The sequence below is a fragment of the Hetaerina americana genome, unplaced genomic scaffold, assembly GCF_022747635.1.
Source record: "Hetaerina americana unplaced genomic scaffold, ioHetAmer1.1.p SCAF_95, whole genome shotgun sequence".
NCBI classification, from domain to species: Eukaryota; Metazoa; Arthropoda; class Insecta; order Odonata; family Calopterygidae; genus Hetaerina; species Hetaerina americana.
In genome coordinates, this window is record NW_027287594.1 from 174,935 (window position 1) to 319,113 (window position 144,179).

Genomic DNA, 144,179 nt, shown 5'->3' on the forward strand with positions numbered 1-144,179 from the left:
ATATAATACGCACATACTAAATTGTAACAAATGTTAGTCTCTGGTTGAGGATACATGATTATTTCCATGTCTTCCAGAATTATGCACAGCAGTTGCCAACCATTCAAATGGAAATGAACAGAGGAAATAACCACTGCTACACTTTCAAGCCAACGACATTTATTCCATTTTTTAAAAATGGTGGAGTGAAATTTTTTTGCAATAATCTTTTCTCAGGCAAAGTAATACATCAAATCTGATGAAATTATTAATTTTTATGGAGAAAACAGTTAAACAAAATTATTTGTTTCATGCAGAGGGTCTTTGTTTTTTGACGTTTCCAATGATATTAATGCAATATTGAAGGACCTTAGCATGAAATTTTTATTTAATGCACACTTCCGGTGGATAACAAAAAAATTGATGAAATACTTCTAATGTAAGTAGAAAACATATCTCTCTCATTTTATTTAAATCATCTCACCTACCACAGTGTGATGGGGCTAATAATACATTTCCAACATCATTGCTATAGAGATATCCTTCCAATTAAATGCAAGATATTCAATCTTTAATTTAACCTTCACTCCTTTGAGTGATTCCCAACCCAGCTCCTCTAATAGTTTCCATATGCTTCTTAGTTTATCTCAACAACATTCTACAAATGTAGCTCCTCCACACTGCATGCAATCCAATTCGGCAATCAATCCAACTTTGTGAGGATCCCATTTATACTAGCGGCATATTCTAAAGGAGGCCTCACCAGCGAAAGATAACATTTCTCTTTGACCATTTCATCACATTTACCCAGTATTTCTCTAATAAATCTTAATTGTTTTTTAGCTTTTCCACATATTCCCCATGCATATGTTTCACCCAGGAGATGTCGTGAGTGAGGGTAACAATGCCTAAATATTTAATTGAGTCCACACTTTCTAAATGATAGAATCTATGTCAGAAGAAATGTGCACATGTAAAGGAACATCCCATTGGATAATAACAGAAGTTTCCTGTCATAAAACATGGGATACCTTATAACTAGCATTTTTCAAATGAGTAAATGGTGAGTACAATGGCCACCAGGTCTCTCCGCCAACACCAGGGACACCAGAACTCACCACATGTGGATATTCGCCCGAATTTGCTGTTGTCCCACCAACAATTAGTTCATTCCCAGGTGGTGGATATGGACACCAGACATCGGTAAGGCCTTCGCCCACTCTAAGGGCAGTCACTTCATCCACTAGTAAGTTCATGTACTCCTGGCACTCTGAGGATTGTGGAGAAAAAACAAATGAAACATGAATTAATCAAATAAGGAGAATGTAAGTGGTATTGGCCAGGTGCTTATCCCTAAAAAATGGCGAAAATATATTTAAATGCCACAGATGACGTAATCATTACACATATTCATGCTAACGGTAGGAATGTCAACTTTAATGCAATTAACCTTTAGCATGGTAGTCCATTGTGTAACGTATCGGCCTGAAGAGCATGAAGCTGAGGGTCCTGGTTTGATTTTACTATACAATAATTGGTACCCTGCAAGAAACCATCAGGGTGCGTGGCAAGGGATGATTACAGACCAGACTACTTTTGATGGAAAATCCTAAGTTTTTGTGAACCTGTACACATATTCCCCATTTTTATATGTTTCACCCAGGAGATGCTGCAAGTAAGGGTAAAGTCTAAGTTTTTAACTGAATCTATACTTTCTATTTCAGTGTTTCTGATAGAGTCGGCATTTGAGAGGGAACTAATCCAGGCTCTATTTCCTGTTATTGTCCTTCTATACAAGTCTCATTTATTATTTCTACTTCTCTGTTCATTGTGAATGTTCCTCTCGATTCATTTTCCTCCAGGATCTCTGTGCCTCATCTGGGCTGCTGTGTAACTTTCTTCATCCTCTTATATTTCATTCGGCTATCCATGACTACCATGTTATCACAATTTATATCTGAGCTGACGTAGATCTTACATGGCTTAACTTGGTTCTTGTATCTTTTTCTTACTAGATGGCAATCAATTTGTTATCTTGCCCTGTTCTCTGACATCTTTAATTATTAATCTTTTCTAAAATGTTGCTCAAAGAGGGTGTTTGCCACTGCCACTAGAGTATGCTTTCATTTTGGCTCTCTCCGGCCATAGCATTCCTGTCTCTTACCACAATTAGGTTCTCCTTCCCATTTACTGCTCCTGGGACCTCTTCCAGTTGTCTTGCACATTTCTTCTATTTCCTCTTCTGAATGGCAGGACGTTGGTATATATACCATTACTTGCACTATGTCCTTAGGCTCTCCCTCTGACTTAATCATCACAATCCTTTCCTCATATTATCACCAGCATGATGATCCACTCCTTTCCCACTCCTTCTCCAGTATGATATCCACTCCTGCAATCTTCTGGTGACCGCCCAAGTGTATCACCATCTTTATTTGTTGCCCCAAATTTGTTATCAGTCTCAACCTACTCATCTAATCTTCCCCAGTTCCAGTATGTCTGTCCATTTCCATCTTAGCATTTTCCAACTTTCTGCACACCCCAAATGGCCTAATATTTCATATACATATCCTGCTTTTGTCCACCTTGACCCCTCCCAGCACTCCCACCCAGAGCCAATTGAGCACTTGGGGATGATTAATGTCGTTGGACTGCTTTCCTTTGAGCGCCATTTTCAATTTTGGGAGCATTAAAAAGTCGCAGGAAGCTATGTCGGGACTGTACGGAGACTGGCGAAGATGTATAATCTTATGTTTCGGCAAAAATTGCTGCACAACGTTCGATGAATGCCCTGGCGCGTTATCGTGGTGAAGAAGTCAATCACTGCTTGACCAGAGACGAGGTTCTTCTCACGGCATCATGCAAACTTTCCAGAACTTCAACGTAATATTCTTTGTTGATCGTCTGACCCCTTGGAGCAAATTCGTTGTGCACAACACCTTCACAATAAAAAAATACTTAAAAAAAAGCGCAGGTCGGATACTTTTCGGACACAACTTGTATAAAAATCACAATTCTTGGTGGTAGATGAAGGGGACATACATCTTAATTTGAGGATAGGACACAGAGCAGGAACATACAGGAAAAACAATATGAAACTTAGATTCAAAAGGTGGGACATCTAACCATTCGTACTTCTTAGGGGAACAGCGGCACTACATATAATACAAAAAGAAAATGTAAACTTAAGACGTAGCATGATAAGGAGAGTGATAGAAATATAACATTTCTGCAGTCAAGCTGCCTTCGTGAAATGAACAAAAGTCAGATGACGGTAGTATGACAGCCAAAACACAAGCTTTTGTGAGAACGTCCTAGGTACCGTCGGTCGCATTTCATTTCACAATTGTTGTCACTAATTTCCTACATTCTTCCACGAATGTAAATATGTGTATACAGTCATATAAGTTCTATTTCTAGATTTTGACTCGCAGAGAAATGGAAGAGTCCTTAAGAAAGAACATCCGCAAGCGAATAGGATATGGTTGACCGGGACGTGTTCCACTTACTTATATCGCTGATCCTCGAGTTCCCGCCGGAGGGAACGACGACCACGCTGTCTATTACCTCACGGGGCGGGGTCGGACGAGGAGTGGGCCGCTTGGTGGTCGGAGGGCGGCGCACAGGAGCTTTAGTGGTGGCTGGGGTTGTATGGGGTCCGGGTATAGGTCCCGAGAACTGCATAGTAATAAGAAGCGCGAATAAGAAATGGTTAAAATGTAAGGCGGCAAATTTCTTCAGTGGCGTGTTTGAAAAGATTATGTATCGTCATGATAAACGCCCCAACTTGAATGGCGACTGGGCAGAAAAATAGTTAGACAACGTGACTTTCAAATCCATATAATAAAACTTCGTCTTGTCACTAAGTTCATTTAACGTTCATTTAAGTCAACGTGAGTTACTTTCTGGACAGCCCTCGCACATCCAGAATTGATCGACATTTCTCCAGGGAGAAGAAGGGAGTTGTCAGGCACGAGAACTCGATTCTCCTCCATTTGACGACGGCAGCATGACCAACAAAACTTGAGATATCGTTGGGAAAAAGGTGGTCGTGGAAATGTGATTCCTGAGGATGGAGTAAGAGTTTTTCAGGATGGATCTCAGAGACTATGCCGGGGAAGTAGGTGGTATTCCCTGTCAATTTGTACAACGACACCAATTCCAAGACAAACATTTTTCCTAACGCCCCTCTGTTACTTTCAAACGCTCCGCTAATCTATTGCATCTCCTCAAATTAACCAATCTACTTTTACAAAACCTCTGCCCCGTCCCAAAGCCACTCCCATGCCATACAATAAGCCAAAATGTACAGGGTTCGTCCGGAAAATAAGTGTACTGAGCTCAGGAAAAAAAATTATTACACTTTTACATATCTTAAGCTAATATTCCTCAAAATAGGACCCTTGTGAGTCGATACACTTGTTCCAGCGGCGTTCCCACTCCTGGAACGCTCCCGCGAAGGCATCATCGGGAACCTCTCGATGACACGTCGTCACGGCCTCTTTGACGGCGTCCAAAGTCCCGTATCGCGTTCCTTTCAAACTCCTCTTTATCTTCGAGAACAGAAAAAAGTCCGGTGGTGCCAAGTCCGGGCTGTAGGGCGGGTGCGGCAGCGTTGACAAGCGCGGTGTGAGACGGCGCATTGTCGTGATGCAGCCGCCAGATGTTTTTGATCGCTGGCCGGACGCGGGCGACTCGTTTTCGAAGCCTGTCGAGCACTTGGACGTAAAATGCAGCATTTACAGTTTGTCGTTCAGGTACAAATTCGTAGTGGACGACTCCCCTTTTGTCAAAAAAGACAATGAGCATCGCCTTGATCCCAGATTTGCTCATGCGAGCTTACTTTTGACGGGGTGATGATGGGGTGTGCCACTCCGCACTTTGTCTCTTCGACTCCGGGTCGTACTCAAAGATCCACGTCTCGTCACCCGAAACAACGTTCTCTAAAAAATGTGGATCATTTTTGCAGTGATCCGCAAGTTGTGTCGCGATTTCCAAACGATTGAGTCTTTGATCATCACTGAGCACTTTCGGCACCAACTTTGCACAAATTTTTCGCATCTGTAATTTCTCCCTAATAATCTCGTGCACTATTGTTTTTGGCACATTACACTGCTCTACTATCATCCGAACACTAAGACGACGATCAGAGTTCAGTACATCGCGAACTTTTCGCACATTTTCGTCGGTGAGTGTCGTTGATGGGCGTCCAGGCCGTGGTTCGTCGTCGACCTCTTCTCTGCCCTCCACGAACATCTTGTGCCACCGAAAGATCATGTTTCTGGACATGGCTGACTCCCCGTAAGCTTGGTCAATCATACCGACAGTTTCGGTAGACGATTTCCCAAGCTTTACCGCAAATTTGATGGAATAACGCTGCTCCAAAAACTTCGGCATCGCGTTCCGTGACGTGGGTCGAGCGTGGAGGTTCGCGTTAACAGAGCTCCTCACTACACCACAGCTCAGAGCCGACTGCCTTTTTCAGCGTCGCTTGCCAACATACCCCCCTCCAATCGCAGCCCGTCAGAGCGGTGCTGGGCGCGCCTGGAGCGGCGGGAAAAAATCAGTACACTTATTTTCCGGACGAACCCTGTAAAACGTATCCTATCTTAAAAATCCAAATCCCGTCCATCTCCCACCCTCATTTTAACTATCTCCCTACAATAGAGTACCATACAGTGAAGGGGATGAGAGCCAGTGAGGGGTTGCCATTATACTGAAAAAAGGTAAGAAGAAGCGTAGTTAACTTAGAGAAACCAACGGTTAGAATATTACTAGTAGAGATAAAAGCAGAACCGACGAACTTGGTCATTGTTCAGGTATACATACCACCAAGCAATCATGAGGAGGAATAAGTCGATAGGGTATACAATCTATAAGATGATGCAATCACGTATGCTCCTGCGGGAAACATTTGATAGTGAGAGGGGATTAAAATACGACGTAGACGAAGGAAGAGATGGCGATGGGGTGGGGGACTACGGTTTAGGTACCAGGAATGACCGCGGGGAGAAGCATTTGAATTCTGCAGGAGACAGGGGTTAGTCATCATCAACACTTGGTTAAGACATCACAAAAGGCGTAGATATACATGGAAAATGCCAGGTGACTCAGAAAGGTATGAGTTATGGTCAGGTATAGATTTAGGAACAGATTTAGTCAGGGACCGAGTCATCATTCAACACAGTTTCTTGGGAGAAGATGCAGACCCAGGCCATAACTTAGTAATAATGAAGTGTAGCATCTGATTATAAAAAGATAAAACGGAATACAGTGATAATATAGATAATGGAACGTGGAAGAGTTGACAAGAACGATTAGAAAGAGTGCCGCCAGGCTTTGGAAAAAGCATAAGTGAAACAAGGGACCTTGATAATAAAGAGGAAAAATTGGAACTTATCAAAAAGGTACATCGAAAAAACAAAGAGGGTACCAGAGAAACAGTGAATAGGAGAAAGACAAGGAATCATGGACTGCGAACGAGATGAAATGATAGACGGACAAGAGAAATAAATGTAAGAAAGTAAAGTTTGGTAGAAGAAAGAACAGGGTGAGAAATTGAGTTAAAAACGTTGGCTTTTAAACATAAGTAAAATGGTCTAACAAAATGTATAGAATATTTACACTTTAGAATGAAAAAACACTACTTGACAGTGAAAATAGAATATTTCAGTTAACTCAGTTCCTTTTTGGCAAAAATAGATCTTTCATAACATTATTGCCATGTTTTAGTAAAAGACAAAATTCGATGAAAGAGATTATTTGGCATTAAGTGTATAATATCGCCAAGTAGTGAAGTGAATGTATGGTCGAGGAGATGAGGGGATTGCTGGGAGAGATCATGATGAGACAGAAGAAAGATGGATGTAAATCATTTTGATTGGCGATGGAATGTTGGAGACTTCAATAGATGGTACTTTGTTGAAAGCTTTCTTAAAATATAGAAAACCGCTCCCAATGGAACATTGCTCTCTCCCGAAATAAGTAGATCATGAACAAAAAGCGCATGTTGTGTCTCGCAGGATCTACCTTTTCGGAAACCGTTGATTTTCCATTTATAGCTCCGGACTATCAAGGTGTCTCACGATCGAACTAGCAATGATATGTTCCATGATCTTGCATGAAATGGATTTGAGGGAAATACATCTGTAATTGCTCGGTTCCTTCATGTCTCTGTTTTTCAAAATTTTCGTTACGTTAGCCGTTTTCCAATCTCTGAGAAGCTTGTGATCTGCTAGTGACTCAATGCGACTAGTAATGCGGACACTCACCGGGACGGGTGGGGGCGTGATGGTGGGGCAGCAGACGATGGTCCCCGAGGTCCCAAACGAGCAGAGGTGCGGGTTGCCGGCGCCGGCACCGTTGTACACCTCCTTCTTGCTCTGCAGGTACGGGCAGCTGCGGAGGTGGCGGCAAATGCCCTCGTAGCCGTCGTCAGTGAGGCACCAGTCGCCCTCTGGTTGAGAGAGACGATAAGAAACGAAAATTCAAACGGAACATATCGCCTTAGGTAATATTTGCAACGTATGTATATAAAAGTGTTAAATGAATTCTCAGCAGGGATGACATGGTTTTGAGAAAAGGGAAGATTACGCTATAAGTGCAGATAGAAGAAGGTTTGGAGGCAATTGAATTTTGGTAATACCGAAGGATGATGAAAATAAAATTTGAAAAACAGAATAACAAATGAATTAGCCCTTCGAAGTGTGAATTAAAAGACTAGTATTAGGAATACGACACTTAACAAAAATAAATGGACAAATCCTGAGTCACGATAGCTTCCGAATGCCATAATTGAAGGAAGCATTGAGGTTGAGAATGGCCTAGGGTGGAAAAGTTTAGAAGTAGGCTTAAGTGTCCACAGCTGCTAGCCTAGCATGCAAGTCCTTCCTGCCACACAACATGTCAGTGGCTTGCAGGGCATTACGCTGGTTTAGATTATGGTAGATATTCGACTGTTGGAAAACACCTCACTCACCATTCTCCTGGGAGCCGGCGGAGGCCACGAGGGTCAGGAGGGCCACGATCAGCGGCTTCACGTAATTGCCACGGGCGAAACCTCTTCCTGGAATTGTTCTCCAGCTGGCACCAGCCCGACAGCCTCCAGCAACTATCATGATGCCTTTAATGGAATGAATGAAAGGTAAAACTACAACTGCATAGATAAATAGATATTGTATTTGGTGGGGTTTGCTTTTGGAGGACGGAGTAATACGTGCAGACGAGAACAACGTAAAATTAATGATATGGACTGGATCCTGTATATGTATTCGAACTCACGAATTTTTTGCTGATAAATCCAGTACGCGGTCATTATCGCATCTAACTCTTTTAAGTTTTTTGTACTTCCATCATTTGAACTATTTAACTTTTCCGTTGATAGCCAACATTTAATTCTAATGTTGCGTGCCTAGTGTGGAATCAACCCTTGCCACACGCCCTAGCGGTGGCTTACAGGATTCCATGCTGTAGCATGCTGTAACTGTAGATCTCAAAACGATTAATAAACGGCCTCGGTTCTTTTCGCCAATAAATAAGAGGATTCCCAGAAAGTCGTTCACCTCTACCTTAAACGGACGTCTAATCACTTAGAGAACGGGAGCATATTGCATCGACAATAAAAGAATAAGCAGATAAAGAGAATTCGAATCATTAAAAGACATAAGAACTTGATTCGAGGTCTTCCACGCCAACTGCGCACACCGATTCGTGGGCTGAAATAGGCGCGGCATCCAACGTCGAAGTGAGGCACTCACAAAAATGAAAAGAAATGGGCGCGAAATATGTTGGACACGTGCTGCCGCCAAAACTGGGCATGAATTGAAATATGCATCATTGCATCGACGCCAGGGCGTCATCAAACAGACTGCCAAGGACATGAACGCCGGACTTAGAACTATCCTCTACCTTTAGCGCAACGTGCTCTCGCATTTCGTGACCTTCCCTACATCTTCGACAGGAATTCGGTTGCGTTAATAATTTCCTTATATACTCACTTTCGCCCACGTTTACCGTATCAATTAAGCATAAAACATATATTATAACACACATTAGGACCGAATATCGGAATTAAGCCGGTGGCACAGAGAGGAGCTGCCTCTCCTCCCTTCAAAACACAGTTACAAACAATCAGGAATCGCCACATTGATATTGGATAGCCTGGTTTCGGAGTTTATGGAAGCAAAGAGATTGCATTCAAGGTTTAAACTATTAAATAATAGTTAATCATACTATAAATGTTAATCATACTGCTTTTACGCTGACGAAGAAGGAATAATTTGAGCTCCAGATTATCTCGGCAGACGAGAGAACACGGCGAGAAATTAAATCATATACATAATACCCCGCAAACCGCTGCAGGGACGTGTGGTCATTGAGCGTCCTTAAAAAACTGGCGCATCTAAAATTTACTTTTGGGATTCTACCAATAAAATTAATGTTTGATTTTTAATTATTTCACATCATATCCTATATCCATGCTATTCTAAGAAAGAACATCGCTAATTTGAATGTGCTGGACCTAAGGAGGTGGATCATGGTTATGCCATTTCATGAGGGTAGCCTGATTCGTCATCATTGGAGGAAGTTAGCGCTGCGTGCGTGCGAGCTACTCTCCTCTCGAATGTGGAACTCCTTCGTTGGTTTATGCATATGCTGACCTTCACATCTCTCAACATCTTCGTGACGTAATACATTGTTCCTCTCGCCAATAAGTACGCCTTGTATTCAATTCTTCCTTATGTCAGTTCTTTAATTGGGCTGCTGCGTTTTTCACTTTCTAATGTTTCCTGATGTGATAGTTCTCTCCAAGAAGGAATTTTCGAAGTATTTCCTTCTTATCCTACGCTTGGAGCGAAGGGACAATTTAATTTATTTGATGTGTGTTGTAATTAGTTTAAAAGAGCATTTAGAATGTTTTCAATCGTTTTCTCTGTGATCAATTATTGATTTATAACGAATAATTAAATGCAGAATATTTCGTGCAGATTTTCTCTCCGATTTGAGGAGGTACTCCTTTTACAGAGTACGTTTTATAATGACATAAAAGAGAAGTTCAAATTAACTCCAATACAACTACTGATAATATAATCTATAATTCTAATACTACGTGAACTAATACATATTTCCAAAGTGTCTCCATCCGTCGACACCCTTGCTGAAAGAGTCATTACGAAAATTCTGAATTGAGTTTATTTGAAACATTGTTTAAAATTATTTTATATGTCACAATTTTATTAATATTCCTGAGTGGCATAGAACAATGATTATTTTGGGTAAGATTTGCTTTTGAATCTTTAAGGCTCATCAATGATTTTTACTCCTTTTCCGTTTTTTTTCATCGTATTTTCATTTCAGCTTTGGCTTGGTTTTTGAGGCGTTCTAATGCGCTAGTCGACCGTTCAATCACGAGGTACATTCAAATTCTAAAGCAATGTTTCCCAAACTTTTGTGGCCACGAAAGTCTCGGAATATTTTTCAAATTTCTGCGGAACCATCTAAATATTTTTATATTCTTAGACCCCTATTCTTCGCTTAAATTTAGTGTGAAATTGAAAGAAATAAATATTCGTACGAAGGTTTCTGTGGCGTTGAACTGCTTATCTATGCACTTCGGGGTTCTCCAACCGCGTTAATTGTCTTCGGATGACAACAGTTTTGCCGGTCATCCTGCTAGCGTCTTCAGGTCGTAGGTGTTTTTGGAAGCGTTTATTTTCGTTTTAAATGTTTTTATTTCGGTCATGCATATACACATGACGGAATTAAAAGCCTTGAAACGAGCGAAATGTTTCCATTCTTACATTTTGTTGAATTGAACGAAGCAAAATAATTAAAAATGCTTCGTTAAAAAATGAAACTAAAATAAAAAATTACGAAGTTAAAGATGAATGTGTAAAAAACTTTTTATGGGAAGAATGCTGCGATTCTTCGTTCTTCTGGAAATATTGTGAGGGAAGAAGGATTCTTTAACACGATTTTAAGTCTATTCGGCAGTCGATTCCCTTTAAGGATATGTCCTGGGGAAAATATCCACGAAATTTGCGCGATAGCAAATAAAAAGTTATGATTCATAAAAAGAATATTTGGAAATACGAGGGTAAAAGAGCTCGGCACTTGGCCGGATATCGAGGGTTACGGGTTCGAATCCCATTCAAGGTGAATGATTTTTACTTTCTGACATTGTTGCATTGATGTGTTGGTACTAGATCGAGTGCAACGTTGAGTATCGAGGTTTGTAAAAAAATGTCGTAGACAAAGTAGCAGTGTCACGACAATATTGGAAGAACTAGGATGGGATCTACTAGTTGACCGTAGGTTTAAATACAGGTTAAATTCACTGCGTAATTTTGAGACAGGTCAGTTATTTCAGGGTGTTATGGACATATTGTAGGCCCCGAATTAATATGTTAGGTCAGGTCACTAACGTAAAATCAGGGAAAGAGACAGTAGAACAGGTAGATTTTAAATGTCACTTTTCCCTCGTAAGATTAGAGAAAAAAATAGAGATGACCGCAGGCGCAAAGGGGATAATTGGTTCAAGGTCAGTCACAAAAGTAGTATGATTAATTTTTCCCCAGATAGACGGACGGACGGGCGGCGGTTTCTCTGGCTGGATTCGAGGAAGGGGAGTACACTTCCGCAAATATATGTACAAGTATGTGTGGGCTCGTATAGTTGAAGTGGGCCAGTAAAATTCAAATTAATTTCTTCGTTTCCCCTGTTGAGAGTACTCTTTCATGTGACCTTGAACAACAGCACGAGTTGATAAGGGACACTTTTCTTTGATCGCTGAATTTTGGAAAATTTTGCCAATGTGTTTGCAATTCACAATAGAAAACACACTTCCATGACAAAAATAAGGGATTTCATGACATTTCCTTTCTACTGAAGTTTCTCTTTATTTCGCACCAACAAAATATTTCAAATTTAAGCTCCCAAAAGAATTATTTCTGCATGCAAGCGACATAAAGGAACTTCACATACACTTCTTATGGAATACGATGTGAATGATCTGAAGTCGAACATCTGAGTTTAAACGAGTAGGCTATTATTTGTGGAGTGACGAAGGGCAAAAATTGAAAGTTTTTCAACTTTCGATTCTGGAAAAAACTGATCGTTGCAGAAACAGAGTTGCAGTTTTAGCCTTAACTTTTTGTGAAGGATAGAATAATAAATTTTCTATTTATGTTTTCTTTTTTTTTAGTAGTTGTTGGCGCTACTCTATGCTAACAACTATTATCTATTTTCTAATAGGGCGGTATTTTTTATTTACTTTGCTTTATTTCGTATTTGATACCGATTCCATTCTTTCTTAATATAATAATAAATGTTTATATATTGCAACGATTTTTTCCTGTGCTTGCATGATACGAGATCGACCATTGGCGATATTCCTTTTATCACGAAATAGACAAGCAATTTCTCATTTCCTAAATTTACAGAAATAAATGTTTAACTACTATTCATTGAAATATGTGCGGAACGTGACCGCAATTCTTCGCATACTACCAATGTCTGGTGAACCTTCTGCCATGCACCTGCAGATTTCGATCGGTGCTTTCTTTTGAGTTAGAAGATAGGACTAAAGACAGCCATTCCCGAGCTACACTGACCTTGTCTTTTTTGTCCTTGTCTTGTATGTCACATTGTGGGGTCGCCTCACGACGAGTCCTGGACGGTGAGTAAGGCACACCACAATCAACTCTACCAAAAACGATATTCAGCGGTATGGCCTGATGTTCGAATTCCATTTATGCCACATTTTATCTTTTTCGTCATTTTTCCATTCATCTTTTTGCATTTTTAGTCACAGAGTAGTCTCTTCAGTCATGTAAAATATTGTGAATATTCTAGCTCAGGGGGGATCGAGATGGTGCGGGGGCTAACGTACTGGCTTCCCACCCTGAGGGCGCGGGTTCAAATCCCGGCGGTGTTGAATATTTTTCAGAGGTATCTCGATCCCTACTTGAGGTGCTTTGTGGAGGGCACTTTGAGTGAGTACGCCGTCCGTCGGATGGGACGTTAAACTGCCGACCCCCGCCTTTCGTAAAGAGCAGGCTAATGCCGACGCCGGGTTTCTCTCCACCCTTCATCCTTTCCTGTCCATCCCCTATGGCGCAAATGACCTTAACTGTCGGTCGCCTCCCCTTAAAACCACTACTACTTCTAGCTCAGGACCGTGACTTCACTTTGTTGCACACGGTCCAGTTTTAATCTAAGTCATCCAGTATTTCAACCCAAAGACTTAGCTATTAACTCTCTCTAATTCGAGTTCTTTTCGACACCCCCTGATTGGTTTTCCATTTAACATCCGTCAACATTTGATCCTTGTAATAATGTCCTTTGACCTCACTCCTTGGTCCCTTCCATATTATTGACATGTCCCCTAGCAAATCCACTGCCTCAAGTTGTACCCTGTGTTCTCTTTTCCTCCTCCACTCATATAAATACTACTTCAACTCTTACACAAGCTTTTTCCATTTGATCTTCATCACCCTTGCCCAGCTAGAGGTTTCTAAGGCTTCTTTTCTTTTCAGATCTATTTTTTCCGATGTCCCACGTATCCGATCCATCGATTTCCATACACTCCACGCGTCTTAGCGCATCTCGTCCGCCCGCAGCTTCTTTCTTCTGCGCATTAGAATATTTAGGTTGATTTGCTTTAATTCTTTGTTTAATTATAGATCAGGTTTTATTTAAACATCGAATCTCCGAAGTGCTTATTTTCAATCAGTTCGACGATGCTCGCAGGTATTATGAATTGCCCGCAATCACTGTGTGATTATCCGCCAAACGGACGCTGTTGCTATTTCCTCTTGATTACCATGATTACATCATCATTTTGCATCTTTCTTTACTCCTCCCAGTTTTATGCGTAATAGTGCTGGTGACAGGTCGTATTCTTGTCTAACTACTTCACTTATTTTCCTCCTTTGGCTCCTTATGTTCACGAGCGAACATAGATCCATAATCGCGTCCACAGATATTCCAACATCGCATTCACGTGCCCGCGAACGTAATCCTTCAAGCAACCGCGTGGTTTTTACCTCCTGTGCTCGAGTGACCTCATAATGTTTTTTTAAAGATATCAAGGGCTTCCTCCGATTGGAAAGAAGTAGTTCGAGAAGATCTTCGATGTCATAAGTTAAGACAATATTTAGATCGCCGGGATGGTAACACCCCCCGTCACACGCCTTTGCGGCGGCTTGCGGGGTATTATGTCGATGTATATGGTACGCCTGCGTTTGTGACTTAAAGAAGAAGAAAGGAAAAGAGATTCTGTGCAAAAATCACGAGTGGACTTGGGTCATCTCAAGATACGCCGCATTCAACTCACGTCACGCATGTTAAAAGGAAGTTTAAAACGGACCAGCGCACGCTAATGTCCGCGAACGTCTCGCCACGCCCCCCCCCCCCTTCTTCCCCGACCCAAACGAGTTTTGCCACCTCTGTTTAACCTCCAAAGACAACCTCTTGCCTCTCCTGGGAAGTCTTTTTATTCCTTTGAAGACAGTGGCAACCATTGCGATAATCCCGAAGATTGCCTGCGATGGCAAGCGCATTGATTTATCTCGATCTAAGTAATAATTCGCGCGAAATTTACACATTTCGATAAGAAGTCAAGGAAATTCACTGCCTAGTATGATCATTAAAGGAATCCTTTTCTACTGTATTTATCGATAAAAACGACAGAACAGAACATCACACGGGAAAATTCATAATTTAAAGGAAATAAAACTGTACTTAGCACCAATCTTCAGTAATTGGAATTTATTTTGTATTCATTTACCTAACACACCCTGCCACATCCCCTCGAGAAGGATTGCAATATATATTGTAGAAGAACACAGTTACAAGTTCTGTTGCCGCAGAAAAGGTTCCTGTAACCCCCGCGAAATTTCCCATTGAAGGTATTACAGTTTGTGGGCTAAGTTTAACAAAAAGCCTATTTAGAGATCTCGGAAAGTATAGGAAAATGGTGTGACTGATTGCCGCGTAAATATTTGATTACCTTATTGCGATTGCAAACATATTACCACTAGCACGTTCATTACAATGAAAAACTATCGACTCCAATGTGTTCATAGCAGGCAGAAATGTTAAAAACCTGTGTATCGTACAAACATAGTTCACTCATTAAAGGAATAAATCAGGATTATACGATGCGTTTAAGATGGTGATCAGTTGATTTAAAAAGATAGCATTATGAGTAACTCTTAAACAACTCGTTTATTCATTTTTAAATTTACTTATTGACGTATTACGTTTATTTCATTTGAAAAAAACTACAAATGACAGACAGGAGGAGGAAACACGAAAAGACTTCAGCAGGGCTCTCCTATCCTAATTTTGAGAAACTTAACTTTGGTCAGCTGCTTCAATGATTCAATATTTTCTTTGAGAAATGGATAAATTCTCTCACATCAATTTTTGCGGGATTTTTTTGCCAAAATTACATGATGATAACCTCAGTGTTATTTCTGATTTAACTCTTTACATAAATAATTAAAGTGTATGCAACAATTAGCTTAAATGATCAAGTACATGCAATTAAGTCCTCTAAGTAACCTCAAAATTGAGAAAGTACCGTAAAAATATCGTTATGACAGGAACATAGCAATATTCCTTTTACCTAATCAAAAATTCTAAATTATAATAAAGTAGGAAGGACAATATATCAAAATTAGATCTGGGAATGGAGCGATGGGCATTAAAGATAGCTCTCATTCACGAGTTAGATCTTACCATTTGTATCGAAAAGTTTAGATAAAAAATAAGTAAAAACATTTTTGATGCTCGAGGAAGGGATTTTTTTCTTAATTGGTCCATTCCCCATCCCATATCCGTTTACATTTCCTCCTTCAAGCCAAGTGCTCGCGTCAGATTTCATCGCCTTTATGTAGTACCCGCTGGTGGCCATAATATTATATATAACTCCCCTCCGTATAACTTTGAATGGAAATTCGTAATATATTAAATGGGAGTGGGAATGTAATTGGTTCACTTTATCTCGACCAACTTTACGACGCTCAATTAAAACGTATCTCTCATCGCGGAATATGTCTGAGAGCGACTCCCGTGAATCACTCTTTTACTTACGCTATTCTCCTTTCAACTCGCTGCCCCAAATATATTCTCCTCATTACTTCCCTTCTACTGCGTAGTAAGTACTTTTAAATGGAAGACAATAACTGTTCCACCATCTAAGGTTTATCAAATTAATCCCCAATGCATTTATTGGAAACCTGGAAGGCTCGAATCAGAGTATTTTCGGAGCGTTCTTCTACGCAGTGTTGATTGTACGTTGTTTTTTGGAGAATCCGTTATCCGAGTCTTTCAAATTGTATAAGTAAACATATTTTGCTCTTTCGTCCAAAACTGAAGTGACCTTGGTCGAGCCCAGAGCCCTTCTCCGAGGCTTCGCTTGGTGGTTGGCCAATTGGGGGTGTGGAAGAAAGGGGCCCTCGCCGGTGAAGTTTGGTGATGTGACGCCCAAATGCGAAGGCGGCCCCGGGCCGTTCTCTCGAAAATTACTAGTCTCTTCGCACAAAACCCTGAGGGAACCAGCTCGCTCCGCCATCCATGCACTCCCAACCTCCAGAATCTTCCGAACCAGCAAAAGCTTTTCCTCTCTTGGAAATCTCATGGGAAATTTCCTTGTCCGCCTCTGCAATTTAGATAAACCCATTGGAAGGCACGCAGACGAATTTCATCGGCATTGTTTACTTTTTCGGGGGAATAAAAAAGATTAAGATTATGAAACGTCCTTCGTGGATATCAAGGTCGGCACTCAAGTACGGCACTCGTACTATTCCCTGGCTCCTCTCCCTTCCTTCCTTCTTTACCATAAACGCTTGGTTCCTTCTGCGGCTCTCAGTCGAGATTGGTGTGGGCGACGGCTATGTTAAGGTTTAGAGTTCAAGATAGCGCGAAGACCACGGTACTATTTTGGACATTGTTTTGCATTCCTGAGAAGCAGAATGTAAAGTTCTCTTGGTGTTTACGTTTCATTTTCTATTTAGAAACACTTCCCATTTCCTCAAGACTCCCTTGCTCTGTAGAAAATCGACGTCAATTCGCTGCAAACATATTTCTCAACTCCATTCAAATTCATACATGATCAAATAGATTTTTATTTAGCGAAAAGTTTTACTAAATGAAATTTTTGTTTCAAATAAGCATAAAAGAGATGTAATGAATACATCCGGAATAGCTGTATTTACTGTGAACAAACTTGAAACATATTCAATTACTTGAATCCATTACTGTGTGGATTGTTTTGCATTTTTTTGCATGCTTTAGCGTTGACAACTGAACCCGACTGACTGAGCCTCAGTCATTTATTTTTTGATTCTGGAGTAAACTCGGGTGACCAAACTTGACCGTTAATTTTGCGACTAATAATGCCTTATTGAAAGCATTTATGTTTTGTTGGCCTTTTTTTCATCGTATTATTCCTAAAAAGGACACAGAATCTCGGTAAATGGGGAATATTAATGCCAAAAAATTAGTTGTCACTGATAAAAAATTTACATGGTCTTAATTTGTAGACGAAAACGGCTGAGATCCGGTTCCGAAACTGATATCTCCGTTTTACAGTCGCTTCAGTTCGCAGCGACTTCTCTCTAGATATTTGCCCTCCATTCCGGCATTAGGATTTTCAATTTAAGGCGACGCCTGATTGTAAGGCGTAGAAGGGTAGTCAATCTATCGGTTGCTATTCACGAACTCCGCAATGATATCCACGATATAATTTCCAAATGAATGACTAGTTGGAGTATCATGAATTTCATAAAACGATGAATTTTTATTACAATATGATCGATTCTTCTGGATATTCTCAATCAATGCTAGATTTGCCCGAAAGCTATCGCCACGTTGATATATCACTTGAACCTCGATATGCACTTCATTTTGATGGTCCATACTGGGAGAAGTCGAATGTCACCCAGCCCATAGACATTCCAGACTTGATGCCAGCAACAATCTGAGAAGGAAGAAAGAACGCAAGGACGCCCGAGTGAAAGGCGGAAGGAGGGGGCGATATGGGTCCATCACCCAGCCTTGGGCCTTTCGCGGCGAAGTGATAAAACACGAGAGGAAGATCACGAGAGAACTTCCCGTGGCATGCTGTCTCCACCACTTCAACAGGCTTCATCGGCGCATTGAAGAAAATGGTAACCTGGTTGACGAAGTCACTAGACGAAGTCACGAGAGGCGACATCTGTGTGGAGGATTGAGTAATGTTTAGGAGTAAGTTATAGACGAATGCTATTGACTATCAACTGGTTAAGTGGGCGAATACAAGTTAAGGAAGCTTACTATCAAGGAGATTACGAGGTAAAACATGAAGGCAGACGTAAACAACAGCTCGCTTACTTGTGGCTGGTTGGGGCCTCCCCCCTGAGTGACAGCCATCTTCCCACCGAGCAACTCTTACTGCCTCCGCTATTAATGGAGATGGACTAGTGACCCACCTACGCAGTAGCTTACTGAGTGTCGGCCAAGTTAACATAAGATATCTGCTTATGAGTTCGTCTGCTTTCGGTAAATGGGCGACGCCAGAGAAATGGGATACCAATTGTCCTGAACGCAGGTCGATATCCCACATAAACAATGCAGAAAAGCTGGAGTAAATCTACTACCAACAAAGTTAGTAATAACATAAAAGGAAAATGAATGAAGAAGAAGGAATTTACTCTCTTCCTTTATTCTATCTCCAAAAGCTCATGTATTTCGGTCTGTTATGAATGTTGATTGGCTCTGGGTTTTTGATAATGGTAAGATTGGCAAGGGAAGGGCTGGAGGAAAAAAATAACAAAAGTGATCAAGTTCTCAAGAAAGAGGAAAGCTTAAAAGAATAGTGAGCATAAACTAAAGCAGATTAATTTCATCTACTTATAAAGTGTTTTGGATCAAGGTAAATGAAGTAGCAAGGAAATTAAATCTGCATCATACTAAGACTCTTTAACAAAAAGATGATCTGTGATGACGTGAACCTAACGAAAATTTGTGAAGAAAAGATGAGACAAATATTTTCGTGAGGCGTATTGCGTACGTATTGTACTATCCGGAAACTTGATTCTTGGGGCAAAAGAGGGTAAGCACATATTTGTGGAGGCTTTCCAGAAGTGGTTGTGGATGGGGATGGACTTAGTGGGGTAAATGATAACAAAAACAAACGAGGAAATAAGTTCTCTGCATGGTACGGGAGGAGAGAAGTCTGCTGGGAAAAGTTTCAAGAAAGCAGGAAAATTGGGTGTAGAGTATTTTGATTGGAGATGGAATGCTGAAGACTGTGATATACAGAGGGGGGGATGTTGGGAAATCAAGGCGAAGGTAGGGCATGAATCATCAAGTTGGATGAAATGACGTGAAGTAGAAAGTACGAGGTGTAGAAGAGCGATGTAATGCAATGTAGGGTATAGTATTTATTTACGTGTTAGGCTAAGCTTAGAAGGTGTCAGTGCTTAGTCCCTGGATCCAACAAATCCTACATTGACCAGTAGACTACTCTTAACATTGATGATACACGTGAGCTCTCTTTCTAAATTTATCAGCCAACATTTACACCTATTCAAATACAGCAACACTGATTCTGAATGTTTGCCACCGTTTAGCATATGATACACAAAAATAGTTTGAAAGGCTCTCGGAATCACCACTAGATGTCAGCGCTAGTGCAATTAGTTTCCCGCGTAGTAATAGGCAATCCTTTATGAGTAAACAGTTAACTCATCAGTGCTCTGAGAAGAGATCTGTGGTGCGGACGTCTCTCTGTTGTTGTTCCCGTGTAGTGATTTGTGAAGATGGAAAAAATTGAGATTCGAGCAGTGATTAAATACTTCGCAAAGAAAGAATGAAAACAAAGGAAATTCATACCGACTTTCAGAATACTCTACTCCTTCATATTCTACTGTTTCCACGTGGACAAATGATTTTAGGTTAGGTCGGGATAACTTAGAAGATGATCCGCGTAGTGGTCGACCATAATGTGCCATTACCCCAGAAATTATTGCAAAAGTGCATAAAATAGTCATGGAGGATCACCGATTGAAAATGCAAGAAATCGTTGAAACTGTAGGGATGTCATCTATCACATTTCAACAGTGGCGTTGGATATGAGAAAATTATCTACTAGAGGGATGCCGTGACTCTTGACGCAGGATCACAAACGCATCAGAATGGAAATTTCCGAACAATATTTTACCCGTTTTAAGAGCAACCAACAAGATTTTATGCGCCACTTTGTGGCCACAGATGACACTTGGGTTCACTAATATACCCCAGAGACAAAACAGTAGTTGAAAAATTGGAAAAATGTTCACCACCCCCAAAGAAAGCAAAGGCGGTTCGGTCGGCCGGAAAGTTGATGGGTTTTCAGGCATGCGAAAGGGATTCTGGCGATTTAATATCTTCCCACCAATGAAAAAATTACTGGAACACGCTACGCTAACCTCCTGGACCAAGTACAGCAAAAAATATACGAAAAAAGGCCAGGTTTGGCAAGGAAGAAAGTCATCTTTCAGGAGGACAGTGCACGCCCACACACGAATCGTACCATGGCGAAAAATACGTGAACTTAGATATGAATTGTTGCCACACCCGCCTTATTCGTATTATTTGGCTCCATCTCATCATCTTGCTCATAATTTTCTTCGGTGGACGGAGATTCTCTTCAAACAAAGAACTAAAAGCCAAAGTAGACAGTTATTTTGCAGGCCTGAAGGAATCTAATTTTCGAGATGGGATCAAGACATTGTAACATCGTTGAACCAAGTACATTAGTGCACAGGGAGACCACATTAAAATATAAAAAAACTTCACTGAGGTAAGTCGTTTACTTCTATTCCATTCGAGAACTCTTATATCAGAGCCTTTTGTAAGTGGGTGTGGAGAAGGGCAGAGGAAAGACTATTTAATTGGCGAGACAGATTAACGATGTAATGTTTTACATAAGGTCCTGAAAGAGCAGAATTTTCTTAAAGGAATGGTAAGGAGGCAGGAAAGGTGAATGGAGGAGGAGATATTGAAAGGTTGTGCGACACCTAAGACCTTGAGGGAAGTCAGATTGTTAGGTTAGCGGGAATACGAAGTGTGGTCTCAATTTCGAAGAGTAATCTTTTTAAAGGGCATGGAGGCAGACACATAATTGAGTTTCGTCAACTTTTGGGCGCAGATATCCGCCCGTATCTTAAAATAGCATGAATGAGACACAATTTTAAGATTTAGTGTAGTGTACTCCAGTTTAAACTCATTCATTGGCATTATGATTTCAATCCAAGGAATGATTTCTGTCAGCTCTACAAACTCCTCTTCCCTGCCAATCTATTCATTCCCTCATTGACATTAACATCACCCGCCACCTGCTTCTTCACCCTAGGCCTTCCTCTTTGATTCTCACCCTCCGTTTTCCCTTCAGTTACGTTCCGCAGAAAACTATCGTGGCTTTGGGCATGTCCAATCAACGTCCCTCTTCATCTGATTCAAGTTTCCTCCATAGACTTCTATCTTCTTTCACCTATCGAGGTACCACTTAATTTGTTCCTCTCACAATTGAAATGTTAATCCTTCATTCTAAATGTTATAACCCGTTCTTTTCTAGGCCTACTCATTCCTCTCTTTCAACGCATTCACTTTTCTCTCACATATATCTGTTTGGCGATTCGAATCTCGTACATTCTCTCCCAACTGATTTGCACAATTCTTCCATTCTATTGTCTATGTTTACAATTCACATTCTTTATGACTAGCACGGTCCTCGTCCCATCACTCCTGTTTTTACTTCAAACACTCCTCAAGTACCTCATGCAGGCCCACCTCATTCAGTCAACATTTATGCTTACCCTGATATGCCAAGACACAACTTAAATACAATAAGGTGCCGCGGAGCATGACCTCATGAACTGCAAAATCGCTGAGAAATGAAATTTCGCATTCATTATTGAGAACACTATGACCGACATTATTCGACTGTTTTGTCATTGCCGTATTCTCACTGTGCAATTGTTGACGGTGGATTGAGCATAAATTCTTCAAAATGGACACCAAAATGGCCAAATGTAAAAACTGGGAGGAAAAACCGGATTAATTTTGAAGCAATTTGCACTTAACTGACACAAGGTAAATTTCTGGAGACTTTAACGCCTGTAGCTTGTGCGATGCATCTAAGAAGTTTACTAAAGCTCATCACCGTCACGGACTTATCGACATGCGAGGATTGATATGTGAGTGCACTTCCAATATACGAGTATTATCATTCAAAGGATTCTCTCCTCACCAACTCATTGATGTGCTTCTTCAGTAGTTAGTCCGTCTCTCATTTTTATTTTCAGCTTTCATCTTGGTAGCATCATATATCCAATCGCTTTCAATTTTCTTTTTTCCGCTTATCTTATCGTCCACGTCTCACATCAGTAAAAAAGAAGACACATCCACATGTGTTATAATGAATCGCTTCCTTATGCATTTCCTACACTATTTGCCGATGTAAATGGCTACTTCTGACAGAACCCTCTTTTGAAATACTTCCTTTTTTTGAAAAAAGGAAGGTATGTTGTCGCACCATGTAGATGTAAATGACAAAGACCCGTCGTAAAAGACAATCCGTATCCTGCACCCTTATCAGACGCCAGTGCCATTAAGAAGCGAGCTCAATGTAGAATTCCTGTATTTTAATGCGTATTAGTGGATGACTCCGTTCAAGTTTCTACTGCGGATTCTACTACAGTTCTTTGAAGAACAATTTCGTAGAAAATGCGTCGCTGACTTTAGGTCAGTTACTCAAATCGATACTGCTCTGGTTGAACAATTCATTTGATTATTTTCATTGAGTAGGTTCATGCTTCGCTATGTGCGTTAGCCAGGATATCAACCATTCCTAAATGTTAAGAGTGCTGAGATGAGAATTATTCAAACTGATATTTTAAGAGAAAAACAGAAGAAGAGGGATTAAGATTAAAAACCAGTGACTGTGAACATTAGACCTAGAAAGTTGTGTCCACTACGCAGGGGGTTAAAGTCCCTTATTCGAGAAGTAGTTGGTACTTTGCATGAATGGATTTTCCGGAAAACCGATATATTTTGATGTTGGCAAATCTTAAATAGCGAGGAAATTAAAATAGGATGGGAATAGGTTATGTTGAAAAATAATTGGTTTAATTTTAGGGAATTATTGGGTATAAATATCGTCCTTATTTGTTAAAGAACTGATAAATATACTGTCACTTAATAGATAAATACAATGTTTAGCAGACAAGAGCTGGTGAGTGACAAATCACCGCTGAATGACAGCATGACAATGTCCTGGGAGACATTAAAGGTGCTTACAGGACCCTGAGGCAATCTCAATGAACGCAGAGAAATATCGATACCGTTTGGGATATCATAGGTGAAATTATAAATGAATGATGCAGAGGTAGTGATGGATTGATTGTAGAATCCTTATGAAGCAAAAGACATGCATGCCAGAACACTAGTAGATGAATACACTGTCAACCATAGAGTCCAAGGAGGACATATCTTTAGATGTGAATTTCACGCTCCAGTAAAGGAATTTACGTCAAAAAGGCACCAGGGGTGAACGACATCACCTCAACTAATAAAACATTCAGGTAATAAGATACTGGCAAAACCTAATTTGTGATATGTGTGTTAGGGGAGAAATATCAATGGAATTTAAGGAGATTGTTATCGCCCCTATGGCAAACAAGAAAAAGGCATACAATTGAGAAACTACAAAACAATCATCATGGTGACCTCTCCAACGTGAATATGGGAAGAATAATCGACCGACGAGTGGAGAAAGAAGCGGAAGAGTATTTAAGGGGACTTTTTTTCATTAAAAGACAGCAGGAACTAGAGAAGACATTCCCGCTCTGAGAATCATCTTAGAGAATGGTAGAAACAGAAATTTCAGCCGAAATATATTTCATGATCCTGAGGCATTCCTTATTTCAAAGCGTCTTCATCCCTGGCTCACCAAATATCTCCGATAGCTTACCAAATCGTGCCGACCTACCAATGCCCAAAATTGAAATCTCATACAAGGGAATAGAACGTTTGCTGAAAGTTATATAGCCTAATAAATCTTCCAGGCTCGATCAAATACCCGCTCGTATATTCAAGGAACTAGGTTCGGAAGTTGCACCGTATCCAGAAATCATATTGAAGAAGGGAATCATCGGAAACACCCAAATGGGATGTATAGATTCGATTAAATACTTAAATGTTACCGTCACTCACGGTCTCTCCATGTTGAAATATATACGGGGAATATGTGTACAATGTAACAAGAAATAGGATTTATCAGAAGAGTATCGGGGAAATGCGATGAAAATGTTTAAAAAAATACTTTCTTTTGCTGGTTATGCCTCCTTTAGATACACTGCTAGTATACAGGGTTCGTCCGGAAAATAAGTGTACTGAGCTCAGGAAAAAAAATTTATTACACTTTTACATATCTTAAGATAATATTCCTCAAAATAGGACCCTTGTGAGTCGATACACTTGTTCCAGCGGCGTTCCCATTCCTGGAACGCTCCCGCGAAGGCATCATCGGGAACCTCTCGAAGACACGTCGTCACGGCCTCTTTGACGTCGTCCAAAGTCCCGTATCGCGTTCCTTTCAAACTCCTCTTTATCTTCGATAACAGAAAGAAGTCCGGTGGTGCCAAGTCCGGGCTGTAGGGCGGGTGCGGCAGCGTTGCCACGCCGTGCTTGGCCAAGAAGTCCGACACGACAAGCGCGGTGTGAGACGGCGCATTGTCGTGATGCAGCCGCCAGATGTTTTTGATCGCTGGCCGGACGCGGGCGACTCGTTTTCGAAGCCTGTCGAGCACTTGGACGTAAAATGCTATCATCCGAACACTAAGACGACGATCAGAGTTCAGTACATCGCGAACTTTTCGCACATTTTCGTCGGTGAGTGTCGTTGATGGGCGTCCAGGCCGTGGTTCGTCGTCGACCTCTTCTCTGCCCTCCACGAACATCTTGTGCCACCGGAAGATCATGTTTCTGGACATGGCTGACTCCCCGTAAGCCTGGTTAATCATACCGACACTTTCGGTAGACGATTTCCCAAGCTTTACCGCAAATTTGATGGAATAACGCTGCTCCAAAAACTTCGGCATCGCGTTCCGTGACGTGGGTCGAGCGTGGAGGTTCGCGTTAACAGAGCTCCTCACTACACCACAGCTCAGAGCCGACTGCCTTTTTCAGCGTCGCTTGCCAACATACCCCCTCCAATCGCAGCCCGTCAGAGCGGTGCTGGGCGCGCCTGGTGCGGCGAGAAAAAATCAGTACACTTATTTTCCGGACGAACCCTGTATATATGGGATCCTTCCGAAGCTGGATTGATAACCGAATTGTAGCGCTTGCAGTGTAGAGGAGCTAGATTTGTGAAACGTTGTTATGATAAACTGAGTAGCGTTACTCCCACCGTAATACGGTATGTGAGAAGTAAATTTAGGAAGAATAAGTGTAGAACAGATATACGTGTATTTAGGATGCTATGTTTTCCTCGAAGGCAACGGGAAACCACCTCAATTATCATTCCCAAGAAAAATATGATGGACTATAGAGATATTTTGAGTCCTGGCAACCACGGGGCTCGGCCCAATCGGCCGTGTGTCGTACCCGGCAGCGGGGGAGGCAAGGCTTCCGCGGTCGTCATCCCACGAAACCCTTGCAAGGGAAAACCAGCAGCAGCAGGACAGAAGACGCAGGAGAAGAAGACCACATTAGTTAGAATAGGAACGTGGAATGTTAGGACAATGATGAGGACAGGGAAATTGGAGAATGTTAAGCGAGAGATGGAAAGGGGAAATATAGATATTTTAGGTCTATGCGAGGTGAGATGGAAAGATAGCGGGGATTACTGGAGTGATAAGTATAGAATAATTTACAGCGGTGGGGACGAGAGTCAACGAGGGGTTGCCATAGTATTAAATGAAGAGGTAGGAAGAAGCGTAGTCAACATAGAGCAGGTAACGGATAGAATACTACTAGTGGAGATAAAAGCAGAACCGACGAACTTAGTTATTATTCAGGTATACATGCCACCGGGCAACCATAAGGAAGAAGAGGTCGATAGGATATACGATCAGTTAGAGGACATGATTGCGTGTGTTCCTGCAGGGAAACCTTTGATAGTGATGGGGGATTGGAATGCGACGGTAGGCGAAGGAAGAGATGGTGATGAGGTGGGGGACTACGGTTTAGGCACGAGGAATGACCGCGGGGAGAAAGCAGTTGAGTTCTGCAGGAGACAGGGGTTAGTCATCACCAACACTTGGTTTAGACACCACAAAAGACGCAGGTATACATGGAAAATGCCAGGTGACTCAGGAAGATATCAGCTAGATTATATCCTGGTTAGACACAGGTTTAGGAACAGTGTGATGAATTCCCACAGCTTCCCGGGAGCGGATGCGGACTCAGACCACAATTTAGTTGTTATGAAATGTAGCGTACGTTTCAAAAAGATAAGGCAGGGGCGGCGAGTTAGAAAATGGAATGTAGAAGCATTAAATGGGTTGAAAAGGAAGGAATACAAACAGGTGGTAGAGAAAATCATGGAGGATGGTAAAGGGCTTAGTACTATCGAAGAAAAATGGGAAATGATCAAGAAAGGGTTGTCTAAAGCCGCAAAAGACACTATTGGAACCGTTAACGCTAAAAGGACTAGGAAACCATGGATCACGGATGAGATGATTACAAAGATGGATGAGCGGCGAAAATGGAAGAATATAAATACAGAATTAGGCAAAATGAAGTACAAAGAATTGAACAATAAATTGAGGAGGGCAACAAATAAAGCAAAAGAAGCATGGTGGAAGACGCAGTGCGAGGATATGGAAAGTCTGCAGAGGAAGGGTGAAACCGGTGCGCTGTACAGCAAAGTTAAATCGTTATCGGGAAGTAAGAAAGGGAGAGCTATGCTAACAGTTAGAGATAAGGCGGGTAAGGTAATAGTTGACGCAGGAAAGATCCAAGAGAGATGGAAGGAGTATATAGAAGAACTGTATAGTAATGAACTCAGACCAACAAAGTTAGACATTGAAAAAGAAAATGACGTAGAGGAAGACAGCTTAGGTCCAGGCATACTAGACAATGAGATAGAAAGGGCATTAAGGGAGATGAAACTAAATAAGGCCGTGGGGGTAGATAACATTCCCTTGGAACTTTTAAAATGCTTAGGAAAATGTGGGAGGAAGAGGCTATATGGGCTGATCCGTAGTATTTATGAGGAGGGAATCTGGCCGGAAGACTTTGTGAGATCAGTTTTAGTTCCTATTGCGAAAAAGGTAAAGGCCACGTCATGTGAGGACTATAGGACAATTAGTTTGATATCCCACGCAGCTAAAGTTGTTCTCAGGATCATAAACAAAAGGATAGAGAGTAGGGCAAATGATTACTTAGGGGATGATCAGTTTGGGTTTAGGAAGGGGAGAGGTACGCGTGATGCCATTGCAGTAATGAGATTATTAATCGAGAGGAATACAGAACACAACCAGGAGGTATTTGCCTGTTTCGTAGATTTCGAAAAAGCGTTTGACAGAGTGAATTGGGAAAAACTAATGAGTATTCTGCAGAAAATAGGAATAGATTGGAGGGAAAGGAGGCTAATCCGCAACCTGTTCATGTCTCAGACTGCTCAGGTGCGGGTGGGAAACGGGGAGTCAGGATGGGCAGTGTTAGGAAGGGGTGTAAGGCAGGGTTGCCCATTATCACCGTTGCTGTTCAACCTGTATGCAGAGGACATGATCAAAGAGGCATGGGAAGAACTGGAGGTAGGAATGAAGGTGGGCGGGGAATTCGTAAAATCAGTTAGGTTTGCTGATGACCAAGCTTTAGTTTGTCAGTCAGCCAAGGGGCTGCAAGCATTGCTGAGTGAATTGGAAAGTCAGTGCGACAGGTATGGGATGAGAATCAATATTAATAAAACAAAGGTTATGCGATTTTCTAGAAAGAAAAAGGCCAAGCTTAACATTAAAATAGGTGGGCAAAAAATAGAGCAGGTAGAACAGTTTACGTATCTCGGTAGTGTTTTGGACCAACACGGTCAAAGTAGTAGGGACGTAAGGAGAAGAATTGCGCTAGGCAAAAAGGCTTTCACAAGGAGGAGGGAGTTGATGACGGGGACTTTGAGTAAGGATGTTAAGAAAAGACTCGTAAAAACTTTGATATGGAGCGTAGCTATGTACGGTGCGGAAACGTGGTCATTGAAGCAGGAGGATAGACGTAGATTGGAGGCTTTTGAAATGTGGGTGTGGAGAAGAATGGAGAAGGTGAAATGGACAGAGAAGAAAACAAATGAGGAAGCACTTGGTATGGTGGGCGAAGAGAGGGGTTTGTTGGGAGCAATCCTATGGAGGCAGGAAAAGTGGATGAAGGGGGTGTTGACCGGCAGTGGGATGTTGAAGACTGTGATAGAGGGTAGAATGTTGGGCAAAAGAGGAAAGGGAAGGAACAGGATAGGGATGTTGGACGGGATGAAGGGAGGAAGAAAGTACGCAGAGATGAAGAGGGACCTGAAATAGAGTAGGATGATGGATTTTGTGTTTTGTTAGGAGTAGTAATATATTTGTTTGGTAGTTGTGTCCATCCAAAAACCTACCTTAACCGGTAGATTACCTTAAAAAAAATGTTTTCCTCGAACGATAAGGGATCTGAATAACATTATCCGATCGCGCTATGGGTAAAAATATTCGGGTCAAAATTAATCTGAAACGTATTCACCCCCTGCCACACACCCTAACGGTGGCTTGTAGGGTACTAATACATGACTATAACATCAAAGCTAATTCAATCCCTCCCTCCGTGAGCACCGTACGTGAATGTCTACCCCTTAATATCTACGAAATGTAGTAAATATTATCACTTTTTCAATCCGGCTCCTGGAGCAACACACCGTCAAAATTATTGGGAATATTTATTATAAACGGTATTCTTTACTTTTGAATGAAGTTGTGAATGATTTCACCATTATAATCTAAACATGATAATTTAGCGATTTCTGGTGATGCAGTAAAATTTGAAGCATTATTTTCGCTGAAATCAGTTACGTCAAACGTAATCGAACTCTATCTAGTCTCATTTGGTTACCACTTTAACGATAGAATTTTGATTTTTTACATAATTACGTAAAAGCAACGCAAGTACGTTTCTAACATAATATTTTGGTAGCGCTTTATTTTTCACTTCAGAGTTCCCAAGAAAGCCAACTGGGAACTAAAGTTACGAGCCGTATCTTCAGGTTTGAAGATGTTAACGCTGTAACAAAACCTAGGTCGTAATAAAAAAAATTCTATGCAGAAAAGCAATGTGTCTTCTTTCATTATGAAGTATTTCTAGCATTTTACGCCTGTAACTGTCATTTACGAACGGTATTAATCTTAGATACCGTGTGAAGGACTCTGTTTCACCTAAACATATAACCCTAACCCCCTCATCTCTTACCGTTTCCTCCTGGTGCTGCACCCCCTGCCACACAACTTTTTGGTAGCTGGCAGGGTATTGATGTAGATGTAGATGAAACATAAGACGCGCTGAAATGATGTATCGTACCTGAATACAAACAAGGAAAGTTTCCGAAGAAATGATAGAAACATGACGTACCACCTGACCAATGAAATAAAAAAGAAATATTGAGGTATGTCAAGGGTGAATTAAGCGAAGCATTCGATGTCTGACTGTTCGAAGATTTGCAGAGGAGAGAGGCATAAAATCAACTCCAGGGGCTGAACAACGCTACAAACCTTTGTGGAAACAGTTTGGCCAGAGTAGAACACAGACTGGGGAAATCCTAAAATGGCAAAGTAAGTAGACGAAATGGACAAGTGAAAAGAGAGACAAGGAGTGGATGAACCCAATATTTCTTTATTATTTATTTTACGGGGCGAGATTTAGACTTTTTTGTCCCTTCTTTCACCTAACCCATAAGCATAACATTGAAGACAATTACAGACACCCATACCTTCGGGGAAGGAAAACCCATCTAGGCAGGAGTCCCGCGACCTCTGGGTTGCCGGACAAGAAGGTTAACCCGTCGCCGTCAGGGCCGGCAAAGAGAGAGAGATAGAATGGAACGTTGATAAGGCCGTGAAAGAAAGGGGAATTTTTGGTAAGAAGACTTGAGAGAGAACGAGCTCTTAAGACGGCATGGAAGAAGGAAGACATTAGGAAGATATGAGGAAAGGAATAACCCATGTTAAAGCAAGAAAAAACTCTCACGATACTTAGAAGTAAAGTCGTTAGCAGTCATCCTACTGATACTATTACCTACTGATACTACTCCTACTACCTATTGATGATGGTAGGTTCAGGATGAACACAAGCTCACTATAATAATAATAATTAGTCAAAAAAATTTCATTCACGCATCGCAACTAAATCGTCTTAATTATTTAATACGATTTAGATTTCGATAAAAACTTGTTTTTCTCGTGTCAAATCTAATACCGTTAATAATCGATTATCCGAGGGAATCATATAGATTGAGTGTACCATAGATATAATCGAAAACTCAGGTAGTTACGGAGGGATTAGTGGTTTGCGCGAACGTTAAATACGGCAAAAATAATATTTCCTCGGGCGTTATTCCGTATGAGCATTGATTACGCCTAATGTCACATCTGAAGTCACAGAAGTCAGCAAGAAGTGTGAAGGTAATAATGCCTTATACATGACATGTCAAGTCGACGGAAAGGAGACAAAAGGAAAACATTTTATTTCAGTCAATACCATTTGTTTGAAATTAGTTCCAAGCAATTAGAAACCACAGGTACTAATTTTTAATGTTTGCTGAATAGCTAAGACATTTCTCTCCATATTAATGGGTTCATTTTGATTAGCCGCATACCTCCTATATATTTCATCAAATAGTAATAAGTAATTTCCCTCCATTTGCCAGATGGAGGGAAACGGTACCACGGTACGAGAGATACGGTACTACGGAGAGGTATGGTACTACGATAGGAGAGCTCATGTAAATACAATTAGACGTCGAGTTTAGAACAGATTTAAGATGTCATTTTTCCCAGGGATGATAAGATATCAGAATCATATTGACCCACCGCACAAAGGGGAAAAGGGGAAAAGTTTTCTAGGTCAAAAGTATTGTGGTGTGCAATCACCCCCTACCAAACACCCTAGTGGTGGCTTGTAGGGTACCTTGTAATGTAATCATATACATTTGGCGCGTTTATGAGTTGAAAATAGTGGATCATTAAAATCTAAGGTATGTGTGTACGAGAGTATTGCCCACGAAATTTGAAAACTTACTTTTTGAATAGACCTCATATTTCAGCAATGCCATTATGCCACTCCCTCACCATTCCGGCACTCGGATAACATCCAGAAAAGGCATCGACGACTTCTACGGAATAGATGCTGATGCCTATTCACGTAGCCAATACCACAAAGGCTTTCTTAAACAAATAACAACAGGCGCCATCGCTATGGTATTTCCCCCCGTGTGTCTTTCCACAATACGAAGTAAGTTTCTATTAAGACAAATAGCTTTAAAAAGTGGAAATTTTTTAAATGAAATGTTTCTCTTTTAGTTAATCTGTCTCAGTAAATTATAAGTCTTCTGACTAGTTAGAGTGCTCACTTCACAAGTTTCCCATATTGGAAACCCGTGAGTGGAACCGACTCGGTGATTCTATGACAATAAAAGGAACTCTCATGCGCTTTTGACATGCACATAAGTATTTTAGTGCATTACAGAGTACCCTAAAACCCACCGATAGGGTGTATGACAGTGGATGACTACACACTAGCTGTCAGCCTAGCTTGACCCAAAATACTTTTCCCTCCAGGCGCGGCCGAACATATAGTATTAGGATTTCCGAAAGTCAGTCATCGGAAAACGACAATGGCGACTAACTACGCGAGGGATATTACCAAGTAGTTTATTTTTCACATACCCATGAGGAAAATAAACTCTTTGTTGGAATACTTCTGTCATTCTTTCGTTCTAACTTGTTACTTTCCACATATAAGGTCCAATAAGATCTTTTTCAAGATTTTTTTTTCTAAAATAATCATAATAAATGATTTAAATAATTTTTTCTAAAATAATAATAATAAAGAAATGTCGTTATTGCCCGTTTAAAAGCATTCGAAACATTGGAATAAAATCGCGAATCATTACGAAGTGGTATATTTTCATTAATTCTCAAATTTCAGTGAGTCGATTCGCCCACATAGTCCACCTTCATGAGGGTAAATTCGTAGTTACACAAAAACAAGCATTCAATAATGTCCAACTGAGGTAAATAGTCCCTATTTGAAGGAAATATGAGTGTTTGCGAAACGGTCAGGGAGCGTGGAACAGGAGGTGATAGTTACATTACATGGTACCCTACAAACCACCGACAGGGTGTGTAGCAGATGGTGATTACACATCACACTAATTTTGACCCAAAATTACTTTTCCCCTCATAGCGCGGTCGGACAATGTTATTCCGATCCCTTATCTTTCAAGGGAAAAATTACATCTTAAATCTATGTGTTCAACAGTTAACCTCCCTAATTTAATTGACTTTATATCTCCAATATGTAAATAAAATTAGAGAGATTGAGCATAGAAGAAATGGATTTAAGGTGTCATTTTTCCCACGAACGATAAGGAACTAGGATAACATTAGCCGACCGTTCTAACCGGGGAAAAGTATTTCGGGTCAAAAGTTGTCTGGTGTGAAATCACCCCTTGCCATTAATACTGGCGGGGGCTTTCAGGGTACTATGTAAATAAAAAAATTAAAATGTCCCTGTCATCAATACCCTACTCCTTATGAAAGCTTTATTGCCCAACGGAATTATTTTACGTCCCTACAAGAGGTTTTAATCACTTTAAACACTTTGGTTCAAATTACTGCCGAGATAGATAAACCCTTCCACCTATTCTAGTTTATAAACTCCTAAAGTAATATTTAACCTAGCTTTTAATTTTCTCAAAAACCACGTCACCTTTGTTTTATTTACAATTTATCCTCTTCCTTTACTAATCACTCTGACTTTCCAATGCATTAGTAATACTTGTATCGCTTTGGATGACCGACAAATTTAATTATCCGCAGACCTGATTTTATGAACTGTCGATAGAGACTTTCATTCCTATCGCAAGTTCTCCCAAATGATCATGATTTCCTCCACATTTACGTTAAACAGCACCGCCCTGCTTTACGCCTCTTCCTAACACTGCCCATCCGGACTCTCCGTTCCCTACTCGCACCAGAACAGTCTGAGAAATATACAGGTTGCGGATTAGCTTCCTGGCCCTGCAATCTATCCCTATTTTGTGTAATATGTTCATTAATTCTACCAAGTTCACTCTATCCAATGCTTTCTTGAAATCTACGAAAGAGATGGATGCATCCTGATTGTATGCTACGTTTTTTCGATTAGTGATCTCATCACTGCAATGGTATCAGGCGTGCCTCTTCCATTCCTAAACCCAAACTGATCATCCCCTAAGTAATCATTTGCCCTGCTATCCATCCTTCATTGATGATCCTGAGACCAAATTTAGCGTAATGGGAAATCAAACTTATGCTCTGTATTCCTCTTATACGATTCTCTTTCCATTTTTTGGCATTGGAATTAACAATGATTGGTTTAATGTTCGGCCAGATTCCTTCCTCATAGATGCTACGAATCAGTCTATTAAGACTCTTCCTCCCACATTTTCCAAATTTTTTAGTGGCTCGGCAGGAGTGTTGTTTACACCCATGGCCTTTCATAGTCCTTAATGCCCTTTCTATCTCATCATCGAGTATGATTATAGGCTAAGCTATCTTCATTTACGTCATATTGTCTTTCTGTGTCTAACCTTGCTGGCCTAAGTTCTTTACCATTCAGTTCTTCGACATATTCCTTCTATTTCTATAGGATCCTTTCTGGTTTAATAAATTATTTCCCTACTTATCCTTGATATTTTACAAGGATACTCCCATCTTACTTCCTGACAGTACTTTCACCTTACTGTATGGCGCACCAATTTCACCCTTCCTTTGTGAAATCTCCATTCCTCGCACTGCATCTTCAACCACGCTTCAGTTTATTATTTAACTCCTTATACATGAACTTACTTCTACCTAACCACATGTTGATATTCTACCATTTTCCCAACCACTTTCTTCATTGGAAGAAGGGAGGAGACGTTTGCATGCGCATATAAATGTATATACTTGCATATCCAACGAATGGTATCAGTATAGCGTCGGCAATATTTGTACAATGAAATATTCTCACATCCAACGCCTATTATATTTCTTTTAGAGGATGAAGCAGGGTTGCGTGGCGAGCCAAGGAGGGCAATAGCTATTGCAGTACCAAGCCAGTAACGTCAGCTTTACCCTCTCTTGTCGAGGGTAGTCGAATAGAGGAGGTTGTTGCCACTCGTTAAGTATAGTGTCCACGTTCGCATATACATCTGCACGCAAGTAAATACGCAGACTCTCCGTGAAGAATGCGATTGCTCTGGCTTATCTACGGACGGCGTGCTATAGATATAGGCGTGTTATACTAGATATGTTATAGATATGCTCGCATTAGACTACACATACGGGAAACCCTAAGAAAAAAATCGGTCTCACATCTCTTGAGTAAAGTTTTGCTATTTTTAGTAGAAATGATTTTTTTTAACAAAGTTACTATATTTACAGCATTATTATTTTATCCTGAAAAAATGGACTACACGTAGCTCAATTGGAATCTTTTATAAAAAAAAGTCGGCAATTGGAAACAGGGGTGCTTCCTCTCTCGGGACACCTGCCAGGAGTGGCTTATCAGGATCCCTGGGGTAGTGAGGCCACCAGATAACATCACAAGAATGAGCTGGTTTAACTTTCAATTGGAGGTCTCATTAGACGGACCTCAGGTATACGCAATGGATATATAACATGAGTTATTTTGCCCCAGTTATGCGGCATTTGGAATACAAGGTAAGCATTTGGAAATAATTGGAGAAAACTTTAATTAACGGATTGGAAAAATTTTAAAGAAAATCCGCCAATTTTTTTCAAAATCCTTAATAGTAAGGTCTGAGTGTGACGCGTACTTTGGGGTCATTGGAACTGAAGATCCAAGAGTCAGGAAGAGATCAGACAAGACTTTTAGAGAGTTACAGAACACACGGGTTAAATTAGTGACAATGGCGAGGCACTGAGGTCCCACATTTGGTCGACAGATTGGACCAGCTTCGATGAAACAAAAGATCTTTTCATGTGCTTGTTCTTCCCTGCCACAATAGGAATCACAATGTCAGCAAAATCGAACGCAACCACGCCTCTCCTCTGAATTCAAATAGCAAAAACATTCAAAACATGAACAAACTCGAACACGCCCATTATTTCATTCCTCTGGTGGACATGCTGTGTACGCGCGAATATATTATAATAATTTCGCACATTTGTGCGAGAAAGGCTTGCTAACCAATCCTCATAAGCCCTTGCGTCGGCTTGCGGGGTTTTTTATTAAGAGACCCAATTGGGGTGAGATTTAGACTCCATAATCCTTTCTTCTACATAACCCTGATACATAACAACAAAGACTATCACGAATATCCATACCCAGGGTGGGGAAAACCAACCTAGACGGGGCTCGAACCCATAACCTCTGGCTTAGCAGGCGAGGGCGTTACCCTGCCGCCACCTGGGTACATGCAGCGATGTCCGGAAAAATTAGGAAAAAGAATTGTTCTGACATGTATTCAAGTGGGTTTCAAGGTGGCAAAATGGAAAATTTCTCGGTAAACTCTAAAATTCCCAAATCCATTTAACTACGAAAGAACTTTCAAGTGAACTCACCCGGTCGAATGTCTTCACTACCGGAATTATGTCACTCTTCTCCTTGGATGCGTTTCCGGGACGAAGACGTCTGCATGTCCAACCCGTATCTCAGCGGCCAGTTCCTTCCTCTCAGGCGTCTGACCGACTCAACCACACTCACCTCTAAGGTGGACTGCTTGCTCTAGCGATCGGATCTCTCTTGCTTCCTCGCCCCCCCCCCTCCTCTCTCTCCCTCCGCACGCCCCACCCCCTCAAGCTCCTCTTCCTCCTCAACCCCTCACGCCGCCTCGGCAACCGGCCTCCACACGCCGTCGCACCCCTTCCGCCCCGACCCCCTCTGACCCCCGCCCCCCCGCCGTGGCCAACTTCCCCTCGTCCCGGCCCTCGGCGCAAGATCATCCGCTACCTAGGTTGGGGGGATGATTAGTGCTCATGATCATTCCGCACCTGGATCCACGCGATACTTCCAAGGTCACCTCTGAAGGTTATAGGCGAGAAGCATTTCTTTTTGATTTTATACCATTAAAAACCAGTGGCCACATTTTTGAAAGGTGCGCGCAAAACCAGTGCGTCCAAACCAGTAGTGATTCGTTTTACTTTTTGTGATGCTAATTTCGTTTTTTTTTCTGTAGCATCACCACAATTATCGCATCCAAGCTCTGAAAACATGGCGAAGATACCGCAAACGCTTACCGATATGAACTGCAGTGACGCCATTAAGCGGTAGTCATCATTAAAGGCAATCCGCAGGTAGGATTTTGTCGGTACAGAATGAACTACGTCTTCCTATAGTTTACCCCAGATCGCTTTTCTTCTTCATGCCTGTTAACAGACTCCTGGACAACCGTTCCCTTCCTTTCTCTTACCCGCTTCCTCCTAGCCTTTCATTTTCTATCGTGACTTTCAAATCCCACTCAAATCTTAATGTCTTTAACTTTTTTTTCCATCTTCGGCTTTTACGCAGCGACTACAGCATCTTCACCCCCATCGGGTTCAAAAATGTCTTCATTTTCTCCCTCTCCGTCCGACAGATTTTCTTCATTCGTCTCCATGTCCACATCTTCAGACTCCAACTTACACCCATCCTCTTCGGATCCATGCAGCAAAACACTACATATTATTACTGTATCTGCAAATATTTTCACTACGTCTTCACTTGGTGTGCCCTCAACCATTCGTTTCTGTCAATTTCTTCTTTGTCAATTCGTCTCCTCGTGTCCACACTACTAGGTCTATTTTCTTAAAAATGCTTGTCAATTACGTGAACGACTCCACCTTGGTCGGGTAATTCCTATTACCAAACTTCCATGACGCTCAATGGCATTTTACAGCATTTGCACTTGAATTTGGAGCTTCATGTTAAACATTCGTTTCTTGATCCCCTGGAGAAATTTGTACCCCTTCCCGATTAAATCCGTTCGTCACTGGGATTTTGAGGACGCGATAAAAGAAAAACTAGCGGCCCAAGAGCCCATAAATTTTAAACGATGTTGTTTTTAAAGGCAAAAGTTAATAATGACCCTCCATAACCGGCCGAATGAGGAAGACGTTCGCCAAGAGTCATTTTACCGTTGAGCCAATTTCCTGTATAAAAATTTCGCAAACAGACTTTTTAGAGAGGGGAGCATAATTTTTTTCTAAAACTTGGATGCCACTGTTTTCTGAATATCAAACGTTTATAAAGCATTCTGAGGAGCCTATCCTTTGAACATGAAACATGTCCTATCTTGATCTGGTTCGAGAAAAGCTTCCGTTAAAAAAAATAGGAATATTTAACACTGATTGCAACACACTTTGGTTCACCTCGTAAAGAATAATCTGGCACGTGAAAAACGATTTATGAAGACAAGTTTGTTAATAATGTACCTACTGTTGTTCTTTAAGCGAAATAAAATAAACATTACATTCCGATCAAATTCCCTTTAAGTAAGCGCATTGACTTTAATGACTTGGCAGTTGGTAACTAGATATACGAGATCGGTCAGGAAAGGATTTACCCATGCACTATGTAAAGGAAAATGGACAACCCAGAACAATGAGGAGGCCTTAGTTGTCCCCTTCGAAGTATTCCCCTTGAGACGACTCACACTTATCTCAAGGTCTCATCCACTCTCCTAAACAATAGGCAAAATCATTTTTCGGGCTTGTCATCAGCTGCCTCGCCACCACATTCTCCTATGCCCCGTCGATGGCAAGAATTTCGTGCTGCAGTTGCAGTGAACTTGCGCCAAAGCCCCAGGTTTTCTTAAAAAGGTCATAACTGGATATGTGCCTACCTATGGCTTTGACCATGAAACAAAAACGTAGTCTTCCCTATATTCGGATGACGAGATTAAAGGGAGAATGCGGGGACGAGGTAGCTGATGACCAATCCGAAAAAGGACTTAGCAGATTGTTTTGACGTTGAAATAACTGAGTGAGGTCTCAAGGGGAGTACTTTGAAGGGAACTGAGGCTATTATTTTTCTCAAAATATTGAATGGTTGGATACTTTCCGGGCAGACCTTTTATTGATCAATCAAAGATCATATAACTATTAAAGGTAGTTTTTGGACGGTCCCTAACAACGACCATTTTCCATGCATTGCGTGAACATATGAACACTTTCTTTCCCGTACATTATTTTATTAACATTCTATCTCTATGCACGCCGTCCAATTCACTTCCTCCATTTTCCCCGCTGTATTATTATTCCGTCTTCTGTGACAGCTTTCAACCCCCTCCCCCTCTTCCTCTAAATATCCCCTCCACTCTCTTCTTGCTCTGTTCCCTGCAGATCTCACTCAGCAACTTCCTCTCTTCGAAAATTTCGTCGATCACCTTCCTCTCTTTTCGACATAATTTCTCAATTATTTTTTTACCCCAATCTTAAAAATCATCTGATCTACGAGCTTCAGCTTTTCTTTGCGTTGTTAATTGGCTTACCTGAGATCAACCAAATGCTTCCTTTGACAGGGTTACTCATGTCCCCGTAACTGCGACCACTACCTGTGGTTTTAGGGGAGCCGACCGATAGCTGACGTCATTTTCGCCATTAGGGATGGATGGGAAAGGAGGAAGGGTGGAGAAAAACCCGACACCGGCATTTGTCTACTCTTAATGAAAGGCACCAAGGGGTCCGCAGCTTAACGTCCCATCCGACGGACGGCGTACTTACTCGAAGTGCCCTCCTCCACAGAGCACCTTAAATAAGGATCGGGATACCGCGGAAAAATATCTGCCGCCTCCGGGATTCGAACTCTGGGTGGGAATTCAGCACGTTAGCTACCGCACCATCCCGATCACCACGCCCACTTACCTGCTATACTACCTTGATCAAAAAGTTCCCGGAATAACCACCGTGTGGCGCTCCCATCGTTCCGATTTGAGTTCTGTTTTTTTTGTTAAATTGGTACATCTGTTGTTGATATTCCCTTTAAATCTTAGTGTCATAACTTGACATTTGCAAAAGTTACGTAGCCAAGAGTACATCTATCTCTGTGTGTGTTGGCGATTTTTTACAATTACAGAAATGGATTTAAATTTGCAACAACGAACTTGTATTAAATTTTGCCTAAATACTATACATATATGTAAAAATAAATTTCATATACGTGAATTGCTTCACTTGCACTAATCTATTCTCTCCTACTTGTATGTTTATCGAAAACTTCCTACTCTCCTTCGTCGCTAAATTATCGCAAAAAATAACCAAACGGCCCACTAACAATAAAATAACGAAATGAAAGGTACATATCTTATTTAAGACAATGTGTTATTATAAAATAAACTTAGTTTTCCTTAAAGTAATGGTTTAGGTGGCGGTGGGGTAACGTCCTCACCTACCAACCTAGAGGTCGCGGGTTCGATTCCCGCTCCATCTAGGGCTTGGGTGTTTGTAATGGTGTATACAGCTATATCATGGTTAACAGTACGATGTAAAGGCCAAATTTCTCTTTTCAGATTAATGTGAAATAAGAAAATAGACATCAGCGACATCTTCTTCGATGAAGACAACACATATAACGGTCGCGTGTTGTCAACAATTCACTCAGGAAATCACTCCCGTCACTCAGGAAAAATATATTGTTTCATTGATTATTTTATTACTTTACGTGACGTAATTCCACCAAGTTCCACCGGGGGTGGTGACCTAACACCCCCCGCCACACGACCTTGCGGGGTATTATTTGGATGTAGATGAAGTCATGGCATCATCAGTGATATTATCTACTTGCGGTTATTGGACCACGCTCGCAAACATCAACTGACAATATTTATTAATATTACCACTTATCGTGGAAACATAACGCTAAGATTCAGCGCGGCGTGAGACCTGGGGGTGGAAATAAAACTTTGGCTGCATTCATATGCTCGTATTTTACCCATTTTCCATACGCAACCCTAATGACACAGTCCATAAATATGAGAGAGATACATCACACAATTCAAACTAAAATAAGCAGATCATTTTCTTTTAAGTAACGCAAAACTCAAGATTAATTGCATTACTACACTAACGCTCGTTGAATATCGATCGGGAAGATTACAGCTCGTACGGGATCCGTACACCGGAAAGGCATGGGAACTTAGGGAGGATTTTTTTAATAAAGAAAATACACGCCTAGTAATTTCTTAGAAAATCAACGCGGAAAGAGAAATGAGCAATCCCTGTGAAACAAACTACGATTGCAATTAGTAGATTTTTTCTATGATGTCATCGGCCTATCGATTTATCCTGTGTTTTAATGGAGTTCTTCGAAGAGGAATGTCAAAGATATTCCTCGCCTTGCGAGTCACTGCGACCACACCAACCCACGACTTTGACTTTAATGACCTACTCCCACCAGATTCACCCTTCCTCTGCAAAATTTCCATACTCTCGCTCTGCGTCTTCCATTACGCGCCGTTTGCTCTATTTGTTCTACCCGTCTCAATTTTTTATTTAACTTTGTAGTTGTAGTTTGTAGCACTTTGCAGTTCCCTCTATCTGACTCTGTATGTACATTTTTCCATTCCCTCCCCTCGCCTATCTTTCTAATCATTTCGTCCGTGATCCACGGTTTCCTTGTCTTTTCCGTATTCCCTGTTCCAATAGCTTCCTTTATGAAAATACCTCTCGCCGTAATTAAATCCCTCATGTAGTAAAATCCACTTAATCTATAGCAACTCTACCGCTCAGCAAGGAATGCAATCACTATGCCCGCAAATGTCACGTGAACATTTTCGTATGAGAATTGAAGGAGCCCTTTACATTGTTTAGAGCAGTCGTGGGTTGACGAACAGCGTAATCAATTCGCAGAATTTCTAGAGGACGTAATAAAAAATCTTATCTCGTCTAAGCGGTTTTGATATTTAACTTAAAATTCACAAGGGACAAATGGGAGGTGCTTCTGAGAGATTTAATGGAAATAAAAAATAAATTATTCTAAAAAGCATTTAACCATTTTCAATGTAAAACTAATAGGATGGGAACCTTATAACAAAGGTGGGAATATTTTAAGTGAAGAATAACAATAGCTATAGGAGATTTAACAGTAAATTTAAAGAGAAACAGGAAATCGCGGATTATGTACTAGATGATATAGGCACTGAAGACGGACACAAATGAATTATGGCAGAGGTAAGGTGTACCCGCGAGAGGAATCTTACTAATAAAACAGCCATTGAAATTTTTGACGGGTTTCGAAATCAATCGAACTGGCCCTAAAGCCTTACAGGTTGACATTAAATAGTTGAACGAATATAAATATATATATATATATTGTTTATCACAATTTTCAACAATACGAGTACACCACGGTAACAATCTCCAGCGTAACACGCGCAATTTTTATAACTCGATAATAATGCTTTCGCTATGCTATTAATTGAATAATAAATTAATTTGATGGGCTAATAATGTTGATTCAGTTTTCTATTCATTGAAAATATAACATCACATAATACTAACAGGGTTATTCGCATTACAAGAGTAGGTTTAAATTTCCGGAGGCCCTAGTCGAGGGTTTGTTTGATGGTGGGGTGAGATCGGAGGAGGGGACACTCTTGTGAATAAAGATTGATGGAGAGGGTTGGGTTTACCAACAGGAGTTAAATATATGCAATAGAGTCTGCTGGGAATTCAGTCGAGAGAAAGAGACGCATTGGAAAAAGCAGTGCTATGATGGCAATCAATTTATCAGGGAGAGAAAAATGAACCCATCGTAAAAAGAAAACGAACAAAATTTTCAGTACAGTAAAAGTAAAAACCAGAAGACATGACGGGCGTAGGGCATTATTTCAATTAAGGGAACCGAAAATATCTTCCAGGTAAATGGAAGGAAGAAGTTGAAGAACTTTATGGTCAAGAGAGGAGATCACATGCATATGTATGGAGAAACGCATGCAGATGAGGATGGTCAACAACGTTGTAGTTTTACATAAAATACAAGTATTACTTATTGCAAGACCAAAGTTTCGTTGCTGGGCACACATCATCGGGGGAGGCAACATAAATTTCTGCTGTCTCGCCTAATTTCAATCGCGTAACAGTTGCGCCAAGTTACGCCGGAAACCATTCCCTGTATCAAGTGCGCCGGTAATACTACCGAGGGATTCATCAGTTGGGAATAATATTCATGAAACCTCAACCGATCATGTCGCACAGCAACTAACCTGGGTCGTGTCATAAATTATGTTTAATGTGGCAAAATGTTTTTTTGAGTTCTTTAAACTCAGGATAAAAAATTGACTAGTGAGATGTCGTCCTATTCTGAGAAATTCAAATCATAAGGAAAAACTCCGTATCATGTCATCTTGAGTCAAATTACGCAAACAACTAAGGTCTATCCATTAATCATAAATAGAAGATAGCATTTCTAACAGAAGAAACGACTGCTTACATTCAGATGAAGACACGTGGGTTTATGAAGAGGAGAGGAACGTGACGCCATCGCTGAAATTAAACTACATATAGATAAGAATACAAGCAGTTAAATCCAACGCAGCATTCTTTTCTTCGTGGAGTTCGCGAGGCTACTCCCGGCTGCGCACATAAGAATCGGCAATGAATAGAGTTAAGGGGAAAATATTGAATTTTGACGAAACAAAGCACCACGGCCACGCCCAAAAGGTGCGGGAAACTAGTAATACTGATATTAGCCATTCTGCCACTTTATGGCAGTCATTGCAGAGGATATAAAAGAGGTCGAAATGTGGAAACCAGGGATGAGGATAATTCATTTAAAAAACAATTAGATACCCAAGACATGTGAGCGTGGTAGTCCAGTGGGTAGAGTGATGGACCGACCGGAAGACCCGGGTTCGATCCCAGTTGACGACTCTGGGAAACCTCAGCTTCACCCAAAGTGTGTGTGAATTTTTCAGGGAACCAGGTCTTCCTGGGAAACAACAGGTGGTGCAGGGAATAAGGAACTGACCCCCCTTATTACCCTGATGAGTGATTTTAGCGTATTGTACGGGACTTAGTATTGGATGAGCTCCACCTTACATCCCTCGGGTTGATCATTGCAGTATTCGCCTCAAGAAATGGGAAGGATGTAGATGAGCATTAAAGAAAGAAGGGAATATATTTCATATGGGGGGACTATTTAATGATAACGCTCTCCAAAATTCTACAGTACAATGGCAACTTTGCTGCTCAGGATACTGAGAGAAGGCTTGTTTCGGCAAAAGCTGCGTTTACAAAGACGGGAGAATGGATGGCCAGGACTCGTTGGGTATGGACGAAATGTAAAGATTTCGAAAAGACTTAAATATGCATGACAAAACATTGCTTGGCTTCGCAAACCGGATCTTCGTAGGAATGAGCAGAGACTGGAGGTTATGAGAGGTGGCCTCGGAGAAGAGCGTTCGAAACAATTCGTTTCTGCAAGAGAGAATACTAGAGAGATGAAACGTCACCTTTGATGGCCGAAGAAATGATACTTCTCGGAAAAGTCCAAAGGTGACAGACAAGGCAGATGGAAGAATACCAGTCGTACCATGGAAGAATAAGAGCGAATACCTTGGGTATCATTATGTTCGAAGCCAAAAAGTCCGCGATAGAAGGGAGGATGTTGAATGAATATGAAGGAATAGAAAATAGGCATTTTGGATGGCAAAAAGGATAGACAATTCATTATTTCACGGCATAGCGGAGCAAATACATGAACAAATAATCTTTGCTTCGCCGTCAATGCACGACTTTTTTATCATACGTAGATTATACAAGAAACAATAAGCACAAAACCAAAATGTAATTCAGTGGTATCCCGATCCCTACTCAGGGTGCTTTGTGGAGAGCACTTTAAATGAATACGCCCTCCGTTGGATGGAATGTTAATGTTTGTTTCTGTGACTCCTTGGATCTTATCGTTAAGGAGCCGGCTAGTATTGACGCTGGGTTTCTCTCTCCACCCTTTTCCCCCCATTCCCTGAACATGCTACCCCTACAAAATTACCCACCTACCCCCTAATGGCTCAAATGACCTTCGGCGCCTAGCCAAAATTGAACTAACTAACCATAGTTCTAATAAAAATCAAATAAATGTAATTATTTTCAAAAATAAGTAGTGTTTTACATAAATTAATATAAATACAATAAATAAAAATTAATACAATATAAATATATGTATTTATTAAGAGCAATTTACCAGTCAAGGCAGGTTTCTTATGGGTCCAATAACTAAGCTCTGATACATTTCTAATCACTTATCACCCAGTTAACACAACACGGAATAAAAACATCATAGATACAATTTGTCACCCTTCACAACCGCGCACTTCGTGCCTCCCTTCATTCTGTTCTACATGTCTTTCTTTTCTAATCCTGTGCTTACCTCGTCAACTCAACATTCTCCCCTCTATCAAAGTGTTCAATATCCCATTGCCAATCACAATACTCTGCTAGCTTTGGATTTCTTCCAACAATCCCACCTCCAATCTCCTCCCCTTTCACCATGCCGACAGATTTTCTTCTCTGTTTGTTTTTCTTTCCTGTCATCCCGTGTTGGTCCATCCTACATGTAATTCAGCAAGCTTCCAAGCCGTATATTACTACGCCACATACATTGTTCATTTATATTTCTTTTACCTATTTACTAAGAAACTAAACACTATCGCCCTTCTAAACCAAGCCTAACAAGAGATACTCTAAAAACCTGCATCGCATCAAAACATTCCTCCATTCCCCATACGAGTTGTATTCGATAAACAACAGGAATTTGAGATGCTGGGAAAGAATTTTATTTATTCGTCTAGTACATCAATGCTAGCCCCTTCGAATTATTCCCCATTAATTAGATATTATACACTTATGAGAGCGATTTTTCCAATCCTTGAAACATTTCTGGAACTTGATCGGACGGTATAGCTTTTAGCTCTCTCTCTCTCAGCGATGCGTTTTTAATCTCATCTATGCTTGAAAAATGACGGCCCTTTAAGGTTCTCTTCACTTCTGGAATCAGAAGATAAAATCACTCTACACGTATATGGCCATGTTGTCTGGCGAATATGAAGGCTGTGACATCATTACTACAGTACTATTTTTGGCCAACAATTCACGAACAACAAGCAGTGAACAGTAGAAGCGGTTGCATTATTGTGATTGGTGACGCAAAAGCCATTGATTGTTTCTCCACAAACACGGGCGGTTTTTTCGTATTGCTTCACTCAAACGGCATTGTACTTGTAAGCAGTACCCTTTATTGAAAGTTTGACTTTGTGGCATGAAATCATGGTGCATAATGCTGAGTACTATGCGAAATTACCTCATTCCTATTACTTTTTGAGCACTCCTCGTACTTACTACCTCACCTCATTCCATCCAACAAGATGATTCATATCCTTCCTCCATCTCCTTTACCCAACATTCTCCCTCCCTGTACATCACAGTCTTCATCATTCCATCTCCAATAAAAATACTCCGCATTCACTTTTCCTGCTTCTATGAATTTTTTCCCCACTGACTTCTCTCCTCCTGTGCCATGCAGAGAACTTCCTCGTATTGTTTTTTTCCATTCAACTCACTTAGTCCATCTTCAACCACTTCTGGAAAGCCTTCACAAGTCTGCACTTACCCTCTTTTGACTCAAGGACAACGTTTCCGGAAAGTAAAATAGGTACGCACCATGCGCCATATAAAATTTTCACTCATCTTTTCTCGACAAAGTTTCTTTCTTCAGTTCCGTACCACAACTTCTACATGTATTTGTCAAAACTTCTAGACCTAATGTAGTTTTTTTTCATTTAATGTCCAGTGTACTTCATTTACTTTTACCGAATCACTTTCAAATACGAAGATTATACCTTTCCATTTGCTTTAGATTAGATTTCCCATATTTTAATGTTTATCCTAGACTTTCTATTACGCAGGAAACTCAATATGTTGTTTAATTTTCCCAAGGACTCTTCCACCCAAACTTACCGCACCGTTTCTGTCATGCACTCATCAATAACTGAAATCCTTTGGCTGACTGACCAACAGAAGCTCCATTTTCCTCAAATAAAACTAAGATCAAGAGTACCACACCAAGTTTCTTTCCTTCATAATATTACACTCGTCGTATTCTACGGTCAGGTCACTTCAACCTTGTGTTGCAGGTGTTTTCCCTTCGGTTCGCTGAAGAGGGCCACTTTGTGGCCGAAACACGCGTGTTCGACTCATATCCTCGTTTGCGCTCTATACCTGTGTCCAGATTCTCCCAGAAGTTGGGCCCTTATGAGTGTGTGTTTCTTGAGTGCTAGTGTGTGTGATTGGTCTGTGCCAGTCACAAAGTGTGTGCTTGAGAATATCCTGGAATCTTTAATGGGGTCTTCTCTACAGCCTCGTGAAGGATTTAATCTCCATCTGAAATTCTTTAACAGGGTCTCACAGCCTCGTGAAGGATTTCAGTCAGGATAGTGTGCGTGTGGCTGGGTGTTGAGTCCCTGGCAGGGTGCTGGGTCCCTGACGCGGATTAATTTCCTGTAAACCACCACAGAGGGTATTCTGGTCGAGAGGTTGTGGTTGGTCCCTGACGTGGTTCCCGTTAAACCAACACAACAATTTGTCTGACGAGAGATTTGCAACTAATTATTACGGCCATTGGAGTTTTCTTTCCCCAATCTTATTTAATCAATTTTTATCCGAAATTTACAATTACAATCTAGTGATTGAATTATTATTAAGAGTCGCGATGGGGCCCGAGCCCCATTCTTACCTTCTGGATGGCCCATCGCTGGTGGACAGAGGTTCCATGACTCCACTGCTGCAGTTATTCGAGCGCACCATTACCGACACCAAAGGGTGTGTAGGGTGACCCGTCCAACCGGCTGAGGAATTGGATGGCATAATAAAATACCTCTTGACCTTGGGGTGAAGATAGCGTCCGGATTTAGCAAGCACCCACCCGACTACCCAAGTGTGCGCACTCAACATCTGCAATCTGCGAGCCGACACTCTGGAGGGTGGCAGGGGATGTTATGGTATCGACCTTTAAAAACTGATTGCGTGCGTGGTGGATTATAATGTCGGTAACTCATGAAAGTAAGTACATTCTGTCAAAATTAGAGGATTTTTTAAGACTTTGGTTTGAATCACGAATTACGCGAAGGAAACGAGATGGGATTAATACCTGTCGTCGATGGCGGGATCTTAACTTCTCTCCCTAAGTGGTATGACCTCCCAATATGGCATGGGGGGCTGCGTCCTTGGCGTAGGTCGCATACTTCCTTCCAATGGACTACGACCTTGGCGTTGTGGAAGGGCGCGCGCCTTCCGTTGACCCCCGAGACCTGTGACGACAAAAGCAATAACGAGTCTCTCCTTGAAAGGTCACGAAGGGTCGTACGGGGCAAGACGAAAGGTAGTCCGCGCAGCGAGTGTTCCTCAGTGAGGCGGCTGCAAAGGCGTCTGACCCCAGTAGGGCGGCCATTTGAGTGATGGTGAGGATGGAGGGCAACGGGAAACCACTGTGATTTTGGGGGAAGTGGGGGGGGGTCCATTAATGCAGTTTGGTGTTAAATAGTGCGGGAATCAGTGAAAAGTCACATTACACCGTTGTTGGTCGTTGCTCTTGGTGCAATTAGAATATATTTCACGCGGCAATTAGATAATGATGTTGCCTTGGTTACCTCAACACCGACGACGGAGTAACAAAAGTTACCATGACCTGAATAATATTAACTCATTACATAAAACCGAATCAATAACAATTACCTTTTCCCCTTTGTTGCTTGAAGTCTCGATTTTTTACAATAATTTTTTTCAGTACCGACTTGTTTTGCCATTATTCCAGTGGGGGCTTGAGGTTGAAGTGGATTCATGTCAAATGTCTTCCAACATATTAATTAAAAATAAGTTTGCCGTCCTGGGGTTCATTCCTTAGGAACCGTAAACAACCTGGCAATATAAATCAAAAAGAAAAATGTTTACCCTTCATACATACAAGAACGGTCGACAAAATTGAGATGGCGGAAATTAAATGGGGCATGCATGATACGTAAAAGTTTAGGAAGTACTTTAGGTAGTGCTTAGGAAGTTCTAGCACACAAACTGATTTTATTTAAATTTTATATTCGAATGCTCACATTGAAATTTCGTTTTCCCAGTATTTTAACAATCCTGTTATTAAAATCAAGGGAAAATTCACGAAAAAGGGTTACCTAGTTACTTTATGATCCTACTAAGGGTCTTCTTATTATGATATCCATTTTGGCTATTTTTACCCTTTCCTTCTTTCTGCAATATACGAATCCTAACCTTCTCTTTTTTACGTAATTACCGGTGCTATCATTAAGAGTCACCTTTATCTAAAAAGAATATATCGCATTTATATTTGAAGAAATCGTTTTTCGCTGAGATCATCTATTAATCAGTCAAAACAAGTGTTTGTACTGAAAAAAGATCACTGTCATGCGAGAACACTCGTTTTTTAAAATTTTATTGTTACCAAAATACATCCATTGAAATGAAAAAAAACTCTGTAAACGGTACTTTAATAATACTGAAGTGGCAGTCGTATGAGTGATCAGTTGGACAATATCTTCCTTGGCGATCAGGAAAAAATAAATTTTTCTTCTTCAATAATGGCTGAAATAGTGCATTAAGAAACCTTGAATAATATGGCTATTCAACTACTCCGGAAGGAAATGTAATATGACATGACCCTTTGCTATTGCCCCCCCCAAAAGTCCTAAGGACAGTCCATATTGCAATAAAAAAATGCAAATTCACAAAGTACATCCTCCATCAATTGTCTAAGTGCAGTCAGTAAGGTCTTTCTATCTGGTGCGGGGCCTGCGTATGGTATACATACACGACGGTTGTGCATCACCGGGCTAGCAGAGCCAGTCAGTCTGGTTTGAAGAATGCTTTCTTGTCCTTTTTGGAGACAGCAACTCCGTACTCTTGGATTGCTTCAATTAGATGCTATTTGTTTGTTTGCACAGAAAAGAGCCTGCCCAGTTAGTTGAGCCCCCTGGCCGCCAATTCTAAATAAGACCTTCATCAATTGCAGTCCCACCCAGTTGTAATCAACATTTTATCGCTTCCAGATAAGCAAAAAAACCACATGTGCATTTTCAACTAAGGCATTCTCTATCAAAGAAACATTCGGGCAAGAACTATTCGGTCTACATCCATATATGCAATTATATGAGTCTTAGACTACAATTTGCTTGCAGATTGATGTATTATAAATAATATTCCCTATTCTTGTGGTCTCTGCTCATTTGAAGGAAAAATGATTTCTTATATCTATTGGTACCATGCTTAATTTACCTCTTTAGAAATGAAATGAAATAATTGACTTTGTAATTCCACACGCTTAAAGTGTGTGGAATTACAAAGTCAATTATTTCATTTCGTTTTAATATGTCATACAAATTCCATAAAGTTACGCCTGAGACAACAAGTTTTACCTCTTTAGCTTCTAACTGTGGTATTGCCTCCCAGTATAATGTCATGCTGGAAATATTCCTTCTATGTCATTTTTTAACCAGAAGTATTTGTACCTAGCTAAAAGTTTAAGTTGGGCCTGTAAAGCTCCAAGTGACTCCCAAACAAGGCCTTCGAAACATAACAGTTTCTGGTTTAACTTTGTGGAATTTCTTCATTATGAGGGTAAAAAGAAACTTAACATTGACCCGATGATGATACACAACATTGAAACCATGGTCGTGAAATATTAAATCTTAAAAGTGCAAATGTTAAGTTTCTTTTTACCCTCATTGGGCCTTCCAATTTTAAGGAGACACCTACTGTTTGTTCATATCGACTACTAATGATACTTGAGGCTTTTCTCTTCACCCTCTTCAATTTTGAAAGTAGGTGTTCCTGCGAATGGCCCCAAACACTAGCCATGCATTCAAGGTGTGCTGTCCAAACAACTCGAAGCAATAAATCTGGTGCCTGAGTAAATTATTATTATTTTTATTCTACCATTTAAGGTATGTTTTGGATGGACACAGCCAATACAACAGTTCAATGATATGCTTATTTGCCCCTCCTAACAAAAAACACCACTTGAATTAATACTAAGCGGTAAATTGAACTCCATATTTCACCAATTCTCTAAGTTTTTCCCTAATTATGGAGTGAAAAATTCAGTGGACCTTTTTTTGGAATTGTGACACTCACTAAAAGTGTGTAAAATGCTAAGCTATTTCCATTTTAACTTTGCATATTATGAGCAGCAGGAAGGGCTTGCCATGGGATCACCACTGCCTACCCTACTTTCAGATATATTCATGGACAACTTTGAAAAATGTGCATTTAATTCTACAATTCCCCCAGTGAAGGATGTCTTCTGTTGGTACCGATATGAGGATAACATTTTCTGCCCATGGACAGATTCATCAAATGGCTGAAAAAGATTCGATTCTTTTTTGAACTCTATAGACGAAAACATCAAAATCCCAAGTGTAGTGAAGATTAGATTTAACAATTTGAAATACAAATGGGAAACTTGAATTTTCAATTTTCAGAAAATCTTGCGACAATGACCAAATGATACACCACAATTCACGACATTACATCTCCATACTATCCATGGCACATTGCATGCTAGACATGTTATGTATGATCCGTATGACCAATTACAACAGAACAAAAGGGTTTCACACATTTAACAGAATGCATCCAACAGTGAGCATTTAGAAGACATTATCACTAAATTGTACGGCAAGAAACAAAACCATATCTCAGTTGAAATGGTTAATAACCATAAAGTGAATTCTGACAAGACTAGATTGGGTAGAATCTTATACCTTGGCCAATTTTCTTCAAAAACAGTCAAACACCTGCCAAAAGATCAAATTAAAGCAGCTTTTTACAATAGGAGGAGCTAGGTAATAGGAAAATCATGGAAAAAAATCAATGAAGAAAAACACAGTGGAGTACACAACCTTCAATGTGGTGACTGCAATTTGAGTTATATAGGGGAACTGGGATGGAATTTCCAAACAAGAGCCAAAGAACACAAGTCATGCTTCACGAACAATCATTATCCCTCCAACTTTGCCAAACACCTCATAGATCATAAAATCATCAGCGATTTCCAACCCATTACGCCACACATGGAAACGAATGGCTAAAGATTTGATAAACTTGAATGGTTAGAAATTCTTATAGGTCAAACCTCTCCTCATGAAACCATAATTAAAGAGCAATTCTACTCTTTCCGTAACCGCTGCTTAATCTGTTCTCCTCTAAATTTAACCCAGATGTATTACCTGCTCTCATTGCTCACAACAAACCACCCCCTCCTCTCCCTTCCCCATGCCAATGATCTCTGCCCGACCTCATCCCTCCCCCTCTTCGACATCCATTTCTATATAACCTTGTAAATGAAAACTTTGTAAAATTGCCAGATAAAGATACGCTGTATCAAAACTAGTTGCAGTAAATTTATATTTGTGTAGAATAGCAGTGCTTTTCTTTCATATGCATCTAAAACCCCAACTGGCATCAAACACTACAGTAAGTCTCTCCTCAATCCTGCATACTTCTTTCCTCCCTTCACTCCATCCAACATGCCTTTCCAATCCTTCCCCTTCCTCGCTTTTCCTAGCATCTTCCTCTCTATATCTGTATCAGTCTTCATCGTTCCATTGCTATTCCAAATGCTGTGCATCCATCTTCCCTGTCTTCTTTGAATTTCTCCCAACAATCCTCCCTCCTCCCCTCTTGCCATGCCTTGCATATATGTTCTTCTTTTTTCTGTCCACTTCACCTTCTCTATCCTTCTTTCCACACCCACATTTCAAAAATCTCCAATCTATGCCTATCTACCTGCCTTAATGACCATGTGTCTGTGCCATACAAATCCATGCTCCATGTTATAGATTTGAGGATCTATACTCAACCTACCTGTTATAAATTCCACCCTTCTCATGAGAAAAACAAATTTCCACTTTTTAAGTTCGTTTTTCTCATAATGACAAACTTCCAATACATCTCAACTGAATATGTTGAATATATCCCTCCTTCTCCATAGAAAAGTTTTTCCCCATTTGAATACTCGCAAAAAATCCCAGCACTGATATCTGAATACTTGAGAATTTTTTAAAGGCTACACAATTGGACTACAAGAAACAACTGGACCCCCCTACCCTGAATTTGTACTGCAAGCCCATTCAAATTTAGCATTTGTGACCTGAAACCTTGAGATCTTTGCCCAAACCAATCCATATAACTTTTGATGATTACAATGTAATTATATTTCTGGGTCTAAAGCAGATTAAATATTTCATCAAAGCAAATTTTCATCACTTAATAGCCTATCAAGTTACAATTTTGTCCATTTAATACGATCAAGGCAAACCTGTTACGAAGTAATGCAGAAAATGTGCCTAAAACATGTTTACAACTCTCAAAAGGTCTTCCTTGACAGACTGTATTTAGGACCAAACAGATTTCCAAGATGGCCAGATGAATATCATCATAAATACCATTAAAATAGGTGAACTTCAATGCAGCAATTTCAGAGGGTAAAAATCATTTGCCTTCAAGGCAAATGATTTTTACCCTCTGAAATTGTTGGATTGAAATACCCATTAGCGGATGAGTCTGTTAAAAGTTACTGTTGCAGCATCTCCCACATTCTATTTGGAATAGGTGAACTTCATTGTAAAGTTGTAATCACTTTGACACAAATTTGACCATGAGTTTACCCACAAATTGGGTTATAAGACTTTTATTGAGTTTTTGGTGTTTTAATGCTTATCCAACCATTTTTGGAAAAATTAAGCCAAGATGTACGACATGACTCAAATATTCAATCATTTTGACCTTCACTCTCACGAAGCAATCACTCGTGCCATCCTCCTCATCAGCACAAAAATTGCTTTCGCTCCAGAAGTTTACCTTAACCTTCCCTGTTACCTGACTGAAGCTACTGAAGCCAGGGCTGATCATTAAGTTGTTGCAATCTCTGCCAGCAATACTGTGTAGTCAGCATTATATAAAACAATTTAAATAAATGGAACATGTACAATAATTTTACTCCATCCATAATATGGAATGGTAAGTATCACAAGGGGACATCTTGAATCTTCCTAAGACATTCGATAATTTCAATATGTACATCTATGCATGAAGTATATATTCAATCTTACTCAGTTACCTTAAGCATTTTTTTTACTCAATGCACAACTAGGCTTTTGAGAAACTCCAAAGTATTTCTACTACCAGCCAAATTTAATTCAACATGCATTACAAATCCATTCTTTCTTATGTATCCCAATGACCATAGTTCACAGCCACTTAATTAGCCAAACAAACTATTCCATTCCGGTATTGGATTATTCCCAGGGTCTCATGTCATAAATGGCAACCATTGATATTTTTTTATGCAAATCTTTACCTAGCAGGTCTCCAGATTTTGAGTGCCCTATTCATATGTAAGATACGCTACTACATAAATGCATTATATTGCTGGCAATGTACTGCATTTTAATAAACTATTAAAGCACTGAAACTAATGGTTTAATAAAGGTTAGGGATGTCTGGGTGGGTTTTAAGCATTTCATTTCCAATTAACAGTAATGGCTTAACCCAAGGGACATTTTTATCTGCATGCAAAACAAAAAAAAATATTCTGCTCGCTTCAAGGTAATTCTAAAAATATTTTATTTTATCAACAAAACAATCGAAAAAATGTCAGAAAAATAAACTTGTACAACATTCATTATTTGTTGACAAAGGCATCTGATATGCTCTTAATCAATACTTTATACCCACGTCACTGAAGTACACTTGGAACGGATAGTCAAATGAATCAGTTCGTTCTAAAACTTGAATCCATTTAAGATACCACCATTGACCTCTGTGCAACTTACAAACTTATGTATGTACACTATGATGAACTCCACTATCAACAACAGAACTATACCTAAAAAATAACCTTGCTCTATATTTCATAAAAGTTTTTATCCGATAAAATTAAAATTTCTTGTACTGATTCAACTATAGTAAAAACATACGATGCTTATAAAGTTTATGGTGATGTAGGGCACCTGATGCCTTTTATTTCATGATTTCCCTTGCAGAGTTATGGACAGGAAATGATGTGGCCCCTTGAGCTGGGTGGAAGTTCAGGATATTCGAATCGAATTATTTCTTTCATGCCCGAAGAAATATTGGATTCAACTCCGGAATATTGGAAAAGCTCCAGAATGTTGGCTCGAATGAAGATATTTTTCTCACAGCAAAATATCTTTTCGAGAATGGAAAATTGCATGAGGTCAAGGTAAAATCATTGTTCTACGTGCCATGACCTTTTATTCATCAATGCCCATTCCATGGAACCAAAGGCATTAATTTGCAAAAAATTGAGAACAACAATGGTTAACAGATGTAATCTAAAGATGGCATTTCTTCATAAGGTGATGAAAACCATGTGGCGTTGATTCTATGAGTTTTACCAAACAAACGTCCACGACACTAACAAGTAGAAGGGCATTTTGGTGCTTTACACAAAAAACAAATACACTCGACATTTCAAATTAAGTAAAACTGATAGTTTGGCCGACATTGGGCTAATGACCCCATGGACCCGAGTCTGGGCTTTCACCCAAGCTGTTGATCAAGGTAAGCACATCTTTCTGGGACACACAATGGAGGCAGCACAATAAGGTATTTAGAACTAGTCCCCCTCATTATTATACCCTGTAAATGTTTTTTCACCCAATGCATAGGGATGTGGATTATGGGTGAGCTCTACCCTCACCTCTCTAGTCAACCTTCTGGTTGATTACTGTGGTTTGGTATGAAGTTCAATTTGACCAAGAGAACGGTCCACACCGCGCATAAGCCCCCGGTGTCAGAGCGTTCCCAGTAAGTACCGGCATGCTCTCACAGCCGGTCGCGGCGATGCCCTCAGGAGATTATGCAGCTCTTGTCGTCCTTCCCAGGGGACAAGGGCGCACCACCGCTGGTCGATGTGGACCTCTGCCGCGGCTGAAGGCCCCCTTCGCCCCCCCTGGCGTATGCCATCGCGTCGTTGGGCACGTAGGAGATCCGCACGCCTCCGTAGGCCCGCTGCGGCGGCAGTCGGTAGACCGCCTCTTCGTCCGTCGACGAACTCGAAGAGGAGCAAGTGGAGCAGCTTCCGTCGTCCAATGACGCCCTCCGCGACCTCCAGCGGTTCCAGGCGGCGGGGTCACGCGCGTTCGAGTCCGAGGCCGTCTTGCGCAGGGCCCAGCGGTCGTCCTCGTCCAGGACCACCTCGTCCGGCATGAAGCGGACCCCCAGTCGGGGGCGCGCGCCTCCCGAGGACGTCATCCCGTCAGCATTTCGACCTCCGCGGCCTCCACCGTCTGAGGAGGGCGAGAGGAGCACGCCCCTGGGGGCCTGCGGGGGAGAGAGGGGGTCGGGAGACCTGGCGGACGGTTCCCTCTGGCCAGCGTTGGCGAGGATGGAAGAGGGCTCCGCAAGGGGCGGCGCCGCGGGGCGGTCGACCACGTGGACGATGGCCTCTAGGGAGAGGGACTTAGTGGGCGGGGGCTGGTGGGAGAGGCGTGGGGATGGGGGCTGCGAGGAGGGTGGCGGGGGCAGCGACGGGGAGGACTGGGCCGAGCGGGGAGGCGTGGGCTGGGGGGTGGCGGCGGCGGATTGCGTGAGGGACGGTGGGAGGCCCTCGGGAGGGGCCGGCGGGGGCTGTTGAGGATCCGCCGGGACGGGGCTGGGGTGCGAGGAAGAAGAGGCCGAAGACTGAGGCGGAGGTGGGAGCGGGTGCGTCGGAGGGGTTGGGGGGATCTGATGGGGTTGTGAGGGGGGCTGGGGGCCGTGGGGGTTGTGGTTCCTGTGGGGCGGTAGCTGTTGCTGTGGTGGGTGCTGTTGGTGGTGGTGCTGGGGGTTTATCGGGTATTGGTGCTGCGCTTGGAGGATGCCTGGAGGTGGTGGGCGGTGGGCCATGACGTGGGGGGTGATATGGTGCGGGGGCGGGTAGTGGTGGTGCGGGCTGGGGGCGAAGTGCTGCTGCCCCGGGCGGGGAGGGAGTGGCTGTGAAGGGGAGAACTGGGACGGGGGCGGGGGCTGAGGGGCATGTGGGTACGCCGGTGGTTGGTGGGAGGGAGGTGGCGGTGGCTGCGTGGATGGGAGCGGGGGTGGCTGGGAGGGCAGAGGCGGAGGCAGGCCCTGGTGCGGCAGCTGCCCCCGGTAGGGGTGTGGGGGCGTGGGGTACGCGGGGGTGTGTTGGTGATGGTTGGGGCTGTGCGCGAAGGGATGGTGCGGGGGCGTGTGGGGGGCGTGGTGGTTGGATGGGGGAGGGGGTGGGGGTTGGCGGGAGGCCTGCGGCTCGTACACCTGAGATCGCCTCCTCGTTTCCGGGGAGCAGTGGGTCGACCCCTCCAAGTCGTACGGCGACACCAACCTTTGAAAGAAATTATAGAATCAAGCCCTCATCCATCAGTGCTTCATCAGACAACATCAAAACCATAAGGAGGCACAGTCATTAGTGTACACATACTCTAGTGAAAATTTTTGGCCTTTCAGCCCAGCAGGGGGAGGTTCAAAGGGTTCATGACCTCCATCATCTAACCCTTGTGGCAGTAAAATATAGAATGTAATAAATAAAAATAAAATAAATATAAATAATAAATAAAAGAATGTCCTAATTAAGTGGTTTTGTGATCTATCTAATGAACAAGTGGGTATGAATTTGTATTTGAGGGATCTTCAAGTTTTAAAGCCACGTATTTGTCGAAGGTGGATGACATTTCAAAGAAGGCGGAATGTCATAGTGTGGCAAGAAACTGAAGAAGTCTGCACCACAGATCAGCCAGTTTTCCTAGTGGACCAAAGGGATACCTAAAGCAGTATTCCTGGGAAACATGGAACCATGGTGCTGTAAGAAACAGGCATGTCTGCAGGGAGATCCCCTTGAGAATCAACAAAATATTCAACTTTCTAGCATAAGCAGTCAGGAGAAATAGAAATAATGTAGAACTTGAATGCATCACGTATTAATACATGTATTTAGTACTTCAAATCACTATAAAACTCTTGGAAGAGTTTCTCCACATTGTCAAAACATCAATCCCAACAAATGTGAGATTCCAAAATCTCAAATATGCTGGAAAAGTGGTGATATTGCGATTGGAAATGATTATGCAAAATTTGATTTTCAAGGAATCCAAGAAGACAGAGAGAATTATGACAAGACAGAAGAGAAGTTCTGAGCTGCATCATTCCCTAATCCCATCTATGATTGAGGTCTTGATATTATAGAACACTTGAGACAGTCCTTTATGAACTGCCGCTCTCATAAATCATAAGAAACTGCAGGAGGTGGCATGACAGTAACTTTTAATGGAGTCATTCACTAATGTGCATTACAATGCAACAATTTCAAAGAGTAAATATCATTTGCCTTAACCTAGATGTCCAGTTGCACTTATATGCATGGTATTTCACCATAACATCTTCTTCCTTTAAAGCTGCCCAAAATTTCGGAGTGTAAGAGGATGCCTCGATAGCTTAATTGGCTAGAGCTCTTGGCCAAACATTGAGGGATCCAGGGTCAAACCCTGGCCGAGGCAAAGGATTTTTACACTTTGAAACTGTTGCATTGTGTTGCTCTCTTGTTTAGTTATTCTTCCAAAGAAATTTATCCCACCATTAAGACAACGTACAAAGCACATTCGCGCACTATCATTCAGGATACCAAAAACCCTTGTGCCAGTCCTAAGATAATATGATGAGTAACATTCAGGTTAGCCCAGATTCATCTCCATAGAGCAAACCTACATTGAAAATAGGCTTTTAAAGTTCAGAGTGATCCTTTAGTTCAATCCATATCAAGGAGAAGTTGTTATCACAGCAACCTACCAATCACAATCTTTCCAACACCTTGATCACAGAAACACAGCCTATTGGGCATACATGGATTTTGGTTAATGAAAAAAAGACCATTATAACCTTGATAGAATGGTCACTTCTCAAACATAGGAATTTTGACTAAAGGAAAGTCTCTCCGTGACTACACGCATGTATTTTTTGCTCTGTGTGTCAATCAGCATGAGGCAAGCTAAATAACTATTCGCTACTCTACATTAGAATTTGAATCCTGGTACTTTCATTTTAATGGCCATAAATAGAATTAATTGATTGATTGATTAATTGAAGAGAAACTTTGACTAGCTTCATAGAAATTAAGGTTCATCTTTTCAAATGCAATTGTGTGGTTTTACTGAATTTTACTGGACAAAAATTTAAAGATTGATAAGTGAATGAAGAGTAATTCTGAAACAAATAGTCCCTCTTCAAGAGCATAGGCTCTGTTTTATGGGCACACTCAAATGAAATGGTATGAATGAACCATTACCGTCAAAATTTGAAGAAAATTTATTAAAATCTATGCTGACTGATTACTACACAGATATATCACATTAATTACAATGACTGATATTTTAACTGATAGGAATAATACAGAGTACAAAGAAGATAAAAATACAAGTAAGCAAATAAAATGCAAATACAATACCTGTGAGCATGAAATTTCAAAGCTAAGCCTAGGTTACTGACATAAATCATAAATAATTTAGAAATATTTTAATTTCATGTTGTTCTTATAAAGTTAAGAAAACTCATTTGATGCTTAGCTACACCATGGGTTTACATGTATATAGTATTAAAAAAAAATATTTTTGCCTAAGTTATGTCTAAAATGAAAGAAAATTAACATTGAAGAAATTTTTGGTGGCATTTATTACAAATGAATGACTCACTAAAAGTTTAGTCAGCTGATGCTATGCCCATGATATTGATTAGTTCTGACCCCCAGAAAAAAAGGTAAAAGGAACTATTAAGGGTAAAATGATTTGGGAAAATATAAAATTGTAAATGCAGCGACCACATTTCAAATCAATGTGCCTGGTTAGGGAAATCATCTAACAATAAAAATCAACATAGTATTTGTTTACTAAATAAATAAACTTGATATTGTACTCACCCTTTGCTCGCAACTGATTGGCCACCCAGGGGCTCCTTCGGAATTGAATCAACTTGATCCAGCTTTTCCGAGAATGGCTCCCGCCTTCGATGCCAAATTTGGGACATCATGGGCTGCGGAGCACTGTTGTGGTTAGGTTCGGGGAACATGCAAGAGTTGGAGGCCAGCTTGGCTGTCGTCTGGAACTCCTTGGGACAATCTGGAAGAGCTAGAGTGGTCATGGCGTTTGCAGAAGCTTGGCTGTAGGGTGACAGGGGTGGTTCATTCCTATTGCCATTGGTCATTGGATCTTTCCGCTCTTCCTTGGAAGCCGTGGGTGGCTCCCCTTTACTGCATGCTATGGAGCAGTAAATTGCACCCCTTCGAGGTAGGAAAGGCCTGGAAGAAAAAATTGGAATGAATTTCAAATGAAAATCTTGCAAATGAGATGTTTACGAAAGGTATGTCATAATTAAGATTAGTATCATATTCACCCCACCTCAACAACAAATATTATTCCTCAATTGTAGCAAAGATTGCTAAATATTTCTCAAGAAGTAAATAAATATTGAATAATACAAGTGCCAAAAGAAATTCAAAACAAAATTTATTCACCAGAACCAACATTTAATAAGGCAATTAATTTCATTAAAATTAAAGAAAAAGTTAGTTCTTAGCTCTAAAGTAAAAAAAAAATTTAAAAAAACAAAAAAGAATTTTAAATCTCTAAAATAAAGTTTTTTTTGCATTACAGAATATTTACATTTTGAAAGCTCACATTCGTTTCATTAGTTTTTCTATTTTCAATTTGATATTCACTATTTTTTTCACGATTCACATTCACCATTGAAATTATTTTTACCCAAACATAATGTAATATTATACAAATGTGTTTTCTAAATTGCATGCCAAAAATTCCAACTGCATTGAATGTTCATAAAACACCATCGGAAAAGTTATAGGATATAAGTATATTATTAAGTCAATACTTAAATTACAGAACAAACTATTTTTTTATAACGAGGACAATGCTGGGCATATCACGCTTATAATGAGCATTTCTGATTACAAGTCCCACTCAGTAATGTCAATGGAGCAAGAAATTAATAAAATATCATTGGAAAGAGTAGGTAAATCATTACATAAACTTAATTTCTGTGACAACCCATCTTTCATGTCACCTTCCATCAACTTTATAAGTTGTTTTTTACCCATGTAACAGTGATATATGGATTTAGTAACTCATTTTTTCTAACAGAAACAATAATTCCAATTTAAAAAAAAGTTTTTCCCGATAACTTCCAAGAAACTGTGGGATATGCCACAGCACTAACTTTATCTTTAATATATCAATCAATATATTTATGCTGCAATAATCATAATTTGGATGCATTGAGGCAAAATAAAGTTATCACTTTTTACTTTTTTGACTTTTTTATCACAATTATTAATTTTTTTGTGGAATAAGAAAAGCTCTAAATTGATATTAATCAAATATTTTTTTCTTAAAAGATGGACATTTTTCTTTAAATCTCTGCAAAACTAAGAGAGTTAAGAATTCAATAATGGGTATTGCAATCAAAAGTTATTTATGCCCTAAAATGCTGTCAAATGTTTGATTTATTTGAAGACCTTCCCACCACGATGATTCATAAAATACGTAAATGTTCTCTTGCACTTATGAAGGTGCATTCACAGGAACTTGGAATATGGCATATAATCAAATGAGCAGACCAGAAAACCTCCCATCAAAACAAGCACACAAAAAAATAGTTCACCCCTACCTTCCAAGAAGTGGGACTTGGCATATTCTGCAGCAAAAGCACTGCTCCGTTGCATGCCAATGCTGACCCTCGTGACTCATTTGACCTACAAAATAAAAGAAGAGACCACCCTGAGTAACTTTGGTTACAAATAAAAAATAACTTGAGAACATAAAGTTATAATGAAAAAATTGCAAAATCCAAACACACAAAAATGTCTAACTTTTCCCACCACCATTGATTGCATCTGTGGCAACAGAATTTCCGTTGCATCAGATTAGACCTTATCAAAATATGTGATAGGGGAGAAGTAGAAAAAAAGATGAAGAGTGAAGGAAGAGGTAGTTTATGGCAATGAAGGAGTAATAGGAAGACAAAATAACCAAAATAAGAATGACTGGATGAGAATTGTGAAGAAAAATAGAATGTCATGAACCACAAGTATGGAGAGTATTCATTTTCAAATTAGTGTAGAGCATGTGGATAGGGCTGGTATATGCTACCAATAACTGGAAAATATAAATAAATAAAAAGAAAGATGGATTCATGACTTTATATCCAATTATAACTCAAGGAAATTGTTAAATGGCCTAAGCTCCATTTATACAAAAGAAACTTCTGGTATCCTAAGCTTAACAAAGCTTTTAGGTACTGTTCTTTGTAAATTATAATGGTATGTATTTAAAAACAAAAAGCCTTCAGCATATTCTTAATTGCAAATTGGCAGTGATTAATTAAAAAATTATTTGCTACATATTAACTATTAGGGGAAGCAATTGACAGCTAAAGTCATTTGCATCATTTGGGAGAGGTGGGTGACTCAAGAGTAGAAATAGGATATTCGGGGAATTGGAGGAGTTTTGTGGAGAGAAAGCTCTGACACCGGCAACTGCCCACTCTTAGTTATGACAGGCACAAAGGGGCCACACAATTTAACGTCCCATCTGATGGACAGTGCAATCCACTTAAGGGGCTCTCTTCATGTAATACCACTGAGAAACCCTGCCTTATCGAGGGGATTCGAACCCAGGCCTCTGGGGGTTGGATAGATTACATATGCCACCATACCCTGCTGGCCCAGAAGAAATTTTGAATGACATACCTTGAAAATGATTTACACTTAATTAGGTTTACCATATCTTTTGGGTGGAATAAAGATAGAGTATACGTAATTGAAATTTGGGACATGTGGTAACCCTATTTAAATGGCATTTATGAACAAAATGTGGACAGAATGAGGTTCAGAATAAATTCTGAAAAGTTATTGCTAATATTCTAAAAGAAAAAAAAAACTGAGAAGACTGGCTGACAGGCTCATGAAGATGATCCAAATGGGCTTGTTTAGCCATGCTAAATATGTACTTAGGTTTCCCCATTAAATTATTTCAAAAATCATTATTGCCATCCACCAAGTAAACTGAAAGACATTAATCAGTCGATTCAGGTGTGTTTTGGTGGAATATATTGATGCAAAATTAAGAAAAACACAATTGTTGGCATAATATGAGTACCAGTATTCAGTACTATTTATCTTAGAGTATATCAATGATGGCGAGATCTCTCATAAGAAGAAGGAAGAACAGAGGGGCCACACTCAACACCAGCTGTGATTGGATTACAAAGGGGAATGATCCCTTTTTATTACATCTGAAGTATTATTCTTCTTATCATTTTTTGAGCATAGTTAACACAATCTCCATTCCAACATTAAACTCCTCAATTAAACCATCATCACAAATGACAGAAACCTTGGTTTATGCTGGTTTAATAGAAAACAAACAATCTTTTTAGGAGAGAGTTTAAAAAACATGATTGATTTCTTTAAATAAAACTTTTAAGGGAAAAAGGACAATGTAAAATCATATGTGCAATGGATGCAACAGTGCAGATAAATGTCATAGACACTGAAGAAGGGAAAATATTAAACTAGTACAGACATAATTAGATGGCTGAAATAGGAGTGATGATCAACATAGATATGACACTCTAAACCCACAAAAAGAAGTGAAAGAGGTAAACTGAAAACTACTAAGTATTATAGTGTGGTATATGCAATTAAAAAAAGCAGGGATTTACAAGACAAAAATTGGCAAAACAAAAGTGGAATCCAGAATGCAGTAAATGTGATTAACAGTTTATAGACAATAAATGTTGACAATTATGTAATTGATTAATATTAATGTAATTTTATGTGCATTGTATTTAAAATATAAACTATGAACAGTTGAAAAAAGTCAACTTCATCCAAAAACATTCAGTTGGACTGCATTGCATAGTGATGGTGAAACTAACAGAGTAAATGAATATCAATAAATTGCAACAACATAAGAGAAATTCAATTAAGCATACAACATACCTTCCAGTTCTGAGCCAAACTTTTGGTTAGGAAATGGGTAAGTAGTGGGAGGGGGACATCGAATGTTGGGGGCAAGGGGACTGACCTTGGTCGACTCCAATGGCTTCACCGCATGAGTCGCAGTACTCAGCAAAGAGTGCGTCAAAGCACGAGAGGCAGAAGGGCCGCCCCTCCCTCATTATGTATCGCTCTCCCCCAAGGCGACGGTCGCACTCCATACATGCAAAATGCGACATATGCCACGCCCTGCCCTCTGCCTCAGTGCACTCCTCTGCCAGGATGATCTGTTGCCAGGGAAACAAGAAACACATTGAGTGAATGGCACATGGAATTCATCATGCATAGAACCAATACCATCTCAGAAAGCATTTTGATATATTTACCATTGGAAAAGTGTGTCATTTTTTAATTATTCATTTAAAGACTTAATTGGAGTGAGATTGAGACACATTATAGCCCCATCTTCCACCTAACCCCTAAACATTACACATACATCGAATGCAATTATAAACATACATACCCTTGGTGGAGGAAAACCTACCAAGGTGGGAATCAAACCTGTGAACTCTGAATTGGCAGGTGAGGATGTTACTCCACCTCCACCAGGGCCGGAAATAATGAAGAAGAAAGAAAGATGATGGAGAAGAAAATAGGATTGAACAAAAGTAATTTTCAGACTGTATGAAGAGCCAGATGTCAGAGACCGAATGCAGCCAATGCTGAGAGGGACAAGGATTAAGAGAATAAACCTCATGATTTTCAATATTTTTCTACATCCTTATAAAGGAAATAAAACAAAAAATTAAAATGGGATATACTCAGAGAACCTACAGCAGACTATGGACTATGGACTAGGAAGCAGATTTACAGGAGTAATGAAAAGATTAATAGGAGGAAGGGTTTTGGGAACAGAAGAGTTCAGGTGCCAAAGAAAGTACTGTACCATAAACAGTTTATCATTAGTTACCGGCACAGATTTATTAAGGAATGAGACTCTTCATTAAACCATGCCTATATTGCACAATGTGGTCATAAAATCATTAATGTTTCAAAGAAGACTATTGAAGAAGAAACCAAAAAGTTTACAGCAATGAAAAAGTGCTTCAAAATATTAAATGACAATTCTAAAATTAGGACCTCCCCTACAGGGCCCCCTTGATTATTATTTTAGATAAGCTCTGAACAACATAAAACAACACTCATCCTTAGCTTTTTCCATCAGAATATAATATCCCCAGTGTTCATTTAATGAGCCCTAGTTTCTTTGTGCACACACAGAGACATTCATATTATGCTTTCCTTTTATTGGATCCAATATTAACGAAAACCCCAAGGTTTTCACTTGGCCTTTCACTATGCCTATTCTCATAATTCTTTAGGCATGAGGTTGAATTGATTTCTATAACCAGAAATGCATTGACCCTCGCTTTTTTTAAATTAAACTAGAGACCTCACTCCCAACACTAATATAATCTCTCACAAGATCTCTTCATGCCTCAATGAGTGGCAACATTGCTGTTGCAGACTAAGAGAGAGGGGTGAATGCAGGGCAAGAGTGGTTGAGTATTTTAGTATTAGTATTTTTAAGTACCCTGCAAGCCACCACTAGGGTGTGTGGCAGGGGATAAATACACACCATATTAATTTTGACCCGAATATTTTAACCCCTACTGCAGTCGGACAATGTTATTCTGATCCCTTATCGTTCGTGGAAAAAATGACATCTTAAATCTATCTGTTCCACACTTAATCTCTCTTATTTTATAGAGAGAGGAAAATTCTAAAGAGGCTTGAAAAGAGCAGACATTCTGGAGAGAACCAAGGAACTCTACCAACGAGCAATTGAAGTACAGTTCGTTATAATTACAGGTTTTAGTATGACCAGGTTTCAAAGTATGGAAGGCTTTAGTCCCTGAACATATCACAGACATACCTTCGCCAGCAGACTCGCCTTGCTAATAGTAATAATAATAATAATAATAATGGTGAGTAACCTACCTCGTCGCAGGCCGAGCACCGCGGCTTGAGCGTCTCTGCGTGGTGACGACCGCAGAAGAGCGGCAGGGTACTGCGCTTGCGGCGGTGCTGGCCGGAGGGCGAGGAGGCGTCGAGAGAGGAGGAGGCGTCGAGTGCGCCCAGGCGACTCCCCGCGCCTACGAAGTAGATGAGGTCCACCAGTAGTTCGCCGCAAACGCAGCAAGTGAAGCAGGCGGGGTGCGTGAAGGCCCCCGGGCCTAGACGGGCCGCGTACACCACCAGCTCCCCCGGCGGCACCGTCTCCCCGCACTGTGAAAGGGACAGACGGGATGATTACATCTGTGCAGACAGGTCATGCAGCGAGTAATCTACATGTGCACACTTCCCCGCACACCGTATCAGAGGACGTTTGGCAGGGGGTGTTAGGCCATTCTACTTCTACTCCACTACTTCCACGCACTAATGACGCCCCGCGACCCATCGAGGGCGACCGGACACCATTAATGCAACATTCGTTATACACATTAATAATTAATTAATTAAACTATTAGCAACTACTTCACTGACTGCCCAAAGAAGACAAACAAGTATTTTACGAACGCATCCATATTTCTTCGAGAAATCGAAGTTAGCCTAAGTTCCTTCTTTCGTTTCTCAACTCCTTTGCGTGTTTTTCTTTTTTCAAAATCCCATACTTTAAAATATACTCTAGTTGATTTTTACCATGTATTTATGCATGGATAAAATATCTTGACCTACGATAAAATTAACCTGAAGAACACACTTCTAAAGTCTACGGTTCTACTATTTTGAATCCGACGGTAGCCATTGACATCTAGAATTATTTATTACCTTAGAGACTTGTGCTAAGGTATGGGCACATACGATTAGTAGCAGAGGTGCCAGTACCTCGGCACCAGTAGCAATAGTTTTCTCACCCTAGGTGATAAACTCTGAGCATTTTTATATTCTCAATACGAAATGTATCATAGCCTGATAACAACATGCCCGAGAAACACCTATGGCTATTGCCGTACGTACTGATACTGAGGATTGACACCTTAGGTACGGCTACAGAGGAAAGACTACCTAGTTTTCTTGTTCATGACACCCTTAAATCCTCAAACTGTGAAATTCACACAGTAATATTTGAGGGACTATTTGAAATCTGCCGTAGCCTATTTAACCCTATTTCGAATTTATTACTATGATTTTATGGTTGCATCAATGACCACAGCTTTATTGAGGGTTACCAGATACCGGATTTACCAAGGATATTTCCTCGTTTAAATATTGTGTATAAATTCCAGTGCATAAATGTAAGTATCAATATAATATCAACACCTTTTTTCAAATATCCGATCGTTTCCTAGTCTGTTTGGATTTTATTTGGATTCCACGGAACTCAAGTAAGATACGTACATCCGTAATCAAATCGTCAACCTGATAGATAACAAAAGGCTCATCCAACCATTGATCAACAAATGAAGTCGAGTGTAATGATTAATTATTAATAATTAATGAGGATATATCATTATCGATAAATATTAAACCAAATGGAGGAGAAGAAATAATTGCTGCATCCGGACTTTTGGCCCTTAAGGCCAATGTTGCCGGGTCTGTTGACGGAGAACGCCATTGTAGGTGGAAAGGGGATCAGATTGCAAGCTGCAATCTCAGAGAACGTGAGAAAGGAAAAAAGGAAGACAGACCGAGGGAATATTGTGTTCCCGTTTCTGTTATACACGAATGAAACAAATGAACGCTATTATCGTATCAAATCAGAATGTCTCGACTTTACTTAGAATGGCATCGGAACGAGCACCGTTGTACTTCTAAACGGGAGTTTATTTTATGGATCACCGGCCGTGGATACGACGGTAACACGTGATCATCAAGGTGTTCGGTAGTATCTTTGATGCTTGCATGTTAAATTTGAATCCTTGGTCGGTGACCGATGAAACAGAATTCTGTGAAAAAGTACAATGATTCCATTTTCCCGGCTTTCCTTTAAGCACATTGAAGCTTACTAATTCTATTGAGATGGCCTCAAGTTCATTGGCAAAATGTTCTCAAAAATCTTAAAATCTACAAGATAACTGACTCCGGAACATTTGAACACGGCTACAGTATGGTGATTTGAGAACAGATGACATCAGATTACGCGTCAAAATCGATGGAAAAAAACGATGGAATGAAATTTGCGGAACACTGTTGAAGGGGCATCAATGAAGGAGATGAAGGAACGTTGTTGGAGGAAATAAACAAATTAAAATTGAAGTAGGGACAGAGGGATGCCATTTTCTGAAGAAATTCGGTGCAGGAAATGAAGAAAAGTTGTTGGAGGAACATTTTTGAGCACGTATTGATGAAAAAGCCGAAGGAATATATTTGAGGAAACATTGGCAAGGGAGCTGAAGGCATTCTAGAGAAACTGGCAAGATGATATTGTTGAAGTAACACAGTTTACAGAACATTGTTGAAAGGTTTTAGAAAGAATACATTTGAATGAGCATATTGTTAGACATGCAGGTTTTGGCAGCGTTGCCATCAGCACTCTTCACCCGACCCACGTGCACTCTATGATGTGCGTGGGCACGAAACGAGGAGACAGCGGGCGGGTGGGTGGGTGGGTACTGACCGCGAGACAGGGCTGTGGTGGCGAGCCCGCGGGTAGGGGTCGCACGGATCCCCTGCCGAGCGAGTCCCGCTTCCTCCGGGCGGAGAAGAGCCGCAGTTCCCTGCGCTCCTCGGGGGAGAGGGCGTGCGAGGCGTAGCGCAGCTCATGGTCGTGGGGGGGCAGTTGGCGGAGGAGCTGCCGCACGCGGTAGCGCTCCCCCGCGGAGCCCACGTACGGCACCACCTCCTCCGGCAGCGCCGAGAAGTACAGGTGCACCTGAAAATACGAGAGGAAAATTAGGGCGAGAAGATAAGGAAAATCATTTTAAAAGTTAAATTGGAACCTCCTTCCATCTTAAAACAGTAAAGAGAGCGATTCGAATAAATATGGAACTGAAAGAATTCAGCATTCCACACGAAAATATTAGTTCAACAACAAAAAGAACGGTGAATTTTGAACTTCTTTCAAACTCAAGGTATTCAACCGAGATAATTCAAATTATTTTATTCCCCCTGATGAATTCGAATCCGTTGGTCTGCAAGTTCATTTATGATTTGCATGTCCATGTAAAAGTAGAATATCCTCTTCTTACTTCTCAATTCTGCATGACTTGTATTTCTATGGTGAGGGCCTGTCATCTAAATGGTTTCGGTTAATATTTATTCCTTTTCTTCGTAAAACAAATAAATAACTTATTAGGCGAACTGACCCTTGTTTTGAATTGGGTCTTCCTCCAGCATGTGTGGCAGGGGGTGAATACACGCCAGAATATAGTAATTTTACCCGAATATGACCCTACCGCGGTCAGACAATGATATTCTGATCCATTATCGTTCGTGGAAAAAATGACATCTTAATTCTATCTGTTCCACAATAAACTCTAATTTTACTAGCATGATCTCTTCTACCCTAGTACGATGGGGGTAACAGCACATTTTCAACATCACTGCTGAAGAGACATCCTTCCAATTTATGCAAGAGTTCCAATCTGCAATTTTACCTTTGCTCCGTGACTGATTCACAGCCTGGCTGATCTCATATTTTGGATACACTATTTAGTTTATCATAACAACGTTTTACAAATCTAGCTCCTCTACGATGCACGCGATCAAGTAAATTTGTTATGTAATGTAAAAAACACTTTTTAGGTAATTCTGTAATGGTTTTTATAGTTAACTACTGTATCTTGTCGCTAAAATAGCTAGAGTTACCATTTAGACCTCAAGTTGCATGGCCGCAGCTTAATTCACTTTTTCCCTCTCATGCTTTCCAGTTCTGCATGGTCAGCCTTAATATGGTTGCGATCCTCGTAAAAGTGGTTGTGGCTCATTTTCATCCATCCTATTTCATACACCAAAAATATTCTGTACTAGTTAAAATTAACAATTTTTTATAACTAATTTTCCCCCTAACATGCACAGGTGTCCGCCACTAGACAGGTCCTATTTAGGGATTTTAAGTCCCTATGTGAAAGAATATTTTTATCTGGATTTCTAATATTGATCGGTAAAACTTCTAAATATCACTGCGATAAACAAGCATGTTTTGAGAATTACTTTAACAATAACGCCATGGGACTATAACTAACGCATAAATATATATATATATATATATATATATATATATATATATACAGAAACAGATATTATATATATATATATATATATATATATATATATATATATATATATATATATATATATAACACTTTTTCCAGATTTGGCTTTGCCCTAAAAATCAATTTATAATATTCCATAATTAGAATGTCCAGAAATACCGCAAAAACTAAAATCTATTACTTATAATCTTGTCTGAGGTCCCTATCAATCACCATCTTGTTTCACAGGATGCATCACCAAGTTTACAACTGCCCAGCGTCCTGGGAACGGTTCCAATGTGCTCTTTCGACATTTCACTGTTTTACGACTACCAATGGATACACGTGCCTAGGTAAGTCACTAAGCAACGCGTTAAATGAAATATGGAGACTTGTCGTCCAGCTCCCAGTGACGCGCCAAGTACAAAGTGATTCACAGCCGGTAGGCACACCCGTTAACTCCCACCTACTTACTCGTTATTTACATCAGTTTGTACTCTTGTATTCGTAATGGAGCGACGCCTATTTATTCTCTCGCTGTCTCCGGTGCTCAAACATTCGATCGTTAACGGACGAGGCAATCGGTCGTTAACAACCCAATCCTGCGATTCCATTAATCTCCTTCCGATGATATTAAAATAAAAATAATTTACATTTGGCATTACGCAGTCATAGAGTTCCTCAAGAACGTCTCAAGGGTGACTGGGACCGCATAAGCACTAACTTTTGTCGTTGAAAGCTAAGTACCAGCATACATTTATTCAATTGACAGTAGGAAAGTTGAAAAAAATAATAAACAAATGCGATGAGATGCAAAATCACCAAACGTATTTGAAGAACAAAGTATCGTGAAGGGGGAACCAGAAATAAATACCGCAGTACGTGCTCGTACAAATTATGAATTCCATATTCCGCATAAATAGTACCACCATTTTTATTCTAATATCTCGACAGCACGACGATCAAGCGACGTCCAAAACATAAAATACTAAAAATGTAAAAAACAGATGAAATACGAATTGGACTAATATTAAATATATCCTGTCTAAAAGGCATGAAAGAAAGTTTCAAACGGGTGAAATCTTGTCGAGCGATCGAGAAAGGCGCTCCCAACAATATCAATAAGAGCTCATTGTCGACGTCACGCTCCAGCACCCCGCACTTGGACGGCGGCGACCGATCTGCTGTCAAAACACGTGTCGGCGGCATCCGCCAAGCAAACCTCTCTGTGTGAAATCGTGCCGCTCCTACTTCTTTTTTTTGCGTGTGCGCAGAGACGCGCGTCATTTGAAATGAAAATGAATGCAGCCGAGGAGCATCCCTTCAAGCGCGACCCAATGCATTCGCGACTCGACATGAATTACAAGCGATTTCATTCGTAGATGATCCGAAAACGTTTCCTTTTGTTTTTTTTCTACTGTTTAACTCTGCTGCCTTTGATGACTCGTGCGTCAAACTGGAGCGAGACAAGCAAAATTTGATTTCTCAACGGACTCTCCAAGAGGAGCTGAGACAACCCACGTCATAAAACGCCCGTAAAGGAAACGTGAATCGAACTCGCGATCTTCGGTAGAGATGGCGAGGGATTTATTCACCAATCAATGTCACCATTGAAAATTAGACAATTGGTTACTTATTTCACAATATTACGGAAATAAACGATAAAAAAACACGTACTCAATCTAAAAGCGATTGTCAAAATACATGACCACGGCATAGTGACTGAATCTCATTCGCAAAAAGTAAAATATGACAATTATATATATTCCCAGAGTTGTACCACATATCCTTTTCCCTATGCAGACCACAAATGAAAAATTTCAAGGAATGTCGGGGAAAGAGAGAAAGTTTCTGGGAGAAATTCGAAGAATGCAGGAAAATTACATTGAATGGATATTGGGAAGCGAAAGAATGTTGAGGATTGTGATTTAGAGGTTAGAATGTTGGGAAAGCGATGGAGGGAGGATGAGGGAAGTAATAAGCATTTCGGATGGAATAAAGGAAAGCAGAAATCGCGCTCAAAAATGGTTTCTTCCCAATAGGAGCGGGAGTGTTATCAAAGTTGTGACAGAAGGGGGGAAACTTAAAGAAATACAGCAGTGATAACAGTCTAGCAGGCATTATTCTCCAACTGAAAATACACTCAGCGGAATAAGATTTAGGTCTTTCGGTTTTTATACCAACGTAATATCTTGCAAATGTTGGTAACTCTGAAAAACATATCATTAGTGCCAATACTATTCCGGAAGTTTTTGTTTTGCCCATAACAACAAACTCTACCCAATGTTGGCGGTCCTTAGTGTGGCATATCCTGACTGTAATACGTAACCAACACGCTCATATGGCTCATACACGCGTTTCAAGAATGTACATATCAAATGAATTTTCCATTCTTATTAGAAAATATTCGAAAAACAGAAGAATAATTTAATCAGAGGCAAATCCAAATCTTTATTTACACACATCACCTCCTTACACTACCCATAAACGCAGCAATCTACCGGAAGTTTGGTTTGGTAGATGAGGCTGGAGCTCATGTAGTGTGACAAGCCCTACACAGCGTGTGATATTTGCACGTCCATAACGACTGGTTGGCCAAGTTACTCATTCCATTTGCCGCCCCTGATTTCCCTGGAAGATGAGGTACTCGACAAATCGAACCAATCGTGGGTGAGACCGAGAGAGTGGCCATAGGCGTCAATCAAAAACGAACGAGAGCCATCTGGTCAGTTGACCAGCGCTCTACCCAAATGGAAAACCACGCCCCCCTCTATTAATTAATAATAGTAAAAATGAAGTTCACCAATCTTTTACATGCACATCTCTGTTAAAAAATTAATGTTCTCCTCAGAAAGAACGGCTAACTTTCTTTATGCTATAATGCATTATGTATATCCATCTCCAGTGTCACGCTTAGACATCACTCCAAAAGGCATCCTGAGAGGTGCAGCATATATATATATATATATATATATATATATATATATATATATATATATATATATATATATAAATGTATATATACACATATACATATATACATACATTTATATACATACATACATATATATGTGTATATATATATATACATACATATATATTTTTTCAACACATTAAGAGGACAAATGCACAAATTTTCTGTGGTAATACCGCCTTCCTCTGCGGAAAGAAGGAATTGGTCCTTTCCCCAGAGGAAGGTGGTCTTGCCGCCTAAAATTTGTAACGTTTGAGTGTCCTTTTTATGTTTTTCTCTATTTTTGTTGGGTAACGCCATCTCGCTCCTTATAGTGAGTGTGTGTGTATATATATATACATATATATATACACACTATATATATATATATTTATTTATTTATATACACACACAAATACACATACACACACACACACGAAAACCCGCCTAACTGTGCATGACAAAATATAGCGAACAAATATTCATTCACATGGAACATATATTCCAAACGGAACGCTCTTCGGTGACGACTCAAATATATAAAAACTTTGATTAAAACATTTAAACACAGAAACACAAATAAAGGACAATCATACATGTAGTTTTGACTGCCTCGGTCTTCATTACCATAAATTCTGATGATGACCGTGCCGTCGAAGCGTCAAAACTACATATGTGGGTGTCCTTTATTTGTGTTTCTGTTTAAATGTTTTATCAAAGTTTAAATATGCATAAATATATATATATAAATATATTATATATGTGTGTGTCTATATATATATATATATATATATATATTATATGTGTGTGTCTATATATATATATATATATATATATATATATATATATATATATATATATATATATATATATATATGCGATTAGCTCAGAGAGCAAGCGTAGCCAACGCTCAAAGAGGCCAGGAGGAGCAAAAACGAATGGGAGTGTATAAACGGGTCAGCGGAGCCTTCGTAAGTTTTCTTTAACTTATTTTTATAACAACCACGCTGTTTCGCTTCATCTCTCTGCGGCCACGCAGACACCATCCTCTAATGGGTATTCATGAATTATTCACCCCCCACCCTCTTATTCTACCCTTCACTCCCCCACTCAACCCCCGCAAGCCTTTGCCGCCCCTTGCAGTCCGCAATGGGATGGGGAATTCCGAGGAGATCGAATCCTGTTTGCATAATTTAATGCATTAAAAACAAAGACGGCAGCGTTCGCAGCGCTACCTACTTGCGCCTACGTGCAAGCGGAAAATTTGAAGGGGAGGAGGTCGTAGGGAAGGGGGAGAGGGAGGGTTGAAAACACGGTGGGGATAATCATTGTCGCTATTATGTTTATCGAGGGGTGGGATCGACAAGGGCGCAAGTGAACGTGGACGGAACGGAGTACAACCGATATTTCACCCCAGAATGGAGATTCATTCCTTGCAGAATGCAAAACATGAGATACATAGACACTGTGCCTGGGACTGATTCGGAGTAACGTCTACATCTTCGTTACCGCTTGGCCTGCGAGGCGCCACGTGGGCGTATGTGGCTGGGGGTGTTTGGGACAGCACGCTCACCACTTGTACCATGCATATGCCGGCGAACGCGACATTTTATGGCTCGCCTAGATTATTAGATGAAATATGTTGGTTTGATCACTCAAGGGCTAATAACTAAATGATTTAATGACTTAAATCACTGATTAAATCACTTGGATGGAGTGGAAACAGGTCTCCTTGAGATGCTGTAAACAATTTTCATAACTGGCGCCGCTGTGCTGTTGAAGGAGAGATGGCGAAACAAAGATTAGAGAGACAAATGGCTGAATCGAGAGATTTTAAACTTCATTTTTCTCTCAAACGATAAGGTATCATAACAAACGCCAACGAGTGCACTCATGGAATAATTCTTATGACAAGTAGCCTAAGAAGTGTAGTCATTATATTGCACGTATCTAACTATTATTTTATTGTGACCCTACCACAGAGCTCCTCTTTCATGTGTAGAGAAGTATTTTAAACTTAGTACTGTAGTGCAAGTAAAGCCATTCGCACAAATCTCAGTCCATCATTCATCATCATGAGTATTTCAATCCTAAGATCAGTTTACTGCAGCCCTCCATTATTCTCTATTCAGTGCTGTAACTCCCCCTCTCAATCCCTGCCTGATAGCACCTCTGTTCTCAAGTCCATAATTTGTTCCCTGTGTACTTGTCTCTTGTTCTTCCTTTACTGGAATAGGCCTTCAATTTTCTTCCATTCCATTATGCTCTTTCTAATCAATCCATTCATGCCTAAAGGTGTGTATTCTATCTCCATCTAGTTCTTCTTCTTAGCCGTAGAGTAGTGCTCTCCATATGTCTTTTGCTTTTATCCGTAAGCGACCAGAAACCATGACCGCTGTGATGGAATATGACAACTTTTGAATTAAATAGGACAGATGGAGCCGTTTACGGACATTTTTGAACGACGGCTTAAACGTACGTTAAACAATGCTCCCTCCCCATTCGGAGACAAAGCTGTATTCGTATCACATGAATGTAATTGTTTAATTTAAAATACGTATTGTTAACAGTTTTGGGCTACAAATGCTTTCCTACAGATGTCACTCCTATTAGCGTTCATCACATATCATGTCCAATATTTATTAAGGCGAAACCTTCATTATAAATACCCGATTGTCCACCATAAATGTTTACATTTATTGTTGAACATGCTTTCAGCGATCTAGTGTTTTTTAAATACTGTCGGGTCACCGATCTTTGAACGGAGGTATTTAAGTTTGAAGAAGACCGAGTTTCACTTCGATTTACAATACTGTAATGGAAGACAATTTTCAAGTTCGGTCCGCTATACTATACGGTTCACAAACTAAAATTAATGGCATTGGACAACACTTAAGCGTATCATAACTTTTTCGCCGTCATGCATTCAACATTATTACTCTTATAATTGAGTTTAAAAAACAAACCTCGCACCTTCATCAAATCACTGCGCAGCCATTATGCAATATATATGGCAGCGATACCAAAAGATAACTTCTTGGAAGGAAAACATTAAGTAATTCGTTTAACATTCGGATAGGATGCGTTTATTTTACTTCTTGTGTTGTTTTTGGAAATAAATATCCGAGTTTTCTATACGCATTACTTAGTAATATTGAATAAAAATTATCCCTTTTACAATGCAGCCGCAGTTTACGGCGATTAAGAAGTGATTTTTGGTCAATTTTTTCCGATTGCTATTCTCAATGTTACAAATCGTTGGACATATTTATTTGGTATTCTGTTTATCACGAAATATCTAAGAATAAAGTTTTTCCTGAAACAACTAAGCACCATCTCGCGATGGCTTGTACCGGCACCTGTTGCTAGGTACTATTGCGTTATTTATCAAATTTCGGTACCTAACATAGCGGAGGAATTTACTCGAATTGTAGCGAATGGAAGGAATGAAAGATGGCGAAAGCAATTGTATGGCGATTTTTTAAATATATTTTTTTAAAAATAAGTCAAGGCTGATTACTACAAAAACGTGGTAATAAGTTGCAGGGCACCGTACGAACTTTCGTTGGATTATTTTCTTTGTTTAGGCCATGGTGTTATCACTTCACAGTATAGTTAAAATGTAGACCTTGCCTGTTTCTATATAAATGAGTATTTGTTCGCCGTTTGGCGGGATTTCGCGTTTGAATGTGCAATAGGCCAATGTGGCTCGTCTCCTTCCTCTGGCTGTGTGTGCCACGAAACGCACTGTTCTTATTCTTTATGATGTTGTATGATTTCTATACTACTATCCTTTCTTCTTGTGTGTGTTGTCTATTTCTCCTTTGGTGGGTGAAACAGCTCCCTAACGCCATCTCTTGGTCAAAGAATCGGGGCACTTGGTTGCATAAAGTATCGCAGATCTCAGTGTAAATTACGTGTCCTGGATAGCTCAAGTGGTTAAGAGCCTCCGCCCGGCAAGTGGAAAGATCCGGCGTTCAAATCCCAGTCTAGGAAATATTTTTGCATTCGTGATCTGCTGGATTCCGCCTTCCCCACCTCTCCTGTGTTCGTCCTTTATGTGTGTTCCTATCCCTTTTCCTTATATCTGTTTATATATAAATGAGTATTTGTTCGCCGTTTGGCGGGATTTCGTGTGTGTGTGTACATATATGTGTAATATATACACACACACATATTTTTTTATATAAATATATAAAATAATCTGTGTGAAATTAAAAATACTCAAGTCATATTTGAATCTGAGATTTTATATCTTCCCATATTCAAGATTTGTCTCCATCTGCATCATACATGTACACGCATGTTCTATTATCTATCAGAAAACACATCCTCTTAAAAGTAAAAATATCTTTCCTTACTCTGGGCTACTTTAATATAACTAGGTGGTCTGACAAATAACCCCGACTCTTTTATTAACTTTAAGACAAGACTCTTGGATAAACATAACTCAAATAAAACTCCTTCAAAGAAAAAAATAATATCTCACCATAACGTAAGCTTTTAAAGTCAGGGTTATCTGCGACATTGGATTCCGCGCAAGCCAGATCTCGTTCACCAGGTCAATTCCCAGCCACGCACTTTGCCATTCCGTACTTGTGGGCGTTGAATACGCACGAGCAATTTATTATGAAAAGTTCAATTAAAATTGTGCCAATGGGGACGTCGATTTTTGTCCCACTCAATTTTGCAAACGGAGAGGCATATGCAAGCTTTCCAGTTGTCGTAATTCAGCAGAAAATCACTTTCAAAAAGTCGTCACAGATAAAGACACATTTTCAAATGTCTTCATCGAAGCAAAAAAGAACTGAAGTCAGAGCAAAGAAGAACTGAACTGAGGGAACGGAAGTGTTTCAAGTGTAAAAATATAGATATGAAAACTTCTTGAAAGCTGAGTAGCTTCAGGCGTGATGTGGTGGAAGTCGAACATAATGAATGACTGATCTGAGCACTTTTCCACTTGATATATCAAGTTTAAAAATGCTTCGATCAGTTATTCATAAAAGGGATATGATGGAAAATTTTATAATCTACATCTAAATAATACCCCGCAAAACAAGCCGCCGCAAGGGCGTGTAGCGGGGGGTGTTAGGTCACCAACCGTAAAAAGGAACAGATAATTTGCAGAAAATTCAAACAGAAATATTCACCAATGATATACTATTGCAGAAAAAAAACTAAATCTCTAGCTATAAATATTAAAAAAAGGGTTTATGGCATTAAAAAATAAGATGTCTAAGTGAGAAGAGTAATAACTCAAGGTTCCAACCACCATGCCCAAAAAAGTGCAAAATATCTTCCGGTCGTTCAGATCAAGTTCAGGGGTGGTCTTGGAGAATTTTTACTAAGCCTCATATATTGTTGTCAGCTCACCAAAAGGCTATAATTTACTTTAACTTAGAGAGCGAAATATACCGAAGCCAGGAAATCTACTAAAGTCAATTGAACGACTTTGTATTCCAGCATTTTATTTGATGTGCTCGACCCATGTCCCATGCAGATTTCGTCCCATTGTGGCATCTTCAGGTACACAGTGTTATATGCAAGTTTATATCCCGTCAAACATATATATTGTAATTCCCATTCCCAATTTTAATTTCCATTCTCAGTAAATTTATGAAAGATAACACGGAATCTAGATGATACAACGCAGATGTTAGAAAATCTTTGCGACATCAAGGGCTGTGTCACTCCAAGATGAAAAATATAAGGGATGATACCTCTTGCGACCAACGGAATGAGATCAATTATAATTGCAAGATATCCAGGGCAAATGCCAAGGAGGACTTTCGGAAAGCGTTAAGCGAGTTCAAAAGGAAAAGATAGAAAATTTGAAAGAGAATCCGAAAGCATTTTGGTCGTTCGTCAGAGAGGTTCAGGGAAATAAGTCAACAGTTAAATCACAATTTTTTTACCTGACCTGATGATGATGTAATACATCGAAACCCGGTCGTAAAATAAAAATCAAATTATCACGTGGAAAAGTGCTACGATCAGTTATTCATTCTTGAAATTTGCCCGTTTTTACATACTGTACATACCTATAGACTGCCCGCAGTCTTTCAAAAATATTTCATAATATTGTTGTCAATGTCTTTCTACGTAAAATATCATTTTTTTAACGTTTGTTTACGATATACTTGGTTTTCATAAAATTTTTGGGAAAGGTTTCGGAAAAATGGATTTATTTCAGAGTTTGCTACAATGCTTCAAAATTCTTCCAAGTACATCCCTTGAGTGCCAACACACTTTTGCTAGAGGCTTTTCCTCGACTCGAAGGCTCCCTGGTAGGCGGATGGTCCTTAAGGGTACGTATGCAAGCTCATTCGACGACACTTTGGGTACCATGGCGGTGCCCTTTGAGGGAGGATTTCACTTTTGGGAAAAGGAAATAGTTTGCTGGCACCAAGCCGGGACTGTAAGGGGGTTGGGGAATCGTCGCGATGTCGTTGCAGATGGCCTTTGCAAGCAGACACTGGACTCTGCTCTTGGTCATCCGTCAAGACCTTCGGAATGAGTTTCAGCGCAAATCTTTCGCATTGCCAAATTTTTAAAGTGATGATGGTGTGCACTGTGATCTTATCAACGCCGATGCGATCTGCAGTCATGCGCACACTTAACAAACGGTCTGAATTCAGCACTTCACGCACACGTGAGGAAAAAATTGTCACCGATACTTTTTAAACAAACCTAATATAACTTGTGTTAGCATATGGGTCCAAGATTTTCGATGTACTATAGCGTTGACCCAATTCCCTGGGCGACAGATTCGCCGGCAATACCAAGGTCAGCCTTACTGGTAAACGGGGCCTTCTGCAGCCACCACTGCGCGGGGCCTGACGTAATGGTTATAATGTAGCGGGAGCGGTAACGACGTGATCAGGAGGGAACATTATGACTCCTACAAGACAGAAAATAATAACCGCGCAACGACGAAGGGTACTGCCAGCTTTCTATCGCTTATAAGTTATTCTTCGCACTGACACTAGAGTGTGCCGCAGTATTTTGTGTCATGAAAACTGAATATGTAGTACACGCGTAAAAACGCTTCCACGCTGCAGTTTTAAATCAATTTAACGGTAAAATTAGGTTTTACATGTACCTTTTAAATTTGTAAGCTTAATTTAAATGGTAAAAGAATGTTTCTGCGGTTGGCCTCATGATGATGAATTAAGTTGAGTTATTAAAAAAAATATTTTAAAGCAATTTCATGTTTTATTTTAGTTTTCCATTTTTTCAGCTTTTGCGATTTAAACAAAAGAAAAACATCATAAAACGCTTGGGAAATAAGAATAATGTTAGAAATTTAAAAAAATACGGGGGCTCGGCGGGGTCCTGTTAGCGCGGGGCCTGGTGCCGTCGCACCACTTGCTACCCCCAAAGACTGGCAGTGGGCAATTCTAACCGCATCTTAGGATTCATATTCCGATCAAGTACCACCTTGAACTTACTACATTCTTCTATCAACGCAAAGTTTGCCTGACCGGTAACAAAGTAGAAGTGAATTTAGTTTACCCTGAAAGAAACTGATCCATTAAACGTGTGTGTAGGCAAACACAGCTAATAGGATAATAAAACAAGAATGACTTAGAATATGTTTCGAGTATCCAAGCATTAATTACAGGTTACATGTATAAACAAGTATATGTCGATCCCCTGCATAAGTTAACCCCCGAATGTTTACTTAAAATTTCTGTTTTTTTTAAACATCTCTTCTTACACATTCGGCACAAGTTTTTATCATGTTAATTTAATAAGTTATTTCCTGTGAATTAATTTCAATTATAACTTCTGAACTTTTTATTAAATCCATTTTCTCAAGTGCGAAGGGCCAAAAAATAAATATAATAATAAAATGACGATATTAAAATGAAGGTAGTTACATGCATACATTTTAAATGATCCATATTTTTATCGAATATTTCTATGCATAGACAGTATCCAGCATTTTCATCGATGACGAGATTTCGAGTGCGTTCCGAAATTAACCGACAGTGCCGCGGGTACTGCTGCCCAAATGACAATGCCACGATTGTTTCCTTTTACCGCCATATCCCAAAAATTAGACAATAGCAGCAGCAGTAGATATTGCCATAAGAAAATTCGCCATTATTACATGGTGGTTTTGCACAGAATTACGGAATGTGGGCATGGAGAAGTTTAACTCAAATCTCTAACAACATCTTTTTTTAACTACCAATGAACACCTCTCTTGTGCACAGGTCTGCCTTTGATATTTTCATTTTGTTAATGTCAACCTATATATAACCTTATATTAATATATATATATATATGTGGGTCGCGGTAGTCCAGTGGGTAGAGTGTTGGACTGCTGACCGGAGGGTCCCGGGTTCGATTCCCGGGCAAGGCACTTTGGGCACCTGCAGCTCCACCCAAGCTTAAGGGATTTTTCGGGTACCAGGTTTTCCTGGGAAACCATAACCGGCACAGGGAAAGGAACTGGCCCCCCTACCCTGATGTGTGAATTTTCACACGCCGTAAAGGGCTTAGTACTGGGTGATCTCTACTAAACCGACCTTCGGGTTGATTACTATGTGTTTAATGTCAACCTATACACGAGTCAATAATTAGAATATCAATTTATATTACTCTACATTTGTTTTAATTTGGAATCATATACGCTTTTTCGGTTGCAAAAAATGTCACAATGCTAAAATAGAAATTCTGTATTCCCTACCGCGAATCGAAAAAAAAGGCCTGAAAAATTAAAAAAAAAAGAATACTGGCGGTAATGCTGTTACAGTCAATGTATCCGAGTCACGCATACTATATTGTGCATCTAAATGCGAGAATTTCACCGCATAAAAAAATCATTCGGGTTTCACAGAACGTAAAATGTACAAATATTTCCCTACACGTAAAAAAATCACTCCCCATCTGCAAAAATCATTAATCCCGGTCAAGGCGAATGATTTTTACATTGTGAAATCCTCGAGACGGGATTGAACATAAATTTCTGACACGTAGACGAAACACGATTCCACTCCTGCCTCGGGGAGAAAGAATCATTCCAAAAGCTCACACTCGCTCAAGCCCTGGAATGTGACCACCTGGATCCATGAAGTGAAATAGACTCCTGAATTGATAGATCCGAACGTCGGTGCTTTTCCCACGCAGCGCTCGTGAGCATAAGCGGAACAAGGTTGAACAAGTCGTCGTAGGCGTTGTTGGTAATGGACCAGCGATACCATCACCCATTTCCCTCCGACCACTTCCCTCGACTAGCACTTCATAAATTATATTCTTACCGCCCCAAAACTACACAATTAATGGATCCTGTCCTAGCCTCGCCCAGTCACGCGTCTCTATCGACCGCCCGCGGAGATTTTCGAAATTTGACTTTCTCTGAGCGAGCCGAGTCACATTTCAAAGAAGGCTTATTAGTAGTGATCTACCGGTTTAGGGTTAGTTTTATATGGACCCCGAAAGTACACACCACTGGACTCATACGCCCTGACTGACATGACACAAAAGACCCTTCAAACCCATACTTTATTTTTAATTAACTCGTACTTTAGCTCACAATACTTAATTATGCCCTGCATACCTCACCATCTAACACGCCAGAATTCCACCATCCAACATTCCCATATTCCTTTCCTCCCTCAAACAATCTCACTCTCCCAGTATTCATCCCTCTATATTACCGCCCTCGGGATCCCTCTGACTCTCAGTATACGATATCCCTTTGCCTTGCCTTCTTCGAATTTCTCCCAACAGCTGTTTCCATTCCCCTACCAAGGCATACAAAACATTTTAGGCTACAGCCGCAAAACTTTGATGAAGGGATATTACCTGCTGATAGTTAAGCTGAGGATAAATTAGTCCGATCAACAAAGAGCCTGCCTCCTTAATGGTCGGTAGATATATGATCAGATTTCAGGTAAATATCTAGTCATTTACAATGAGGTAAAAGCCTTTATTTGTTAATATATCCCATTTAAAAAACTGACCGTAATTTTTATAGGAAAAGAGGCTACTTTAAATTAGAATCTTTGCGCGATATTATAAAATTGTACGCCCACATTTGTAATCGAAGACGTTATCCCTTCTTATTCTTTTGAGTATACTAACTGAAATCGTGATCTTTATGGCGTTTAATGTCCTAGAAAGGTTTTTTTGCACTAGATCTAAAAAATGCATCAAATGTCACCACATTTTTAATAACACATGTTCTTATTCAAATAGTGAAACATAAGGAAGCGATTAATGAAACTTATAGATGCAGATTACTTTTCAAAGTATAAAGATGCGTGCACGATATGAGTAGTAGAGAAGAAAATAATATCAAAAGCTGAAAGACTCTCCATTCTCGGGATGTCACCGCGCAGGTTGTTTTTCTGGCATTTGTAATCGGTCAGAAAAACAACCTATTCGGTGACATCCCGAGAATGGAGAGTCTTTCATCTGAACGCCGCGAAAATCTACGATCCCATATTAAAAGCTATCTAAACTCGGAGCACCGAAGAATGATGAAAATCTAAATGTCTATAGATAGATCATCAAACGAAGAAGCATTTCGTAGATATCAGTCAAATGAAAAGAACACTCACAAGGAGGTGAGCAGGAAAACTAATTGGACACATCCTAAGACACAATGGTTCACGAAAGGTCCCAAATGAAGGAAACACAAGAGGTGACCATTAGCAGACGAAGAATATGAATGAGGGATAAGAGAAAGAGGCGATGGTAAATATCTTACCGCATTAATTATTACCGATTGCCTCAATGACTGTTAGCGCAACACCCCATACCAAACGCCCTCGTATCGCAGTGCTGAGCAAAAATGTGGAAGAAGACGCATCTAAAATCAAACTTCATCTCCGTTCCTCCCCCGCTAACCTTTGGGTGTTTTCCATACGTGACTGGATTCCAAATCAAAGGGTTGAGAGAGACCTTACCCCTCTCCCCTTCATAGCTCCTCGCAATTAAATCCGCGCGTGGGAAAACGAACGGTGAAAAAAAACACGATGGGTCGCTACCATTGTGCGTGGATCGCAGTGGCGTCTGGAATGCGTGAAATGATCCCTAATGAGATCATTCACGCATAATTAGAGGGGTGGGTGCAGAATCCGTACGGGGGAGGGAGGTAGAGAGGGCGTAAGACAAGGGATGGAGAGAAAGGAGGAGATAAAGAGAGTTAGCGTGGGGGGGGGTATTGGTGGAACTGGGGAATCCATCCCTTCCCGCCTCCCTCTCGACTCCTGTGGGCAACCGTTTCCACCTTACGAGGGGCCCTCATAAATTTTCAGTGGGCAGGTGGGAGAGATCGAATGAAGCAAAGCGCATATTATCTTTTTTTGTGAACTCATCCCTGAACTTAGCCCCGAGACAGATTTTTTGTATTATTCATAGAAAAAAAGGGCCTTCTCGTGCGATACAGACCTAAATAATGGCCCGACACACGTATTAGGTACGCATGCAAATCGACATCGCATTAATCTCCAGCTCTAGTTTCTCTTAACGAGTCGAATGGTGAGAAAAATAATGCAGTGTACCACAGCAAATAAATTTAGGTTTGCCTTCGGTTGCCAAGTAACCCGGATCCAACGAAGCTTAATATACTAATATCGACTAAATGCAGGGTTAATGTAATATCACCGCACTTTGAGCCGCTTCAACAACAGTATATCCCTCGTCATCACGCACTAATTATATTTAATGTAATAATATCAATCAATGACTGTACAAGTATTGTATGTAGCTGAAGATTGTGAAAGAAAAAAATTAACGTAAGTTTAATTTTTAATTGAAATTTCCCAAGAATATGAAGGACAATTCACATAGTAATACACATTAAAAATATTATTCACGTAATTATTTAATAAAGGGGAATAATTTTCTCTTCATGTTCTTCACCAGGCATGTCAATGTAACAGTTCCTCAAAAATGAAACCTTACGCTAAACAGTTTCACTTGTCACTTGATCACGGGCAGGTAATCGTAACTGTGTTCTTCCATTGTCTTCCATTTATGGTCAACTAGTCGACCGAAATATGGGTATAGGGTTCAACAGCAAAATCAATATTGGCGATATGATTATCACCTGACAAACTATCATTAAACAGTTTCGTCAAAGCCAGTGAAAGGTGCTTTTAATTTCAACTCACCGACTGCAGAATTTATTTTCATGAAACGAAAATTTGTTTTCCTTCATCTGTGAAAGGCACTTTCGATTAATAACTTTGATTAAGATGAAGTATTGAGGTGTAAAAATTTAAAAGTGTAAGAAATAGGGGTATTGCAGTAATATGCAGTATTATACTATCAACTAACACACAATTGCACCTTAAAATGTAGTAAACATTTATCCAATTACGTGAAAGCTTTTGAAAAGTAAGAAAGCAAAATGCCACAACCGCATAGACGCGAAACATACAATGGTGTCCTCTACCAAGGCAGGAATGCGACCCAACGCTACACGTAGCGTGAGGGTCCCCCCACTCCACATAATACCCCGCCACACGCCCTTGCGGCGGCTTTGTCTAGATGTAGATAAATATAACATACGAGATAAAATTAGTTATTACTTCTCTATCTTCCGATGAAGACGGAGTAGAATTCCGTCGAAATTATCAAGAAATAACGTGTAAGTGTTCCTTTTTTGTGTTTCTATATTGTTTGTTACTGTGTAATGTACTATATATATAAATAATATATATATTTATTTATTTAGTTGTGTACACACACAAATTAACGATTGAAGACTTCGAAAATTAATTTCGGTATTCCTCATTCATTTCTTGTCCGATTTCAGCTCCAAAATAGTTATTCAGGAGGAATTTCCCTTTGGACCGAACCACGCATTCCCATTACCGATTATATTAATGCGTGTGAAGTCAGAAGCAGCCAATGGAAACGATCCTCATTAGTCTCTGCCCTCCAAAGTTCTTTGTCAACAGTTGATCCCGGGGGCAATTGCATACCCTTGTTTCTCGCTCCCAGCTCTCTTTGACAGTCGGCTAACCGACAGACTTCCGCATTCGCAGCAATCGCCAACATTAATTGACTGTGGGCCGCAAGAAATACCATGGGGAAAATTTCACATGCAGAGAGAGCGGCAGGTGAAAAGAGTAGTACTCTGCGAAATTACCAATATCATTTTGAAATTCAGCCGGAAATACTTTTTCAGTTAAACACTCGACACTTACGGGCATTTTCTTACTCGACCGAAGATAATGACGCTAATTCCACCCTAAATGAATTCGGAGAAATGGTAAAGAGGTAATTTATTTTTTAAGCGTCAGTTTCCAACAGTAAAATGTGAATGCGGCACACAAAAAAATTTCGACGCATATCCTCGAAACTGTGATTATCGGGGCCATTCTATTCGTCACCGCAAACATTTGCCTCAGATGGATAACTGGTATTCGAGGAGATGGGTAGCTGTAATGCTGGATAGGACTCGATCGGGGGATAAATTAACTCGAATGCTACATTCTGCACACAGGTACGTGGAAAGAAAACTTTTATCGTGAATTTCAGCTAGCGAATTTCAAAGCTATGCCTCGACAGATAACGGATATGCAACTAGTTTCTAGGCGATTATGTAAAAAAGTGAATCAGGTTCGTAGGAAACTGAATACGTGAATAAAAACTTTTTCTAAGGAATATATCTTCATAATGATCAAAAATTTTGAATTTTGCCTCGTAATACGTAGGTAATTTCGGCGGAAAGAATGAAGAGGCGGGTAGAATGGGATGGGAAGTAGAGGAGTCGTTCTCTCCCAAAATGACATCTTGTGCGTCCGTCGAGTCCTCTCCGCACCACTGTGAAGGTTGGTAAACCTCCCCAAAAGGAGCCCTACATCCCCTTCGTACGGTATGGGGGGGGGGAGGGATCCCATATCATAACATTCACGTCTATTTGATGGAATCGGCACATCTGTTAGGAAGCGGGTGTAAAATCGGTGTAACTCAACCCGTCCAACGATGGCAGCCATCTGCTACGCATTTAAGGTTTTCACGTGGGATTTAAAGGGTTAATTCGTAGGACTAAAAAGAGTACTTTGTCAGTGATTCTCTCCTGTACAAGATATTTGATTTCACTCAATCGACGCAAACGGTAAACACACCAGAATAGGATAAGCTAAATCGCAGATACGGATTATCTTTTTATTTTCCATGGATTACTTAATACCGATCAATTGAATTACTAAAATGTTATTCAATGTATTCCTTTCAATAGGCCTGAATGGGACAGATTTGATGACACACGAGGACGAAATCCCTGACGCCCGAAATAACTTCGCTATTCTAGTAATCTTGATTGACGTGTATGAAATTTGGGCAGTTAAGGAGCCACCACAAAAGTAATTCGCATTCTCTAGGAAAAATTGATTGATTGATCGTACTTGTTCAAATGCTTAAAATTCTTCAAAATACTCTCCCACTGTATCAATACACTTGCGGGGACGTTTCTGACCCGCTTGGAAAGCTCCTTGAAACTCTTCGACGGGAATGTCTCTCAGGAACGTTGAAACATGCTTCTGGATGTTTTCCACGGCCTCCCAGTACTTTCCTTTCAGTTCTGTCTTCAGTTGGAGAAACAAAAAAAAGTCGCATGGAGCCAAGTCGGGACTGTAAGGGGGCCGGAGGACCACCGGGGTGCTCCGGGCCAGGAAGTTGGTAACGATGAAGGACGTGTGACTGGGGGCACGTGACGTGTGGCTGGGGACTCCATCGCGCCTAGCCACAAAGTCAAAAAACACACTTCACGCACGGGATGTCTGTGGATCCATCGTTAGATAAACGCGAGTAACTTTCCATTGCACTTATAGATAACACTTTCTATTTATAAGAGACTTCCGAAGATGCTTTTAAAGGACTAACACCAGAAGATCTCTACATCCAGCTTTTAGCGAAACACCTACTCTTACATAACTCTATTATCCCATAGCAGCGAAAAATGTTTGCGTATCATTGCCCCTTAAAGTCATCATCTGCATTCCTAGTGTACGTACTTCAATTATTATAAAATGCAAATCGAATATCGAAAGGAAATTATCGATAATATCGATAGTCTGGATATGTATTTGCTACTGATTATCATATGTTTTACCGATGAAAATTATTGAAATGGACTAATATGCTTCCCAGCCTTTTACAGTCTCCTCGGGGGGTAGAGTGTATTGTGGTGCATTTTCATGTGGTAGTGGTGTTTCAAATTCTTGCTTGTTGTGTCCTGGCTTGCGTGTTGTTGGATGGCTTTCGAGCTGCATCCTTGGGTGCAGTTGTTTGTTGATTTATGGCATATGTGTTTGCATGAGTGTTGGATGAAGGGATTTTTGCATGAGTGTGTGCGCTGCTGAGGGTGTAATTCTCCACGTTGCTGTTTTGCATGCGGTATTGTTCCTTTTTACGGTTGGTGACCTACCACCCCCCGCCACACGCCCTTGCGGCGGCTTGCGGGGTATTATGTAGATGTAGATATGGTTGCACATCGTCCATCCCTACTCTTCAGTAATTGGAATCGTTGAGTTTTCAACCATCTGCCATAACATCAGCTTTGTAATTTTTTCTTTCTTGAATTCAAGTTTAATGCAAACTATTTAACCTGAACTTAATTTAATTTCCTACGGTTTTATTTTCAATTATGAACGAACAGAAAAAAAACAGTCGATGAAGTAATTCCATTCCATTACCTTCCTTTCCAAGCATGGCTCGATCTGATGTTCTCAACGGCTTCGAAGATCGCAGGATATTCACGCCTATCATAACTCGATGGAATGATATGATTACGGCAAAAAATGCCACAAAGAATCACATTACCACTTGATTCCCAAACGCTAGGCTGAGAGGATTTGCCGACAGTCAAGTTCACGGTTTTCCATCCTTTAAACGCAGAAAAACCCATAAAATCGTGTCATAATATTCTAATTCGCTTGGAATGATTGAAACTCGAACTTGGAAACGAGACGTGGTTGGATAACAGTTTGGAAAGTGACGGAGCAATAACTGTCCATTATCATCTCAACCACCATCCAAGGCAATGGCTTTATGACTTCCATCTCAATGAGCGCAATGAAAGATATGGCAATCGACACGTGCAACAACTTTAACGACTCACTTAATCCTTGTTCCCTAGAATGGATCGAACTCAAAACGAATGGAGAGATCACATTTTTTTCATCAAACTACTGAATTATATCTGAATGTCGGAGAGTGGGGGGGGGGGGAGGTAAGGCGGAGGCGGTTTTAAAAGTCATTAGAAGTGCCATAATGTTAGTTGTTGTTACGAAGTGAATTTTTCCTCTGGTTTGTGCTCGCCCGAGCGAAAGGATCGATCTCCTACGCGAAGATTTAAAACGCGATAGATTCCGCGGTGATACTCACCTCATGCTGTAGGTGTAATAAATTCAAATATTCCACCAGCACAGCGCTTTGCTAAGTAACTAATGACCCGCCCAAGGGCACGATGAATTTCAAATCTCGGGTAAGCCACTGAAATTTTTATGAGGTAAGTGTTTACGACCAATTAAGTATTACATTCATCAGCAATTCACTCCCGTTGATCTGGAGTGATGCATAAAACGAAGCTGGGGCTTTTTTTCTCTGAGATAGAACGGGGGAGACAAGAGTTGTCTATATGAAAACGGAAATATGAAATAAAGTTGAACTGCGCGTCACAAACAACCTTTTTTGACGTAGAAAGAATTCCATTAGGTCGCAAAAAACACAGAGAGTAATATCACATGGCGTTCTTCAAATTAGGAGTGAAATATTAGTATAAATGGTGGGCATTCCATATTATCCCTTATTCTTAAAGTACTGTGCAAAATGCACGTCGATACTAATCATCTTCAAGCATTAGGGCAAACGCTATAAAGAAATCTGGAGATAAGTTGATGCCGTAATCAGGACGCGAACATTTTGCATTTTAAAACAGAGTCATAACTTCTAACCTATCCAAAAGTTTCCATGATATCATCGAAGGTGAATAATTCGTGAATCCATCAAAGATGGACCTCAAAAAGCTATCACCTGGGATATCTAAGGAATCACTCGTTAAGGATTTTGGTGCTACGAAAGAACATAGCATCCAAAGTATTCCTTGAGCATCGGCGGGAAAACGTCTACGCATACTAACGACCATTTAATTCCATCTCATTTGATCTTTCACGATGGTGTGTCGGGTCTCACTTTTGAAGAACAAAATTTGTTCGATGTCACCACCGGCTATTTCAAGGAGAACTCCATGGAATTCAATGGAAGTCAAATTGTCCATGGAAACTAATGGTAAATCGTCCCCAGCCATGGGAATTCCACAGAGAATACGAGAAGATTTCCAAGGGGCCCCTGCACCTGTGTATCTTTTTCCCTTAAACATCTAGAGCGATTCCCTTCACTATTTCGTATCTATTTTTTCGCAACACACACACTTTCTATCTCTCTCTCTCTCAACATCATACCCGGTAAAGAGAAAACCCACCCATCATTCCCTCCAGGTGCGAAAGTTTAAACTGCCCTCGTCTCACGATGCGTCCTTATCCAGAGCTCTTTCGAACGGTCGTATTTTCATTTTTCTGATCGCGAAAATTCCATTCTTATAGAACGTAACAATTACAGGAATAATATGATGAAAAAAATAGGCGGGAATCATTTCTAAAGAACACAATTGTTTTCATTAATTGGGATTCCAAAGAAGGGCACTCAATTGATGTTGTGTGAAGAATAGAACTCCATAATCATTAGTGTGTATGGAAGTGTGTGTGTATGTGTGTGTGTGTATGTATATATATATATATATATATATATATATATATATATATATATATACACACACACGAGGGTCATCCGGAAAGTAGTACCCGTTCGTGCCGCATGAAGTGCTGACGACGCGAGTAGCCGCTGGACGAGGTCAGATAGCTTCAGTGGCTTGTCTGCCTTCTCTGAGCCAAGTTGCGTGACGCTAGCATTGCCTGTGTTGTTTCTGTGATTGTTTACAATGTTTAAAAAAATTGAGAACGCCGCCAGTTGTGAAGTGAGGGCAGTGATTAAATTCCTCAATGCAAGAAACGTTCGCCCATGTGATATTCATCGCCAATTAAAGGAGGTGTATGGAGACAATGTAATGGACGAGTCGTCTGTTCGGCGGTGGTGTCGCAACTTCAACATGGGGAGGGGGAACACACACGACGATGAGCGTTCGGAGAGACCGTCTGTCATTACAGACCAACTGGTGAGCTCAGTTGACGAATTCGTGAGGAACGATCGGCGCGTCACAATTGATGACATCTGTGAGCATTTTCCCAATGTTTCTCGAACAATTGTTCATGAAATTGTTAAACACCATCTGCATTATGCAAAAATTTGTGCAAGATGGGTCCCTCGCGTATCTCAATGAGCTGGCGGCGAAGGACTATGCAGCAGGAATACAGAAACTTGTCACACGTTATGACAAATGCCTTAATTTGCTTGGAGATTATGTTGAGAAGTAGTTTAAAGTATCCTCTTTCAAATAAAATTTTTTATGTTTGTTAATATTTACTTTTGTGTCTTTATTTCACGAACGGGTACTACTTTCCGGATGACCCTCGTATATATGTATATATATATATATATATATATATATATATATATATCCTCTATGCTGTAACTGGGGGGTCGCGGTATTCCAGTGGTGAGATAACCGGGAGAACCGGGAGGGCCTGGATTCGATTCTGCGTCATTCCTCTGAGCACCCGAGGCTCTTCTATCAATCTGCTTAACTTTCTGGTTAGCAGGGTATCTTCCTGGAAAGGAACTGCGGATCCATACTAACTCTATTCTCATGCTTCAATTTCACTCGTCGTATTAGTTATTTAATTGATTAATTATCCTAGGCTTATTGTTAAGCATGCTCCCTCATTACTAATTAAACCAACGTCATATTTGACTGCTGAGAATAAGCCTTTAAGTTGACATTGAAAGTAATTGAAACTAATAATGATCAATCTATTAGAATCAGTACGTTCTTCACTTCCTCTATGATGAAAGTTACATATTTTCCACTTGTCTTCCTTATTTTAGCATTCTTTTTTATGCCATACTATGCTTCTTTGACAGATCCCTGCATTTAATCTTCTGTATTCTAATCCTTTGAAAGGCCATATCATGGTATCGCTTAAAGTAACTATTATTCTTAAGACTGGTATCTGTAGTTGCACTATTGACATGAGTTTTAGCCCTCCCGAGCACAAAATGTATATGTCATTACAGAACAAGTGCTTACACTAACGTATTACACATTTCATCTAGCTCACCCTCTTAGTAATAACCCCGTGAGATAAAATATCATAACGATACCGAGATAAAGTGCCAAGAACTCAAATATATCCAAAAGAAATTAATACCAATTGACAAAAAGCATAAAATGAGCTTAAATTACACCCAAAAGAGCAACAAAAATATGCTCATAAACAAAATACTAGTATATTCTGGCTAAAATTAATGCAAACCCCCCATTTCTATGCTGAACATAAAATCCAGATACTCACCCTCATTCAAACAAAAAGCAAATCAAGCTTGATCCAAACAAGAAGCAAATCATTTAGAATGAAAAAAATCAAACCAAATTCAATCTTAAACTTACGTAAGCCCATCCAAGGAATAAATTTCTCTTAAAAAAATAAATTATAATAAAATAAAAGGTCTTTTCACTTCATATGAAATAGTGTGAGCAACAGGGCGAGGGCCTCTTAATAAAGCAAACATAGGATTAGAAGATCTTCCAGTAATTATGGCAGTATAAACGGGTTAAGCTACGTTCAAGACGAAGTTGCGCTCATAATAATAGATTAGGCAGAGTACTAGGTGTGAACGCACGAAACAATCAGATAATTTTCGCATCATATGAGGAGCTATACTAGTTTTGTACACATAGATTTTGGATGGACAATCAGAGCAACCATTACTACATTTCCAGATCTCACCTTACCGCACACTTAAGTTTACTAAGCTTTCCTCCTAAAAGTTCTTCAGAACCTATCCCAAGTTACCCTCACGAATAAATTCTCGGGTATCCAGGTAGCATCAAGAAGACAACAAAACGAAATATAAAAGTAACACTCACGCGGGATCGAAGATCGAAGGCTAATGACGAAATAACGCCGAAAGTATCGCGAAATATCGAAAAGAATGTTAGAGGGTAGCCTTCAGGGATCTTAAAGAACGAATAAACGGCTAGAATAAACCGATCTTGAGCATGAAATAATACAGAAATTGAATTGAGCCGTGAAATATAGATATGTTTCTCCCAGTTCCAGTTCTGGTTCAGACCTGGCGTGCTTTGATCACAGATTCGACGCATCCACTCTCGCGTGAATTAACTAATGGGGGATTATTAAACCCCTACGGAGGTATTTGCCCACTTCTTCGGAACACCGGGTCATCGTCGCATGCCCGGCGCTAAAATCTCCTCGAAGTGTATTAATATCGAAGAAATGTCATGAGAGAAGCCTTCGCGAGGCCTGAAATCACGGTGCTTTCCAAGAAGTTACATCCCCGCAGTCGGTCCTAATGATAGTGCTTTCGGTGTAATTGTTATCGCTAACGTTATAAAATTTATCTGTTAGCACTCATTCCACGGTAATTACATAAGACAAGGAGAAAAAAATAATAACACGGACTTATAATCAAAGGATAGTGGTTTTGGGTAATCATTGACCGGGAAATAAATTGCAGGAACGCGTTCTCGGTCATCTTAGGCACCTGCAGTTTCGGATTTATGACAGCCTTCATTCTTCCCCGAAAGACTAGAAAAGAGGAAAAAATATTTGCCTGAGTGTCCGTCCATCCTATCGGCATGACACGCCCGCGAACATCCACGTCTCCAGAGGAATCAGGCTAGCGTGTTGTCGCTCATGAAACCAATGCTTCCAACAAAAATTCCTTAAAATCCAAGGGTTTGTTTTATAGTCACGTAAAACTCCCATTTTATTTAGAATACACAAGTTTCCAAACGCTCCGTCAGGAATGTGTTAATTTTGAATGGGTCTGAGTGGTGTTGACAAAACATTATTTTTAAACGTTACTGGAAAAATAAACGTCAACGTCCAGTTGATAATGTGCACCACATTGCAATTCAACTTCGGGGAATTTAAATAGTAGACGTGGAGAGAACTTTTGTAAGTTTACGCTAAGAAATGTTCAACTTTTTTAACAGAAAAACAGTATTTTTCAATCTCACATTTGAGCGATCAATTTCGGGAGCAACCGATGTCAAGAACAGGATCAAGCTATAAGTATTAGCTATAAGTATTTACTTTATCAACTAAATGAATATTCGATTCTTAATTTGATCCACTCCGTATATGCAGTACACCTTTGAGTTTATATCTTATATCAGGCGATTAGAGTTATCAGAATAAACTGTTGTCGGATCAAACACCTTTCGAGATTCAGTCCCATTGACATGTTTGTTACTACATTCCGTTGGCATAATCTCTACATCTCTACCGCAAGTCATCCCAAACGCAGTCGGCAAGCTAACATTCGATTGATAGTAGTAGCATTTAGGGGAGGCAACTGAGAGCTAAGGTCATTTGCGCCATTAGGGATGGACAGGAAAGGACGGAGAGTGGAGAGAAGCCCGGCGTCGTCGGCATTAGCCTACTCTTTACGAAAGGCAGCAAGGGGTTCGCAGCTTAGCATCCCATCAAACAGATGGCGTACTCTCTCAAAGTGCCCTCCACAAATAACCCCAATTAGGGATCGAGATAACACTGAAAAATATTCGACGTAGCCGGGATTCGAACCCGGGTTCTCTGGGTGGGAAGCCAGTAAGATAGCCATCGCAACACATTCGATTTGCTAATTAGGATAAAATGTAAGACTATAAGTATTTACTGATGTAAACTAAGTCTATCCATGTGTTAGGGGTTCTTTCTCCACTTACTTTGGAGGTGATTGCGCATTGTTTGAGGGAGGGATAATGCATTGAAATCTGTCGATTCTATAATGTATTTTTCTTATGTTTAATCTGCTCGTAAGTGTATGGATTCGTAACAATAATCCGGTGTCATAGGACACCTAGAGTGAACAGTATTTTGCTGAAATCCTTACTTTTGGTGGTTATTTATTCGAGCAAAAAGGCGTAATATTTAGTTACATTTTCAATACTGACTCATACAAACCTGTTTTGTGTTACATTTTTGAAAACTTTATCTCCATAGTTTGGACAAATTTTGTTCACGAAGTATTGCTGAATTTCAACAAATGTGGGAGAAAATATTGTGCAGGGAGGAGAACTGCTATATAAGTCGATCATCGGATTAATGACCCAGAATCATAAGGTGCAGATTTTCAAACTGTAAAGGGAAATAATGCCATTGATGATCAACGAATCATGCAGCCAATGATGCCTGTTTATACGCAGTACGCGGACACCTCGCGCAGTCAAATTTTAAATAACTCAAAGTGGGTCTCCCGGACGCCTCTCGACGGATGCCTCTTCTCACCGTCGTGAACGTGCACTCCTCGCCCCTAGGCCAGTCGCCTTACACAAAAGACTTCACCCAGGTCGAATCTGAAGAAAGCAATTCAATTCAATTCACGAACCCCGTCCGCGACGACCCATTATTTTTATACTAGTATTTTTTTATACTTTTTCATCTCCTCCCTCGGAAGTTTTTCAACGATTCCGAAGATTTCCGAGAATTCTTCCACACAATGGTAACGCCGGTGGTCCGCCCTTTTGGGACCTAATAATTCCTTCTAATGAAACTCCGCGGCGGTCCTAAGCTCTAATCATTGAGAGCTCAATGAAGGACTGAGAGTCATCCCGGCCAACTCGCGAGAGAGACTTCCCGAGGTTTAACACGGATTCCTTGAAGGAGGGAGGGAGTCCGTCATCTTCGGATGTATTGTCTTCCTCTCCTCTCTCGCGCCCAAGGAGCCAACCCGGCTCGGCGGGGGAGGAAATGGTCAGAGAGTGTCGGACAATGGGGGGGGGCGGGAAACGGAGGGGGGAAGGCGAACGCGCATCTGCACAGCTCACCACAAAGTCGAAAACGTTTCGACATGGAGGAATGAAATGAAAAAAGGGCAGGAACGAATCACACTCTTAGATATTTTTTATGACTCCCGGGACCAGGTGTTGAAATCTCTGGCACCCACTGGGTGTCCTTAAGTCTGTGTCCAGTGGCGATCATCGATTTCCCCACCCTCGCCGTGCAATCAATGAAAGGAAAGCCGAAAGAAGAAAGTGCCATGAATGCATTGCATTCTAGCGGTCGGTGCTCACGAGAGGAGAAAGAATGAGAATTTGTGGCTAAGACTGAGGGAGAAACCTCAAGGACGATGAATGCAACCGAGTTAATTCAGATGGAAATAGGACTTTCCTCCTCGGAAATCATTTCTCTTTCACAATTCTACACAGTCTCTCCCTTTTTAAACTAATATAGATTTTTTTTTCATCATCGTTACTATAAAGATTGGTTGGACGATGCCATCCAAGAAGTTGTCAAATCGGATGACCTCTCCCTGCTTCCATATTTGTTCCCTTTTATGTCTCTTTTATTACTTCTTCAGGCATCTCATCCTCAGTATTTTCCTATTATTCCCGCTCACTTAAAACCGCAGCTTCCTTCAAGAAATTGTCTCATCGTAAACAGATCCCTGTATTTATTCTCCTGAGTGTTTTACTCGTTTCAACTCCCAGTTTTCGTGGAATTGCTTCGGTTGAACCCATTGATCGATATTCGACCCATAAATTTTATTCTCAAAATTCACCTCCGACATTACATTCTCAATGATTCCATACCTAATCTCTCCTCCTATCACTATCTATATATACAAGTAAATTCCGTAAGCTAAACTTATCCACCGGATGGGTCGTTACTCTGTACCTCATGGATCATCTGCTGATACTAGCAAACCAGGGTGTCTACTTTTTCTTTACAATGCACTTGCCTTCTATTCATTTGTAAAGTTTTGGCTTCTGCCTTCCTCAAATTTAATTTAGCTCTCCACCAACGACATTAATGTCACAAATGATACGAGGAAAGACATTCAATGTTACATGAAACGAAGTCAGTCTGCTAATTCTTTCATTTCCTGACCTCAAAATTCCGTTTCCTCTTGACGTATTCTTGATGTGTGTCAATCTCGCTAAGTATCAGAAAGTGCAACTTATATGCAACTTGTCTTAGATAAAAAATCATCGAAAATAGCCACCGTTTAAATATCGAGTAACGCGTAGGAACTTGCAGATTCTATAGAAAAAAGTTTAAATATAAGTAAGAATGTAGATTATGTTAACATAGGGTTGAGAGGAAGACGGAGACAAAATGTTCTACATGCATATTACAAAGCCTGGCACATAAAACCATTTTCGACTCAATTATTCATCGATTGTCTGTGGTACAGGTACGACGTTTTGTTTACATTAGACTGAGATATCCATAAGTGCTGGTCCGTTGTCTCATGCCAAACCACACGCATCGCCTCTGGGTCTGGTAAAGTCACAAATCGGGATACGGGATAGCAACTACAGGGTTATAGATAGCAAAAATTCCACTTGCCACCCTCAGCGTCTAAAGAATAATTAGTTCTACTTAAATGTATGCTCTTTCACTAACCTCGTGTGTTTTGTTATCATAATCTATTCTTTCCGAATGACCTCATTAGTGTTCTGTCCATTTGTTTTTTAAGTCTCCCTTTCAATCCCTCGTCCTTCTCCGCGGGGGGAAATTCCTGCTACCTGCAACGTTGGGTCGCATTCCCTGCCTTTTAAAGTCTCCTCGGGGGGTAAAGTGTTTGTGGTGCATGTTCATGTGGTAGTGGTGGTGTTTCACATTCTTGCTTGTTGTGTCCTGGCATGCGTATTGTTGGATGGCTTTCGTGCTGCATTCTGGGGTGCAGTTTTTTTGTTGGTTTGCGGTATATGTGTTTTCATGAGTGTTGGATGAAGGGATTTTCGCATGAGTGTGTGCGCTGCTGTGAGTGTAATTTTCCATGTTGTTGTTTTGCATGTGGTATTGTTCCTTTTTACGGTTGGTGACCTAACACCCCCCGCCACACGCCCTTGCGGCGGCTTGCGGGGTATTTTGTAGATGTAGAAAGTGAGTAAGATCCCTACAGGTTTCTAAGCATTAATGATAATAACCGAAACATCAACCACAAGTAGTCATCAGAAGCATTAGATCCCCGTAAAATTCTGAATCTCAACGCAAGGTCAGCGCTACATGCAACGCCTTAGCTGCCCTAATGGATATTTTATTAGCATCATTAATTTGTAAAATTATTAAAGCTGGAAGATTTTGTGATGACCTTTTCACTAAATTATATTCCCTGCCAATAATTTAAGAGAGAAACAGTGTAGAGCGCCAGTAAAACCAATGAACGCTCAGGTCGACTGACGTCGCGCGCTGTAGATGAAAATTTTCACGCTCCGAACCTCCCTCGCCATCTATAACTGTGTTCCAGGCTGCCTCGAAAACATGTCCCTATCTTACCCCCCCCCCCCCCGCTGGATTCCATCGCACGCGTAACGTCCCCTCCTCCCCAGTCCCGCAGGAGGGTCCGATCCCCAGGCCCAAGACGGGCGGGACTATACGGCGCCCCTGAAGCCGGGAGGACGGCGGAGGCATAAAACGTCTACCGTCTACGATCGAGAGACTTCAACGCCCGAGTCGGTGGTCACTGTGGGGTGATTTGTTCCGCTCAACTGGGTTCGATGCTTCGAGAGCCTCCTTCCATTGTGAATCGCCCGCCCGTCTCAAACTATCCCCCTCTCCCTCCTCCGCTCCATCATCCCCTTATCACCCCACCCCCTCCCGCAACCCGAGGCCACGGCATCCCGATTGGCTCCACCTCATTATCGAAGAGAGGGAGAGGAGAGGGCAAGCGAAAAGAGATGGTCTCGCTTTCTCTCCCTCCCTACCTCTCTCTCTCTATCTCCGATATTCCTTTTTTTATACGTAAGTCTCCTCCCGAGGATGGTCCCGGCGACGTCTCACGCGAGGGGCGGGGCGGAGCGTGGGAGAGAGAGTGAACAAAAGACATCCGTAAAGCGCACCGGTGCGAGGAAAGGCGATCTCCCTCGGGGAGGAACGGGAGGCAGGCGATGGGCGCAAGAAACGTCGATCATGGGTTGGAGACGAGGCCGGATCGAACTGCTTACGGAGCACAGCATCCATCCTCTCAGCCAGCGAATACGGACAATGAATGCAACCAAGGCATTCCGACTGTATTTCTCGCCCGAAAGGAAATCCTGAATTTTTTCTCGATGCGCCATTATTCCTCTAAAATTGCTCCTAAATCCACGGTGGTTAATTAATCTTAGTGTAAAATAATAAAATTGCTCCCAATTTTTTAATAATTTTGGTTATGGTTTAGAAGATTACAAGGGATTGAAGGAAATTTTCTTCTAGTCACATTTTGAGGGCCTAAAGTACACCATCATTGCCTTGGTTGTGGGGCGATATAGAAAACAACACAGGGAAACTATGAATATTTTTCTCAACATACTGGCGATTGATCCAACAATATTTCTCCATTGTTTTCTAAGGGAAAGCATGGTTAACCAATCGTACATGTTAAGGTTACCGCAAGCAGTCGGACGTGTCTGAATTGAAGGCAGCCCTTAAGCTCTATGGATCCGCACGCTGGCCCCCGAGATGAGAGAGTAACGCCCTTGCCTGCCGCCGATTCTCGAACCCTAGATGAACTTTCTTACATTTGGGGCCTGGGATTCTGGCGACTGTCCCTGTTGTTATTTAATGCTTATAGTCCAATATATTGAACAAACCTTGGCTGTAACTTAAATTTAAATAAATAAACTAGAAGTCAGTGTGTCGTGGCCAGGCTACCAATCGTAATTTAAACGGCCATACCCATCCGATTCTTTTTAAAATATTTTCCTTCTGTTCCCTCCCCTCCCGTTAGAGACATCGCCCTCGGACTTTACTTTTCGAGATGATCGCCGCCATGAATGAATAATATGCCCCCTTAATTTCTCATCGTCCACCGTTAACGTCAAAGCCACGCCATTTCAGACGGAGGGAAAAAATAATAACACAGACGTTAAGGAAAACAATCTGCGGCCCCGAATTCCTATCCAGAGCCCGTGTTTTCCCATTCCTCACATTCTGCTATAAATAACAAACCGAGACGTTCTTCGTAAAACACTTGGGACCTTGCGTTTGATCCCAGTGAATAATTCCCTCCCCCCTCCCAGAGCTGAGTACACAATATAAATTTAGAGCGGTGAATGGAATTCTGGCCGTCCATTTTATCATTTGCCCAACTAAAAGAACAGGAGGACCCGGCGCGCCGGGTTTACTAAATCACTTGGGCTTAGAAGCTCCAAACTCGTTAAAATTTTCCATTAATTAATAGCAATAACTTCACCGAGATGACAGGGACCGAAGAAGCATGGATGGACCCGGTTGCGTTTTGCATACTCATTTTCTCCTCCTTTTACTAGAAAATAATAGTAATGGGTGGTTCAAGGAAGAGAGTCCTTCCTTCGAACCGTTGGTGATTCAGAAGTTTGTCGTCCAAATGTGTAGTAGTAGTAGTAGTTTTGAGTGGAGGCGACCGACAGCTGAGGTCATTTGCACTATAGGGGATAGATAGGAAAGGATGAAGGGTGGAGAGAAAGCCGGCGTCGGCATTAGCCTACTTACTCGTTACGAAAGGCGCCAAGGGGTCCGCAGCTTAACGTCCCATCCGACGGACGGCGGACTCACTCAAAGTGCTCTCCACAATGCACCTCAACTAGGGATCGAGATACCTCTGAAAATATTCAACACCGCCGGGATTTGAACCCGGGCCTTCTGGGTAGGAAGCCAGTACGTTAGCCCCCGCACCATCTCGATCCCCCAAATGTGTGAAAATAAAATATGCAATATTGAGTGAGTCAGACTTCACCTTGAACGCCAACCATTTACCGATTACAGGAACTTGTTACAGTCGTCGCATAAGTTGTAAATTAATATGTCACTACACTACAACACCAAGTATACCGGGAGAAAAATCCGAGCATCGAAATTCCGCAAGAAATACACACAATGGTAGAAATATTTCATGAGAGCCATCATAAAAAAAATGTTTGACGAATTGCACTTAGAGAATTTGGATGGATACCCTAGTCGGATTAAGAAGACCGTTAAATATAATATAAACGGCGACGTCAAAGAACATACGTCGACAGTGTATCAGCGGATTTATAAACAACCGACGTGCCAATGAATTAAACTCTTTGAAAGCTAAACACATCCGTAAAGAAGAGAAAGTAACTCTTGGTCGTTCCAGCAAAAAAATGAAATAACTAGTCTGAGCCAAAATGCAATGTTTTGAGAGCTAGGTTGATTGATTATACACAAATACAGTACGGAAAATAAATAAATTAGAAGCTTAAAAATTAACTATATTGGTATAATCGTCTCAAAAGTCCTGATTACTGGTTTAATCTCTGTAAGATCGGACAACAGTCCAATGGAATGTTTGGGAACTTTAGAAATATTATATTGCCTTACTAAATCCTAAGGGATTCACAATGAGGCCTCCTGTCTCTCCAATTTGAAAGGATAACATTTAATCATTATAATTTGAGACAAAAAATAATGTACAACTTCTGACCCTTGACTTTGGGTTTTGCAGAGCGTACAAATACCTAAACACCAAAGGGCTGCCGAGGCAGCGACTCAAGGATCCGAGGTTGACGAAGCTTTCCGAAAAAAAACTCGAAGCACGGGAAGAAAAACTCCACTGAATGTGATAATAGGAATCTACAAGCAGAAGCATGAATCGACTACTCTTCAGGAGAGATAAATTTATTCACCCTGGAAAGGTTTAGTTAGCGAGGAGGCTCCATAAATTATTCGCCACTCTAATACGGCATTACCCGTTAGGTACAGAGCGAAAAACGTACAGCAAAACCCTTATAATACTGAACTTGGATTTACAAATGGCCTCATTGCTTGCGTATCGCATACGACATTTTTACACCCGCAAAATGAACCCAGAATTTAAATTAAATGTTCGTTCCAGGATGACGAAATGAATAAAATTGTGATTCCAGTACCGAGATCAGCTCGTTCCATCTATTCGACTTCGGCAGCGACTAGTAATACATAAGATATACTTATATGCCGCGTGGGCTTCTTTAGAAGGGTATGAACGGGTGAGGTCATTTCATGCGTAGGCTATACAATGAATACCACAAAACAAATATATAACCGCGAAGGCAAAACAATGAATATTATAACGTGAAATACTGCCTCCTTTCTCTATAGCCACCGGAATTAAGACGTTAATTTATTCGCATTCCACTGAGAATGAAGTGAAGTGAACGATAATAATTGAAAGATGATATCCACTGCAGTGTAAACCGTTGTTGAAGGCAAGTACGTAAGACTAAAATAAGGGACAGCGTTCTCTTGAACTTATTGTGAGATCAAAGCGACGGAACATTTCGAACAGTGTCCCGTTTCTGCAAGCAACAAGTCTAAAGCATATTCCTCCGAATACAATTTAACTGTAATAAACAACTTTAAAAATCACATACTGTGAAATAAAGGCACGTAAAGAAGCACGCCGCCATGCATTTTCATCAGCAGACGCCATAGGTACACATTGAAAGGACTTTTAAACAGCCATATAGCTCAGGGTAACCAAGGTCCCAATCCTCCTGGTAAGAGTCGGGTTGCCCCCATCACTTGTTGCCAAAAAGTACACATAGAATTTACCGAGCAATGAGGGACTACCCAGCACGCTCAGCTGAAATCTGCGCTAGTAATCATACACGATATTTGGTAAAGGTTTAGAAATCCCTTCTACTGCTAAAATTTCAAAAGAATTTACGATATTAGATATTTCAAAGAGACTTGGAATTATGATACGGACACCAATGAGGATACACGCTTGTGCAACGTTTCAATCAAATCTCCTAGCAGCAATCTACAAAGCTACCTTTAAAATTTTGATAAAATATATTGCTACGTAATTGTAAAGGCATTAACGTCGTATTAATCTAACCATTAATGTTGATTAAATTCAGTAAGTATGAGATACTTGAGGTAAGTGAACTGTAAAAATAGGAGAAGAATGAGCAATGAAAGAATGTGGATTCAAGTGCTCCTTAATTAGACAAGTATGCAAGAAGTGTACTTGATTTACTTTGGTCAAGTGGATCGATAACGGATGACGGTCGAATAACCAAATATATGAGAGGAGAAGAAGGTATTGCTGGTGAGACACAGGAAGTCGTTGTCTGAGAAATTCATGAATGAAATCGGTCGACGAGAGTCTCAAATGACCGAGACAAGGAGTATCAGGAGTCTCAGGAACAAAGGAACCCGTAAGAAACGATGTGTTAATGAGACAGCGGCGGAAGGAGCAAGCAAGGATACGGGAGGGGGGAGAGTGTGGATCCATGAGACGCAATGACATGTTTATATGCAATGTACATATCAGACTACAAAAAGGATTTTCTTTTCGGAATAACCGCTATAAAATGGTTACTTGATTTCTTTACACTGTCATATAGTTATTGTGCTCGTGTACTTATGTATTTTACTTTATTTCTTTATGCTTGATGAGTTGTACAAAAATATTATGAACGCATAATTTCACCTCTTAGAGACCTGATAATAATACGAGGGTGATTCAAATTCAAGCCTTAAACTTAAATATTTTTTATCTCGCAATTTATTTAATACTAAAGGTCCTCACTCATACAATTTTCATCTGTAGTCTTCTGGGCATACAATAGAAGTATTTCAACGCTCCCAATATTCACGGATACCTCAGGAGAATCACCAAAACCACTTAAAAAAGCTCTTAAAAGCCTCTTCCATTACAACACGATGTTTTGAGGCTTGTCTGTCGGCGCCTGACCTGATCGAGGGGATACGGAAATAACACTGTTCAAGAACCTCTAGTCTAGGCGTCATTGCTCTCAAAGTGAAATGCGATAGGTGAATAACTATTCTAAACTTTCATTCGTCGATGAATTTATATATATTTCACTCCCATTACAACTGAATAAACGAATGAGAGATAGCTGTTTCTCTGTGGTGCATGTTCAATGTGGAGCGGCAATGTTTACACTATTGCTGCGCTGTATTGTTGCGTTCTGATGCCATGCTTCCAGTTGTCAAACTGTCATGCTGTCAAACCACTAATCAAACCATGGACGTTGAACGTCGAAACCTGGGTCATGCTTATAAATAAATTGCATGGAATTATAAAGTCAATAATTTCATTTCATTTCAATATGTTATACGAATTCCATAAAGTTACGCCAGAGACAACAATTTATTTTAAATAGCACGATGTTTCGAAATTGCATCGCATTTTGTAGGGTTTTCACTTGATTCACCCTCGTATAATTATAATCTATCAACATTTCCATTTCTTTTGCAAGACACTCTGATAGAATCTGTCTCCATTTACATTTTATTTCTCTCGGTCGGATTTTAAGCGCCGGTAGAATTTTCAGCCTTGATTTCATTCACATTCTACGCCGCAGGGGAAGTTACATCGATGGTACATCATTAGCGAGACGTGGTAAGAGCATTTTAATGTACCCACGCTCATCGCAGCAATCTTTTCGGCGCGGTGGAACCATGCCTTGACTTTCAATCGCCTTAGGGTCGAGGGGAGGTGTGGAGGAATCACTCGTGCCTGAAATGAATGGCATCGTACAGGAAGATGCAGTCACGACCACCGACGGAGGAGCTCATTAGGGATGTGCTTTATTCGATTACCAGCTTTAAGCATTGATATAAAATTAATACTGACGTTTCGACTACAAATCGGTAAGGCGATACCCATCGGTTATATCGTCAATATCAAATTGAGTAGCTTTAGGTGTGATGTGGTGGAAATCGAACTTAATAAATAACTGATCAGTTATTCTCACTATCGTCAATATCGTTTAAAAAATTTCATCGAATTATATTGCATATATCATCTACATCATCCACATCACCATATCAACGATCTTTATTCCACATCGTCCACTCCGTCATATTGGTAATATTATCCAAATCGACATATCACAATATCGCCCATGTAACCATAGCAGCTATATCGTCAATATAAACAGCACCATTATATCGACTTCATTAACCATAACGTTAATATATGTAGTTCATTTCGCTTTATCGACAGTATTATACACACTCCTAATGAATATAACAATACCCCATGATACCGAAATCAATTTCGGAAATGTACTAAATTCATTTGTTCCCGTTTTTAGCCCTTGGTTAATGGAGCACACACGGGAACAAGCCCTCTAATCCCATCGACAGAAGGCAGTAATGGAAAACAAAAACTAAACACGCTGTCCCTCTTTTCCTTGATGAAGGTGGCTGCGACCACCGAAAATTTGAAAGTTGGTGAGTCTCTTTTTTGTGTGTTCCTGTGTTTTTGTCTGTGTCCACTGGTGCTAAATTTTATGCATTATCTATATACATACACACATATGCATACATACACAGATGTAAGTAGAGCGATAGGGACACTCAAAAGATGAACACAGGAATGGTGGGGAAGATGGAATCGAGCAGATCACAAACCCAAAAAAATTTCCTTGACCGGTACTCGAACCACGGATCTGGGACTTACTGGAACGATGCTCTAACCCGTCTGGTATGTCGCAGATCCGCCAAGAAAACGTTTTTGCGCTTGTTGTCTGCTCGATTCCACCTTCCCCACCACTCCTACGTTCATCTTTTATATGCGTTTCCCTTTTTCTTACATCTTTCCTTATATCATATACATATATACATACACACACATCACCTCGCACTTTTACACTTACACTGTAAGTCATGTTAATACAATAAAAGGCGTTGTGCTTAATAACTCAATCGATAATCCATAGAGCGTGGTAAATTCATAAGTACGCGGGGTTATAAGAGCGGCAGTTCCATTCTCTGTGCCGCCTGAGGCTTCCCAGGAAGATCGGGTGCCAGAAAAATCGCAAGGCTCGGGTGAAGCTCTGAGATATCACCCGGAATCGAACCCAGAGCTCTAATTATTGGACAACCGAGCTCAATACTTGTCATGACTATTCCCTCCTTCCCCTCTGCCTCAATTACCCAACATAATTCCCTTAACCACCTCACAGTCTCCTTCAATCTATTGTCTCTCACCAACCGCCTCGTAGAATGCACGAAAAATCGGGGAATAGAGCGATGGGGCCCACGTGCGAGACGCGAAGCGAGGCTTTAAGCTGGAGAACGGGGCGCGGCAAGGGCTGCGTCATCGGCAAGGCAGTTAATATATATTGCGTGGAGGAAAAGGAGGAAGCAGAAAAAAGAAAAGGAAGGATTCTGATGGGACGGCGAACAGTTTTAATGGCTTGTCCATTCACGCATTCTCCTTTTTCGGAATGCCTAATTCGCAAAAAAAAACCAGGAAGTGGACAAGTTCAGCCCCGCACGTGACGGCAACCACACCTTGAGGGCCAGTTTCTTGAAGCCACGAGTCAATTTGCAAGTCCTCGGAAAACGTGGACGTAGACGTGATTTAAAGCTTTCTAAATCACGTCGAGTTAAACTTATACTACATGAGATGAATGTTGAAACAGCTTTATTGTAATTAGAAATCCCTGTGTGAGTAATCTACAAGGATCGGTATACTTAGACGGTTAATTTGTGCGTATCTTTGAAAAACGGCTATTCACAACGTGGCATTGAAAACTAGGTCAATTATAGAAAAATAATAAAATTTAATCAAGTATTAACTTTCACGATTTCTAACTCACGTACTAAATTTTATTAATTTTCATTTATTCCATATCAGCCGCACTTCTCGTTTTAAAAATGCAATCAATCCACTTCCTCAAAACTGAAAATAAATTATTCATCAACTTATGGATTTAATGTTTAGTTACGTCAGGTCACTAATATTCTTCAGGAGGGCGAAGACTTTTTTTAGAATTTTTTTTACCAATATTAGTATTATTCCTATGGAATTGCAACTTTGGTGGACATATTTATAGGCAAGCGGAAGTGGTTCATTCAAACGTAAGGAAAAGGCATACGTAAAACAATAATGCCAACGTTGACAGCAGAATGCAAGCTTGTATCGTGGATGGACACATTGTGAAACTTCAAAATTCATATTAATTAAATTAATTCAAGTTATTCTACTTAAACGCACGTTTTGGATACGAGTATTTACTAGTAAGTACCTTGAGAACTTCATCTTTCTCTGTCATACATTATTCCCTTCTTGAGGCGGGGAAGTCTAGTGTGTAGAGCACAGGGCTGCTAACAGAAAGGTCTGGGTTTGATTCGAGGGGACGCCTCTGGTAATATTCAACTTCAACAACAAAGCTGCGTGATTTTTCGGGTACCAGATCTTCCTAGGAAACCGCAGGCGGAACAGGGAATAATGAACTGCCGCCCCCTCCTATTACCCTGTTATTAAGTGAATTTCACACGAGGTTGGGCTTAGTGATAGGTGAGTTCTACAATCACCCATCAAACCAACCTCCACTTTGACGTCAAAGGTGTCTATTTATTTAACTTTTTCATAACCTTAACCTTTATTCAATGTCTAGAAATCCTTCTCTCCCTCCCTCTCTAATCTGCTTACACAATATTTTCACTTTTCTATCACGGCGTTCAATCCAAACTGCCTTTCGGTTTTTCCTTCACAACTTTCTATACCTTCCTGAGTGGATTTCCTACCACCAATTTAGGGTAGCCATTATTTTTCAACTACAACTTCAATTCCAATCGCGGTAAAAAAATATGACCCAAGTTATACTAGAAGCAGATAAAGGTGAAGAAGAGGAAGAAGAAAAAAATCAACTAAAAATTGTGCCCCAAAACGATTTTCCTTCCTTTACAAACAACGAGTTTTCGTCTATTGTAACCCTCGTGACAAAAACTTTCTTTACGAGATTTTCTATCCGCACCAATTTCCTCGACAATCCTTCAACATGGAGGAATGATGCTGGTTACAAAAGCGCGATTAAAAAACTAAAGAAGACAGTTTTTGTGAATGATGTTGCAGAAAGAGGTGTCAAACTAATTCAGGAATACAATAGCGTTCTCACAAAAGATGCAAATGAACAACAATTTGTTTTTCAGATCGTTGCCAAATGCCGTAAAAATTAACCCACCACTAAATCTAATCTTATCAATGAATAATATTCAATGTTCTTTCGTTCGCATATGTACGTTTTGATTCTACATTAAGTATTGTTCTAAATAAAAATGTCTTTCCCTTAAAGAAAATTGCAGCTTTATTTAAAAAAAATTATATTTTCACAATTTCCAAGTTATTTCAATGATTGTTCCAACTTCAAGGCGTTTTGAGGGTCATCTAGTAGCTGTCCGATTCAAGTGAAATTTTGTGCGGTCTGTTTTTTTTTTGTTTATTTGGATAAGATTAGGGGGTGCGACCAGCAAAAGTTTGTATTTCGGAAAGTACCCTATAGCTAAGGGCCATCCTAATGTACAAATATATGTAGTCCACCATCTTCCTCTCGTCGTCCACCCTATTAAAAACCTTTGTCTCCCTCTCTGTGCAATTTATGTCCTCTCCATCCTCTAACAAATCCACATCTCAAAAGCATCCAACCTAACAATTATCCTCTTATTCCCCCCCCCCCCATAGACCAGGTCCCGGATTCATGAGGAACTACGCTCCATACTAAATTCTTCGCTTATATTTTCCTCACAGCTTCACTCCGGGTACAAACCATTAATTCTCTTCATCTAATTAATTTAATACTTTGAACAATACAATGACACTTCATTTTCACGGAAGGCGGTGATATTCCGTTTCAATTATCAACAGTCAATGGTATAAAACCATCAGACTCAAAAGGATAAACTAACACGGTGACGCACACTGCGAGCAATTCATGAAAATATAAATCATATATACACACACACACACACCCGGTACACGCTTTTCTATGGCAACGGCGTAAGGCAATAAAGGCAGCAGGAAAGAGAAGATTGGAAGCTATGTAAATGTCACGCTATAAATAATGCAGGCTAACTGGATGGATCGAGTAACAAACAAATGGACTTCTAAGAAATATAGATGAGGAAAAACATCCAATGAAAGTTCTGAGAGGAAAAAAAAGGATTATAAATAAACGAAACGATTGATTAAAGACTTAAAAATTATTTTAAATAAAAACAAACGGAGAGGGCTGAAGATGAAGAACACGAATGAGAAATATGAAACCATGGAGCACAAAATTAAAAGAGAAGATATGAGGAGATTTAAATATCTTGGTAAAGCAGTAAGCACAAGGAAACTTAAACGCCTTTATAATGAAATAATTTCTGGATTTAGGTTATTGGAGGTAAGGAACTAAAGTTGCTTTTACAATGTAACAAATTCAAAATCAAGATTAGATTTCAAGTCATCGATTCCTAAATTCCCAATCGCATACGGGAACACCGTTATTTAAGACTCAGGGGTCTACAGTCATCATAGATAGCTTGCACAATACCCGCAACATTCGCAGGACAAGTATTCACACAGTGACTCGACAATATCATAGTAAATACTATGAGGGATGGTAGATTTTGCAATTTTAACCACTTTTACCCTCTTTGGAATATGTCAAAAACACTCCTTAATTACGAGTTTGTGCATGACAATGCTAAAATTGAAAGTAAAGCATTTTTCAATGAGCATGCTTTTTTTTACGTAAGTAATCAATATTAATAGGTTAAGTCTTCTCTCGAGTAATAATATTTGCTACTTTGTGAGCTTAATGTTGATGTAAATCCAATGATCAGCGGTCGCTAAACGCATTGGAATTTCTATTTTTTTATATCTAGGATACGAAATAAGGCAACCGATGGGAACTTATTAAAATCCAAACTACAAAAACGTCATAATAAAATTGATTTTAGTTTTATTTCAACGGAGATAGTGTTTTACAATTAATGCACACCTTATATTAAAAAAGTATATAAAGTGAGCACAAACGAAATATTGTATTTTTTCCCGAACATCTAAATTTGAGAACGGACTGATGGATTATCCATTAGATGATATAGAATATTAGTATTCGAGGCATGAACCTTTCGAGACAGGAGAGGCGGAGGAGAATGATTTGTATTCGAAAGTAGAAGTACCACCGTACTTTGAATTTGGGCGTATTGTCGTAATATTTACTTCATCAGATTAGAGATTAGATCAGCGGTTTTACTACAGTTCGCTAGCGTGCTGCCACACAAGAGGTGCGCCCTGATTTCAGCCCATGATGGGGAAGGATTTTCCACTTATACATACATGGGACCTTGTAACCTACCTCTTGGGTGTGTGGCAGGGAGGCTTACACACCAGACCACTTTTGGCGCTAGATAATTGTCCCTCCTAGAGCGGTCGGACATTATTTTGATCCATCATTGTTCTTGGGAAAAATGACATCGCAAATATGTCTGCTCTACACTTAAACTCTCTTAATTTTATTGACATAATATCGCCTACCGTGGTTCGATGGGGTCTATAGTAACACTTTTTCGACATCATCGCTAAATGATACCGACCGACCCCTAGATGGGGTGGCAGAGATACTTCAATTGGTGTCTGCGGACATTCACCCCCCCCCCATGTCCGTCATAAGCCCGGATGTGGGAGTGGGGAGAGTGGCTCTCCCCACAAGAGCGCCACATTTCCGTGAGACCAACCTGCTCGGGTCGCAGTCCCGGCGGGACCCACGTGTACTCTTCGAGGGCGCATCCGGAGTCGTCGTCCGACTGAGACTGCCTCTGCGGGTCGGGTCCGCCCACTCCGCCCGCGCCGCCCACCGCCGCCACGCCCCCGGCTCCCGCCGCGGCCCCCCTCAGCGCGGGCAACAGCTGCTGGTGACCCTGCTGCTGCTGCGACGAGGACGAGGAGGGCGAAGGCGACGAGGCAGAGGAGGCGGTGGATGGGGCGGGGTTTGGGGGTGGGGGGTTGAGGGCGCTCGGTCTCGGGTGGTGGTGATGCTGGAGGAGGAGGTGGTGCTGGTGGCCGCCCGCGCCGTCCGACTCCGCCGACACGTGGTCCTCCTTGGGGCATTTGCAGTTCCGGCAGCCTTTCCTGCGGGAGAGAGAGAGGAAGAGTGTGCGATTAGTTCAATGCCCAACAGATGACGAACCATACGCACGAGAAAGAAGCATGGTAAAAAATAAGTCAGGTGGAAAAAAACACTGTTTTTAACAAGAAAGTTGGCTTGATTGCGGAGAATACTAATGCTCTGTCCTATGCGGTGCGTGACATTCGAGCATAAAGACGGTAAAAAGGGATGGCCAAATGCTTAATAAAGTTCACTCTCGCACCATTTCGTTTCTCAGAGTGATACCCGAAGAATCACAGTCTGGGTAATGATGTGCATTTCCAGAGGTCTCCGGAATCGCACCCGGGCCCCCCAGTGAGGGGCCTAACGCTCGAAATTCCGGGAACTATCGCGTCCCACTGGTGAGGTACAAAAACACAGTTATCAACCTGAAGGTTGGTTCGATAGTCGAGGATATAGCTCACCTAGTTCTAAGCCCAACGGAGAAAGAAGGCGCACATTGGAAGGGTAATAAGGGGGACGGGTTCCTCATTCCCTGCGCCGCCTGCGGTTTCCCAGGAAGAAGATCTGTTATCCGAAAAATTAAACAGCTAGGGTGAAATCGAGTGCGCCCAGAGGCGTTACCGAGGATATAAAACCAGGTCCTACGGTCAGTAGCCCTGCGCTCTGCCAACTAGACTACCACGTCCCATCGTCATTTATCAGCAAAGAAAAATAAAAGCCAATTTTGACGCATAAATTGCAATACAAAACGTTTATAGAATGTTATTAATATGTTTTCATGGTACAGAAGTATCATTCTACCATCTTTCTCCGCGAGTGAGATCTCCAGGAAAAAAACCGAAGCCTATTAAGTCGTATGGGAGAACCTTTTCAATTTCAGAATAAATCAGAAAACATTACGTTGTAATTGTGTGATGTGGTAGCCTAACTAGGATGGGCATTGGACCACTCACCAAAGAGTCTCGATTTGCAAAACCACCCTCAGGAAGACCACATCTAATTAAATGCGAGCTAATACGGACTTGGAGGCACTACGCTTGGAATCCGTAAGGAGATAAAGGGAAAGGGAATTGCCCTGAATGCCTGAATATCACATGCCATAAGACTCATCTCGAGTTGAATAACTAAGGTACCAACAAACCTCTGGTTGATAATTGTCATCAATTATATTTTTTCATGCGTATTTTGCTCCCAATCTTCTGTATGTCGCATCAACTTGTGGTTGGGTAACCCATTGGATACGAAACGTAATCAAAGCATTTCCTTCCACAAAAACCGATTTAGAAACTCCTAGTCCCCCTCGTAAGATCCGGAAGGCAACTGAAACCATCCGCAAATATTTCATAAATAATGCAAATTATCACAAACTATGGTTGTAATCAAAATCGATGATCAAAATGGTTAAGGTTTTATGCCGCGTCAATGTGTCTTGTCTCTTGGCGACAAGTTTCTACAGCCACGGTGATGGTATCTTCAGGTCAAGAGTGAAGATTCAGCGGCTATCCAAGGCTAATCCAGTAGGCAAGGGAAATCACCGAAAACCCGATCATTACAGTTATGAGGAGGGCTATGAGCTAGACAACAGCTGGATCCCTGACGCCGAGGAACGCCCGAAAGCCTTAGGCATTTTGGGTAAACGCCAAGAAAAACATAAGATTAAATAATCAGTGATGAATAACGTCAAATTATAACCTAATTATCCCATATGCATAAAATAAACTTTAATCCGACCCAGACTGCACTGCAGTATAGCATCATCAGGTAAACAAATTACAAATATAAAGGTGTATGTATGTGAATAAAAATTGACTGATGGCTGTGGGGATGGGTAATTTCAATAATGGAAACATTATGGTCGTTAATACCATGTACCCTCGTGGAGTCATGAATGGTGGTACAAGTAGGTAGACGTAGACTTTAAGTTCTTCTATGAAAAGAAATTATCCCATTGCTTATCCAAAAGAATAAAAAAAATACAAATTAATGGAATAGACAGTGGCAAATATTTTTTTTATTTTCGATAAAAAATATTTCGATAGTAACAGAACGACAGATACTGATAGATAAAACCCTTTTGAAGAACTCATTTCTCGTCGACTACCGGCAATTTCGTGAGAGTCAAGACTGAAGCACTCCCAAAGGCAAATTGTTTTCCACAATAACCGTTCCGCTCCTCTTTCCGAAGTCAAGTGATCTTCCTCATTAAGTCAACGACGGCCATCATTTATTTCCATGCAACCATCCTCTTTTGCATATTGAATGTTTCACCGATTAATGGATAGTTCCTTTATATGGCTGTAATTAAATCCCAGTTGCACGCTTTGCATTCATAACTTAACACTGAGTTTTACCTCTACTGTGTACGACTCTTCGGCAGACTTGAACGTGAATCTCGAAATGTAAACGCAACACACACCCATACACACACATAGGCACTGCGATAGGATCTTCGATGCGATGAATTATGGTTCAATGTCATGCGTTTATGAGTAATGACAAAAAAATTCAACCCTCCCCAATTCGCCGAAAAAACATACCTGCATTCTTTCAACTCCCCTCCTTATATAAAAGCGCACAGGCACGAACCGAAAATATGCAACGCGTCGTCTTGTCCAGCGATGGGCCAAAGATGCAAGTAAGTTATGCGTTTCTTGGAACCGAGGGAAAGTTCAAGTGGAGGTTTTATTACCGTCGAGGGAAGAAGACAAGAGGTCGGGACCGCCCACCCAAGGAACTGCCTGCCTCGCATACTAAAAAGACTTTCTGCATTTATTTTTAAACCTGTGCTCCCTGTCAACATCAGGGATGAGGAGGATCGCGACCTTCTGCTGATAATATATTGCTTCCGCATTGTTCATTCCTCCTGCAGGGGAAATAACGATGGCATGGGGGAGAGATTGATTGGCCTACAGGATATATATATATATATATATATATATATATATATATATATATATATATATATATATATATATATATATATATACATATATATATATACGATTGTACGGAAAAACTCACATGAGCGGCACAATAATGGGCTGACACAATATAACACAAATAGAAAAGAATAGCAAAATTTAAAAGAACACTCACACGGTAAATTGTTCGAGCTTTCGGCCCTCTCGGAGGCCTTGAAGTGAAACTCAACTTACAGTGTGAGTGTTCTTTTAAATGTTGCTATTCTTTTCTATTTGTGTTATATTGTTTCAGCCCATTATATATATACATATTATTATTAGGTAATTTACCGGTTAAGGTAGGTTTTTGGATGGACATAATTACTAATTAAATAATTTGTGACCCCTAGCAAAACATAACATCCTACTCTACATCAGGTCCCTTCAGCTCTGTTTATATATATATATATATATATATATATATATATATATATATAGTTTGTGTCAATCTTTTCACTATTTTACTATAATAAATGTGCATCAAGAAAAAGTGACAGCCATAAAGGGGCTATCTATAGAATTCATTTATATACACAGATATACACGCATAAGGTTAAACGGGTAACGTGAGCACACATCACATAATACATAAGAAAGAATAACAGCATGCAGTCATTCATCTTTCCGCAATAAACGATATTTAAATTCTCTTCCAAGGCTTTAAGGTAGCCAAAACCCTATACTACCACTCATCAAGAATCTGTCGTTAACACACTTGTCACGATAATCGTAGCAAATCTCTCGACATGGGTAATTTATAAAAAATGATAGAACACAGACCGACAGTTATATGTGTCATCGACTAAGTTTCAACCACAAAGGAGCTAGCTTTAAAAACTTAGACAGCGAACTGAAATAATATGTGTGTGTATGTGTGTGTATATATATATATATATATATTTATCGATAATGTATAAGCTATCAATATAAAATTTGGGCGGCACAATAGGACACAAAAAGTAAAATACGAGAAATTTAAATTTATTCGAAGCGAACTTATATTCACATTGCGGTGGGTAATGGGCATCGATTCTTTTAAAAACGCTTTATGCTCATGCTATGAAGTAAACTTGATCAAATTTAATCGAAAATGTAGATACAATGCGAGGCATCATTGTCAGCATTTCTTTTGTTCTTTAGACTTTTGCCAAATTTCTTCGAAATCTGAACGCCCTCGAAACTCGATTCCGCCAATCTTAAAAAGTTAGAAATCCTAAATGCATTTTTCCAGATGATCAACGATTAAGTTCGTAAACATTGTTCAATGGTAAGACGCATCGAATTCCAAATCTCCAAACGTAATTTCTTGTAACTATACACCACCCACAAATGTCTTACACTGAGAATACATGGACTATATTGCTGCGTAACTCCTTACAAAATGAAGATAAATAAATAATTTTTAATTGTTTTTTTCAGCTACCGGACGCGGAAACTTTCCTTGAAAAATATTTGAGCATAACGTTCGAATCTAATACTGGATATTTATGTATGCATAAATTTTTATTTTATTTAACAAAAGTTTCCGCGGAATGATTGCATGAATATCGCCGAATTGTAAGAATAATCATCCATGCTCACAGAATAATAATAGCATTCGTCCATTTCCATTTGCGTTACGCTGTTTATGTAGTGAATCATAGTAGGCATTAGTTTAACGTTAGGAAACTTGAAAACTATGATTAAAAGGTGCTTAATGGAACAAAGGTAGCCATGGGCCTCAGTCAAACTACTCCCAAGCACATTGCGCGGATATCATATTTACCCGGAGATAACCCGCATGTCCATGACGAAGGTCGGAGATCGGGCACGTGGGGGTTGGGCATTGGAAAGCGTCCAGCAGGAAAAACAAGGCTGTAATTGAATGGCCGTTTTTTTTCCAAAACATTCTCCACTGCCTGTAACATCCCATTCCCAATTTGGCAACTTTGAATTTCCTAACACTTCCTCTTTTGACCCCCCCCCCCGGTCTCCACCTGGACCAGTTACAAACTCTTGGCGAGCGACTAACTATCACTCTTGATGGTTTAAGTACAGTAAAGAAAGCGGTGAATGTCAGTCACATTTAATATCCGCACCACGATGACTCAGGGAGCCAAAACGCTATTGCAACGCAAACGATCAGGAAATGAAAGATTTGCCATAAATATGGACGCGTGCCTGGCGATATGATTTTCTTGACTTTTATTGGCGTTTCAAGGGGTTTGCAAAGCGTAAAATTAAAGAGTGGGATGAAATAAATGCATATTGCATTAATATGAGATTAAGGTGAAAAGTTGTCAGCCTGGTAATGAAAGACTGCGATTTTCAGTTAAAAAATGATTTTATTTTTCTAAATAATCTCCTTTGACTCCAACATGCTTGGTCCAGCGTTTCTTCAAGACTGTCACTCCTTCCCAGAAGTGACAGTCTTGAAGGCTGTGAAAATAGCCATCCACGGCCCTCTCAACTTCTTCACTGGACGAGAAGCACTTGCCAGAAAAAAATATATTCAAGTTTGGGGAATAGATTGAAGTCTGAGGGTGCTAAATCAGGAGAATAGGGGGGAAGGCCGAGCAAATGGTACCCCAAATCCCGTAGTTATCTCAAAGCCAACGCACCTTTGTGAGCAGGTGACAGCAGTTACTCCTGGTGAAAGATGATTTTTTTCTACTTCAAGTCAGGCCTCTTCTCGCGAATTTTGGCATCCAGCTGGTAAAGAAGGTTGGAGCCAATTTCTCTTGCAATATTTCTGCCCTTTTCAAGGTAATCAATTAACAGGATCCCTTTCGCATCCCAAAATACATTGGCCATGACCTTTCCGGCAGATGCGATCGACTTCGCTTTCTTTGGCGCTGAACCACCGGCTTCCACCTAATGCCTCGACTACTGTTTCGTTTCTGATTGTAGTGGTGGATCTATGCTTCATTCATGGTGACCGATCACTAGTTGGTTCCCTCTTGAATGGATCCTAACATTGTTGCGAAAATCATTTGCGCATTTCATGCTTTTGAGCGGCATTCAGCAAATACGGCACCCACCTTGCGCAGAACTTTCACATCCCTAATTCTCTGTGAAAAATATTTCACACCCTTTCTTCCCCACTGCCTTGGTTATCTCACAGACACCTAAAATCGCCTTTCGTCCAACACGATATCTCGTACCTTATCGAACGTTATGCCCGCACGAAATTCTTCCAAGAAGTTTTTCCATTTTAACGAAAAACACAAAAGATCTCAACTTCAACAATGCAAGTAAACAAACTACTTGAAAGAGCAATTTGAAAATTGTCTTCCAAATTAATTACACGAGAACCCAGTCAGGAATCATAAATTTTCACTTATTGGAATATATTCCCTGTGTCAGGCTTAGAACCTTTCACCCTACCCTCGTCTTAACGGCAATCCCTATAATCCCGCAGATTTGCATCGCTGACGATCCTTCTTTCACTCTGCTTCGGTGACTGCTGCCCACGATGCCATTCGATAAAGAGAGAGAGATCTGGTCTCGGTTCGCCTTGCTCGGAATATTTGCGACACGACTGAAGAAGCACGCAGGGACATCTCGTGAGAGGCAAAGAAAGTAAATATCACCGAAGAGACGGGTGCATGCCAATAATTCGCACTAAGCTAAAGATCACTGATTCCAAGACTAAAATCACTGACAACCAATGAGATACGTTAACCAGCATATCTCGAAAAGGTTCCGGTTGGCCCCAAAAATAAAACACAGCATCCCATGGCCTTTTAACGCAAACATAAAAACGTTGGGGGCAAAAAAGGCTTACAAGAATTCATGCATGCTGGAGGTAAACGAAATTCCACAGCAATTAGGCTTGGGTTACAATGATAGCATACGGAGGTAGAGAGTGTGGGTGACGTGTTATTGTGCACAAAACCCTCCGGGTATACTTGTATATCGCGTGGGCTCCACGTGTTTTGAGGATGGAGGGATGACGTAGCGAACAGGTTATTTTTTTTCTCGATCTTGTGATCGGAATTTACTTCCCTGGAGTCAGAAAAGGAAACGCTTGAACCATGCTATTGATCGATAATTGATAAAAAAAGAATGAAACCATAAGATTTTCGCGAGTTGTTAAACAGAGTCTCCCGAGAAAGTTTCGCCCTTTTCCCCCTCTCTCCGCAAAAATTAATGACGCAGTCACCCATTATCGACTTAATGAAAGGCTTCCGTTTCCGTCCCGGAGGGAGAGACATTCCTTCTTCTTCCCTTCCCCCATCCTCCCTTTCCCTCCCTCTCCACCCAGACCCCACCCTCCGCGTGGCAAACTCGCGCGTCCGACGATTCAAATTGTGACTTATTTCCACGCAAATTGAGGCCGCGCGTCTCTCATTTGGGCGTCGTGTTTTTTTTTCTCTCTTGTGCCGTGGAGTGGAAGGGCGAGTGGATGATGATACGCTAAAAAAAATTCGATGCGTCAATACTTAAAAACCGCCAGTCAATAAATTAAACTCAAGCCCGCTACCTGCCTACCCCCCGACCGAACGGGTATGCCTCCCTCTTCCCCCCCCTTGCGAGTATATATTTTTCTTATTTATTCTCGTTTGGCTGAGACCGGGGTGAAAATTATTTCCAAAGTGGTTTCCAAAGCGTGGGATAGTCAACTCACCTCACCATATATATATATATATATATATATATATATATATATATATATATATATATATATATATATGTATATATATATATATATATATATACCTGTACATATACATATAGAATACATACAGACAGAAGCAGTGACTGCGAGCAATATTTCTCGGCGTCTAATAATGAGTGGGCGCTTGATTTCTTTGACTTAAAAACTTCAAAAGAAAATGGACGATGCAAAATTAATATGAGCATGGGACCAGGAGGGAGGAGAAGAAAGGTGTGGGAGGGTGAGGAAAGTCCGATCAACTCCGGTGACATCGGGGTGGGAACGTGAATGAAGAATGGTCTTAAGTCACCCAGCGACCACTCCTCGAGAAAGAAAGAACAGAGGAAAGTATGGTGACATATTAATTACTCGGAGTAAGAGCACAACGCGGTGGCAGATCTATCGAAATAAAAAGGAGCACCGACCAAAGTGACATTGATATGGGGCCGCGCTTCTCTCCTCTATGCGAATGCACATTAGGGAGAAGGAAAGAGCAGTTAGCCGATCGCAACACCTCACTACTCTTCGTCTCCCACGCCGGGGGGTTCGTCGTAAGCCCCCCTTCTACCTCCGCCGCATTCCCGCCCGCCTTCCGACCGCTTCCACTTCCCTGTCACTCCCTCCCACGGAATGTCCGCGAGTGGCCAGCCTAGCGGTCTCCCCGCGCCGCTGAGGAGCGGAAGGAGATGCGTCGTCCCCATCCACTAATTCAAAATATCCCGATGCCTAATATGATATTTCTGCAAGCCTCCTTTCTGTACTTATACTCCCTTTTTACACCCTCAAAAAAAAGACCACTTCGTAATTAAGGCACGGATCGAAAGTGCCTTAAATTTCATTACTCATTATTAGTTAAACGATTCTGTAAATAACATTTATACACTTCTTATCCTCAGGATAAAACAATTTTCTAATTCCAGAATTTTTTTATACAGTGGCAAGAGCCTTGGCGTTGATTGTGTACATTGAAACCGTATGAAAAATAATATTTTTCCTCTTTTAAAGTTGACTGTAGAAGCCTTGCACAAATTCATGCGAATTTTTCCACGTGTAATAATAAAAAATGCTGCGCAGAAATTTCACAATAGAGAACATGTACACAAGGTCTTGCACCACCCTGATGATTGTGTGCTTGATATGCAATTAGTAAATCAATTTTTTTAAATAATTAGAAAAGTGCAAAAATTTTACTGTTTATCATCAGTTCATTCCACCGAATAGTGCCTGAAAATGTTTTTTTTGTTAAAGAGTTCACAATTTATGTAGAAACTCGACATGATAAATAAAGGTTAGTAGCAATTTTCCACTAGATTTTTTAACTATCTATTTATAATCTAGTGGAAAATTGAAGCTAACAGTTTTTTATTTTGTTCAAATTCCACCGAATCACGCCTGAAAATACTCAATTTATTTATAAACACAGCGGTAGTTCTGACGTTTCCAAACCATTACGGGAATATAAAAAAGGGAGGATGATGATTTTGAAAGGTGGAAACAATTGTAGCAGTTATAAATAAATTATGAAAATTTTACCAAGAATTTTTATTCATTTACTCCCTATTTCTCTTTATTAATTATAGGATTCCGTAAACACTTATGAATTCTTCAATAAACTTAGGTCTATATTATTCTGGCAAAATAATGAATATGATATAAGGGCATTATGTCGATAAGGACCTAAGTGCGATTAAGAATAAATACAGTGCGATTGCAACGGCATGGTTCGCCTAGTGATTGAGAAGGCACACGCGCGGCGGGCCGGAGGAGGGTGAAGAGGAGATGGGGAGGGGTGGCAGAGGGGGGGTGGGGGTGATGAGGGGGGGTGATGAGGGGGTGTTAGGGGGGGGGGGGTGATGAGGGGTAAAAGGGGGAGGGAGGGAGAGTCTGGAATGCAAATGCGCCATGTGGCGGGGCGACTCAAAAGAGGGGCGGAGCGCCCGCATGCTTAACCCATGGGAGAAGTTTCCTAGTGTTCGCGCCGTACTTATCAAAGAGAGAACGTGTTATTTCGCTCTACTTTGGCCACATTTTGAATACGCCGCAAATATTTGGGATCATTTGGAGAAAGAGTTGATAAAACAACAAATAATATTCAGAAATAATCCGTCAGATTCGTCAAGAATTCTTACGAATAGAAGACGAGTGTAACAGATCTTCTTAATAGGAGTTTGACTGGGAGCCACTTGAGATTCGAAGAGAACAGGCGAGACTTAGACTTTTAGAATTGTTCACAACAAACGAATTTAACAATGACACCAAAGAAATTATTATGGCCCCACACCATTTACGAAGATAAAACAACAAGGATAAGATAAGGGACATCCAGTACAGATAGATATAAATATTGATCCTTTCCCCGAACAATCAGGAATCATAACAGCAAGAAATCAAAGTCATTACAGAAATAGTGAAGACATACGAGTTAAAAATCAGGGCAAGATTAAACGCTGCATAAACATACGGTATATTCGTAGGTGCACGTGTATGTTAGTTTATATTACATGTATTTGCATGTGTGTAAGTTAAAATGGGTTTTGCATGAATACATACGTCTGCGTGGGTGTGAATTGGCATGAAATTGTTGGTTTTGCAAGTGGTTTTATTCTATTTTTCGGGCGGTGGCCTAATACCCTCCACCACGCACCCTTGTGGTGGCTTGTGGGGTAATGTGTAGAGAGAAATGTATTCTGTTTTTATATATGGCAGATCTCGTTCGTTCCACGGCCCAAGGGCAAAGTGGAGGGGGAATGCGTGGGAGGAGGGGGATAGAAAGAGTGGGAGGAGAAATTAATGACCATAATTCGTTCGTGATCTCAGTAGAGACTCCCACGAAGGGGAGATATTTGAAGCCTGAGGAACAGCAGAGAGCATTTACGAAACAAAATAAGTAGTCAAGGATACAATAGAATGGAAACGATTAAGCAAGAGGAAGTAGGATTGTTAGAAACATGAAATTGAGTCTTCATTGGCTTTTGAAATGTAAAACATTTTTTTTAAATATTACACACATTATTTTCGGACCATGATAGGTGTCCATGTCACAATTACGTCATTCCCAAAACCTTTCAGAGAAACGACGTTGATTGGTACTTTAAAGCCGGCATTACAAGACCTTGCAATTAATTTTGCAGCACTGTTCAAAAGTAGTTTAACTGTCAACAAGTCACAAATTCTAACGGCTAACTTGTCTTAAAGCATCTCAATACTTTGAATTTGCCGACCGCGGGAAAGGGAACTGCGTATGTAATTAGTCATGAGTAACTTCTTAGGAATGAAGCAGTCCTTTCTCAAAGTCAAAATATTTTACAAAATTAGACTTAATATGAAGAATGCATGTACCGGGAAGGAATTAGGGAAACAACGAGTTACAACGTCTCAACAATTTAACTTTCTACAATCTTTCTAAGCCAAATTACTCCTTAAGTTCACCCGCTCTTCCAAGAGCTCTCTTCCTAGTTCTGAAGAACAACCACTGACTACACTCATTCATGTAACGACTTATTAATGAAAAATTGTAATGTCATCACAACACTGACACGATATTTATCATCGAGACAATTTTATCCAGGTGATTCCACAGTGCGAATAAATGGATAACTAAATTTCTAATTTCTCTCTCTGCCATTTTGTCCATTTTTTCTCAAAAAATAACGAAACGACTAATAATTAGATCGTACAAAAAACGTATAAATTAGGACTCCAACGCAAGGCCGCTTCATTAAATTTCCGTGTCACGAGTGACCTCGGCAACGCAGTGGAGTAAACTAATTCGACGGTCAGAGGAGAAAGTCAGGTGCGATCATATGCCATGGATGACAAGTGGAACACTTTTGGATAGATAGATAGTCGTCTTTATTTTGGGGCGAGATTGAGACTATGGAGTCTCTTCTACCACTTAACCCCAGGGTATAACCTTTACCATAATAATATTTGAGTTAATTCGTTCAAATTCACCAGTCCCTCATTGATGAACATTCTTTTAAAAGGCATGGAAAAACAGTGAGATCTTCAAAATATATTTAAAAAGGCTGACTGGAATACGTCTCGGAGGTTTCGTTTTCCATTTAAATACGTGGGATTTAATCGACGATGCGAACATCTCTGATGCAAAGCATAAGTCTGGTCGTTGATTTTTCCATGATACAAGAAGATTTGCGAGGATAGGGGAACTTGGCTAAATCGATGTGATTTATAGATCAGTGTATTTTTCCTATCCATTAATAAGCACTTATAACATGCAAAAAACTGTATACACCCAACTAAACAACCTTTAAGACATTCTGAGAATTATGTGAAGCTTCCTGGTATTTATCTTGACGTATGATGATGTTATTCTTAGCTCACAGCAGCTGAACCGGAATCATGGAGACAAACCTAGGTATATGATATGATATACGAGATATGCTTAGGCGGAGCTGGAATAAGACACGCGAATACTTCTATACAGCGATTGGCCAAGAATTTAAAACGATTAACATAATTAATGGAAAAGCTCTCATTTTCTACATGGGATATTGTGCCATTAAAATACTTTTTTGTGGGGGATAGGGAGTCTGGCTAGATTTTGCACAATATTTCGACGCCTTCACTGAGGGGCGTATGGTGCGAGTGACTTCCTGTTCTCGGGCCCAGATTCAGTTCCAGGTGCGCCCTCTGCCCTCCGCCCAGCTCCACTGAATCCGTCTGAGTTTTTTGAAGTACCAAAAATAACTGAAAAACCACAGTCGGGGTAGGGAAAGGAACTTACTCCCCCCCTATACTGATACCTTGTTCAAGTGTGTCACATATTTTAACAGAGATTAGTTTAGTACGGGATGAACCCCCCTTCCTAGGTCCATGTAACCAACCTTCAGGTTGATTACTGTGGTGGTATTCACTGCTGCAGGTGACGAATAGTATCATCCATCCCTTGATCTAGTTTCCCGTGAGTGATTACACAAATAAAGACTTGTGCGTGAACAATGGGCCCATCGTCGTTTCCCGCAGTTGAGCGGGAGCCATTAAGCGGGACTACGAAATGAGAAAACGCGTAAGTGTCGCCAACGCGGAAGGGGAGTTAAACACCGCATTCGCTCTGTCCCTCCTGCCGTAAGGGTTGCCTAACCTGAAGGATAAGACCGGTGTGATGGATGTTTGTACGTATATAATGATGCCTTCACTTTATGATCCCGTAAGGACGTTATGGCCCACAGTGGAAGAGTTGTTCTGATGCTATTGAGAACTGATTCGTATTTTTTTACGATTAGTTGCAGCGAAATGTACACATTTAAGACTTTTATTCATGATATTCCACCTATTCAAAGGTCGGTTCCCAACTGACCTCAACGATTATATTTACTACTGTGTATATCCTCTAACATCCTCTTCATTTGCCTTCATCATTCACATTTCCGTAACTGCTGCCTGCTATCATGTGCCCACTAAAATTCTCACTCTCTTCTTCCCTTGCACCGCTTACTCCACGTTTTTCCTTATAGTTATCACGGACCTATCTATCTTTCAATATTTCCTTCATCAAATTCCTTTGCCTTTTTCGGATTTCCCCGAAATATCTATCTATCTTCTCCCAAACAATTCAAATGCTCCGAGTTTGTCCTACCCTCTCTGTCCAAATTATTTTCTCAATTCTCCTCCACACCCACATCCTCCATTCTACTACCACCATCCTCTGACCTAAAAGACCAGGTCTCACAGAAGCACTTCTTATTGAAGTTCCTACTTATCTTTTCTTCAAATCTTCAATAAGTATATCCGTAATGAGGGTAAAAAGAATCTTAACCCTTCCACAATAAAGACACATCTTTATTGTGGAAGTGTTAACTTTCTTTTTACCCTCATATTGAAGGAATTCCAAAAGTCAAACCTGACACTGTTATGTTAGCATGCCCGTCATCAATTATCAGGAAAATTCACCACAATTACAAATCAATGTTAAGTGCAGACAGGTAACACATTACAACTTATCTTTTGCAAGTTAGCTTAAGGACTAATCATTAAAATACAAGTTTAAATGTACAAGAGATCATCATTTATTTGTGTTAGTAATGAGCATTATGTCCTTCCAAGAAACGTAAAACTTCCCTCCTAACGGTAAAACAAATTTCTGATATAAATAAAAAATGAATTTGATCGTATTTTATAAATTATCTCACTAGAATGCATGTCGCACTTTAACATTTTGCGGCGATAAATCAATTTTAACTTGATATAGTATGAACGAAAAGATTATTTATTCCACCAGATCTTCTCGCAGTCGAGAACGAAGCACCGCGATATAAACTAAGCCTGATCAACCCCAGGAGGTCAATCAGCTTTTGCTCCACGAATGGAGAAAAGCTAGGTGTATCTTCAGAATTTCAGTTCAGTCTAGCGGCGTTCCGATGGCTGCAATGAAGTATGTGCTTTAATCAGTTATTCCATACTCCTGTCGGATACGTATCCATGCCGAGTGAAAAGTGGAAAAACGTCCCGGGTTGAATAACCTACCACCGCGGCGCGGTTAATTGGTGTCCCTATCCACATCCTCGATCTACATGCAATATCACCAAAGAGTGCGAGAACCGTTCTCCACGCCGATCGACATACGCCTTGCCATCACGACGCAAATGAGATCGAGAATTGGAAACGATCTCGAACTCACGTAGATAATTTTTCATCTTTTATTATATTTTTTAAAATTATTTTACGCAGACGCTAGTCATTTCCATTTTTATTTTAATCGGCGGGGTGACGCTTCTTAAAATGGTTTCTCGGTTTTCCGTATCACGCCACCTCGAGACGGAAAAGACGGCGAGGGCGGACGAGGGGAGGGGGAAAAGAGGGGGGGAGAGAGATGGCGATTACCCAAGAATCCACACGGAAGTGGTATCTCTTCTACCTGGAAGGGCCCACTCCACTGTCGCTCCTTTCCCGCGAAGGAGAGGATCAGGAGGAGTTGAAAGAGACAGAGAGAGAGAGAGAAAGAGTGGGGAGGGGAGGAGGACGCCTACCTCTCCCCCTTGCGGGAGACGCCGTCGCCGTGATTAATATCTCCCGAACAGCACGCGACCCTCCCGACACCCTGTTGCGTGAACCGAAAACACGACGGTCCCAATGTTGGCCACCCCGTGGCAAGGAGTGCGTGTTTCCGTCAAACAGAGGTTAGGCTGCATTGTTCGAGACGTTGGCCCCGGGGCTAGCTAACCAGTGAAAACAGCGGGAAGGAAGCTGATGTGTGCGGAGTGGAAGGAGTGGGGAGAATTGCCGGGAAACTCTAATGGGCCAGCCCAACCCAAAATGGAGAACCCGGGGCAATCCAACCTATGCTATTTACTCAGGGATTTCCTGCAAAATTATCATTGGAAGGAAAGGAGAGACTTTTTGCGAAGCTGATGGCGCTATTTTATGGCCACCCCAGTCTAGCGTTGGGAAGGTGACCTTGGCGGGGGGGGGGGGGGAAGAGACATGTTGAACAGCAAAAAACGGTTGAAAATGGTTTGATAAAGAGGGTGGAAGGAGTGTATCGGGGCGAGTGGGGTGGAAGGGTAAGGGAGCGATCGGGTGTGGAATGGGTGGGCAAGGAAAGAATACTGGTTGAATGGAGAGCAAATGCAGAAGTATGAAAGAACAGGGCCACGCGTTTTGGACAAGTGGAGAGAGAATGATTGGAGTATGGCATGAATGGTATGATAGAGAGGAAGGGGTATGAACGGGAAAGTCGATAATGAATTAGGTCAGAGGGACTCGAGGAATCGGAATCTCAGATGAACAGTAAAACATATAAGAAACGAATGGAACAGGAATGTCACACGGACAGGACAGAGATGAAAAAAGAAAGGAATGGGACAGAGGGGTAAACATACGTAACTGGATCGGTTGATAGGTTGCATGTTTTCATTTACAGGGTGCGTTCCGGCAGTAATCCAATTATTTTTTAAAGTAAGTTATGGAACAGATTAGCATAAACACTTAAAATTCCATTCCATTTCATCACCAGTGATGACGTAGTCCAAATTTTCAGTTTTATTTCAATTCGTTGCAAAAGTTCACTTTAAATTTCCGCTCGGTTGTATAAGTAGCCATGTTTTGGTCGAACTAGGAATGATAAGGTAAGGAATGAATTCGTGAAAAAAATCAGACTGGGTTCACTGTGAAGTGTGTTACGTTGGTTTGGCCATGTGGAGAGAGAATTGAGAGAAAGAAAGAGAGAAATACATTAGAAGTTTCAGAGAATGAAAATCATACCTATCCGAGTCAATGTAAAAACGAGAAAGAAGAATGTAACGACAGAGTAGACATAGGTAAAAGCAAAAAAAAATAAGCCTTGGCCATCAAGCGTGAAGTAGGGAGAAATATGAGAGCAAAAGGTGTTGGTATGAAGGCGAAAAAGTAAGGGTCAAGAGGAGAAATGGTAAGTCAACGGATGGATGCTGCCACTGGGTTAATCGCTGGCGATGGAGGGATGGCTTGGAGCGTTAGGTTGGGTATCGCGGCACTTGTTTTGGGGCTGCACCAATCAGAGAAGGTGTACACCGGGATATGGAGACGGGTTGCGCGAAGGAAAAGGAGGGTTAAACGGCGGATGGGGTGTACGGGACAAAAGGTGTCCCCGTGAATGCGATTAAATTGATCGGTTGGGTAATGGGGATGATAGCAACGCCGCGGCGTTGTTCGATGGAAAGTTAATACATATTCGTCACGGAGGGCGTGATTTCAAAACGACTTGCGAATACAAACTAGCTAATCGCGGGGGAGACGTCGAATTGAAGATGAGGGAATAGCAGAGAAAAATGGGTGGCTGGAGAGGACGGAGGGAGGGGGAATTCCACAAACGGTTTAAAAGTGTGATGATAAGTGAAAGAGTTATGGAGCCCACGCTAGAATATAAACTGTTTCACATATAAAAAGAGCAATCCTTGGGGCCAAGGAGATGAAAAATGGTGCGGTGGCTGGGATTTTCAAAGGAATGGAAAAAGCACCTTCACTCAAATAAACTAAATAATTCTTTTTCACCTTTTTCCACCCCGAAAGTGAACGGAAGAAAGGGTGCATATATATGTAAGTGAAATAGCCTTACGTCATTTGTGGGCATATGATTCAAATATCTTGGAGAATATACACCATAAAATCAACTTTCAAAATCCAATCATTTATAAGGTAGGCGAGGTAAACCACAAATTGGGTATTTTATCGGTGATTCCCACGCACAAATATATACGAAGGAATAAGGGTACTTCTACCCGCAACCGCAGAAAAACAATACCCCTGTGATACATATTCATGGAACTCCGCTGTCCGTCGCTTCTCAATTGGGTGCCAATACCCCCATAGATTCCTATTAGCATCAGGCGTTGATGCTTCACAATTTGCCGGAGAGGCAATAAAATCCGCTCTCCCGTCTCCCCACACTAGCGTGATCGATGGATCTTGAAATATAACTTGCACCATCTGCCCGTCCCTTCTCGCCGCATATAAAACCGGTAGATGTTACTACCTTACTTTGCAGTGGGGAGAGTTGTTGTACGGAGAGATATATCCGCCATTTTTCCTTTCAAAGCAGGAAGCTATTTCGCGAAGTAAATTATCAGCGGCCCCATTACGATCACGCATACCGCGCATCGCGGCTCTGCAACCGATTCAACGACGGTCGTAGAGTCACGCGGCTGCGGAAACCGGTTTCCCTGATCCACGAAATACGCGTTTTCACGCCTTTCGCTGAAAAAGAAGAAATCGCAATCCGGGGCGTAGCAGGTGGAGTGGGGTCGTCCGTCCTCACACGATTCCGACGGTTGATGGCCAACAGGAGTCTCTCTCGTAAAAAGGGAGAATATCCCCGCGACGTAAGTGTCGCCCAAACGCGTCGCACTTCCCTTTCGTTGAACGGAATGCGATCTCCGAGCGAGTTTGTCCGGTCGGGTAATAACTTCATCTTCGTCCTCAACAGATATCAATAAGAGTATCTCCAACCCGTCATGCACTTTGACCAGCCCCTTCATTCCCCTTCGGAAACATTTCCATTTACAACTTGCACTTCCTGAGTGTTGAATTCGAATATAGTGTGCGTGTGTGTGTGCGCGCGCGCTGGTGACATAACTCAGGACCGTGTTGACACAAATTGGCGTAAATCACTTGAAACATTGACACATGACAAAACCCTACACGCACAGCAACTTTTGAATTTCTTTCTGGTGGGAGCAGGGCCACGAAAAACACCTTCCTCAGAAGTCCGAGTAGGAACGCAACCATTCCAACACCCCCTCCCGAAAGAAGTGGATGCCCATCAACCGGATAATCACAAGCTAATGTGAGGGATACCTTTTTTTACCGAAAAATCTAGAGTGTGGCGACACCAAGGGTAATAATAATAAAACATGAAGGGGATTGAACTAATCAATCGAGTGGTTTCGGGAGTTTCATCTACGTCGTTTTAATGTGTGTTATAAGTTAAGGTTTGTGTTCATAGGGTTAAGCATACTTACGTAATGATATAAGCGAATATACATGTATATTGCCTCCATACGTGGGCCGAATCAACTAGTAAGTATCTTTGGCAACCTTACCACCTTCTCTAATAACCGTGCGTTGGTCATTTGTGTAAATCTTATTCTTTACTTCCATTCCTATAACACACCTTGAGAGTTTTCTATCACCGTTTGGCGTATTATTCGAAATTCTAGAGATAATTTCCTATTTCCAGGCATATAGGTCGAATCTGGTAAATGAAAAGAAGCTTGAAAATTTTTCTATCCCTGCGTTGCTGGGATATAAACATTTTCATTATTTCAGATCAAAATATCCGTCTGGAACTGTTTACTTCGAAGTAGAGGGAAAAGTTGCAGAGAAACGCTTAAGCACCAACGAGAATTACTAAAATCTGCGAAAGGCAAGTGTCGCCGTAAGTTTTGGTTTCAGTTTCAGGGAGTAATTCGAAACGATTACTTTTGCCACATGAGGCGATAAGATCAAAAACGTTTCCAAGATTTCCAAACTTGACGTAGAGGGTCCCCCGTGCGAGATGCAGGACTCGTATGTCTCCGACAAACATGGGGGGAAGGAGACAGGATATATTTTTAGATTTTAATATTTAAAACATTTTACATGAATGGAATCGGTCGAATTCCTCAAAAGATTGCGGGCCACGGGAAGAACAAATATATCGCCCCAAGATGCAATACACAGAATGCATTTTCGTGTAAAAAGACTGAAATTGCCCCAACTCCTTCATTATCCTTTGTCTTCTGCGCCCGACTGCATAATTACGATGCTGATTTCATTAAGTACGATAATTTCCCCATTACATGTCCAAATCGAAGAGAAAAGTCGATGGGATCGGAATGGTGTGATGGTAAACGTACTGGCTTCCCACCAATAGGGTACGGGTTCTAATCCAGGCGACGACAAGTATTTTTCGGTGGTGTCCCGATCACTTCTTGAGGTGCTTTGTAGAGGGACCTTTGAGTTATTATGCCGTCCGTCAGATGGGACGTTAAGCTGCGGACTCCTTGGCGCCTTTCGTTTAGAGTAGGCTAATGCCGACGCCGGGTTTCTCTCCACCCTTCATTCTTTCTTGTCCATCCCTAATGGCGCAAATGACCTGAGCTGTTAGTCGCCTCCCATAAAAACCACTACATATAGAAAAGTCGAGGAATGAAAACAACGCATCGAAAAAGGAGTTGATGTATTTACGGTTGAAAAAGAGATTCTCAGGCTGGCTCTTACGCGACAGGACAGCTCTTTCCAAGGGTCAGCAACATAATACGTTTGTTAGCATCATCAAATGGCCTCTCCAAAGCGTTCTTCAATATTCGTTCTCCCTCGACAGTTGAAGTCTCCGGTTTGAGTCCTGAAGAGGTGGGATTAGCGGCGCGCGAAACGACCTCTGGATGTATATATCCTCGTGTGTTTTGTGTATATAAAGTCGCCCCCGTTCATTCATTCCCATCCGGACAGCTTAAAGCTTTTAAGCCAGAGTAAGTGGAGGTGGAGGGAGCACCGCGATGAAACTTGGGATCGTGCGAATAAATGGATTGCCGAGCGGCGATTTCCTGCAAGGGGGAATATTTATAGCGGGGAGTTTAAATGGTGCTCCTTTAAGAGCAAAGGTTCGCAATCTCCCACCCTCTTTTCTCTTTCCTCTCCCATGCAAAGGGATCTTTCTTCGTCTCCGGCATCGACGGCATTCCAGGAACGCGTTAAACGCCGAGACGCATTCAGTCCGCGGATAAATGCGACCGAGTGGAATGATACATTCTTTTCACTGGACAGCATAAGTAAGTGCCTCTCTTAAATGAATGTATCGTTTCAGTTCACTTAGCTTTCAAAAGCTGCGTTGTTTATCATTATAAAGCTTGTTGAGATTAGATGCAGGTTTTGGTACGCTAACTAAGCTAACTATTGCCTATTGTCATCGACTTTCTCCTAAAGCACTTTCTCACAATCCGAAACTATTACATCCCCTGCATTATTCCCTTGCTCAAATCCAGAGAGACCTCTTTTCATCCCTCCATGCTCTCCTATTCCTTTCCATGCATTAACTAGCTGACCCAACATTCTTCCCTTTCTCGTAGCCTTTCTTTGGACAGCATTTGTTGTTGGAGTTGCATGACTTGCTCCCTCAATGCTTCCCCGAGACCAGATCAGATCCAAATATTGAATCATATTAAAGAAAACAAATATATCATACATAATTACATACATGAACACAAAATTAGACAAACTTTTTCACTCAGAGATTTCACCCACCTGTGCGGATTGTTATCCCTGAACACTTTCTTACACTATTTTGAAACCTGAATTCAATTCGTGAAAAGTTTCAGGGGAAAAAATTACATCTATCATCCCATGCATGCATTTGAATGTAAGAGGGAAATATAATTACATCGAAGTAGAGTGAATTTCATTCGACACGGGGGAGTCCTGGGGAAAGTTTTAAGTACTTCTAAACCCAAATTAACATAATAACCACGACCAGACGCATTACCTTCCTTTCGCTGCTCAGTAATACGAAACAACGTCCAAAATCGCATCAAGGTCTATCTTGAATTCCAAACCTAAACATAGACATTGCTTTCGCCCACACCAATCTTGACTGAGAGCCGTAGAAGGAACCAAGCGTTTATGGTAAAACTGAAAGGTAGGGAGATGAGGCAGGGAAGAGGGTGTACTATATACTGGAGCGTCAACCTTGATCTTCACAGAGGACGTTTCATAATCTTTCCCTTTTTTTCATCGGAAAAAGTAAACAATTCCGATAAAATTCGTCTGCGTATCTTTCAGTGGATTTATCTAAATTGCAGAGGCGGAGAAGGAAATTGCCGATGGGTTATGAAAGAGAGGGAAAAATTTTGCCGGTTTCGAAGATTCTGGAGGGTTGGGAGGGCGGAGCGGGGAGCTGTATTCCCTCCTGATTTTGAGCGAAGGGGCTTATAATTTTGGAGAGGACGGCCCATTGGCAATTGGACCCCACCCCTTTCCCCCACTACTCCTTACTATCGAAAGCAATTCCACATCGTCCAACCTTCAAATGGAGCCTCGGAGAAGTGAAGTCTTGACGCCACCAGTAACCCTTCAATTTCCGATTGAAAAGAAAGATTTGGCAAATAAACTTCATAAACCGCAGAGATGAGATTAATAATGAGGTATTCCAAAATATAACCTACAGTCGTCACTACAATATATTCGATTAGCAGGTTTCAATTTTCATCAAATTCTTAAGGGAGGAGTTAAAAGCCTTATATGGAGGAACAGTTGGCTTCCAATTTCAGGTCAGTGCTCAGAACACGTGAGAAGTTATAAAACGCAATTTTTCTTTTGTCCCTAATGCATGAAACATTTCGGTCCAAAAGACTTCCGAGATGCGGTAACACTTCCACTTGCTCTAATTTTTGCCCTCGTATTTAATATTTATTGTATGTAGCCTTCCTGCTCCTCGAAAAACTCATTTCCTTTATTATGTTTACATTTATCTTCATTTTATCCTTATTACACTGACTTTCTGATGTTCCAAGCAATGATTGCAAAACATTTAGCGGAATGACTGATAAAATAAAGCTAGTTCATCCAAAAATCTCATTTTATGAATTCCGCCACCGACTTTCATCAGTATCTCTAGTCCTTCCCGTGACACTTGCGACCATTTTCTCCACTGTGACATTAATTTTTTTGAGAGCCTTACACGACTTAGTGATCCAAATCAAAATACACGTTTATACACCAAGGCATGGACTTCATTAGTACTGGGTTCTCTATGCTCCAGCATACATTCATACAATCATTTAACTCCCTCCGGTTGGTATGACACAGATGAGAGTCTGAGCCAACATTTTTTGGAGTTAATTTGTAAATATATCAGAAGAGAAAATGATTTCGGAACTGAATAAAAAAATTAACAATTTTAATATTTGCACGTTTCCGTAAGTGTTAGTAACCAATCCTTCAAAATTGCTCCAAAAGGCAAAGGCACATAAATTAAACCTCTCAGCGTGATATGAATTAACTCCTGAGTACTGTAGTTATTTCTCATTCTTTACACTACGTCAGATGATTACAACCTAATACCAGTTTAAACCCCGAAGCAGGATGCGTGACCAAGACTCCGTTGTTTATTTGGTGACTAGGATACCAAAATATTATCACTAGTCTCAAATATTTGGTGGGAAATATAACGATAATTACTCAATAAATTTTCCTATTTAAATGCGTTCAGTTTCTAGGGTCACCTATTTTTTTCTGACGATCCACTGACACCAGAAAATTGAAACTTTAGTAACTTCTGAACATAATATCCCAGTAGATTCGCACGTTCGATTGTGTCAACCCCATGATCCCATGGTTACCGAGAACACTTTTGCATGCGACAATTTCGCCCACTTAAAAAACCGGCTGGTCCGTGGAGGGCGGGTTCTAGGATTCATTGTCAGATTAACAATGTTCGACCTTCTTCTTTGAACCGTCACGCACCCAAGAAAGAAAATTGTATAAACAACCAGAAAGCTGTCGGCGTTTGCCAATTGACGATGAATTTTAATGGAAGTTAAGGTTAAGAAAACGGATGATACGTCTGTATTGCACACTTAAAGATGCCATTTTTTATTATTTAAAAGTCATCTCACTCTAGCAGCAGCCATGCAGATTCTCAACGATGCCCGAAGCAGCCATACATATTATGCATTTAATAGGAGTTCCCACGTATGGTAAGCTTAGCCATATAATTCTATTTAATCCAAGTCCCAAGAAAAACATTAGGTGACCTTAGGCCTAGAACGTAAAATTTTAAAATGAACGGATTAGTTTCAAATTTGAAAAATAAAAACAACAACAAACATAAAACAAAATCGGAAAGGAAAAGAAATAAAAATAACCGGATAGTTTTTCTAGCTGATGACTGCAATTTCAGTCACGATAATACAAAATCAAACTGCCAGCACAGTACTATTTCAACAATAGAGACGCCTTACTTTAAAAACGGGTTTAATGAGATGGCTATTTACTCCCAATTCCAGCTGATAATTGCCGATTGCTCTCCATGATGAGTGTGGAGAGACAACGAGCTGGTCCAAGAGACTAATCCACATACCTCTATCATTTAGAGGCGTGGCCGGCAACGCAAGTGATTATTTTCCAACACAAACATTTCGCCATTACGGAAGAAGTACCGTAGAGTCAAGGTAGCAACTCAAACCGGACACGGTCTCAATGCGCCAATTAGCAACAATTTTGCTAATCATGTGATACAGTTTACTATATTTCTCCCTCACCCTCCCCCTTCCCTATAATCCCATCTAAACCTTTACCCATTCGCGAATTTGCGGTCGATTATCCCGAATTAACCCGAGGGGTCCACCTACGGCCGATTCCTCGGTAGGTAGGTGGCGCTGCCTCTGCCGTCCGTCTCGCAATCAAGTACTCCATTAAGAGCGCGATCCATGCACGGTCGTAAAAATCAATGTGTCCCGGAAGCGTGGGAAATTCAATTAGCGAGAGATTCAAGACGTGCGTTTCGGCGGTAGCGAGGGAGCCATTTGGTGCGGGATCGTAATCATAGGTTCTCTTCACCGTGGTGGTCGCTGAGGATGCCGATGGCAACGCCCCCATTGCTAGGGCGAGAGATTAGAAAAGGAGAAGGAGGGGGGGTGTGCATTAGGTGGTGAACGAATGAAATTCGTCGGAGAAAATGCGTGCTGGAAGGTTTCATGCATGAAATAAACGCCATGCATTCAGGGAGTGGGTTATCTTCATCAAAGTCAAAAACTAAGTAAAAATAAACAACCTTAAAAAATTACCGTATTACCGAAGACTTAACATTAAAGAAATCTATTGCTCTCAAGAATTACATTATAATCATTGCCGTGGGCCCAACGTCAGGGTGATCATTAAAAAAATAAAATTAAACACGCCAACGCAGGCGAACGAAGTGAAAGGGACGGTTTTACACATGAATACGCTTTGTTCTCCTCCAGTTTTATTTCCATCTAGAAAAGATAAAAAAATCTTCACGCCTCAACACCGTAGCAACATGGTCTTGAATCACTCGACCTCATGTCTCTGTCATATAATGTCATTTTTTCAGATAAGAAAATGAAAGTTGCCTTGGAAAATTAAGATTAAAAAAATCGACTTTTACAAAAATTCAATGAGATTACGAAATGAACACGGCTTTGCCAATGAATGGTTGGGCACGGGAAATGAACCATTATTGCCACCATGCTGGTCATCACGGGCCCTAGTCCCTCCAGAAAGGTTGTCGTATCGTTTATCACATACATAGTTTGTATAAAAAGTATCGGGAAAATTTTCGGAACAAAAGATTTATTTCAGATATTGCTACAAAGCTTAAAAAATCTTCTAAGCACATCTGTTGAGCTTCGACACACTTTTGTCAGCGGATTTTCCATGACTGGAAGGCTTCTTGGATGGCAGAAGGTCCTTAAAGGTATGCGCGCAAGCTATTATGACGGGTACCCTTGGTGGTGTCCGTCGTATTATCTTGGCTCCTTGGCAGGCGGATTCCGGAAGGTGGTCCTTTAGGGTACGCGTACAAGCTTCTTTGACGGCACTTATGGCCCCATGGTGGTGTGCTTTGAGGGAGGATTCACTTTAGGGAATAGGAAATAGTCTGCTGGTCCCAAGTCAGGGGGACTGTAAGGTAGTTAAAGAGTCGTCACGATGCCGTTACAGGTCTTCGCAAGCAGACACTCGACTCTGCTCTCGGTCGTCCGTTTAGACCTTCGGAACGAGTTAAGCGCAGATCTTTAGCACCACCACATTTTCAGTGATAAAAAGGTGGGTGCACTGTCATCTTATCAATTTCAATACGATCTGCGATCATACGCACACTTAAACGACGGTTTGAATTCAGCACTTCATGCACACTTCAATAAAAAAATTGTTATCGATACTTTGTGTACAAAATTGTATGCCTCAACTAAGATTTAGTTTTCACTAATGGTATGCTGATGGAAACGAAACAAAACTCAGCGGTTGAGATTCGTAACCGTCAGTAGGGAATCCAAATGTCACGAGTGCTGGCCAATGCTGGTAGCCGTGCAATGCACTCCCTTTCATTAAATTTGAAAACTCGACGTAATGCGCCGCAATATTGAAGGCACAATTGACGACGGCGTTCTTATAACCCCATCTGACCAATCATTAACATCTATAGTGGTACGTGGACTACTGGTTAGTTTCATTTCATAGCTTAATATTGGGCTTTTCTTGACCTTGTCCTACCCGCAAAGAAACGGCGTAATTGGTGTCCGTGAACATGTCATATATTAATGCCAACTTCTTTTTAAGACTAAATCGACTACTGATAAAAAACTAGCCACTATATATTTACCACTTTTCCCAAGATACAATATTATCGAGAGTGGGAAATAACAGAATAGATTAAAATTTAAAAATAAATAAAATAATGTATCCGTGCTGGTAACGCAAGTCCAAGAAGGAAAAAAGTTTACGAATTAGTAGAATGAAGAGGCGAGATCAAATAAAGCACTAATGATCACACAGGACCGAGAGAGAGGATGCTAAAAACAATTAAAGAGATGTGAAGTTTGGCATGATGGCTCGAGAAACGAAGGTAGAGAAAAGTCTTTCGGGTCGGGATGGAGGCTCACCAAATATTTTCAGAATTTAAAAAAGAAATAATGTAAGAGGAAAAAATGGAGTTCAATGTCCAAGGAAGAAGATGAAGCTAAAACATGCGAAATAGTTATGACCCGCCATAAACTTACCACTAATCAGTAAACCATACTCGCATGCGGTGTCTAGTTGGACGCTCGTGGAGGGAAAACATTGCATCTAAACGCGAGTACTGGATTGTCACAAGGCATGAAGCTAGCTACATCTATATAAATATCCCAAAAACACCCAAAAAGGTCTGTGACACGTGGTGCAAGCACCAGGTGGGATGGGTAAGGTATAAGGAAAATAAAGGTCTTTAAATGGTTAGGAAAAAGGAGAAAACATTCCCTTCCACATGCATGAAGGATTAAATAAAGGAATAATGTAGGAATAGAACGTGTTAAGCGAGCAAGGAAGCGCTTAGAGGGCTATAAAGATGCAGTAACACATACAAGTAGTTTAGGGACGTCACCCCTTAATCGGTAGACAACCTCGCCGTTGACGGAAGGAGCGCAATGTTGGATAGGCGTGGCTTCCGTCCCACATACGAAGAGATGAACGATCAGCGAGAGGCGCAGGATATAATCTGTGAGCGAAAGGCAATTGTTATCACACCGACGAGGAGGAAGAAGAGCAAGCAAGTCCTTAATCATGTGCAAGAGGGAGAAAAATAAAAAGAGGAAAGGGCACTGCTTTCTATTTTTCCCACGGGTGCTGTGGTTCGTCAATTAGACCGATGAGGGAGGGGGAGAGACCAGGACTGGAGGATGGGTGCCAGCCTGGTGATTGTTACCTACGCAGCAGAAGAGATAGAGAGTGGGGGAGGGAGGATGCAATTAAAAACGGATTTCGGGGGAAAGAGGGGAGGGGAGGTAGGTTGATGAGGGGCTGGGGGTCGTTGTTGGCGGGGGACATCCGGCAGCGGCCGGAGGCTCCTCCTTTCGCTTCGAACCTCGAGTGTCCACTCGGAATATTCCTCCAGTCAAGTGTGCTCCCCATATTCCTGACGTTCGTTATTTCCATTTTTATTCACATTAAGGATGGGCGATATGCAGGTGTCTACGTGAGTCAAAAAGATCCAAAGTCCAAATCGATAATTTTCATACGGTAATCAAGTGATAACTATCGTATCCAATGCTTCTTGATTATCGACAATATCTATATTTTCAATTTGATATTCAATTTGATATCCAGGGCCTTTAAGCTGTTTTAAACCAACGTACATAGACTTGCATAGAGGATTATGCCTTGTCGGAAATTAAGCCATATAGTTTAGACTTGAATTAACCGTTAATATCCGCGAAAAAAAGCATGTGGCAGCCCGCGAACATTCAAGTCATTGACACTAGAAGGGCAGGGTATGACATTTTGTACACTGCGGCTTGAGCTTCTTTCGCCGTTTTTTATAAACAGTATCAATCATTAATCCTCAATACGTGCTGTGCGCGATATTTTGATGACCTAGTTATTGTGGCATTATAAAACAATCGAGGTTAAATTTTAATGCCCAAGATGTACCGATCTTGTCGTATTTGCTTTCTTACAAAGAAAGCAAACACGGCAACACCTGAATAATTTTGAAGTCGCAGATGTGCACCCGGGCATGCACCATCACATGTTTTTCAACAGTAGGATAGCTTCACGAACTATTTTAGAGGTGCGTGTTATGCAGACCTTAACCAATTGAATAATTTAACATCTCATGACAAAATCACCCTATCATGGATACCATGCAAATAAGTAAGTTCAGGAATTAACATGGGTAATATATTTTCTAAAGAGAAACCAAACAAACAAGGATTCCTGGGCAAAGGAAACTTAAATAGTGACACTGAGTGTGAGTAATCGTCTCATTATAACAGCACTCATAATTAGGTTCTCAATTAACCGTTTAAACTTGATGAGTCCATCAGTAATTTAATGATAACAACGTTGTTTGCCTATGATTTACCGCGGAGATGATGAATAACGTTAGGTGCGAAGACTTCCGGAATTATTAAGGCCATTAAATATCCCATTCCGCTCGTTAAGCGCTTGCTAAATCAGACAAGGAACGCAGCGATATGCATCGATCCTGATTGTTTAAATACGGTAACGCCCAGCGCGGCCCATGTCGGCGCCCGCTGTGAAATTTGTGTTTTCTATTGCTCACAGATCTCACAGATCTCTGCCACACACCCCAGCAATGGCTTGGAGTGTACCATGTAGATTCATGATATATCTTGGATTTTCTTCGAAGGTCACCTTCGACTGTTACGAAAGGAATGGCAGTCGGTTCTGAAGCATCTTCTGAAACGTGATGTTGAATAGATTCCATTCACTCTGGATCTCAATCGCAAGTGTGAACAAATTAAATGACCTCGATGTTCGATACCAGTTATCCAACCTCCGCCTGCGGTATTCAAAGCAATGGCGCGCCATCCTTCGCTCCGATACTTGCTTCGCCCCGTCCCCCATGTGTCGCCACTTGGGAACATTTAAAATTCACCACGCCGGTAAAAGGAAGGAGTACGCCATTTGCGAGGCGCCAACCACGGAAAATCTAGCAGCAAAATGTGGAAAATTGAAAAATGTGCAAATACAACTTCAAAGAGTGTCCCGCTCGGGTCCAAACTCGGCGCAACGGATGGTCAAGGAGGGGCTGAGAGATGCTGTGACGGATGTTGGCGGGAGGACGGACAAAAAAAATATTTTTTAAATCGTTTTAAACCTCACGGCATCGAAGGCGGATAGTCTCAGGATAGAGGAAGGTAGATGTGTGGGCGGGGGCGAGGAGGGGTATTGAGGGGAAAAGGAGGAGGGGGAGGCATATTTGTACCTTGCGCTAACCGCCTTCCCCCGCTTCCAGCAAGACAAGGAGATTTTCTTGCCCCACCTCCCTCATTTCCGAACCCCACCTCCTCCTCCCTCCGCCCACCCCACCTCACGTTCCTCGTGACAGGGAAAAGGTTCTCTCGATGATAAATGAACGGGTTAAGTTTGCAGACTGACCACACTCCCTTTCCCTCCCCCCATCGCTCTCTCCTCAACCCCCCCTCCCCTCCAATTACCACTTAACCCCAATCCATACTCCCACTCCAGTTATCCGGAACCATGAATGGGTGCAAAAAAATCCCGACGTGTTTATCGCAAGGGCGCATAACGCCCGTTATCACGTGCGCCGTCGGTACGGACGCATTTCCCTTCGCTCGCTTCCGACGGGGGAGGCCAAGACGGGAGAGGGTAGGCGTTTCCTATTTCTTCCATTCGAGTTTATTTTGGTTACGGTACCTAAATCGTTTTGCACTCCTTCAGCGCAAATGGCAATTCTTCACCACCTTCCTCATATCTTTTCAGCTTAAAACATGAAAACATTTCGCAATGCCTCTCCGCTCTCCGTGCGACCACTTGAGCTCACACCGCTCCACATCTCCTCAGAAGAGAGCCGGTAGCAGTTATTAGGGTTTTAGGCGTCCGGCTGCCGGGGTCATTTGCGCCATCAGGGATAGTTGTAGGTATTTCACTAGATATAGGTTTTCAACGAAATGTCCGAAGGGTGAAGGGAAATATGGCGTCGGCATTGTTTCAACTATTAATAAAGGATGGCGCCTAGGGGTAAATAATGTTTTAACGTCCAATCCGACGAACGGCGCACTTAACTTGAAGTATTTCTCCCTTGCGGCAACACAAGTAATAGATATCGGGATACCACTTAAAAATCCTGCCACCGCCGGGACTCGAAACCGGGCTCTCTTGGGGGGGGGAGGATCCAGTCCGTTACAAAAAGCGATTTCCCCTCGATTAGAAATGTGAATGATAAATCGTCCTTAAGCAAAGAAATATGTCTATAAGCGCGAAAAAGAATGAAAAAAGAATGATAAAAAATAATATGAAAAAGAAAATATAGAAGCCACGTCAATATCTATCATCTATGATTTTCACAATCCCATGATCTAAAAAAATAATGACAGCTTTCATAATTACTCATTAAACGTAAGTTTAATGGAACCTTTAAAATCTGTCATAAGTCCATTTCAACTTAACTGGGAGTCATAAGGCCATTTATGACTCCCAGTTAAGTTGAAAACCGACAGTTAAACAGCTCAATAAATGAAATGACGTTCCTAATGTTGCAATGTTGACACTCATTAATGAGTAATCTAATTTATCAAATTATATTTTTTGGTAATCTTCAAGTTACGTTAACTAACGACTGGATTTAATGCGACATTATAAAATCAGGCCTAAATGTACCGTGAAAAACTCAGGTTACGAATTCGAGACAATACTCCTCGGGACTCTTAACGATGCCTGACCAAAGGCTACAAAAAAATTCGAAAAAAATACCTAATATTCAATATATATTGCATAAAATTTTTTTCACATGTTCAAAGTTCCGAGGCTTATAAAAGCAAGAAAACTACGGAATAAGGAAGGAAGGGGGGGGGAGAGAGAGGTTCATGGAGGCCGCAAAAGAAATACAAGAAACCACCGTGGGAGAGGAGGACACTTAACCTGTCGGTTTGCGTTAAATTTGCGATTCGGTCATTGCATGACCTCCCTCTCGCATTATGCAATTTCAAGAAATGGCGCGATACTCGTCTCTATTTGTTTGTATATCCCAATTTTAGGAAAAATCAAAGATGATAACTTTATTGTATTCGAGTGAAGTTTCGATGATGTTAAATGTTTTAGGCTTGACGTGACGGTAAGTATGCACCCTGGAATAGTTCAATATATTGCACTTACACACTAAGTACGACATTTTAATACGTGTGTTTCGGCTCACTGAGCCACCTAGGTATTGTACATTATGCTTCATTGAGCCGAAATACATGTAAATCTTCTTATTTCGGGTATGCCCAAGGCTGATGGCTCAGTGAGCCAAAGCCCGGGTCATAATAAATTTTCCCATTTAGCGAATTCTTAATGGTGTAATGCACTTAATATAATTTTACATGCCAATCGATAATATTAATTTACATGCAAGAAGAAACAATTACGAGCAACAAAAAGAAATAGGAAGATTAGTCCTTATTTGAGGCAGTTTTTAAAATATCTTTCGATATTCTTTTGCCTTCATTTATTGTATAGGTACTCCATAGTTTTTAATCTTAAAGATAAATATAATTTTGCAATTTTTTGACGTCATGTGTATCTCGTATAACGAAACTACCCTACGCGAATTGAACCTAGATGACGGACAGGTTACTGACTTCTACATATACATAATACCCCGTAGGGCGTCGCAATGACGTATGGCAGAGGGTGGTAGGTTACAAGCCATCCTACGTGTATTCCGTCTATTTCCTCATGAATATGGCACCTCCCAGATCCACTCAAAACCCGCGTGGAAAGGGAGCGACCAAACACCAACTATGCAATGTACCTAAATATACGAGTATAATGAGTCTAACATGATCAGCAACTGTTCCTGTGCCTACAAAAAGAGGACATGAAAAACATAAAAAGAGAGGTCGTGCACATGCAATTCAGGAACTTATTACCGGTTAGTATTCAACACATTCCGGACGGACCATTCGCAAATACAATAGACTTTATCGACATTCACCTACACCCGAATCGGTACAAGGGCGCACAGCGGGGGAGGTTAGGGCGCCAGACTTAGAGAGAGTTTTGGGAAAGCTTAATCTTACTCGAGTATACCCATATTTTCGAATACGCGTACCTATTACTTTCTTAGGAGCGTCCCCTTTTTATTGCTGCGGCGAATAGCAGGAAAAACGAATACTTGAATCTATCCATTCGATAGTCTTTCTTAATTTGTGACAATTTTCGGTCCTGCCTATGTAAATACGAGTAGGGGACTTAATTACTTCTCCAATGTCGGATGCAAAACCACAAGATTTATATCTTTGTCATAAGTTTAATCTAACACTGCGTCTTCACATATCTAAAGGTTCCCCACCCAGATTCTGTATTAACTGTGTGACGCTTTGTGTCCAAACCAGTGAAATTACGTCAGCACTTTCGCGATAGTGAGCCGGTAGCTTTCGAAAATCTCACTGAAGTGCATAAGAAAGCATGGGAGTCACTATAAAACAACATGTTTCGGGTTCAACATCCTCAATTTTCATCTTTTAGGAGGAATAAAAATTTGGATTTCACGAAAATTATTTGATTATACTTCACATAATTTTGAAGCTACATGACCAGGGGGAGTCACAAACACTCCGACGACGGTGAGGGGGGGTACCATAATGCGTTTATTTCGGTAAGACCAGTGCCATGGGATCGGTGATATCTTTCAGTACAACGTTTTAACATGGCATGGAGGTATGCACTCGGTTCGCCGATGAATTAACCTCCCATAGCCCGTTAAAACTCTGCCGGATTCTGAAAGTACGTACTTCCCCAAGCGATCTCAGAATATACCTCCATATTCTGTTAAAATTTTGTACCTGAAGATGTTACTTTTAAAACGAAACCGGTCGTATGGTCATAAATATTTCTAAACTTTTTTATGCGGCCTTCATGGAAGTCGCTCCAAACACCTGAGGTCACTTCCGAGAGCAGGATATCGGAATGAAGGACAATTGAGTATATACCTATGCATTCACCCATATTATCTCTTGTACTAAGTTTATCTTTAAAGGGCAAACATTAAGGGAAATAATTTCAAATCTTTATGTAAATGAGGCGAAAGAATTATAGGACAGGGCGGCGTGAAAGAGATTAGTTCGTATAAGGGAGTGGGTCTCCTAAAATAGGTAACTTAAAATTAAGTTTTTTCTCTGACATAGCCTACGCCGAAAGGGAATGGCGGGTGATGGCCTTGCGTGCATGTTATACAAATAATTAACTCAAAGGAAATGCTTTGTTTATCTCACGTTTGGGATCACGGAGATGAGGCCGGCCCTACGGACACCAATCGAACGGTCCAAAAATATTCACGGACGTACCAAGATTCCACTCTCTCTATCTCTCTGTCCCTCTCTCGACAAAGCAACGGACTCCCTTATTTCGCCAGCACATTATCTCCAACATAACTCCACCCAAACCCGTCAGAAAACTCAATTTATTCTGCCGGCTGGGTTCTTTCTTTCCAATCGAAGATTACTCCCCGAGGGCCGCGAGATACCAGTCGTGAACGCTAAGGTATGTTGTGCCGTCGGTGTGTGTGTGTGCATGGGTGTATAGGTGTGTGTGTGCATAGGTGTGTAGGTGTGTGTATATATTATATACATTCATACATACTTGTGTGTGTATATATATATATACACACACCAAGGATACACATACATACGAAATGGGCAGAAATGGGCACATCACAGAATGACAGCTCTCGAGTCACTAACAGAAATCATATTTCACTTGTTTTGAGTAATGGATGACGCCGTTTATGGTTGTTTCACCATCGAAGATAGTCATCTATTGAATTTAGGATTGACTCAGCGTCCATCACCATCATGGGTTATCAATCCTAAGATTAATGTGGGCGGGGGCCCTCCTATCTATCCTGTTTCTCCCATTCCTACATGTACAGGCACAAACATAGACTGAATGCGACCAAGTAAACTTTGATGCAGAAAGCGTGTAGACATAACGAATAATATGACAACGCAATAATAAAGATTATCCCCAGTTAAATGAAACGAGTGTTTTCATCTTAAATAATTAATTAGAATTACTCTACTGGCTTAGGGTTGATTTTGATGTAACCTTGCACAGCAAAATATTGCACTCCTAAGCCATTACTAACATGGTAGGCAGTGTCCTTAAACCCGATACTTAACTGGGCTTAGCTAATACTTCCTACCTGATTTATATCCATCCAAAATTCTAATTATTTTCCTCACTCCGCCTCGCTTTTAAAACATCGGTTCCCAGCCTACAAATTTCTTCCATCAACCGTCTGTCTTCCCGTCTTGAGCTACATCGCTTGTCTTTTTTTTCAACCATTTAATATTCACCACTCATTTCCACACCGCCATCTCATAAGTCTCCAAAATCTACGTTCATCCTCTTGCCTCAACAACCACAAGCTTCCGAGCCACGTAAAACTATGCTCCATATTATTTTTCACCAGTATTTTCTGTATAACATGTCTTCC

General features: G+C 40.8%; 2 protein-coding genes across 2 annotated transcripts in view; both read right to left on the reverse strand.

Annotated features, from left to right (window-relative positions):
- LOC139699862 (mite allergen Der f 3-like) overlaps nucleotides 1-35,931 on the reverse strand; it is a 47,243-nt gene extending 11,312 nt beyond the window's left edge. The window contains exons 1-5 of the mRNA XM_071598287.1: nucleotides 35,796-35,931; nucleotides 7,958-8,101; nucleotides 7,251-7,435; nucleotides 3,489-3,657; nucleotides 1,098-1,249 (exon numbers count right to left, since the gene is read on the reverse strand). Coding sequence (XP_071454388.1) covers nucleotides 1,098-1,249; nucleotides 3,489-3,657; nucleotides 7,251-7,435; nucleotides 7,958-8,096 — 645 coding nt within the window. The 5' untranslated portion in view covers nucleotides 8,097-8,101; nucleotides 35,796-35,931. The remainder of the gene's footprint in view (nucleotides 1-1,097; nucleotides 1,250-3,488; nucleotides 3,658-7,250; nucleotides 7,436-7,957; nucleotides 8,102-35,795) is intronic.
- Nucleotides 35,932-55,097: 19,166 nt separating this feature from the next.
- Nucleotides 55,098-110,192, reverse strand: LOC139699867 (prickle planar cell polarity protein 3-like; the record flags this gene model as incomplete). Its single annotated transcript, XM_071598293.1, has 8 exons — nucleotides 55,098-56,369; nucleotides 59,295-59,550; nucleotides 60,936-61,020; nucleotides 63,356-63,554; nucleotides 65,269-65,355; nucleotides 65,428-65,556; nucleotides 67,889-68,143; nucleotides 110,052-110,192. Coding segments are annotated over 8 exons (2,424 nt in total), but the record flags the coding sequence as incomplete, so codon positions are not given.
- Nucleotides 110,193-144,179: the final 33,987 nt, after the last annotated feature.